Source organism: Podarcis pityusensis, assembly GCF_964106645.2.
Source record: "Podarcis pityusensis genome assembly, chromosome: 13".
NCBI classification, from domain to species: domain Eukaryota; kingdom Metazoa; phylum Chordata; class Lepidosauria; order Squamata; family Lacertidae; genus Podarcis; species Podarcis pityusensis.
The window spans coordinates 21,974,703-22,115,820 of NC_138038.1; the positions used below are offsets into that span (position 1 = coordinate 21,974,703).

A 141,118-nucleotide genomic window follows, 5' to 3' on the forward strand; every position below is an offset into this window, starting at 1 on the left:
TCTAACTTCCACACAAAATGTCCTTTTAGAGGTAGGGAGGGAGGTAGGTTGGTAGGTAGATAGATACTGTAGATACAGACATACCTTGGAAGTTGAACGGAATCCGTTCCAGAAGTCTGTTCGACTTCCAAAATGTTTGACTTCCAAGGCACAACTTCTGATTGGCTGCAGTAGCTTCCTGAAGCCAATCGGAAGCCATGGAAGCTGCGCCAGATGTTCAGCTTCTGAAAATCATTCAAAAACCGGAACAATCACTGTATAATGTTGGGGAAACAAGTAATATCACTTACGTCAAGTTTGGAAAGCAGCTCAAGTTCTCAATTTTCTCTATTTGGTTCTAAAATGAAATTAACATTAATCAGCTTCAGAGCCTCTGAATAATGGAGCCCACACACAAACACTTTTTTTCTGCCTGTGTTCCTGGTTCAATACTCCTTCAACACACAACCAAAGTTTTTCACAAAGTCCTTGAACTTGGGCCGATACCTTTCTCCTGGGATGCTTCTACACTAACTGACCAGGCTTTGACAGAGCCCCATCTTTTCAAGAGAATGTTGTTGTATCATGGCATTTAATGGTGTGGTGACATATTTTACCTGTTGCAGGTAGAGGCTGTGGACCTGCTCTAATCCTTGCAGATTTGCGATGCAGCTAATTCTCTCTCTGTCTAGCCGGAGGGTATGAAGAGAAGTCAAGGCTTGGGATCTAAAAGGAAGAGAAGTTTATCAGAAATCAGCCCCACAGCTCCTCTCCTTCCAGCCCTGAATATTATTACCATCAGAATGAAAGCTTAATGCCAGCTTAAACATCCATAAGATACTCACATACTCTCTGGGGACTCTTTTTCCACTGGAATGTTCAGGTTCCTCTGAGCAATGAGGGATTTCGTCATACTCACTCCTCCTATGGGGAGACAACTTCTGTGAGTTATCTGAAAGCAAAACCACTGGAATTCCCTTTAGATTGCAAAGCCAGGTGATGTTTAGCTAACAATTCACTTGAAGTGGCATATTAGACCAAGGGTAGTAATAAAAAAATAAGCATGTCTTCTAAAGGCTCAAATCGCCTCCTATTCATTGACTTCATGATGCTCTAGGGTTGCCTTATTTTGAAGAGCAAAAAAGAGGACGCATCTGCCGACTTCTACATTTAACTGTGGCTCGCTATGACGACTCTACCCATGAAAAAGAGGACGTGTCCTGGAAAACAAGGACACATGGCAATGCTATGCAGGGATGACCAGAACATAATTTGTAGTTCAGTGTTGGGACTAGTCATAGAATCATAGAATCATAGAGTTGGAAGAGACCACAAGGGCCATCGAGTCCAACCCCCTGCCAAGCAGGAAACACCATCAGAGCACTCCTGACATATGGTTGTCAAGCCTCTGCTTAAAGACCTCCAAAGAAGGAGACTCCACCACACTCCTTGGCAGCAAATTCCACTGTCGAACAGCTCTTACTGTCAGGAAGTTCTTCCTAATGTTTAGGTGGAATCTTTTTTCTTGTAGTTTGGATCCATTGCTCCGTGTCCGCTTCTCTGGAGCAGCAGAAAACAACCTTTCTCCCTCCTCTATGTGACATCCTTTTATATATTTGAACATGGCTATCATATCACCCCTTAACCTCCTCTTCTCCAGGCTAAACATGCCCAGCTCCCTTAGCCATTCCTCATAAGGCATCGTTTCCAGGCCTTTGACCATTTTGGTTGCCCTCCTCTGGACACGTTCCAGTTTGTCAGTGTCCTTCTTGAACTGTGGTGCCCAGAACTGGACACAGTACTCCAGGTGAGGTCTGACCAGAGCAGAATACAGTGGCACTATTACTTCCCTTGATCTAGATGCTATACTCCTATTGAAGAGGCCCAGAATTGCATTGGCTTTTTTAGCTGCCACGTCACACTGTTGGCTCATGTCAAGTTTGTGGTCAACCAAGACTCCTAGATCCTTTTCACATGTACTGCTCTCAAGCCAGGTGTCCCCCATCTTGTATTTGTGCCTCTCATTTTTTTTGCCCAAGTGCAATACTTTACATTTCTCCCTGTTAAAATTCATCTTGTTTGTTTTGGCCCAGTTCTCTAATCTGTCAAGGTCGTTTTGAAGTGTGATCCTGTCCTCTGGGGTGTTAGCCACCCCTCCCAGTTTGGTGTCATCTGCAAATTTGATCAGGATGCCCTTGAGTCCATCATCCAAGTCGTTGATAAAGATGTTGAATAAGACCGGGCCCAAGACAGAACCCTGTGGCACCCCACTAGTCACTCTTCTCCAGGATGAAGAGGAACCATTGATGAGCACCCTTTGGGTTCAGTCAGTCAGCCAGTTACAAATCCACTGAGTGGTAGCATAGTCAAGACCGCATTTTACCAGCTTCTTTACAAGAATATCATGGGGCACCTTGTCAAATGCCTTGCTGAAATCAAGGTAGGCTACATCCACTGCGTTCCCTTCATCTACCAGGCTTGTAATTCTGTCAAAAAACGAGATCAGGTTAGTCTGACATGACTTATTTTTCAGAAATCCATGCTGACTATTGGTGATCACAGCATTCCTTTCTAGGTGCTCACAGACTGTTTGCTTAATGATCTGCTCCAGTCCTTTTTTAGTGGATCACCTGGCACCTGCTGGTTGCTGGGATTCTGCTAAGGAAGCTTACGTGGACTTTGATGTCATCCATCAAGGCTCTGACTACATTCATATGGTTTTAAGGAAGAGACTGAGTGCATATTTGTATATTTAGACACTTAACATTGATTAGTTATGCCTGCATATTCTCATTAAAAAAAGAACCAGAAAAACTGACATCAGCCCTCCGTTGGTTGGCAAGACTGAACAACCATCTTCCTTTCTCCTCTGAACAGAGGAACATTGCAAGACCTGTTCTCTGAGCAAATGCAGCAGTGGTTGGTGTAGGTTGACATGTCTCCACCATTTTGTAGTCCTGTCTCAGCCATTTTGTGCTATCTGATGCTCCCATGGCAGCCATATTGTGACTGGCGCCCATGACACTTTCTTAAAATTCCACAGCTGCTGCCCATCATGAACCATGATTTGCAAGATCAGCAGCAACAGCAGCAGATACGTTCTATGCCTGAGATATTCTTAGTCTCTTGTTAATTATGCCATTTTAAATGTGCATTTTATATTTTACTTTCTTTAGTAATGTTTTCTTTTGAAATGTTATTATTAATTTTGTTTGTTAACTTTGCTGTGTTAAATGTGCATTTTGCACTTGATCTCCTTTGTAATGTTTTCTTTGGAAATCTTCAAAACAACATTTTTGTTTCCCATTAATTGCATTGCTTCAAATGTATGCTTTATATTTGACTTTCTTCTGTACTGTGGATTGTTTTATTTGACATTTTAATGTAGGTTGTAAACCGCTTTGAGGTTTTTTTCCTTAAAAATATAAAGTGGGATAGAAATTAATAATAATAATAGCCCTATAATACAATGCACAGTCAATCAAAAGGATTTTAATTTTCAAGTTCAGCTAATTTTGGGCATTAGCTCTTACATGCAAACTTGTTTAATATTTATAATGGAAAGCAAATAAGATCTAACAAATTATTAAGAGCAATTGGCACAGGAGAGTACCTGGAGTGCCCATAATGATGATAAAGGAAGTTTTCCACCTGCTGAATTTCTCCTCCTCCCCAAAAGCCAGTCCTACACAGATATAGTTGTGGGTATCTATATAGAATTCATCATGTGAAAGGCTGGACTGGATGAATCCCAAGCCGGAATGAAGATTGCTGGAAGAAATATCAACAACCTCAGATATGCAGATGACACAACTTTGATGGTAGAAAGTAAGGAGGAATTAAAAAACCTCTTAATGAGGGTGAAAGAGGAGAGAGCAAAATATGGTCTGAAGCTCAACATCAAAAAAACCAAGATCATGGCCACTGGTCCCATCACTTCCTGGCAAATAGAAGGGGAAGAAATGGAGGCAGTGAGAGATTTTACTTTCTTGGGCTCCATGATCACTGCAGATGGTGACAGCAGTCACGAAATTAAAATACGTCTGCTTCTTCAGAGAAAAGCGATGACAAACCCAGACAACATCTTAAAAAGCAGAGACATCACCTTGCCGACAAAGGTCTGTATAGTTAAAGCCATGGTTTTCCCAGTAGTGATGTATGGAAGTGAGAGATGGACAATAAAGAAGGCTGATCGCCGAAGAATTGATGCTTTTGAATTATGGTGCTGGAGGGGACTCTTGAGAGTCCCATGGACTGCAAGAAGATCAAACCTATCCATTCTTAAGGAAATCAGCCCTGAGTGCTCACTGGAAGGACAGATCGTGAAGCTGAGGCTCCAATACTTTGGCCACCTCATGAGAAGAGAAGACTCCCTGGAAAAGACCCTGATGTTGGGGAAGATGGAGGGCACAAGGCAAAGGGGACGACAGAGGACGAGATGGTTGGACAGTGTTCTCGAAGCTGCCAACATGAGTTTGACCAAACTGCGGGAGGCAGTGGAAGACAGGAGGGCCTGGCGTGCTCTGGTCCATGGGGTCACGAAGAGTCGGACACGGCTTAATGACTAAACAACAACAAAATGTACCTGTACATATAACACACAGAGAACCAGCCCCACTTAGGGGTTAAGACACCTTCAGACACGATTACTCACCTCCTGACATCATTGATGGAAAGGGTCACCAGCCGGGATACCTTGCCCACACCACTCCCAGCAGTGCAACAGGCCTATCTATGCTGAGTGTGAGGCACCCTGGGAATTTGTGGTGCTGTGAGGCGGGGAGGAAGGGAACCTGAAGCAGCTACAGTTTGGAAATCTCCATAGCAACCGTTCGGAACTAGTGTCAAGGTCGTCCTGGCAACAAGCCCTGGGAGCGGGGAGGGGAGAAACGGCCTTAGCAGCAGCAGCAGCTTGGAGGTTGCCTAGCAACGGGTGGGAAGTCGCGGGATCTCCTTAGCAACAGGCAGAGAGGGTGATGTGGGATTCCCCGTAGGAAGGCGTGGAAGGCTTCCCTTGAAAGTGGCCGTGCGGCAACTGCGGGAGGGGAGAGAGAAGGGTGATTTGTGGGGGTGGGGCAGTGCCCTTTCGGGCAAGAGCTTGCAGCAGGATTCAGCCTAGCAAGGAGAGTGCATGCATTGGGGTATGTTTCTCCTGAGGGAGGTTAGGCGGCTTGCGGGGCATCCTTTGCAAAGCCTCAAAGGCTTGAGAAAGGGGTCTTCCGAGTTGCACCTTGAGGAGAGGGGGAGCCCCAGTCCGAAGGAGGCCTTAAGCACACCTGGAGTGGGGGGTCTTGAGGAAGGGTCTCAGCTGTAGCGAGAGACGGGGCGGGGTGGGTCTCGATGAGATTTTATTTTTTTAAGAAGCAACAGCTTGGCGCATTTAGGGGAGTGGATGGAGGAGGTCGTGAAGTCTTCCCTTAGCAACAACAAGCGAGGGCTGCTGGGAAACAAAAACCTCCGCCTTTCCCTTCTGTGAAAGAATTGTGTAGCAGAAAAGCGCGCGCAACCCGTTGCTAATAGCCAGGAGGTTTCTTTTTATTTGTCAGGCTTCATAAGGGGAAAAAATGGGTTCCTTCTCCTTTAAACCTCCCCACCGCCCACCCAAGGAGGAGCTATGCTTCCCATCCCATAATGCTCGGCTTCTGTTCCCCGCACACCCCTCAAGATGGCTGCCGTTACTCGCTGGTGCAAAAGGTTTTGCAAAACCGGTAAGGGCAAGATCGCTGTTGGGGAAGTTTTGTTCTCCTGCAGATACTGGTTGCTAAGAACTGCCCCTTTCACGCCTTGCATTTTCTCCCCTTCCTCTAGTCTCGTGGGGATCCAGTGCCCTACGTCTCGCCCTGTTGAAATCCAGAATCTTAATACTGTAATTTTCTTCCCACTCCACCATCCGAGATCCAGCATGTGGCATTTCTGGGGTGGTCTTTTTTTTTTTTAATTGGACAGACTCTGTGGCGTGTCCAGTCATTCATTTCAAGGCTAATAAGGTGTTGCAGAACTAAAGGCAGCTGCATCTGTTATTTAAACCCGTGCAGCGCTGGAAGGACTCTTGTGGGGAGCGCTAGGCTCAAAGTTCTCAGAAATTCGGATTTTGACCGCAACCCAAACTTGCCTTTACTCAGATGTGTGATCGAATTTGTTGTGGCAAGGAAAATTACCCAGTCTGGCACTGAAGTGGAAGTGAAGTTGGTGGGCATGCAGATTGCGCTGTCGTAGAATTATAGAACTGGAAGGGACCACCAGGGTCATCTAGTCCAACCCCCTGCAATGCAGGAATCTTTGGTAGAAAATAGATTTAGTTAGGTCTCTTAAAATACATACTCTATCATTTGTCATTCTTGTGAAATGTATTATAGGCCATTGGAATGTTTGTTGAATATGGTAACAATCTGGAGAAAATCTTCCCATAATGGGTTTCCTACCTGAGGCACCCAAAATGCAGACTGTCTCTAAAAAATATGAATGGGAGGCAGTCCTAAGTTCTTTGTGCCTCTGATACCATAACAGCAAAAATAACGTTCCTTACCACTTTGTCCCTTGCTATTAATTACCATATTTTTCGCCCTATAGGACGCACCGGCCCATAGGACGCACCTAGTTTTTTGGGGGGGAAATCAAGGGAAAAAAATTTATTCCCCCCCCCCCCTCAGGTTTGCACAGCCATCCCCAAGCTAGAAAAGGGAGACGGAGCGCTCCGTCTCCCTCTTCTGCCTTCAGGGACAGCCTCTCTAGCCTCTGTGGGGCAGCGGCTTGCCCCGCTGTCCCCCGAGTTTGTGGGGCTGGCGGGGGGAGAAGCAAGCTTGCTTCTCCCCCCCCCCCCGCCAGCCTCCAGATCAGGTCAGGGAATAGCGGGGTGGGGCGCTCCGCCTCCCCGCTATCCCCCGAGCTTGTGGGGCTGGCGGGGGGGAGAAGCAAGCTTGCTTCTCCCCCCGCCAGCCTCCAGATCAGGTCGGGGAATAGCGGGGTGGCGTGCTCCGCCTCCCCGCTATCCCCCGAGCTTGTGGGCTGCAGGGTGCTGCCCACAAGCCTTGCGAGCCCGCGGGACCTCCCGCCGGGCTTGCAAGACTTGCGGATAGCTTCCTGAAGCCTGGAGAGTGAGAGGGGTCGGTGCGCACCGACCCCTCTCGCTCTCCAGGCTTCAGCGAAAGCCTGCATTCGCCCCATAGGACGCACAAACATTTCCCCTTCATTTTTGGAGGGGAAAAAGTGCATCCTATAGGGCGAAAAATACGGTATATACTCAGAATTTACATTTACTGTATTTTTCCATGTATAAGACGAGCTTTTTTGACCCAAAAATGAGGTTCAGAATTTAGGGTCGTCTTATACACAGGTGGGGGTGGGGTGGGGTGGGGACGACGGGTCAATCGCCACTTAAAATCTCGGGCTCGTGCTTCATCCCAGCGGATGAGTGATTTTCAGCATTGGCCACTTGATTGTTGCGGGGGGGGGGGGGAATGCCGAAAATTGCTCACCCGCCGGAATGCAGCACACAACCGCTCGCGTTTCAGAAACCACCTATCAGCTGCCTGATTGCCGCCAGCGGCCACCAATCACACTCCCGCTTGCTGCGACAAGGGCAGCTGTCTGTTGGCTGCTGCAGCGACAATCGGGAGGGCTAATGGCAGCGATTGGGCAGCTGATAGGTGGTTTCTGAAACGCTAGCAGTTGTGTGCTGCATTCTGGCTGGTGAGCGATTTTCAGCATTCCTCCCCAAATAACCCCCCAAAAAGCTCAGTCCTCCCCTGTTTTCTAATATAAGGTAAAGGGACCCCTGGCTATTAGGTCCAGTCGTGACCGACTCTGGGGTTGCGGCGCTCATCTCGCTTTATTGGCCGAGGGAGCCAGCTTCCAGCTTCCGGGTCATGTGGCCAGCATGACTAAGCCGCTTCTGGCGAACCAGAGCAGCGCACGGAAACACCATTTACCTTCCCACCTATTTATCTACTTGCACTTTGACGTGCTTTCGAACTGCTAGGTTGACAGGAGCAGGGACCAAGCAACGGGAGCTCACCCTGTCGCCGGGATTCGAACCTCCGTCTTTCTGATCGGCAAGTCCTAGGCTCTGTGGTTTTAACCCGCAGCGCCACCTGCTTCCCTCATTTTCTAATATAGGGGTCATCTTATACATGGGGGCGTCTTATAGACAGAAAAATATGGTACTTCCCTAGTACCATTAGGAATAGGCCATACTGTTGTCCCTCCAGGCCATTAACATTTGGTAAACCCCCCACTCAAGCTGTGTTAAGAATTCCTGTGTGCATACACATTCAAAATTGCGCTTTCGAACCTGTTTCAGCTCGTCTCTGACGCTGAGTTACCAGAGCTGCATGCAATACTTTACCTATAGGCACACTATAAATATGTAGAACAGCATTCGGATGCTTCTTTGTGCCTTTAATTTTTCCACCTTCTGCTGTAATCTGTAATTTAGCTGGCTTGCATGAGTCACAAAGCTTTCTACTCTGTAAGTGTCTGTTAATGTCGCTGCATGTTTCTGGAGCACTAGTTTGGAATGTGTGGATTAGTATGTGGAGTGGCAACACCTGAGTGGGTGGCTATTTCATCCTTTGGAACACTAGGATTCTATGCTTCCCCTTAGCTCAGTTTTTTATGGTTGGAAAGGATGGGATTACACAGTATGAGAGCCCACAGAATGTCCTACATTTGGGGGTTGTGTCTTGGGGGGCCTAGCCATTCTGATTGTTCTGCTTTTTCCATTGCTCCAGACTGGCTGCCCACCCTTCAGCTTATTCGCCATGGCTCCAAAGCCGTCACTCGCCATTGGAGACCTATGCATTTTGTGCGTCAGAAGCTGATGGAGGTGACAAAATACATCCCACCAAAGCCTTTGATCCCGGAGAGGTGCATCAAACCCCAAGTGAAACAAGTTGAAGAGGTAACAACACCACACACCCTTCTGCGCTGATTGTTACTGTCTAAACTCTATGGTGCAGAGCCCGCAAAATCATAGAGTAGGCTCTCTGCCCTTCTTTATCCGTGTTTTTGCCAATTGCAGCAGGGCTGTTATGAACTCTGAATGCAAATGATGTTTGATGTTCTGCTCTTTTCCTGAATCTTCCCTGTATTCCTTTCAGTGCCTGCTGAAGACATTATTATATAGACAAGACTACCCCACCTACTCTGATGTTTAGAAAGTTTTAGGCAGTTTTATTTGTTTTAGTCTACTTTGCCGTGGTTTTAATGTTCTGTATGTTTTAAATTACGGTTGTAAACTTTTGGTGATAATTTTATTGCTTTATCTGTAAACTGCTTTGAGGTTTTTCTACAATATAGCTGTGTGTGTGTGTGTGTGTGCGCACGCGCGCACACACACACACACACATATATATATATATATACAGCGGTACCTAAGAAGTCCATTCGACTTCCAAAACGTTCAGAAACCAAGGTGCGGCTTCCGATTGGCTGCAGGAAGTTCCTGCAAACAATTAGAAGCTGTGGAAGTCGTGTTGAACATTTGGGTTCCAAAGAACGTTCGCAAACTGAATGCTCACTTCCAGGTTTGTGGAGTTTGGGAGCCAAAACATTCGACTTGCAAGGCGTTTGGGATCCAAGGTACGAGTGTGTGTGTGTGTGTATAAACACACACACACATACATACCTTTTGAGGCACAATCATTGGCAAGCCTTGTCACTTTGGCTCTTAACTGTTTGCCCCAAGTGAAGGATTGGAGGTACACAAAACAGGTCACTGAATTTTTGTTCTGGAAAATGAAGTCCTTGAAAAAGGACTCATTTGCAGAGAATCCTCTTTAAGGGCTTGAATTGAAGGAACTACTTAGGGTAATGCAAAGGTGTCTTATTACCTAATGGAATTCACTCTCCTATGACAAACAATTACTGAAACTTTCCTCATTGCTATGTGATACAGGGAAGGCTGCTCATCACTCTAAAGTTGGTTTCCGTAACTCACAAATATATATTTTACAAGAGTTTGTAGTATAGAAGTAAATAAATAATAATGAGTGATAATCACTATAGTAGGTTTTGCACATGTTGCCTGTTTAGCCTGGATATAGCTCAGTTGGTTAAGAGTGTGGTGCTGATAGCGCCAAGGTTGCAGGTTCGATCCCCATCTGGGGCAGCTTCATATGCCTGCATTGCAGGGGGTTGGACTAGATGATCCTCAGGGTCCCTTCCAACTCTGTGATTCTTTGAAGTCACAGGGATAAAGCTTCATAGCACGAAAACTTTCTAACAGAGTTCAGGCTTGAATGAAAACATTTCATTTGGTTTTAATGCTTCACTAGGTATGCACAGAGCATGGAAATGCCCTGTTCCCTGGGCAGGGTAAGTAGATCTAAATCAGTTGCTTAAATCATCGGGAACACCATGTCAATTTAAACCACTGATTTAAATCAAGTTTAATCTAATTCATTTGTTTTCTGAACAGGCATGCATACTACTTGCCATTGCTGTTCAATTTGCAACTGAACAGAACCTTTATGTTACCTACAGAGTTAACTCAAAACCTCTGCACTCTGCCTGCCTTTTGCAGCACAGGATTTACATCTGTGTAGCTTTCAGCAGCTTTGTGGGTTTTCACTCTTTTCAAGTCTAATGGCAGCAAACAAAATTTCTCGCCTTCCCCAGGAAAATGGCTACGTGAAGCTGTTGCGTCGAGATGTCGAACAAGCTTTCCACGAGAGTAAAATGATTGCTATCTGCCAGTACAACGAAGTTCCTGCAAATGACATGGTACTCATGGGGTATCGACTGCGGAAGTACAACATCCATGTCAAATACTTCCCCAGTGAGGTACAGTTACATGCAAACAGTTCTTTTAGGAATAGAGAGGGCAACGTGCCTTAGAGCATGTTGCCTCATTTTCCCCCAAGCAATTTTCCGTATCCTGTGAAAGCAAACCTTAATCAGAGCTAAGCTTTGACATTCAAATCTGCTGTATTGGATATATGAAATGCTGCATGAGGTGCCAGTATTCATTGATATCTTGACAGACTTTGTATCTGGGCAGCAGATAAACAGAAACTGCTGTTGCTTAGGCATTTCATTTGTTGTTTAGTCGTTTAGTCGTGTCTGACTCTTCGTGACCCCATGGACCAGAGCACGCCAGGCACTCCTGTCTTCCACTGCCTCCCGCAGTTTGGTCAGGCTCATGTTTGTAGCTTCAAGAACACTTTCCAGCCACCTCGTCCTCTGTCGTCCCCTTCTCCTTGTGCCCTCCATCTTTCCCACCATCAGGGTCTTTTCCAGGGAGTCTTCTCTTCTCATGAGGTGGCCAAAGTATTGGAGCCTCAGCTTCAGGATCTGTCCTTCCAGTGAGCACTCAGGGCTGATTTCCTTCAGAATGGATTTCATTAGAAAGCACCAATTTCCAGCAAGTTTGGCATGCGAAATTTTGAGACCCTTTTGGAGACGTCTGCTCAGAAACAACAACATCCAAGGAATTTTGAGTGAAGCGGAAATTTTGATTTGGCTGGCAAAATTCCCTAGAGGGCCTTCTCGTCCCTTGCCCAATGTATAGCAGGAAAATATCAAATAGCAATTAGAGTCTGACCAGTCCAATGGCTCAGTCCAATTCTACAGCATACTAATCCAACTACTTCTCCCAGTCCCCTGTATTTTCTTCCCCATATCCCCCTAACTAGATTCAGCCTTTCCTTCAACTAAAGGTTGCCTTATAGCTAGTGGTGCCAGACCGCAACCCGGAGACCCTTCATGGTCCTTTAAAAGTTCCAACGCAATAAGAGAGGTTGTAGTTACAGCATCACTTAACTCTCTCTTTTTTTTTTTTAGAAAATGTTTATTTTCACATAGACAAATATACATGAAATACATAACATACATAAGATAACATATAATACAGAAAACAATACAAATGAATGAAAACAATGAAATAAGAAAAGATAGAAATAACGAACATAAACAAATACAATATATTACACTTACATGACAAATTAAAATATATAACTTCCAATAATTTTATACTACTTATATTATCTGTATTCACTTAACTCACTTGTAAATCAAAACTGGAGTCCTGCCCTGGTTCAGCAGGTATTTCCCCCATGTTTAATTGGTTCTTTACTTCCACCTTTCCAGGTCATGATACCCTTTCTTTCGGAATCCAAATATAAGAATCTCCTCCCTCTCTTTGTGGGGCGCAACCTCCTACTGATGAGTCCGGAAACGAGGGCACAGGAAATGCTGCGAGTCCTGAGGGGTGTGCCACAGATCAGTCTCCTAGGTAAATGTTGAAAGATGGATGGCTAAATTCTGTGTTATCAAATGGATTCAGAAATGAGGACCAGGTCATGAGTTGAGGTATTCTGGAATGCAGATTTCCATCTGGATATTGAGGCAGTGATTCACAACTCTTGTTGATTTAGCAAGCATGGAAGCATCCCGATGGAATTTTATTACCAATTAAAACAGACTTCACAGGCTGGTAAATAGAGAGGCAAATGCAGCCTAATGCTCATCTCTGTACTATAGCTTCCTAAAAGATTACATCACATGCTGACTGTTGTAATATTATTAAATAGTTTGAAGCATCAAAGTGAATACAAAAGGCAGTTGTGGTGCAGTCCCTATTCAAAAGGCTTATCTTTGGTGATCGCTCGTAGCCGAGTAAAATTGTCTTCCATGAACACGGTTTTAACACTGAGTGTGTAAGTGACTGTGGAGGCCAATTCTGGATCCACACATCCTTCCACAGTGGGGACATAGGTTTCCGGGTGGGACTTGATCACGGTGAGGATTTGCCAAGCGTGCCTTAGCACATTTCTCCCTTTTGTCCTGAGTTCAAGCACCTTCAAAGTCCATGACACCTTTGGTAAAGGCTGTTCTCCAGTTGGAGTGCTCGCAGGCCAGTGTTTCCCAGTTGTCTGGGTTTATACTACATTTTTTTTTAGATTTGCCTTGAGAGAGTCTTTAAACCTCTTCTGTTGACCGCCAGCATTACGCTTTCCATTTTTAAGTTCGGAATAGAGTATATCAACTTATTCAGCTAATAAGATAGGAGTTGGGGAAAACAAGTGGGGGATGCCAGCAACAACAAGTGTGGATGGCAGAGGGGTGAGTCAGGCAGCAATGAAGGAAAGGCTCTTAATAACAGAGAGGAAACCAGTGAACATCGAGCTACAGGGAGAGGCCATAGAATGGTCTGAAGACAGACGATGCAGATTCCTTACCAAAGCTAAGGGAATCTGACCCTGGAAATAGCCTGGATGTGAGACCACTTGGGAAACATGCAAAGTTCTTTGGAAAGAAGAGGTGGGTAAAAACTGAGACTCGGGTGCATGAACTTGAATTCCCCGTGCTAACCCAGCTTTGTCTGCCTGGGTACCAAGACTCAGCACACCATTATTCCAGGTTAGTCCATTAATTTCAGTGCACCTCCTTTGAGTAGGACGTTGTTGGATACAACCCTATGTCTCCTTTAAAAAATGATTGTCCTTTAAAAAAAATTATTCAATCTACGACCAGTACTATAATGTTTTGATTTGGCAACCCTCTTCCAAATCACTTTTTTTTTAGTTTTTTATTTATACTTTTCAAATTTATACATTTGATTAGATTTACAATCAATTGAACATTTCAAAATTTGAGTTCCTTCTCCCGCTTTCTGTGGTTCCTTAAATTTGTTTTTTAATACCTTCTGCATATCCAAGTTCATTTAACTTGCTCATTTAATTATCTACTGTAAATATATACACTTATAAAACTGCAAGTTATTACAATAATCCTGCTATTGTTTTTATCTGTTTACAATTTATCTGTAAATATTCAATAAACCATTTCCATTCTTTTACAAAAAGTTTGTTATTTTGATTTCTTATTCTTCCGGTAAGTTTCTCCATTTCTGCATATCCCATAAGTTTTTGTATCCATCCTTCCTTTACTGGGACTTCTGCTTCTTTCCACTTTTGGACAAGTAACATTCTTGCTGCTGTAGAAGCATAGGTAAATAAATTTCTATACAATTTAGGTAGTTCTGTCCCCATAATTCCCAAAAGAAAAGCTTCTGGGGTTTTTTAAAATAAAAGTTATTTTGAACATCCTTTTCAATTCATTATATATCATTTCCCAGTAATCTTTAACCTTACTACAAGACCACCACATATGATGAAAAGACCCTCTTTCTCTTTACATTTCCAACATTTGTTTGATTTAGATTTATACATTTTTGCCCGTTTACTTGGTGTTAGATACAAACAATATATCATTTTCATATACCGTACTTTTCCGTCTATATTTTGGGGGGCTCAAATTTAAGAAAATGGGGGGAGATGGCAGAGTTGTTGAGCTTTTTTTAGGGGAAATTGCTGAAAATCATTCACCTGCCGGCATTACAAAATCCGACTCTCTTCTGTCCCCTCACTGGCAGAAGCTGACAATCGCCCGCCCTATTGCTGCAGCATCAAGCCAATCACCACCACCCATTGACGCAGCAACCAATAACACTCACAATAGCTGCTGATGGCCACGGCAGCAACCAATCAAACATCCACCCCATGGCACTATCCATGTATAAGACCACCCCCTTTTTCTATCATGATTTTCACAAAAAAATACCGAGTCCTATGCATGGAAAAGTACGGTAATTTTCCCTTAAACTATAACATGCTGTAAATTTTATATCCATGTTCCACAATCATTCCCAAGCTTCCATATCTATATTATGACTGGTATCTGTCATCACTTTTTTTACTTTTAGTACTTCTGGATGTTCCTGATGGTGCCTATTTTCTCATCCTTCCAGGAGCTTGTGTTGACAACACCATCCTAAGCAAACAAGGTTTCACAAACTATGCCAAACTGCCGTCCATGGTGACTGCCCAAGGGGAGGTCGTGGGTGCCCTCTCTCTCATGACATCCCAGACTAGCACACTTCTACAACGCGGCCCTGTTCACTTGACTTCCTTGCTGGACCAGTATGTCAAACAGCAGAACTGTGAATCAGTTGAAGCAAAGGAGACAGGGACTCTGGACAAGTCGGAAGCCCTTTGATGAACTTTCTTCCCATTTCTGCTCATTGCTTCAGGCACAACTTGTATTCTGTTTGTTGCATGTTTGTATCCTGGGTGGGGCAAAGTTGGATGGCTAAATTCTGTATATCAAGTGGATTTGGAAATGAGGATCAGATCATGAACGAGGTATATGCTGGAATGCAGATTTCCATCTGGATATTGAGGCAGTACTGGATTCACAACTCTCGTTGATTTAGCAAGCATGAAAGCATCCCGATGGAAGTTTATTATCAATTAAAACAGACTTCGCAGGCTGATAAATAGAGAGGCAAAATGTTAAATGCGGCCTAATGTTCATCTCTTGTACAGCTTCCTAAAAAAATTATGTCACATGCTCACTGTTGTAATATTATTAAATATTTTTAAGCATCCTGCTGTGTGTGTCTTACTGTGTTGGGATGAAGGTAAGCAGTGCACTGAATATACCGTATTTTTCGCTCTATAGGACGCACTTTTTTCCCTTCAAAAATGAAGGGAAAATGTGTGTTCGTCCTATGGAGCGAAGACGCCATAGCCCCGCGACCCTCTCCCGGCTGGAGAGGTGACGGGCGGCTATGGCAAGAGCCTCAATAGCCGCCCGTCACCTCTCCAGCCGGGAGATGGTCGTGGGGGGCTGCTTTAGCCCCGCGCGCGCTCTCCCGGCTGGAGAGGTGACGGGCGGCTATGGCAAGAGCCTCAATAGCCGCCCGTCACCTCTCCAGCCGGGAGAGGGTCGCGGGGGGCTGCTTTAGCCCTGCGCGCGCTCTCCCGGCTGGAGAGGTGACGGGCGGCTATGGCAGGAGCTTCTATAGCCGCCCGTCACCTCTCCAGCCGGGAGAGCGCGCGCGGGCACCCCGCGACCCTCTCCCGGCTGGAGAGGTGACGGGCGGCTATTGAGGCTCTTGCCATAGCCGCCCGTCACCTCTCCAGCCGGGAGAGCGCGCGCGGGGCTGCTGGAGAGGTGACCGGCGGCTATAGAAGCTCCTGCCATAGCCGCCCGTCACCTCTCCAGCCGGGAGAGGGTCGCAGGGGGCTGCTTTAGCCCCGCGCGCGCTCTCCCGGCTGGAGAGGTGACGGGCGGCTATGGCAGGAGCCTCTCTGCTGCGCCTTTCCGCTGCTCCCTGACCTGCTCTTTGGGGCTGGTGGTGGGCTTCCCCCCGCCAGCCCCAAAGAGCAGGTCGAAATGAACCTGAAGCCTGGAGAGCGAGAGGGGTCAGTGCACACCGCCCCCTCTCGCTCTCCAGGCTTCCAAGGTAGCCGCCTGAACGCACCTTAAACGGCACCTTGTTTTAGAGCGGGAAAACAAGAGGGGGAAAGTTCTCCCCCTCTCTGCGCAGCGCCTCCTGCCACTTCGCTGAAGGGGCGCTGGGCAGAGAGGGGGAGAAATTTTTTTCCTTGTTCTCCCCCCTCTAAAACAAAGTGCGTCCTATTGTCCGGTGCGTCCTATGGTGCGAAAAATACGGTACTCTGTGAAACCAAATAGGAGTTCTGTGAACTCAATGCATGCACATTTTATTAATAGGGTGTAACTCTAGTAAGTTGCTTTTGAGGCACTCCAGAGCGGATGAAAATGTCCACTTGCTCTTCCAGCAAGAATACCCCTTAATGTTTAATATAAATGTTTGCTTACATGATGTACTTGTTCTGTTGTTTTGGGAGGGGGAATGGGTGATAATGAAATGTTATTTATGTAATGTATTGTGTAATACTGGCCTTTCCGGGATAGAATCCAGGGCAGTTTACAAAAACTGAAACAGCAAAAACAAGATAAAAAAATGAAATATGACTAAATAGATAGCAGACACATGATATAACAATATTTTAAAGTGCTAGAAGGGGGAAAAAATGGATTTTTGCCTGGCTGGCACCAGTATCCAGCAAGCCTCCCACAACTGGATCCTATCTCTAGAACAGTGATGGCTAACCTGTGTCCTGAAGGCAGTATTTCACCTCCAGTGTGTGTTTTGTGGACTCTCACGAGCCCCACAAAATTTGCCTTTAAAAAAACCACAAAAATTTTTTTTAAAAATACTGACCGCTCCCATAGGATATGATACAGTGGTACCTCGGGTTATATACGCTTCAGGTTACAGACTCTGCTAACCCAAAAATAGTACCTCAGGTTAAGAACTTTGCTTCAGGATGAGAACAGAAATTGTTCTCCGGTGGCGCGGCAGCAGCAGGAGGCCCCATTAGCTAAAGTGGTGCTTCAGGTTAAGAACAGTTTCAGGTTAAGAACAGACCTCCGGAATGAATTAAGTACTTAACCTGAGGTACCACTGTACTATGATATGATACTGTGATGCCAAAAGGTTTTTGTAGCCTCCAAACGTATTCCCTTAAAAGAAAAAATATTTTTTGCTTATTTCTCCCACTGTGATGCCAAACGTTTTTGGTGCCCTCCCCAATGCCATCATATATATATATATATATATATATATATATATATATATATATGTTAACTAACATCTGCTTTGGCACTTAGGCCATGCCCATTTGGTCACGTGGCTCCCAGATGGTTGGTCATGGGTCACACTGGCCCTCAATCCCCAAAAGCTTATGCACCCCCATTCTTGAGAACAAGTCATATTTCAGATGAAACAGGGAATTGGAGGTTGGGGTTGGCAGGTGACTTTAGTCATCTAGTTAAGTCTATAGGCAGGATGTTGTGGAAAGAGTTGCTCTGTCAGGTGCTTGAATCTCAAGTGGTTTGGGGCTTTGAAAGCAGGCACCAACACTTTGGATTGGGCTCTTTGACTGCCAGACTGCTATATTATTAATTTTCTACCCCACCCATCTGGCTGGGTTTCCCCAGCCACTCTGGGCGGCTTCCGACAAAAGATTAAAAATACATTAAAACTTCAGTCATTAAAAACTTCCCTAAAGAGGGCTGCCTTCAGATGTCTTCTAAAAGTCAGAGAGTTGTTTATTTCCTTCACATCTGGTGGGAGGGCAATCCACAGGGCAGGCGCCACTACCAAGAAGGCCCTCTGCCTGGTTCCCTGTAACTTTGCTTCTCGCAGTGAGGGAACCGCCAGAAGGCCCTCAGTGCTGGACCTTAGTGTCCAGGTTGAACGATGGGGTGGAGATGCTCCTTCAGGTATACTGCTCAACGCCTCATGATTTCATAGAATCATGTTGTTGTTTAGTCGTTTAGTCATGTCTGACTCTTCATCTCTTCATGATCCCATGGACCAGAGCACACCAGGCACTCCTGTCTTCCACTGCCTCCCGCAGTTTGGTCAAACTCATGCTGGTAGCTTCGAGAACACTATCCAACCATCTCGTCCTCTGTCGTCCCCTTCTCCTTGTGCCCTCCATCTTTCCCAACATCAGGGTCTTTTCCAGGGAGTCTTCTCTTCTCATGAGGTGGCCAAAGTATTGGAGCCTCAGCTTCAGGATCTGTCCTTCCAGTGAGCACTCAGGGCTGATTTCCTTAAGAATGGATAGGTTTGATCTTCTTGCAGTCCATGGGACTCTCAAGAGTCTCCTCCAGCACCATAATTCAAAAGCATCAATTCATAGAATCATAGAATTGTATAAATTTAACAAAAGCATGGCATGCACACTTTCAAGCCTATTATAGCAGTAAAGGGTAGGAACTTGCTTTTAAAAAAATAACGCGCTGAGTGAAAACAGAATTGGAGGCTGTTGAATGGGATGTGGACCTATTGCCATGACTTTGACGTTTCTGGCCTTTGTGCCTCTTTGCTGTTGTTTCCGTTTGAGCCTTTTGTGCCCTTCCAGGAATGTACGGTTAAACAAGTCCAACCCTCTTTTTCCTATTGCATTCCTCCAACTTACCACTGAATGACCTGACAAAACACGCAGCCGTTTCTAGAATATCTGTGGTCCCAGCATGAGTCATAAATGCATTCTGTGTGATAACAACCAGCTGTTCCTGAAAAGACAAAAATTGCTTTCCCCGCTGGTGGTCTGCCAAGTGACCAGTGAAAAGGCAATAGGCACGACAGAGCAAGTAGCAGTTCATTGCCCTAGGAACTCTTAATTTGTGAGGAAGGGTATGAGACTTCTGTAGTTGCCAGGCTCCTTTAATGGGGAGCCTTGACAGCTAAAGCAGGTTTGAAACAGGTTAAGATTTGTGGCATAATTAGGCATTGGGGAGTGATTCATGTATGTTGTGGCTGGTTGTATCTGCTAAGCTTGTTTAGGAAAGGCATTCAGTGACATTACCGCCCGCCAATTGAGCACCTGTAGAGAGAGAGAGACAGAGATTTGAAGAGAAAGGCTTTTTGAATACCATTTCTCCATAATCCAAAATACGCTTGGGCAGGTTGAGATTACTCAGTGGAGAATGTACCAACAGCTTCCTATTTTTCAAAGCCTCAAGCAGGATAACAATTGTAACTCTCTTGAACACCATAAAAATGCTATAGAAATAGATGGTGTTATTTCATCTCAGATTAAGCACTGACAATTAATCCTTCAGAATTAGGCACTGGGAGGCAGATGTGCTTGTTACACCAAATGAATCGTAAGTCTTCATGAGAGTCAGCTACATCATCGGCTGTAGAGGTTTTCCAAATACTAACCTCCGAAACATAACTTTCATTCCAAAGACTACGCATCAGAGTGCACATAATTATGCTGTAATGGGATATAAAACTGCAAGAGGGGTTCAGAATTTCAAACCTCGGTGTATGGTAGAAAAGTGGTGACGTCTAATCTTGGGACAGAAACTATTAGCCTAGCCAAAATAGGTGAGTCAATTTTAGCTAATCTGGACCACGAAAGTCAGGAAATGTAAATAAAGGTAAAATGGACAGATCCTGCATACATAACTTATGTAGGCAAAAGCAGGCAGTTCCTGGGTGCTCTTGCACTCAAGTACAGGAATGGTGGGCCTCTGAAGGGCCTAAAACATCTGGAGGACCACATAACTATTGGCCATACTGCCTGGGATTGAAGCAAGTTGAGTCCAGCATCAACTGGAAGCCCAGTGGTTCCACATCCATGTTCTAGTATATAACAAAGAAAAGGAATTCCAGTGGTAAGCTGTTCAGGCTGGCTTTGCTTTCAAGGATTACCTTTGGAGGAACATCCAAGGCTTCATAAACCATGGTTTATGGTGACATGGATAAGCAACTCCCTCCCACTGCACGCTGGAATGCACTAGACCAGAGTTCCCCATAATGTCTGAACCTGCCAGCTCTGGCTTAATGTTGATCAACAAATCAGGAAAATAAGCCAGGAGGACATCCTTAAACGGGATTGAATTTTGAGACACAGTTGTAGGGCTAGGGACAAAACCTGCCCCTGGTCTCAGACTCTAGCAGATTTAGTCCGCACCTTGGGAAATCCAGCTGCTGTGTATACAGCTGATATGGTACATTGCTTTTAGGCACACAAACCATGATTGATGTTGCTAGGAGAGCCGAGGATGGTTTGGAAAGGCAGCTGATAAGCACTCAAAAAGTAAATACGGTATAATATAAAATCAGTGGACACACTCCTGTAAACAATTGTCTTGCACAAACCTTACTTACATGAGTGGGAGAAATGCACTGATGCCCATCACGTTGATAGGGCCTGCTCAGGAGAACTCGCCGGATGATGTGAACAATTAGCACAGCCTAGGAAGCTGCCTTATAGGAAGTCAGAGGATTGGTTCATCTAGTCCAGGCTTCCTCAAACTCAGCCCTCCGGGTGTTTTGAAACTACATCCCCCATCATCCCTGACCACTGGTCATGCTAGCTAGGTATCATGGGAGCTGTAGGCCAAAAACATCTGGAGGGCCGAGGTTGAGGAAGCCTGATGTATTTGATTGTTTCAATGGTGGTGGATGTGGTTATCGTTTAGAGACGCTTCGTAGGAAGTGACTCATAGATGGAATAAAATAAACAAATGACTACTAGCCTCCTCTTTCTCTTTAACAGCTTGTTTTTGTTGAAACTGACAGTCCTTTTGTGGTACTTTAAAGGCGGACAGATATATTACATGGCACAAGCTATTGTGACCCAACCCATTTTGTCGCACACAAACACGACTAAATATTTAAAAAACTCTGAGTAAATGCAAGAGGCATAAGCCTTTTATATATTTCAGGGCCATTTGGTCTCACTGTTAATCCCCCACACCCCAGAGATGTATATCTCTGTGAACTGAAGATCATCATTCCATGCACCTGACGATGGGGCTCACAATTACAAAAGCATACATTACAACAAATCCATTCTTTAAGGGGCCGTTTGCAGCTTCTCTGTACTTGCACTGTTTGCTCCAGATAGGATCTGATCCCCCTAGCCTCTTTCAGAAGCATCGGTAATTATTTAAGTAGGGATTTTCAGATTATATATATGGCTAGGGTTGAAAATGAAAGCAGTTTGCAGAGTATTTAACAGGAATAATTGCACACACGCAATCCAGGCGAAACTGAGGACTTCTGGCGGCGGCGGGAGAATTTTTGCATAAATACAAATATAGAGATTTTTAAAACAACTCGGGGGGGGGGGCACCCCATCCTTGGCAGCTCAGTAGGTACTGAGCATGCTTAGTGAAAGAAGAACATTTAAGGAAGGGAGTGGAACAATCAATGGAGGATCCTGGAAAAAGGATAATTGGTTCTGACCAGTAAGCTGTTCCGCAGTGGAATGGACTCCCTTGGGATGTTGGGGACTTCATTGGAAGTTTTTAAGTAGAGTTTGGATGGCCATCTGTCATGGATGCTTTGGTTGAGATTCCTGCATTGCGGAGGGTTGGACTGGATGTCCTCCAGGGTCCCTTCCAATTCTACAGTTCTGATTCTGTGGTTGCCCCCGTGTTACAAGAGCACTCCCGTTAGGACCTGAGGATAGGCTACTGCATAGCTGTCAACTTTCAGATTTGAAAATAAGGGATCAGCAGCCTCACCTGTCCCGGGGACAGTCTACGGGATATCCAAGAATCCGGGATAGCAGCGGGAAACGGCGCTGGAATTAGGGAATTTCCCGAAAAAAAGGGAAGGTTGACAGCTATGGGCTACTGCAACATTTTGTTGCAGCCGACAGAACTCCATCACATCACTCACTCCGCTTGGCGCGGCTCCGCCCTGATGCAGCTGCAAACAGACCCCCAGTCCTAGTCGGGCAGATTTCCAAAGGAGAACTTCTCCCGTCGAGGGGCAACCACCCTGCACGGAGGCAGAAGACCACCCGGCTTCCACCCGGTCCTCCAAGAGGCAGGGCGGCAGAGGCGAGCCAAAGCGCAGCCAAGCTGCAAGAGGTGGATTAACTCAAGAGCACCACCAGCGAGAGGGCTGGCTGCTTGCGACTTAGCTTGGCAGCTGCTTCCTGATTCCGGTTTGCAGCAGCAGCAGCAGCAACAAACAGCCGTTGCTGCAGGAATTGGAAAACGGAGAGTCCAGGGAGACGGGAGGCGAAAGCAAGCATCGCCTCTGCGCGCAGGTAGGCGGCTGATCAATAAAACCATCACTCTCTGCCCACCTCCTGCATCCCACTCTTGCCATGGGGCGGGGAGGGGGGCACCTCTTTTGCACTGTGTGTAGTTGGGAGGGCAGGAAGGAGGAGGAAGCAGGGCGGGTTGCTCGGGACTTTGCCCTGTGGACTGGACAGATGGGGAGTGGAAGGAGTGCCTGCTCTTTCTATTTTTGGTAAGGCAAATGTTGCAGCCTGGCGAAGCGGGATTTCCTGGGACTGAGTGGGGCTGGAGGGTAAAGAGGGGTGGAAGAGTCAGGGAAACAGAGACGCCGAGGAATTTTGTTCCCCCACCTTCAGAGGGGTGGACTGTGGACCTACGGCCGAGAAAGAGGTCAGGAAATTTCCTAGTGGGGAGGGAAATAGGAGTGTTTTTGTTGTTGTTCTGTTTTAATGGACAGAAATAGCCTGATGGGAATGTGGTCCAGGGAACGCATTGGGAAGGGAGGGCTGTTTTTTTTGTTTTTATTATGTATTTTGCGTGGTTTTATCTTGTATTTTTATGCTGTGAACCGCCCTGGGAGCTGCGGAGGAAGGGCGGTATGCAGATTTAATAAATAATATTAGTAATAGGTCTGGGAACTGTGGGATTTGGAGGGGATGTGATGGTTGCCTGGGTGGGGGGAAAGGTAAAGGTACCGGTATTTTGGGAAGTGGGGCTTAAGGGACAGATGACAGATTGGCCCACAGAGAAAGTTTGTCCCCATTTCAAAGACTTGTGGGGAGGAGAAAGGGGGATTTTGGTTTCAGGGAGAGATAAATAGGAGGGATTAGATGGATTTTGACATCTATGATGCCTCCATAAAGAATCCAAAGGCTGGGGGTTGTTGGTCTCTGGCCGAGAGAGTCATGGGCATGATTTTTCTCCATGGCAAAGGTATAGGAGTGCTTGAAGTTTTGACTTGGGGAAGGGCCCCTGGGGGAACTGAGAGACTGTCGGGGGGAAAGTTGGGAGGGTCAGGTGAACTGTGCTCCACAGCATCAATAGATAGTGGATTATTCCACAGCACAGAGAAAAATGTGAAGGGGAAGTGGGAGGGAAGAATTAATTGGAAAACTAACAGCTTGGTACAAAAGCAAGGGTGGCGAAAAAGAAAAAGAAAAAGCCTAGAAATGCAGTCCTGGAAATAGGTTCCAGAGGTTACTGAAGGGTTGGTTTGCATGTGTCTTTGTGTGTGTGTGTGTGTGTGTGTGTGTGTGTGTGCTGTATGTTGATTACTGTACACATTGATATTCTCACTTAATGATTGCAACATCCTGCAATGGCTTGGGTCCACATTCACACCATAGGTCTAGTGCAGGGGTCAGCAAACTTTTTCAGCAGGGGGCCGGTCCACTGTCCCTCAGACCTTGTGGGGGGGCCGGACTATATTTTGAAAGGAAAAAAAAAAGAACGAATTCCTATGCCCCACAAATAACCCAGAGATGCATTTTAAATAAAAGCTCACATTCTACTCATGTAAAAACACCAGGCAGGTCCCACAAATAACCCAGAGATGCATTTTAAATAAAAGGACACATTCTGCTCATGTAAAAACAGGCTGATTCCTGGACTGTGCGTGGGCCGGATTGAGAAGGCGATTGGGCCGGATCCAACCCTGGGCCTGAGTTTGCCTACCCATGGTCTAGTGTACTATGATACGACTTTAGGCAGCCATGGCCTTCCCACAAAGAATTCTGGGAGCTGTAGTCCGTTAAGGGTGCTGAGACTCACAGAGCTACAATTCTCAGAGTGGCTTAACAATCAAATCGCTTTCCCCAGGAAACTCTTAGAATTGTAGCTATGGGACAATAGGGGTCTCCCGACAACTTTCAGCACCCATAATTATTTGGGGGAAGCCATGACTGTTTAAAGCAGCATCATAGTGCTTTAAATATCTGGTGTGCGTGTGGCACAGCATGGGCATTCGCAGACCGAATTTTTGTATTGCCTCTGACACAACTATTTGTGCTGGAGTGGCTCATTCAACATCAGCAATGAATTACAGAGCAATCAAACGTCGTGCGAGCCTGCTTTCAAGGACCCGATCCTGAATTTATGAATTATTTCCGTGGAAAAGCATTGCATTTGGGCAGTCGTTGGATGATCTGAAATTTCTGTCTGTGGGGTGAGATCTGTGGTGATGCATTCACACATCCGCACACCAGTCATCACTTGATGTTGCAGTCATCAGGTGATGCACATGTGTGAACCAGCTTTTATTTCCTTGCTGCACTAGTTAGAGTATTCAGATATTCCAGGATGCCTCTCCAACCTTTGGAAGGAGATTCATTGGGTCCTTCTTCTATTGCTGGAGTTTACAGTTTGATAATTCTTCCAAAGGGATGCGACTTACAACAAAATGTCACTGTGTATTCCCGCCCCCGCTCTCCAGCCAACAATTCCTTCTAAACAAGACATTCCACTATATCCGCTCCCCTCCCTATTCTGTCCCCCCTCTCCTATCTGCACATGTGTGTACACACACACAAACCATCCCTTCTTAATGAACTCTAAGCTTGGTACGCCCAGTTCCTTCAGCCTTTCTTCATTTAGGCCCCTTCTCTTCTTCATAGCTCTTTCTCTTTTCTTGACTCCTTTCCAACGTTGCCAATGTCACTCCTGAGCAGCGGTACTCAGAACTGAATGTGCTATTATTCTAAATGGAGCCTTGCCAGTTACCAAGTCCAGCAATTCTATTAACTTCCCAAGAACTGAGAACTATGCTTTTGTTGCTACAGCCTAAAAACGTCATTGGGCATTGTTTACAGTGTACCATCAGAAATCGGGGGCGGGTAACAACCAAACTTCCGGTTCCCGTTTACAGCTCCAGTGTGGTGTTTTAGGGTCAAAGGGGGTGTCAGCCTTGGTGTCTAGAGAAGGAAACTAAGCTGATGAAGAGCTGAGGCCTTGAAAACAAAAAGTAACCCTGCTGTGTTTCCTCCATCTCCACCTCTGGCACTGATTGACAGCATAATCTTACTCAGAAGTAAGTTCTATTGAATTCAGTGAGGCTTACTCACAGGTAAGTGGGGTTAGGCTTCCAGCCTTAGGCTGTGTACGCAGTATACCAGGGGTGGCCAACTCCCAAGAGACTGCGATCTACTCACAGAGTTAAAAACTGGCAGTGATCTACCCCCTTTTTTGGGTTCAGGTCAAAGTTGTTGAGCTTTTGAGCTTTTTTTAGGAAGCAAGGCCCTGGTTTTTTGGGTTAAGGGCTTTTGGGGTTGAGCCAAAGTTGTTCAGCTTCTTTGGGGGGAGCCAGTGATCTACCTGTTGGACGTGCCTGCACTATACCCTTAAAGCACATTCAAAGCGCATTTCCCCCCTCAAAGAATTCTGGGTACTGTAGTTTGTAGGGTTGCTGGGACTTGTAACCCTGTGAGGGGTAAACTACAGTGCCCAGAATTCTTTGAGGGAAAGAGCATGCTTTAAAGGTGTAGTGTGTTTACGCAGCCTTACTTTGGAACCTCGGGAAACCACTTATGTAGTTATGGAAAAAGTTCATGTTTGTTTTAGTTAAGTCATGTGCAAATCAGCATTTAAGAAATGTAAAATATTACCCATGGAATTTTAATTGTAGCTATTGTTGCAGCTGCTGCAAATGCCCTCAGTATAAGAGGTGTTGCCACCCCATTATCCTTTATTAATATCCTGGCTTTTTCAGTTCCTCCCTTGGTTTCATTTTGGTGTCACCTGCTTGCTAAAAGCTCTGTAATGTTGTCTAACTGGGCCACTTAAGTGCTGCTCATGACTGACACAGGTGCCCTGCTCTAAAGAACCAGACCTATTGCTGGGAGTTAGATCCGTCAGTGGCTGCTGGCTGTACCTATTTATAATACTTTTATGCCTCCTTTCTGGAAACCACCAAGGCAACGTCCAGAAAATCAGAAGATGAGAACAACATAGTAAGAAACATGAGACTACAATACTATTTAAAGATGTGCAACTCAAGCCTAACCATGGCTGCTCTACATCTGTGTCCAATGGGGCTTACTCCCAGGAAAGTAGGGTTAGGATTACAGCCTTGAAAGGCCAAATGTATCACCCTAGAGCCTAAACTAACAAAATAAACAAAAGCCCCAGAGCCAGGAAGCAGGGTTCATTGGTTTATATGAACAAACAGGGCATAGCTACTTTACCCTAACCCTACATCACGGGGAGGTTGTGTAGATAAAATGTAGGGAGGTAATCCACTTTGAGCTTTTGGGAAGAAACAAATAAATAAATGGTCTTTGCGTGGGTCTTATAAGACCTTCCTTACGTTCTCCCCGTCCGCGGCATGTCACCCTGCTATATCCAGTTGCAACTCCACACACCTTTTTTTATATGCCGGCCTGTAACAAGAAGCTGCTGTTTATTAAGCCGAAACCTATTTTTAACACCCAAGGCAGGTGATGCGATGTGAGTGGTTGGAACTGACAGATGGCAGGCCGCTTGGAAGCCTTTAAAAGCGGCTGTCCCCTGAATAGGGCTTCCCCAATGCAGGTCCCTGGCACTCTTTATGTAGCCGTTCTGGTTGTTGTTCATGCAGGTTCCAAAAACCTGAGTCATGTCATATATATAATATATATATGAGAATGAAAACATGGGCTCAATCCATTGGGGAGGTCTCCTGTTCCAGCCTGAAATGAGCAAGTCGAAATGAGTGGGAAGAGCCACTACTGTTCTCCTGAGTTGTTCCCGTTCACTTCAACAGGGTGAGCTTCGGCTAGAAACCAGTGGAGAAGGAAACAAAATCCATAATGTGGAGGCCTGTGTCAGGGCTTTCTAAGCTACGAATTCACTTTCCTGGGTGAATTTGCTGCACTCTTTCTGGCTCCATCATAGCTACGCTGTAGTAAAAGGGGCCAGGGGTCCTGCTTTCCCTCAGCATCGGCTAGTGGTCCAACTGTGTCTCTTATCTGAACAGGGATAGCCTAACCTCTGTCGTCTATGCTCTGGTGACCTCTAGGTTAGATTACTGCAATGTGTTTTACGTGGGTCTGCCTCTGAAGACTGTTTGGAAACTTCGGCTGGTGCAGAATTCAGCAGCCAAGTTTCTCACCGGGGCAAGACGCTTTGAGCATATAACACCAATCCTAGCCTGACTGCATGGGCTGCCAATTTGTTTCTGCTGGTTTTGACCTATAAAAACCTTAAATAGCTCAGGATCGCAATGCCTCAAGGAGCGCCTCAGACTCTGCGATCATCATCTGAGGCCCTTCTTCATTTCCGACCCACCCCCCGTGCGAGATTTCTGGAGGGTGGCAACACGAGACTGGGCCTTTTCTTTCTTTTTTCTTTTTTAAACTTTATTCTAAAACCAAAAAAGAGTTACAAACATGAAAGAATTACAAACATTTGAGACTGGGGCTTTTCTTGGGTGGCTCCCCGATTCTGGAATGCTCTTCCTGAAGAGACTTTCCTGGCACCATCGTTATATATCTTTAGGTGCTGGGCAAAAACTTGCCTTTCTAACCAGACCTTTTGGCCTTCACTATCTGTGGCCTTTCAGAAGTAGGTGGGACGTTTTTAATGTATCTTCCCTTGCCGCTTGGTTTTCATGTATCTGTGTGGGTTTTTCTGATTTTTATTTGATTGGTTATCATTCGCTTTGGGCTGCATTGAGCAAGATAAAGCGATTAACAAATATAATAAACAATAATAATAATTCAGAGGTCTGTCAGGTATACAGAGAGAGAATGTAAGGATTCAGAGCCCAGGGTCCTTTCCATCAGGGGTGGGAAACCCCAGGCTCTGTGTGTTTGTGTGTGTGTAATGTGGCCCTTCAGGCCTCTTCACCTGGCCCTTGGGATTCTGCCCAGGCCACACCACCTTTCCCCAGGCACGCCCCTCCCCAGACTTCCATTCTCCTTTAGCCTGGCTGGAATGCGTTCATGAATTGTGAAGGTGCCTCTGGCTTGTTTGAATGGAGGATGGAGAGATTGGATGGAGGTGCGTAGCAACCTCTGACTTTTGCATGTCTGGAATGTATCCAGTTCCCAGAAAGGTAGAAATTAAATCCCTTGTTCCGTTTACATTTGCTCTCCTGTCCTCACCCAACCGCAGGCATGTGCCTTTAGGAGATTGCCCATGAGGGGTGTGGCTCTCAGACCAAAGAACATTTTCCATCCCTGGGTTAGAACCTGGACAGCACACAGAACACCTTGTCAGCTTTCTCCACTACCTTGGGATAGATTTAATTCTATACCTGTGCCAGTGCACGCAATTAGCATATGCAAATATTATGTAAATCAGGGGGGCCCTTTAGTCCTCTTCAGGTAGTGTTGTAAGGAGCCGCTCTCAGGAAACCTCAGATTTTGTGCTAAGCGAGAGACTCTCTTTTCTTCATGCAAACACAATTACGCAAATCAATTCAACATGTTTGCAAACGGGCTTCGTTTTGCATTGACTCTGCTCAGCGTGTTCAGATCCAGATTGTTGCTGAGAGTGGGGCGTTTTGGGGTTTTTTCAGTAATTGCTAAATTTGGAGGTTTGGGGCGAGGCACAGTTTATATAGTGACAGAAGGAGAATGAGAAATGGGTGAGTGGCAACTCTGTTTATGTGGCTGCAGACTGGGGGGGTGGGGCTGGGGGGGAGAGGAATATGACCGGCTACAAGGGAGGATAACTTTTGGTGGGGGGTTGGAAGGGGAGGGAACTTCTTCCCTAACACCTTGTTTTATTTGGTTATTTATTTGCTTATTAAATTTCTATCCTGACCTTCCTCCCCAAGGAGCTCAGTCTGGCAAATTATAAAACAGCAAAATGCAATGAATATATGCAGGTCAGGATTGGTTAAACAAGGTGGGATGTGGAGGGGAGATTGAGACTAATAATAATAATAATAATAATAATAATAATAATAATTTATTATTTATACCCTGCCCATCTGGCTGGGTTTCCCCAGCCACTCTGGGCGGCTCCCAACAGAATATTAAAAACACGATAAAACACCAAACATTAAAAGCTTCCCTAAACAGGACTGCCTTCAGAAGTCTTCTAAAAGTCAGATAGTTGTTTATTAAGCCCATTGAATGAGTCAAGTTCACAGTTTTGAACTGTGAGTTTCCTGGCACTTTCCCCTTGCAGGTCATCTCAGTCCAGCAAACACAATCGGTGTATAAAATCTGGTTTTTGTAGGCACAGATTTGCTGTTCAGAGTGTAACCCAGATATACACATTTAGGCTCCCCATAGAGATCCCCATTGGCCGGCCCAGGTCACAGCCACACCACATATGGCTTCCCGCAAATAATCCTGGGAGCTTTAGTTTTTTAAGGTTGCTCCCAGGATTCTTTGAGGGAAGCCTGTGCTTTAAGTATGCTCTAAACCAAGGCGGGTCCAACGTCTCAGAACAAGTGGGCCGCAAGAGTACTTTGACACAGAACCCGGTCCGAGCGAGTGAAGTAAGGCACACATTTCTTTTTCTTGCAAGTATTTCCCGTTGAATTTGGTGGGGCTTGCATCTAGTTAGACTTGCCTAGGAGCAGGCTGCAAAGAGAGAACCTGTTTGCCAAGGGAGGGGAGATGGGAAATAGGTGTAGGTGAGCAGGTTATCCAAAGCAGCAGCTGCAGCTGCTCTAAGAGTCTTGTGGAACAAGCAGGTGAGATTGATAAAAGGGTTAGCTGCAGAGATGACGTTCTGGAAGCCAGGCTCATCATGGACCGGAGGTGTCATCCAGGCATCCAGCTAATGGGAGGACTGTAGGAAATCAGTCACGGCAATGGATTATAACCTCTCTCCTTTAAAATATATTTCTCACCTCTGTCCTTCTCCTTTCCTGAGTGTGTCTTGGTCTAGGGTTTGTTTGCTAAATCCTGCAACTGGGGGAGGAAGACGGAATTTCTGTTTAGTTATTGTTTGCTGATAAGAGTTAATTTTATTGTGTCCTATTCTAATAGATTATTGAATATTACTTTATTTTATATAAGTCGTTTCATTTTAAAGCTATGCTTTATTATGACTTTTTGTATTACAAGGTTCTTGGTTGTATATTTTGTTGCTGCAAACCACCGTGTGTATAGTACAGTGGTACCTCGGGTTACAGATGCTTCAGGTTATAGACTCCGCTAACGCAGAAATAGTACCTTGGGTTAAGAACTTTGCTTCAGGATGAGAACAGAAATCGTGCGGCGGCAGCACAGCTGCCCCATTAGCTAAAGTGGTACCTCAGGTTAAGAACAGTTTCAGGTTACGAACAGACCTCCAGAACGAATTATGTTCTTAACCTGAGGTACCACTGTAATAGAGAAAGGCAGTATACAAAATAAAAGTGAAATGAAATGAAGGGAAGAAAGTTCACATTTTGCAACCAATCAAACATAGAAATGCAAAAATGAAAGAACATCCATACTCACATTTTATTTCCCAAGACGAAAGAACGAGCAGTTGTTTGGAAATGTAATCATTCGTTGTCTTCCTTTCATCCAAGATAATGGTTGTTTTGTTGGTCTTCCTCGTTTTTTTAAAGCGTTCCTCTGTGGAAATCCCTGGTTCTCTCTGCTTTTCCTTGTGCTGAACTGTAATAAGGACGTTGAGTCTTGTTTTTTGGTCTCTCTTCTCAGCTGCCCTTCTGAATGTGATGCTCAGGAAAGGAGGGCAAGGTTCTGATCGACAGCGGCATCTCTGACCCTTCCTTGGCATCCAGAGAGGGCATTGTCCAAAGAGACGGACTGCACAGGAATGGGTAGCCATGAGAAGGACCCATCTTCTCCTAAGAGGGCTCCGCCCCCCTCTCGCTCCAACAGCACTGTGTCTTCCAAGCACAGCATTGCTCGGCAGGTGAGATGTCTCCCCTCTGCCCAAGCGTGGGTAGCCTGAGACCCTCCAGATGTTGTTGATCTCCCAACACCCATCATCCCTGTCCATTGGCCATACTGGCTGGGCTGGTGGGAGCTGCCAGCCACTCCTGGAGGAACCACATAAACAATCTACACGCATCCCAGAGGTTGGTGGGAGGGGCTTTCAGGTCAGAGGGTGTGGCCTAAAGGTTAACCAATGGGTATGTCATTGAATCGAGCCTTTGGACTGCAGTGCAAAACTTCAACCAGTTTTCCCACTGGGAGAACACCCCTACCTTTCTTTCTAATGTTGTTGCTTAAAAAAATTCTAGGGTTCCGAAAGCTGGGAGGTGGTGGATGAGCTGCGGATCCAGAGCGGGGTCATTCAGGAGCCAGAGAGGCAGGAAGGCTACCTGTTGAAGAAGCGGAAATGGCCCCTGAAGGGCTGGCACAAGGTGAGAGATTTGAGAGCCCCGTGTGTGTATTGGGAATTGCCAGACTTCCTGTGGTTCTAAACTGTGGTCCCTTCCAAGCCTTTGGAATGTAGGTTCAATCAACCCAGGACCAGAGTGGATCCCTCGCAGCTTCCAGTGCTGTAGGAAAACCAGTGTGTCAAACTAACTCATCCCACATTCACAATAAATCATGCGAACCCCGTAAGATTCATTCCTATGTAGGCCACTTATTCTGCTCAATCTCCTGTTACTACTGTGGTTCTCTGGACTGGGGCAAAGGGTGGATATTTTAGTTGTGCCTCTGGTATTTTTTAACCACATGGTTATTTGTGACTTCTTCCTTTTCTTTCTCCCCTTCTCTCTTTCTCAAAGCGCTATTTTGTTTTGGAAGATGGGATTTTGAAATATGCCACCACACGCCAAGATGTGAGTACAGGGTAGGGAGCCTGGGATGCCTGAATTTCAATGAGGTGGGGACTCACGGGAATCTAAGAGCAAAAGTGGCCATAGGGGGATGTCAGAGATCAATGAGATTCGTAGGGCAGAGCTCAAAGGTCTGGGTCAGTATTCATTTCACCATTTCACCCTCCCTCCCAGGTCTTGAAGGGGAAGCTTCACGGGTCTGTTGATGTCCGCCTGTCTGTCATGTCGGTCAACAAGAAGGCGCAGCGTGTAGATCTGGACACAGAAGAGAACATATATCATCTCAAGGTAAGGCGTGCAAAAGAGGAACCTCATGCAGGTTGTGGGGTTGTGGTAACAGGTCAGGATGGGACAGAAAAGCATAAGGAACTGAAATGGGAAAAAGGCGAAAGATTTATACGGTCTGAAGAGAAACCAGATGGAAAACTGGAAAAGGAAGACTGGGTGAGTGAATGGGAAAGGTCAAATGCCAACCCATCATTTAGCCTTGAGGAGGTTGTTGGCCCTCGATTTCCCCAGTCTGGAAAATGGGAGTGTTAGCCTGAGGATGGGAAAGCTGAAAATCCTGATCTGGCAAATGACACCTGAAAGGAAGTTTCAGTTTGCTTGCCTCCTGTTCTGGATGAACAAAGGTTTACTGGGAAACAAGATAACAGTACGCGGCACAGTAATGTGTACAGTGGTACCTTGGAAGTCGAACAGAATCAGTTCCGGAAGTCCGTTCGACTTCCAAAACGTTCAGAAACCAAGGTGCGGCTTCCGATTGGCTGCAGGAAGCTCCTGCAGCCAATCGGAAGCCACGGAAGCCGCATCAGACGTTCGGGTTCCAAAGAAGGTTCGCAAACCGGAACACTCTCTTCTGGGTTTGCAGCATTTGGGAGCCAAAATGTTTGACTCGCAAGGCATTCGATAGGCACTGTGTATCAGTTAGGGTTGGAAAGCTCTGCATGAATGTAACTGCCTTTGTAGTTCTCTGTGTTAGGGTATCATGTAAAAAAGAGATGGTTTGTCCTGTTTGTTTGGCTTGCGTTGTTGCTCTGGGTTCAAATCCAAGCTAATGCATGAGCACCGGGGCCCATAACCAGGAGGATTCTGTGGGCATGTAGAGTGTGGGGAAAGGTTTCTCCCCAGCTATGGCAAACCAGGCTAGGTGGGCATCCTTTGCCATTCACTGCAATTAGCTTTCAGCGCACGTTTTCCTGGCAGTTCCTAAAACATGCAGGAAGCTGAACATGGTATATATCAATGGCGTCATCAGATCGTTTTGCTACAAGCTTGGAGCCCTCGCGTGCAGACTTTCACGATGCTTTAACTGTGAACCGGATTGTTTTGAGGATTCTGTGGTCTGGGTGGGACAATGCCGACAAGGTCTTTATCTGCATTTGCCTTTAAAAAGAAAAAGGGGAGGGAAAGCTTTGTTGTATTGAAAAATTGTTATGTATTTAAAAGCCTAATGAAAAGATCTGAAAAGAAAGCGAAGCAACTTTAATCTGCAGGAGAACTAGCATCTTGCTCTCTCTTCTCTGAGATCTTTTGAATCTGATGGCTGCGAAATAAATTAATCTCCACAGTTTAGGTTGAAGATCAGCTGTGCTCAGGACCCTATTGGCTCTTGGGTTCAGATTCCAGACATCAGTGTAAATCTCTACTTGGACAGGTATCTTGATTCCCATCGCCCACCTTTGTGCTCCTAACGGTTCATTCCTTCTAGATTAAATCCCAGGAACTCTTCAATAACTGGGTGGCCAAGCTCTGCTCACACCGCCAAGTGCAGAAGTTGGATGCCTCCCAAAGGCAGTACCTGACAAGTAGCCATGGTGGAAGAGCCTCGCATCCTACACAGGTGAGTTGGCGGGAGGGGTGGGGGGAAAGAACTTTTTGTGTTGCGCAAGATGGATGGGCAGGGACATGCGCATGGAATGATGGCGGGGTGAATGGACAGAGGACTCCAGTGTCCCTCCTTGGTTCTTTCCCCCTAGTCACATGCAGGAAGAAGAGGCTTGGGGCCCGGACTCCAGATGCCTTCTTAATTGCACATTCATGACGGTTTGTGCACACGATGGTATCAGCGGGGTTACACGTCGATCCTGCTTTTAGTGCTGTTTGTACCTGCAACAGTTTTGGGGCAGACGCACCACTTCATTTCCAATCGGTGCACATCTCGTAACCTCCTGCTGAAATCCTGTCGTTTTCCAAATGAAAGGAATGTTACAGCAGTCTTTTTTTGTGCCACTTTGGTTGTGCTACAGCGCAAGAGCTGCCCACTGGAGGGCAATAACGCTGTATCATTCTGGAAGGATGCACTATTTTTGCATCAGTGGCATATTGCTGAATAGACCTGCCAAAAAAACCCCACAAGCCAGTCTGGAGGGGCCCTCACATAGCTCTGGCAGGAAAGAGTTGCTTTATAGGCCAAAGTTAAGCTTTGGTGGTTCCCGTGGAAATGTTAAGTACATCTAGCAAATACATTTGTAACGTTCAGCTGCTAAGTTGCGTCGGCTGCGTGTATAACTGAATTTGTACATCTCCAGATGTTATTGTACATCTCCAGCTTCTAATCCTAGCTAGCCATGCTGGTTGAGTCCAATAACATCTCAAAGGTTATAGGTTCCCTACCCCTAGGATGACCAGTATACTAAAGAGCTGCGAGTTCTCCAACACCACTTTATGTGGCTTTGTAAAAGAGTTTAAAATATTGGCACTTAGCTGGTTTCACCTAGTGATTTATAGAGAAAAGGGGTGTTGAAATCCTAAAATGACTTTGCCTCTGCTGTTCAGCTTTGTGCCCGGGTCCCAGGGAGAGCTTCCTGGTGAACAAGAGGCTAAAAGCTCACAGCTGTGGCCTGCAAAATGGACACGCCTCCCACAATCCTTTGCTCTTAGCTTCCGTTTGGCCCCCATCTTCTTGCCTCCTTCCTGCAGGCCTGCAGCTCACGGCACCGCATTCTGATGTCTGAGAGTGCTCCTGCCTTGTCTTCCCTGGCCGGCCCCCGAGACAAGGTGAATTCTTGGCTGAGCGACAGCAAAGGCCTGGACAGGTGCTCAGCAGGTGAGATGGGATCTTCTTACCGCTTTCCCAGAACAAATGCCCTTCCGCCTTCCACCATTCCCAGCTCCCTCTCCTCTGCTCTTCTAAGCCAGCACTCTTTCTGAAGCACCGTCAAGCTTCTTGACGTCTGCATTTGCTGCTGCTGGGGAACCCTTTCCTATTCCATTGATCTCGCTCTCCTTCTAGCACCTTTCCAGTATGAAGGCTTTTCCCTGGGGAGGGTCAGCAGATCAGAAGTGGGCTAAGTAGTTGGAGGGGGACAGGAATCAGTGGCCGTTATAAGCCAGAACGAAGGAGAATGAAGGGGCAGCCTGTGGGTCCGAGAGTCTGTGCATGCTGTAGTTCTTTGTGGGAATTTGGCTTCCAAACTATGCTCAAAGTGCAAGCCACCCACCCAATGTCTCCACAGCAGGGGTCAGCAAACTTTTTTGGGAGGGGGCCGGTTCACCGTCCCCCAGACCTTGTGGTGGGCTGGACTGCATGCACACACACACACACACACACACACACACACATGGCGGAGGGGGCTTCTCTCTTTCCCCCAGCCCCTCCCCTCCCCCTGCCTACCTATGGTGCTGCCGGCGCAAGGGTGGGCTGGCTCCGGAGAGGCGCTGCCCAAAATGGCGCTCAGCCAGCTCATCCCAGTCCCCTTCCTCCTCTACAAAGGGCGGGGAGAAGCCTGGAGGAGGGAGGGAGGAGGCGCCGCGGTGTGTGAGAGGGAGAGGGGAAATGGCGCCCCCAAAAATGGCGGTGCAGAAAAAAATGTAATGAACAGAATCCACACGATCCGCGGGCCGGATCCTGAGGGCAATTGGATCAGATCCGGCCCACAGACCGTAGTTTGCCGACCCCTGCTCTACAGTGCTGCCATGATATAGTACGCACTTTCTTCCAAATGCTTCCCGATCAAAGAGCCAATGTACTCAACAGACAGGAAGTCCCGCCTCCTGACTCCCTGGCCTGTTTCTGCCATGTTAAACCTGCAGACATCGCCCATGCGTGCTCTTTCTGAGTGCAAAATTTTCACACGCGTAACGTTTGGTTTCTTTTTCCTCAGAACTCTCCGAATGCCAGGGAAAACTTCAAGAGCTCAACCGGATGCTGCAGAGTTTGGAGACCTTGCACCGCATTCCATCTGCTCCCCTCATCTCCAATAGTCAGGTATGTAGAGCGGCGAAGGCAACAGATCATCCTCACCTGAGGCCCTTCTTTGTGTGCCTCCTCCACGAGAGGCCCAGAGGGTGGCAGCATGAGAACGGGCCTTTTCTGCAGTGGCTCCCCACTTGTGGAATGCTCCCCCCAGGGAAGCTCTCCTGGCGCCTTCATTACATATCTTTAGGCGCCAGGCAAAGCATTCCACTTCTCCCAGGCCTTCGGCTATTTCAACAATCTGTGGCCTTTTAAACTGTGTGCGTTTTTTAATTGCTTTTGTTTGTTACCATATTATGCATTTTTGTGTTTTTATATTGTAAGCCGTCCTGTGGAATAATAGAATTGTAGATTCTGTTATTTGGGTTGTTGGGTTGTTGTTTTTGTTTTGATTATTTATTTTGTGGTTTTATATTTTGATTTTCTTCTGTGAACTGCCCTGAGTCCTCCGGGTATAGGGCGGAATAATAATAATAATAATAATAATAATAATAATAATAATAATAATATTTGTAAGGGATCCCAAAGGTCATCTAGCCCAACCCCCTACAGTGCAGTTGCCACTGGCTCTGGAGTTGCTTTCTTGCCATTTCAGTCATGTACCAACCATGGGCTTTGAACGGATTTGCATGGTTATGTACCCACTCTTACAAATTGAGGAATTCCTGCTTTGAGTTCTCTGACTCTGAATAAACTTTCGATGGCAGCTGTGGCAGGAGACTCTTTCTTGATTTTTTACAGACCTCAGCGGGCACGGAGAGACCCAGGAAAGGGAAGAGATCCACTCGCATCTGGTGCACTCAGAGTTTTGCAAAAGACGACACGATAGGCAGGGTGAGCTGGCTTGGAACTGGTGGTATCTGTTCTGATATGGCAGTGATGGCCAAACTTGGTCCTCCAGCTGTTTTGGGACTACAATTCCCATCATCCCTGACCGCTGGCCCTGTTAGCTAGGGATAATGGGACTTGTAGTCCTAAAAACAGCTGGAGGGCCAAGTTTGGCCATCACTGTGATATGGGTTGTGTGAGAGGGTGTGTGTCTAGCTTAGAAAGTGGAGGGTGGCATTTTGCATTGTCTTGCTGTTATTGAGAGAGCAATGCTTTTCTGGGACAGAGGAGAAAGGCCTTTTAAGCAGTGCTTTTAAAATGTTTAGGTGTACTCTCATTTTGACTCAAGAAAATCACCACTTTATAGTTCAAATTGGGGAAAACAAATATAGTAAATGGACAAAAGTACAGAGATTTACAAATGTTTGGGGTATGCATCCCTGCAGGGGAAAAAAGCACTGCTTTTAAGTAATATGGAAGGGGAGAGGGTGCGATGGGGGAAATACTCTACTGAGTGTCTAAACGAGAAGTGTTTTGTCGCCTGCAGGTGGGGCGCCTGCACGGCTCTGTGCCCAACCTTTCGAGATATTTGGAATCCTGTCAGAACCAAGCCATCTTTAGCGTCCCTCCGGAATACAGCCAGCTGCAGAGAAGTTTCTGGATTTTAGCTCAGAAAGGTCAGCTTGTGGCAGGTGTTGGCTATTGTTGTTCGCAACACTCAGGAATGGCAGTCCTACTTTACCTATATTTGTTATTTTTGTTGTGGGTGGAGAGGGATCTGCTGATTTCGAAGGTCAACAGAGAGCAGGAGCAGGAGAGAGATTGGAAGGAAAGATTGTTTTATGGGCTTGTTCCTTTTTTGGGGGGGGTTAATTCCCCCCATTTCCACAACCTGTTCTTTGCCGCGATAAATCACAGTGTTGTGACTGAATCAACCCAGATTCTGTACAAAGGAAAGCTGGATTTTGTGTCCTGCATAAATCGCAGAAATGTTCTTGTTTTACATGACTAGTTCAGCTTCTGCAGAACAAGGGGAGTGTATCTATGGGCTACTTTTAATATGAGGCTGCATTTTAAATTGCATTTTAACCTGTATTTTAAATTGGTTTTTTTTCTTCCTATTATGCTTTTACTGTAATTTTACTGGTGTTAGCCGCCCTGAGCCCGGCTCTGGCCGGGGAGGGCGGGGTATAAATAAAATTTATTATTATTATATAAATATATATATACACACACACGCCTTGTTTGCCAATTCTGCTCACACATTTCGCTCCACTTCTTGAGTTTTCATTGGGTGTTATAAACATTTGTTTTCAAATTGGTCAAGGTGGCCTTAAGGGCTAGAAACTTGAGCTCCTTCCTTTAAAAACAAAAGTTGATCATTCCAAGGATTCCGGAGTCCTCGCCGAATGCTCGGTTCCTTATGAATGATGGGATCTGCTTTGCCATTTGCTTTCCTCCTTTGCCAGTTCATGGCTCCCTCAGCAGCGTGCTGGCCGTGCTGACGGTGGAGCGAGACCGTCTCCAAGAACTGCAGCGGACGCTCGATCTGCAACGCTCCACTATGTCTTCCGCCCAGGGTGGTCGTGGGGGTGGCATCGGCATGGCAGCAGCCGGGGTAAGGCTCCTCCCACTGTCCTCTGGCAGGCTCGCCAATTGCTGGTTTTGAAACTTTGCTGGTATAGAATTATTACTACTTTTTTTAAAAAAAAGTTAGATGCTTATCCCAAAAAAACAGCAACCCAATATATGCAGAATACTGCAGCATTGGCACAGAATAGCTCAGTCAGTGTACAGTACCGTATTTTTTGCTCCATAAGACGCACTTTTTCCCTCCTAAAAAGTAAAGGGAAATGTGTGTGTGTTTTATGGAGCGAATGCAGGCGGGAGGCAGGCGGGAAAAGCCACGCTCTGCGCGGCTCTTGCGGGTTTTTCTACGAGGTGGGAGAAGGGCAGCCTGTCACTGAGAGCTGTCCTTCTCCCACCTCGTAGAAAAGCCCCCAGGAGCCGCGCTCCCTTTCACGAGCCACGTGGAGCGTGTGTGCAGCTCTTGGGGGCTTTTCTCCCTCCTGGGGAAAAGCCTGCAAGTGCCACACACACGGTTCACACGGCTCGTGAAAGGGAGCGCTGAGCAGAGCCTGGGATGCATCCCAGGCTCTGCTCAGCGCTCCCTTTAAAAATATATTTTTTTCTTGCATTCCCCCTCTAAAAACTAGGTGCGTCTTATGGTCAGGTGCGTCTTATGGAGAGAAAAATACGGAATGTATATAAAGTCAAGAGCATGAACTTAATTTCAGGCAGGTAAAGGGAGTCTGACTGGCTCTGCCTCCACTTCTTCAGGTGGCTTTGGGCACCATCCCCCCCCCCAGCCCTTCTTGGGGAATGCAAACCTTGACCAAAAGAACTTTTCCATCTTTGATTTAAGTATATGCCCAAGTCATAGAGAATATGGGGCTCCACAGATGTCTGTTTTTGGTTGTGCATTCATGATGTATTTGGGCTCACGATGGTATTGAGGCAGGTATAAGCGGTCCCGTTTTCAGTGCTCCTGCGAACGTTTTGGGGCAGGCATACTGCTTTTGTTTCCAATCGGTGCATGCCAAAGCCCTGTCAAATAGTGCACCACAAACATGCCACTTAATTTATTTAATTTTTGCCTCACCTTTGTTGCGCTATATTGCAAGAGCAAGTGGTGCTGCGGGTTAAACCACAGAGCCTAGGACTTGCCGATCAGAAGGTCGGCGGTTCGAATCCCCGCGACGGGGTGAGCTCCCGTTGCTCGGTCCCTGCTCCTGCCCACCTAGCAGTTTGAAAGCACGTCAAAGTGCAAGTAGATAAGTAGTACTGCTCCAGCGGGAAGGTAAACGGCGTTTCCGTGCGCTGCTCTGCCTTGCCAGAAGCGGCTTAGTCATGCTGGCCACATGACCCGGAAGCTGTATGCTGGCTCCCTTGGCCAATAAAGCGAGATGAGCGCCGCAACCCCAGAGTCGGTCACGACTGGACCTAATGGTCAGGGGTCCTATTGCATATGTGCCCTTCCAAATGACAATGATGTGATAAAATTCGCGTCCCCCAAATGCCTCCGTGGAGCCTGTGTAAGCCCCAACCCTGTTCTGCCTCCTTCCAGGTCCAAAAAGACCCACGCATCGGCGATTGCACGTCAATGGGACGCACCTAAAATGGTCGCCACCTGTAGATAATAATTTACTATTATTGCATCAATGACATGTTGCAGGATACACCCCCAAAACCAACAAACCCCAGTTTGGAGGGGTTCCGTATCTTTCTGGTGGTTTTGAGCGCTGGTACCTCATGTTTGAGAAATTTAAGCATTGCCTGGTCTATGATGCTCTACAGGGCAATTTCTTTATCTACATTTCGCGGCCCTCTCTAAATTCCTCCTTTCCCCTTCCTGGCTTCTCTGCAGACCCTGGACAATATGGAATGTATACGCCGTTTCCATTCTCTCTCCATCTCCTCGGACACAACCCTGGACTCTTTTGCCTCATTTAACCCTGATGAGGTAAACTGTCCTTTTCTTTACAGCGGAGAAAATGTGTGCCGCTACATGCTAGCTGGGGCTGATAGGAGTCTTAGTCCAAAACGACTGGAGGGCACCAGGTTGGCAAAGTCTGCTGCAAGCTCTTAACCTGATCAGAGAGTATTGCAGAGAGCTCCAGGCAGGCAAACCCAGAGATGAACTAAGCAGCCATATTCCATCCTGTTTTGAGTTTCACTAGTGGTCGGTCATAGATCTGTTCCGTCGTGTTGCGTGTAAGTTTTCGGAAAGAAAAAAAAGCCTGCATTTAAATTGTATGCAATTCGTGTGGAGATGAGTCTTTGTAGTCCAATTTGGAATCAAGTTCAGGAGTGATGGATTGGGCTGATCCACTGCAAAATAAACAGACCAGACAAACTCCTGAGCCCCTAAGGCAGGCTGATCCCTTCCAAACCACTAAAAGCGGTTACTTTTATTACTTAATTACTTACACAGGTTGTGACTCTGGCCATTAGGCTGGATGTTAGATTTTTAAAAAGGACTATAGAGAGATTCATGGGAGGTGAGGGAGGTGAGGTTCATCCACAGCTATTGGCCGTGATACTTTCAGGTTAAGGGATGTGGGTGGCGCTGTGGTCTAAACCACTGAGCCTCTTGGGCTTGCCGATCAGAAGGTTGGCGGTTCGAATCCCTGTGACAGGGTGAGCTCCTGTTGCTCTGTCCCAGCTCCTGCCAACCTAGCAGTTCGAAAGCATGCCAGCGCAAGTAGATAAATAGGTTCTGCTGTGGCGGGAAGGCAAATGTTTCCGTGCGCTCTGGTTTCCGTCATGGTGTCCCGTTGCTCCAGAAGCGGCTTAGTCTTGCTGGCCACATGACCCCAAAAGCTGTCTATGGACAAACGCCGGCTCCCTCGGCCTGAAAGCGAGATGAGCGCCGCAACCCCATAGTCGCCTTTGACTGGATCTCTTGGCAACATTTTTTTTCTTTCTCTGCCCTCTAGCCGGATGCCCTGTTGGTTAAAGGTCAGGAGCAGCAGCTCTCCAATCGCAGCATCGTATCTCTCTCCGACTCGCACACGGAGTTCTTCGATGCCTGCGAGGTTTTCCTGTCGGCCAGCTCATCTGAGAACGAGGTTGGTGGATGTAGCCATTTGTGGGGGGGGAGTCTTTAAAACAGGAATCTGTGGCCCACTAGTTGTTCCCGGGCTACAGCTTCCATCATCTGGAGGTACACGGGTTCCCCATATAAGTAAACAAAATGATTGTGGTAACTGAGAGCAAATGGTCGAAACCCAGCATTTATGGCGACACACATCAGCAGGTGAAATTATAGCTGATCCCAGCATAATCTTCCCTGCTGCAGATTAATTGCAAGGTGTTCTTACAGGCCATTAGGAGAGAGTGGTTGTTTCAGTAGAAAACCTACCCTTTAGCGCTCAATCAGAGCAAACGTCAGTTCGGGGTTTCCGCAGATGGACGTTTGCTCTGGTTGAGCGCTAAAGAGCGGGTTTTTGCAGGGAAAGCTCTGGAGCATGAAAAATGCTTAGACACAGAGCTTTAAAGAGCAGGCTGCGCCTGGAAAAAGTGAAGGAAAGGTAAGTGTGAATAAGGTCAGTGTCTCTACCTGCTGATGCCTGCAAAAACAACCAGCAACCTTTAAATAGGGCTTCCAGCTTCCTGCTGTGGGAAATGGCTGCCTCCCACAATAATTCAGATTGTAATTTGATTTTTGTGTGTGCTTTTTTCCTTGATTTGGATTATGATTGGATTGGATTTGTTTTTAATGGAAAACTAATAAAAATATTTTAAAAAAGAAAGAAAAAATAACCAGCAACCACAAGAAAATGCACAATAATGTTGCCCAATTAACTTCCTGCACATCTGAGCTCATATTCTTATAAACAACTGTTGGTGAGTGATTCATTTTTTAAAAGATAGGCCTTGGCAGGATTTCTTTTTTAAAAAGCAGTGGGAATGGTAAATAAATTGGATTTAGATTTTAATCTAGCTTTTCAGGGTATGATCTTGTGTCACACGCTCCATATCTGTGTCTTCACTGTCGTCTTTTTTTCTCTCTCTCTCATCCTTTTGTGAATTAGCCAGCAGCAAAGCCACTCCCCCCCGCCTAGCAGCTGCTGTCCCCCCAATCCCCCCCAGTGGCCTATTCCCACCCCAGCTCCTCATATACATCTGCCCAGGTCTTTTATGTTCAGTCTCTTTCTCTTCGCTCCCTCTTCCTACTAGAAGGTCCAGGCTTAGTCCAGTTCTACAATGTGTTCTCTTAGGCCTCTCCTCCTCCTCCTTTTCTACCACCTTTTCTCTTTCGGACACAACTCTAGGTTCCTGCTTCAAATTGAGAGACTCAGGAGCACTATGGTATTGAATTTCACAACCCCCTGCTTGCATGCAGCTCTTCCCATGAGTCTTGAAGGCATCTGAGGAGATGGCTGGGCTTTTCCAACTTGCTATTCCTTTGATGTCCACGGCCTCAACTCGTGACTTCTTCTTTCGATTGCTTCGAAGAGTTCTGTGTCACAGTCCTACTGTCTCTGCAATGTGGACCTGGAGAATCCTGTGAAATCTTTCTTCTTTGTCCTCTGTCTTTCCTTCTATCCTACACTTCATGGGAGAAGCAGTCTTCCCACATATCCTCTCTGGCTTCCAGGTTCAGTCATTTTGCTGGGGATGAATTTCAGGGTCAAATTTTTGCTATAGGGCCAAAAGTACACAAGGCTCAGGGACTTCCCAGCAGCCTCTCCCTTTAAAGTGAGGAACCTTTGTTCCTCCAGGTGTTTCTGGACTACAATTCCCATCAGCCCCCATCAAGCATGGGATGATGGGAGTTGTAGTACAGCAACATCTGGAGGGACAAAGGCTCACCACTCCTGCTTTGAAACTTGATTGGGAAGGAGAATGGAGATTGCGCTGACTAAATCTGTGCTGTCAGTCCACCCTGACGCCATTTTCCAAAAGCATCCCTGTTGGATTTTTGCTGGGCCTTTTTATATAAGATCTGCCTCCGTCCACCTTGCCCACACAGGAAAGTTGCACTGGATTCCATGCCCCTTGCCTAAGTCCTAGCCTTTTGTCCTGCCTCTGATTCCATTTAAACACAACACAGCCACCACCTCCTCTTCCCCGTCATTCCTCTTTCCTGGCAAGCCCACCACTTCCCTTGGCCTGTGTAACCTCTGTTGCTCCTCCAGGCCACAGACGACGAGTCCTGCATCAGCGAGGTGACTAACAGCATCTTGGAGGAAGCCACAGACATGGCGGGAGGACCAGGGCGTTGTCTCAAAGGTACTTGTTCCAGGAGGTGATCAGGGTGTGTGTGCTTGCAGAGGAGGAGCTACAGAACAGAGCCGCTACTAGGGGAGGGGATAAATCAGGGGCAGGGAACCTGTGGACTACAACTCCCATCATCCTCGACAAATGTCCTTGCTCGTTGGGGCTGATGGGAGTTGTAGGCGAACAACATCTGGAGGGCACTAAAGAGCAAGGAGATGGAGGTAATCCATCCTTTTTATAAATGTCGCCTGCCGTCCTTAAGTGTATGCCGACCTCCCAGAGTACTATACAAAATAGTAATAGTACAAGAGTTGGAATAGGCACCAAGGGGGGAAAAAACCATTCACATAACACATGATTGATATTTTGGATTTCACTTCCACAGGGCTGTCGAGAGCAACATTCCTAGGGGATAACTGGGAGCAGGGTGGGGCTGATGCTAGAACTGAGTGCAGCCAGAGCTGAAAGTGGGTGGGGAGCCCTTTTCTCCCCCTGCCCCAGCCTCATTTATTGCTTTCTTTTTCTCAGCCACCACTTTCTCCCTCCCTCTTCCTCCACACCCCGTGGGCTGCTAAGGGTGGGTGGGGAGAGCACACAGATCCCTCTTGCCTGAGTGATCTGATCACTAGCAGAGGGGGCTTCCTCCCCCCCCTGCTTCTTTCCCCATCTCTCCCCCCATTTTGACTCTCCCTTCCTAGCACCCTAATTTGCCTCCATCTTGCCTTCCTCCTTCCCTGTCATGCTCCTTCCCACTGTCATGAAGCGAGTCAGGGGGCTGCAAGCTTCCCACTCCTGCACTATCACAAGGTGTGCCGTTAGCTGCTAGGTTAAGTAAAGGTAAAGGGACCCCTGACCACTAGGTCCAGTCGTGACTGACTCTGGGGTTGTGGCACTCATCTCGCTTTATTGGTCGAGAGAGCCAGTGTACAGCTTCCGGGTCATGTGGCCAGCATGACTAAGCCGCTTCTGGCAAACCAGAGCAGTGCACGGAAACGTCGTTTACCTTCCTGCCGGAGCGGTACCTATTTATCTACTTGCACTTTGACGTGCTTTCGAACTGCTAGGTTGGCAGGAGCAGGGACCGAGCAACAGGAGCTCACCCCGTCATGGGGATTTGAACCACCAACCTTCTGATTGGCAAATCCTAGGCTCTGTGGTTTAACCCACAGCGCCACCCGCATCCCTTAGCTGCTAGGTTAGATGGCTTTAAAAGCGAAAGAACAAACCCTTGGAGGGTGTGTGTGTGTGTGTGTGTGTGTGTGTGTGTGTGTGTGTGTCCCTAACTGTTATCCACTTAGTGGAGCTTTCATATTCAGAGCCACTATACTTCTGAATATCAGAAGCTGGCATTCAGCACAGCAAGGAAAAAGTATTGCCTCCTATTCTTCCTGTGACCTTCATAGAAGCATCTGACTGACTGCTGCTGGAAACAAAATGCTAGACATTTAACATTTTTAAATTTTTTATTTATCTTAGCAGCAACATCTAGTTCAATAACACAACAGTAAAGAAAGACAATGCAATTGAATTCAAATTAAACACGCAGAAATACAAATTTGGGTCATGTAGTTCACAAGGGCTCTTTGTGCGGAAATTGTGTATAAAATGGGCCGTGTTTGGCTTCTTTGCAGGGAGTGGGGAGCGGCCCTCAGAGTTTGGGGCTGTGCTTCTTGTAACACAGAAGCCTCATACACCCACGTCGTGGGCAAACTAGACAGAGAGGGAATATCTAAAAGTCCCTGCCTGGAGGAGACTGATTTCTGGCTCCTAATCTCAAATGCGCAGGAAGAGGTGGTAGAAGCACCGCGATGAGTCAGACAAGGAGGAGGCAAGCTCTTTGTCACGAATCACTGCAGAGACAAAACTGGGTTTTTGAATTCAGGTTTGCAAAACAGGGTGTTTCCTGGCTCTGAGGTGATGAAATGTCCCGAAGCAGGGGTTTCGTATTCCGAAGAGCGACAACAGTAAATATGTTTCTTCAGCCATCACCGGGTTTTGCCTCTCAGTTTCACAGCCAGGCGTAGGGTCTCTTTTAAGACCTGACAGGAACTGCTTCTGTCCCTCCCTACAGGCCCAGGCGCCATTCCCTGTGTTGGGGACACCTCTGAGATGAGCCTCAGCCTGCCAGTGCCTCTTCCTTTGTACCTCCCTGGGCCGGGTCCCGGGATCATCCGACGGAACTGCCTCCCGGCCTCCCACGTCCACGCCAGCGACGTCAGCGTCTGGAACATCCTCCGCAACAACATCGGCAAGGATCTCTCCAAGGTCTCCATGCCGGTTCAGCTGAACGAGCCCCTCAACACGCTGCAGCGCCTCTGTGAAGAACTTGAGTACAGTGCCCTGCTGGATGCGGCCAGCCGCAACCTGGACCCCTGTGAAAGACTGGTATATGGCCTCGCCCTCTTTATTTCCTTAACCAGGCCGCCATCTTGGAACAGGGGTTGTGTTGGCCAGGCGAGAAGGTCATCCGTGTGTATCCCTTGGGGGACCAGCTCTTGGTGGGGAAAAAGAGAATTGGAGGTCACATTCCAGGCAGGCCAAATATAAAAGGCTTCAAGGCAGGCGCAAATCGGGGGCAGCGACAGGTGTGGCCCAGGGAGAGTCCTGAGGGCCAGATCGAAGGCTTGCATTTGGCCTCTTTCATCCCTTTGGTCTGAATCTTCTTACTTGGCCTGAGATTGAACCCACCCCCTTTGGAAAGGCAAAGTCTGCAATAAGATTGGCAGAACATTGTTGTCCTTTCCCTTTTGGGGGACGATGACTTTATTTATTTATTTATTTTAGACAAAGTAATAATCATAAATAAATAAGAATAAAAATGTGCACCCCACCACCAAGACCTTTCCATTGTAACTATCCAACCTCCCAAAATTTCAACACATCTTGCAATGGTTTGACCCCTTTACATTGTAACAGTACAAATCCTACAAACACCTTCCACATCTCCTCGAAATAATTTCTCCTGCATATTTGCCGTCTTACGGCACACACCTCTCTATACCACCCTTCCATTTTATATTCCGCTTGCCCCTTCCTATAGCTATCATAATTCACGCAGCTGTCAATAAATTTGTGAGCAAGTTCCTTCATAGTCTGTGAACCTTCTACACCATTGTAAATTGATAATAACGCTACTACCTCTGGATTTTCGGTCAGCTTTAAACCCAGTGATCGTCCTTTCCCTTGGCCTTTACAATCGCAGTACTTTCTCAGCTGGTTATGTGTTGTCCCCCACCCCCACCTTTCTCTTCCCCTAATATTTATCTCCCTTCCCTTCCCGTAGATCTGCATGGCTGCCTTCGCTGTATCGGCTTATGCCTCAACGTACTACCGTGCCGGCAGCAAGCCATTCAACCCCGTGCTTGGAGAAACGTACGAGTGCATCCGGCCAGACAAGGGCTTTCGTTTCATAAGTGAACAGGTAAGGAGCTGGAGAGAGCAGAGGGAGGGGGGCAGGCAGGCAGGCAGGCAGGCAGGGCAGTCGAGAAAGGGGAGCACTCATCCACCAAGCAATATGGCAGGTGCCTCAGGCTTACAGGTCCAGAGGGGTTGGGCGGGTGTTTCTCACGGAGTAGCGAAAGGGATCAGGACTTTGCTTTTTTAGCTTAGGAAGGAAGGAGAGGATGAATGGTGCTGAGAGAGGGGCATGGGTGGGACAAAAGTAAATTAGGACTCCTCCACACTCCTGCTTGTCCCCAGGGAAAACCCGCCAAATCAGAGCAAATGTCAATTGAGTTTTCTCCAGATTGACGTTGGCTCCGATTTAGCACCGAAGAATGTGTTTTCCAAGGGAAAGTGGCTGGGGGAAAGGCAAACTGTTCAGGCCCATGTCTAGAAGGAACAAGAGAAATGGGAAACAGATTGGACCCCTGCTTTCTAGACATGGGGCAAGTGGAAGTGTGGACCAAGCCCTTTGTATCCTGGCGCTGACTCAGACTTGAAGACTTGGGGCTCCATCTTGGGCTGAGGTCCCTCAGATGTCCTCAGTAGACAGTGCTGCCTAGTAGGCAGAGGCCACGGAGAAGGAAGGGCGAGGGCAGAAAATGCCACTTGGAATAATCATGGCACCATATGGGGTGCCGTGTTATTTCTGTTCTCGACACCAAACTGGGATGTGATCTTTTATTTTGAGGATATTTTGTGAGCATCTTTGATAGCCACTTGGGGCTATCCGGAAGGGACACGGGTGGCGCTGTGGGTAAAACCTCAGCGCCTAGGACTTGCCGATCGCATGGTCGGCGGTTCGAATCCCCGCGGCGGGGTGAGCTCCCATCGTTCGGTCCCAGCTCCTGCCCACCTAGCAGTTCGGAAGCACCTGCAGGTGCAAGTAGATAAATAGGGACTGCTTACCAGCAGTCAGGTAAACGGCGTTGCGTGTGTTGCGCTGGCTCGCCAGATGCAGCTTGTCACGCTGGCCACGTGACCCGGAAGTGTCTGCGGACAGCTCTGGCTCCCGGCCTATAGCGTGAGATGAGCGCACAACCCTAGAATCTGGCAAGACTGGCCCGTACGGGCAGGGGTACCTTTACCTTTACCTTTACCTGGGGCTATCAGGAGTTGAAATAAAACCTACAGAGAGATTGTGGTTTCCATCGGCAGCAGTTCACTGGGCCCAGGATTTTTCAATTGAATTTTTATTTGCCAGGCACTTCCTTCAAGGAACATACAAGTGCCCACCCTGTTTTTATCCTCATAAGAATCCTGTGAGGTAACTTATGCCAGGTGTTTAGGCCCACCTAAGGCCTAAGGCTGCATACATATTACCAGCTTAAAACGCAGCTAGTTTTTTCTTTCTTCCTCAATTTAGATCCACGCTGGTTTGGGGGCGGAGGGCGGGAATGCATCCTAACGCAGAATTTCCTCAGAAACTCAAGGATAGATATGGATTGTGGCTATCATCGTGTGTACAGTCCTTCTTAAACCTACGATGGGAGCACATTGGATGCAGAGTATACAGGTGTGGGTACACAAATTAAATCTGTTGCTCTGGATGTTTAATGTGCAGTCCAGAGAACATTTGTATTCCTTAAATCCTGTTAAACCACAAATCCCAATTTAAGAGTGCTGTCATGACCTGAATTTCCGCCAATTTCTCTGAAATTTAAGTGGGCAGAAAGAAAGAAAAAACAGTTTCTTTTTTTGGAAATGGCACGCTTTTTGAAGGTGCCCACCCCTGAAACACTGATGGCTTATTATCTTCCTCCTGCCCCCCCCCCAAACTGCAGGTCTGCCACCATCCTCCTGTTTCGGCTTGCCACGCAGAGTCTGACAACTTCGTATTCTGGCAAGGTGAGGCTTCAAGGTAAAAGCAAATACATGCCTGGAAGGAGTGTGCAGGGGGAAAAGAAAATAGCACCCAGGAGCTCTCTTTGGGGGTGGGGAGAAAGTGTGTGCTTTGTTTATTGGGTCAAAAAGACCATTCCAGGTTGTCAACAGAGTTCCGTCCCAAATCAGATTTTAAAACATTTGGGGGGTCAGCTCTTGAACATGAAAGAGTGTTTTCTGAGCATGTGTCCCTTCCTCACTGATAAACAAAAGCATGCGTGGGGAACCTGTGACCCTCCTTATTTTGCTGAACTACATCTTGGCCCTGCTTAATAGGGGATTATGGCTGTTGTAGTTCAGGAAGATCTGGAGGGCTGAAGGTTCCCCACACATGGACTCAAGCAAAAACCTCTTTGCATTTGACAATAGGAGGCCAGGATGGGCTCTGTCAGAAAAGTCAACTTGCAGATACCATTGGCCATAGCATTGGATTCTTTTTCTTTCTTTCTTTCTTTCTTTCTTTCTTTCTTTCTTTCTTTCTTTCTTTTTCTTCTCTCTCTCTCTCTCTCTCTCTCTCTCTCTCTCTCTCTCTCTCTTCCTTAGAACAGTGTTTCCCAAACTTGGGTGTCCATCTGTTTTCGGACTACATCTCCCATCATCCATAGCTAGCAGGACCAGTGGTCGGGGATGATGGGAATTGTAGTTCAAAAAAAGCTGGAGACCCAAGTTTGGGAAACACTGTCCTAGAAGAATGCCTTTAGAGTAGGCTCATAATCTGTGCTGCAGTCACCACCCCACTTCACAATTTGGTTTACCTCCCAAAGACATAATTAGTGTGACCTCACTTTTCATATTTCTCTCTCTCTCTCTATCCCACCCCCACCCCCCAATATTTTGTTTTGCTTAGACATGAAGTGGAAAAATAAATTCTGGGGCAAATCCTTGGAGATAATCCCCGTGGGTACAGTGAACGTCCAGCTTCCCAGGTGAGTCGCCCATCCTGTTTCCTGCCCCTTTGATCCTTGGTGGATTTCCCACCCACCTCCAGACCCTGGATCCCCCTTTCTTTCTTTCTCCCAACGAAAGGTTTGGGGATCACTACGAATGGAACAAGGTGACTTCCTGCATCCACAATATCTTGAGTGGGCAGCGCTGGATCGAGCACTACGGCGAGGTGCTGATCCGGAACACGAGAGACAGCACCTACCACTGCAAGATCACTTTCTGCAAGGTAGGTTCTGACCCCGGACTGTTTTGTCTGCGTTCTTCCCTCACCCCCCTGCTCCTTCTGATCTGTGCTTGCCCCTTCCTCTGGTACCTTCAATCAAATCCCACCCATCTTGGCTCTGAACCCAGCCTCTGGCATCTGAATTTGAACATTCAAAGCTGTGCTATACTGAGTCAGGCACTGTTGCCCATCCCAGCTCAGTCTTGTCTACATTTGGACTGGCAATGACTTCATGGGGTTTGGGGCGTTGGTCTTTCTCAGCCAAACCTGGAGATACCCAGGATTGAACATGGGCCACAGAGCTACAGCCCTGCCCTCTGGTGCCTCTCCCTCTATCCTGGCACATCTTGTGGGTTCTTCCCCTTGGACTGCCTCACCCTTGCTGCACAGTGTCTTCATTCTGCACTCCTCACTCCATCTTTTTTGAGCTTTCAGTCTCTTTCCCCCTTCTCTCCCCGCCCCCTGTTACTGGAGATTCTTCACTCTGCGGCAGCATTCAGAGATCACTTTAAACCTTGGTTAACCTTAACCATGGTTTAAAGATGAAGAAGCAGTTTGATGGTGCATATGGCAAAGATAACAGCTGCTTCACTCCTTCTGCTGCCACGTTGCTGAGATTTAACCTATGGTTTGGCTTAGCATTAGGTTTGAACCGGGGCTTCTGGTTTGTTTCCTCCAAACAAACCGTGAGCAGTAAACTAAATAAGAAAACCTTGGTTGTTTGAAGAGAAACAAACCATGATTCCAGGTTTGTAAGTGATGCTTATCCAAACCATAGCTTGGCTCTTAGCACTGCAGAAGCAGGGAAGGTGTAAAGTGGCCGCAATTTGCATCTATGCATCAGCATGCTGCATGTTCCACCTTTAAACCATGGTTAAGCTTAACTATGGGACACGGGTGGCCCTGTGGGTTAAACCACTGAGCCTAGGGCTTGCCAATCAGAAGGTTGGCGGTTCAAATCCCCACAATGGGGTGAGCTCCCGTTGCTCAGTCCCTGCTCCTGCCAACCTAGCAGTTCGAAAGCACGTCAAAGTGCAAGTAGATAAATAGGTACCGCTCCGGCGGGAAGGTAAACGCCGTTTCCGTGTGCTGCTCTGGTTCGCCAGAAGTGGCTTAATCATGCTGGCCACATGATCAGGAAGCTGTACGCCGGCTCCCCCGGCCAATAAAGTGAGATGAGCACCGCAACCCCAGAGTCGGCCACGACTGGACCTAATGGTCAGGGGTCCTTTTACCTTTACCTAAGCTTAACTATGGTTTAAAGTGCAAACCAGGCCTGTGTCTCTCTAACCATCCTGAAATTCCCCTCCCCGCTCTGGAGCCCTTTTAATTCTTACACCAATGCCTGACCCCTAAATTGATTCCCTCCCTTTTACTCCCAGGTTTCTCCCTGCCCTCCCACCCTTCAATCTCTCCTTCCAGCCCTATTCATCCCACCCTGTTCCTGCCTGCATTGACACCTGATTGTGTGGAGCCCTCCTCCCTGCTCTAACCGCACCCTCCCCTCTCTGGCAGGCGCGGTACTGGGGTTCCGGGGTCAACGAGGTGCAGGGCGCCATTTTCAGCCATAGCGGCAAGGTTATCCACCGGCTCTTCGGGAAGTGGCACGACGGGTTGTATCGCGGCGTGGCCCCTGTCGGCAAGTGCATCTGGAGGCCCAGTAAGGAACTGCTTGCACCGGGGCAATGGGGGAAATTGGCAGTTACTGGTGCTCCTGTAGGTCTTGCCCCACAAGGGTTGATGAGTCCATTCTGAAATGCTACAGTCCCGTGAATGCAACAATTCCACAATTCTTTGTGGAAACTCGCGGAACCTGGATTTCCGACGCGGGTGGTGTTTGGTCTTAGTTTGAAACCAGAGATCAAATTTATCAATTTTCTAGCTATTGTTGCTGAAGCTCGGAAGTACATGTAAATATGGCTTCTAAAGGTGTGGAAGCTGTGGGAGGGATTGTTGCTGGGTAGGGTCCAAGCACCCCAAGGCTCCCCTAACATGAAGCAGACATCTTTGGCGACATAATTTGGGGGCCGTTAAGGATAGCCAGCTGATCTGACCCATGGAGCGCAAATCACTAAGGTGTTCTCCTGGGGAAGCCCTATTGAAAGGAATGGAAACTGTGCAAGAGCCACCATCAAATGGATCCTTATCGTGTATAGCATTCTTCCATGCATCTGTTAATCTGTTTGCCCATCTTTTCCTGAACCACTTTCGCCGTCTGAGTGGGAGTGATAGCCTGGAATCTGAGGAGGTGAGGAAAGTAATAGACTTTGTTTGGGGACCTTTCCTTTGAGCTCCCAGTTCCTTAACACCCACATCTCATAAGAACTGCATAGGAATCAATGAATAGCATTTATTGCATTGGTCCATAACAGAAAGGAACTGCAAGAAAGAAGTCTTCCTGTTCTTCTGGGAAGCATAGAATCCTTTGTGACATCAGCAGCCGTTGTCCTAATCCCCTCCCTCACCTCAGACCTGTTTGCTTGTCTAGCAACCAACATACCCCATTCTAAGGAAACAGGAAAGCTTGCCTTGCTTAACGTGCCTGGAACGTTCGAGGATGAATGTGGGAACATAAATATGCAACAGACCAGGGCAGCTATTGTCTGGAAACAGAGCTATGTGATAGTGCATGACTTTGCGAACGTGGGATACAACCTTTGAGGCAGGCAGAAAATAAAAACAAACTCTTTTCGACTAACTCTGGGCCACAAAGCAACAAAGCAAACAATAGTGAAAAGAGTGCTTATTCTGGCAAGAAGAACCTTTTGGGCAGGCCTATGTAAATTCAGCAACCGGTCCCCACTCTCATCTCAGACCACTTTGCATGACCAGCAACCAATACAATCCACAGCTTTTGAGAGATTTAGGTAGGATCAACCTGTCAGAGTAAGTGGGTGGTGGGCACCTGATCTTCTGAAATCTTTCTCTCTCTGCCTTTGTCTCCCCTGCCACTTCCAGACCCCATGCCTCGAGACTTCGAGAAGAACTATGGTTTCACTCAGTTTGCCTTGGAGCTCAACGAGTTAACGCCGGAGCTCAAGCGTCTCCTTCCCTCCACAGATACGCGCCTGAGGCCTGACCAAAGGTGAGGGCAGGAAAGCCATTGGGGACTGTCTTTTCCTCTTTTGTTTCAGATAGCCTACTTTTCTGCTGGTAAGGTGTTCAAGGCAGCTTCTGTTCATAGAAATCCCCGTTTTTGCAGCATCCATGCTAAAGCTGATATACACAAAAATTAGGGAAATGAGCGAACATAAAAAACGCAAGGCCATTGTAAGCTTTCCTGCATATCCTGGCTGCCATTTACACCCCATAGACGTGCACACACAAGTTTTTGATAAGAAAAGGAAATGAATATGACTGGGTTTGGTGCCCTTCTCCTCCCCACTTCTCCAGGTACCTAGAAGAGGGAAATGTGCAGGCCGCAGAGTCGCAGAAGCGGCGAATCGAGCAGTTGCAGCGAGACCGGCGTCGGGTGATGGAGGACAACAACATTCTTCATCAGGCGCGCTTCTTCAGGTACTTCCTCCTTTGCTTCCTGTTGTTTCTTCCTCCGTGGAGCCTATGGCCAGGTTTTTACATAAACGCCAACCCATGGTTCATGTAAGCTGTGGTTTATTTAGCAAACCAGGAGTTAACCATGGTTGGTGAAGCAAAGTGTCCTGTTGCGAGGAGGTGGAACTCGAGTCTCCTTGCCATTTATAGAAGCAGAGCAGAGGATGCAAAATTAAACATGTAGTCTTCCTTGATTTGCATCTATATACAGATTGCGGGATTCATCCTTTTTTGGTACATGTTTCTTACTTATTTTTGTAAGCATATAGACTACACACACACCACATAGGTTGCATCCCTTCAACAACCTAGTTCCCTGCTTCCGAGGGGTGAATCAAAACATGCCCTGCCTTTGAAACATGAATTGGTAGTGGCTCCAGATGCATCTCCCCTCGCCAAACTGTTAACCCTGACTTCTAATGGGCTCCTTTTCTTCTTCCTTCTTCCTGGCAGGCGGCAAGTGGATGCAAATGGCAAAGAATCCTGGTTAACTAACAGCAGCTACTGGAAGTTGAGGGCGGAGCCTGGCTTCAGCAATATGGACAGCGCCGTCTTGTGGTAGCGGTTAGCAACCGCAGGAGCGGCTGTGCCTGCCTGCCATTTCCCAAAGCAGCGGGGGGTGGTGGTTAGGAGACCAGACAGCAAGGACCCCCTGCTAGATAAGCACAAAGGTGATCAAGGCATGCAATCCTGGGATTACCAGCACCTCGTGAAGCGGAGGGACGCCTTTCGGTGTTGCGCCATGCACTTCCAAAGCAGCCCTACCCCCCTCGCACACTTGAGGAAGGCGACCGTGGTCCATCTCGCCTCCTCAAAACTGCTGCCTGCTGGCTAGGCAGACCTTGGTGTGGAGCCTTGGGTTGCCGCGGATGCCGACAGGAAGCACTTTAACACCCGCCGAGTCGCAAATCGGCTCCGGGGCAGAAGCAGCGAGACTGGATGCCCCCTTAAGCAACTTGAAAATGGGAAACCGCTCTTTAAATTTTCGAAGCCTGCCTTTTGCTCAGAGAACAGTGGCAAATGTGTGCTCCAGCATGGAGTGGGTGTTTGCACAGCGAAGCCTGGATACTGGATGTTTTGGGTCCTTCGACTACCTAGTAGTTTCCTTCTGGGGGGTGGCTGGTCGCGCCCTCCCTCCCCTCCTGTTTTTTTGGTTGTTTTCAAGTCGCTCCCGGTGGTTGTTCTGAGGTAAAGCCTGGCCTAAGTTAGGAATTCCTGCTCCAGGAGCAGATTATAATATTTGAAGCTGTGGTAGCCCTCTGAGGCAACTCTCTTTCTCCCTGCAAGGCGTCTGTAGGACGGGAATCGGGTTAATGTCACTCTGAGCCAGAGATACCTGGTATGGCGGAGACTCCAGGACTTTTTCCCACGCCTTAAGGAAGTCCTCTGAGTTCTGGGCCACTGTTGGGGCTTATAGCATTGAATCAGGACATTGTGTTTATGTGTGTTTTGTTTCCCTTCATCACCCCCTCTGGTATCTCCTTCCCTCCCTATTTGCTAGGATTGTAAGCCGTTCTCCTCCTCCTCCCCACTGTCCTTCAGCATTTGAAGCAATAATTTAAAAAAAGAGGGAGTGGGGAAACACTGACACTCCCACAATCCTTTGCAGAAATTTGTACCTCAGCATCAGGTCAGGGTCTATCAGAACTTGTGATATTCAAAGCTGCCTCGATTATGATTGAATGTAGAGGTGTGTGTGTATCGTGGGAGCAAAACATATATCCGATCTCTTTCTCAGCTGTGGCAAGAGGAATATAGACTATCCTGAGGCTCGGGTCCTGTTTTGAAGGGAGGGAAGAAAGGAGGAAGTTCTGGCTGAGTCTAGAGCAGGCCCACACCAGTTGTGGCCCACCAAGCCAATGAAGACCAGCGAGTGCTTGACAGTCCCTGCTATCGTTGCATTTCCAAGTTTATTGAACCCCAGAGGGGTTGCAGTACACATGGTTAATTTGGCTTGGTGGGTTACAAGGTGTTGCAAGCTCAGTCCAATGGCTCCGTTCACACCTAGCTTTCCAATTTTATGGTTTTTGTTCCTGGTTTCATCCCCCACCCAGTTTTCAAACTCTGTTTCGGGAAGTACTGTAACTGGAAAATGCTGCATGTCTTTATGAAGTTACAAAGTTCAGGCACAAGTATGAGACCATCATGCAGAACTCCTAGGACCATCATCCATGCTCCTATATCCTGCAAACCTGTCTGAGCTTTCCCAGCGTTACAAAAACGAACATCTACTGCCGAAGTGGAGAAATGCAACATGTGCAGCCCTCAGTTCTCTGTATTCCCAGTCTGGATGCAGGGCAGCCTAGGGACATCACAGCTTTATATATTTTTAGCGTCCAGACTCTATGTTCTTTTACTGCAGTTCACCACTGTGCTGCCCAACTCACCCCGAGGTGGTCATAACCTTTTCCTGCTTTTTCTTGTTTACTGGCCCAGCCTCACCATTTATGTGGGTCTGAAGTGGGCGGCATCATTAACTGAATGTCTACAAAGCACTTTGGTTCCCTTCCTTGCTGGGAGAGGGTGGGGTTTGCACACTGTTGGAAACTGAGCCTCACTTTTCAGCTTTGATCTTCTATTTTATTTTAAGAGATACTTCCTGAAAGGGTTTTGATAATCGCTGCATAGGAGGGGGAGCTTTAATTTATTCCCCGTTATTCGCTCCTCCCTCTCTGCCCCTTCCTGAAGATTTCTTGCCCAACAGATCCAGATTGGTGTCCTGTCTTGTTGTCTGCCCCTCCTTTCTGTGTGCTGGTTGTCTTTAATGTCTCGTCTGGCCCACAAAGCAGGTCGGCCTGCTCTTCGTTCACCTCACCTGGCTGGTCCAGTGATGAGCTGCCGTTCCGTCTTCTGCGTCCATGTTGACTGGCCTCTGTTCTGTCTTTGTGTTGTGGCTTGAACACTCCACGGCGTGTCCAATAATAAAAACAAAGATTTCAGAAGAGTTCCAACGTGTGGTGGCCATTTTGTTCATCCTCCTCAGCCGGCAAGCATGTGTGATCAACTGCTTGTCCCTCACCATCAATAATTGAATAGTAAAGGTAAGATAAAGTGACCCCTGACCATTAGGTCCAGTCGTGGCCGACTCTGGGATTGCAGCACTCATCTCGCTTTATTGGCCGAGGGAGCCGGCATACAGCTTCCGGGTCATGTGGCCAGCATGTCTAAGCCACTTCTGGTGAACCAGAGCAGTGTATGGAAACACCATTTACCTTCCCGCCGGAGCGGTACCTATTTATCTCCTTGCACTTTGATGTGCTTTCGAACTGCTAGATTGGCAGGAGCAGGGACCAAGAAACAGGAGCTCACCCCGTCGTGGGGGATCGGCAAGTCCTAGGCTCTGTGGTTTAACCCACAGCACCACCCGTGTCCCTAATTGAATGGTAGTTTAAAACAAAAACAAAAAACCACCATTCATATGCCCTTTTTTGACTGCTCAATGTGCACAGTACGTATTCTCCTCCTAAAAGCAACTCTGGAATAGGAGCCATTTAAAAAAATAAAATAAAAAAATCAAGCCCATATTGCAGGGAGTGGGCAGATGTCACCTCATAAATCTATGGTTGTGGAAAGGTTCAAAAGGGTGAATCACTGCCAAAGATACTGTGCTACAGCGCCAGTTTAACATCATTTTGACAGATGCGTGGTACTGCAGCCACCAGCCCTGCCATGGTGCAGGAAAGTCTACCACTTGCTGGATTAGTGGAGAGTGACAAGCAGCCAGAGGAAGTACTTAACTACAATGGCTCTCAGTACATTTCTGAGCACAATTCAAAGTGTTGGTGCTGACCTTTAAAGCCCTCAACGCCCTCAACCTTGTATACCTGAAGGAGCGTCTCCACCCCCATCGTTCTGCCCGGACACTGAGGTTCAGCTCCGAGGGCCTTCTGGTGGTTCCCTCACTGAGAGAAGCAAAGTTACAGGGAACCAGGCAGAGGGCCTTCTCAATAGTGGCGTTTGCCCTATGGAACGCCCTCCCATCAGTTGTCAAAGAAATAAACAACTCTGATTTTTAGAAGACATCTGAAGCCAGCCCTGTTCAGGGAAATTTTTAATGTTTGATGTTTTATCGTGTTTTTAATATTCTGTTGGGAGCTGCCCAGAGTGGCTTGGGAGGCCTGTCCAGATGGGTGATGTATAAATAATAAATTACAGTGGTACCTCGGGTTACATACGCTTCAGGTTACATATGCTTCAGGTTACAGACTCCGCTAACCCAGAAATAGTACCTCGGGTTAAGAACTTTGCTTCAGGATGAGAACAGAAATTGTGCTCCAGCGGTGCGGCAGCAGCAGGAGGCCCCATTAGCTAAAGTGGTGCTTCAGGTTAAGAACAGTTTCAGGTTAAGTACGGACCTCCAGAACGAATTAAGTAATTAACCTGAGGTACCACTGTATTATAATTTATCATAATAAGGGCCATGCCTGCACCAAACCTTTAAAGCCGTACGATACCACTTTAAACAGTCATAGTTTTCCCCCAAAGAATCCTGGGAACTTTAAGGGTGCTGAGTGGTTAGAAGACCCCTATTCCCCTCAGAGAGCTGCAATTCCCAACAACACTCAGCATCCTTTACAAACCACGCTTCCCAAGATTATTTTTTTTGGGGGGGGGGGGGGGGACATTAGCCTCTGCTATGTTGCAAGGAGTGCTGGAGCACACGACTTCGGCCCATGAGGTGAATCCACTTGGGGGGAGAAGCAACGAATGGCTTGGTCTGGACGTGAGCCTGCCGGTGGAGAGTGGGCATAAGGCAACTTGGCACAGATAATTTAAGTTTCTTTTCCTGTAGACAATAATGCTTGGCATCCTAACCATGACCCAGTAAGGTACATCAGTACTATCTCCGAACTAAAGATGGGGCTGCTGTCTTAAAATATAAATAACAGGTACCTTACTTCCTGATCCAGGCAGAAGAAATTTGACAGACATGACAGGCTGCATTTGGCACGTGGAGAGACACCCAAAGAACTAACAGCTTTACAGTTTATTTAAAGAAATTCTTAAGCCAAAACGAAAACTCAACAGGCAGCCTGTACACTGCTTTCAATAAATATTTGCAAATGTCAAGAATTTTTGTTGTCTTGAAAAATAAAATAAAAAAAGAGAGAACCTCAAAACACCACAAAGACCGTTGTGTCTTTTACATCTACATATTTTTTTTGTTTGTTTTAAGAGTGTAAACAGTTAGGAGAGCTGAGCCTAACTCCCCCCTCCGCCTCCGAGAAACTCAGCTGGGTTTGCCGAGCCACGGGGAGCGCTTAAAAGGGGAGAGAGTGTCCCATTTGATTGTCTAGCATAATTAAAATTCACTTCACCAAATGACCATCAAGTCTTTCCAGGATTATAAAATACCACCAAGATTTGAGGGAGGGAAGGGGGAGAGGAAATCTCTTTAGAGGAGGAGGTGGAAGTATAAAAATACAACTTATGTCTTTGCCTCCTGCTTTCCATAAAACTAATTACGGAGGGCTTTAAATATGATCATTCTGGACACAATCCACTCTTCATTGTAGACCTGCCCCATTGCAATGTATGGTGTCTCTTGTTTTATTTCTAGGGAGGCATGCATGCGAAGATGCCCAGATGACTTGCCCCTTTCTTTGCAATTGCCTCCCGCTTTGGGGATCTCACCAAATCAAAGCGTGTGCTCTGCAGCACACACAGCTAAACAGTGAGGCACAATGCTACAAAAATTAGCCAAGGGGCTTTCTGTACGGATAACCCCCTATGGCTCTGTACAAGAGGTTGTTTCCCCCCCAGTTCACTTCTCCTCCAATCTCTCTGCGTAGGCGTCTCCACATCTGGCACAAGAGGGCTACCTGAGAAACCTGTCCCTTTATACCAGAGATGAGGAAACCTATGGCTCTTCAGGTGTTGCCGGACTCCCAACTCCCAGCAGCCCCAGCCCCTGTGGCCAATGGTCAGGGAGGGTGGGACTTGTAGTCAAGCAATATCTGGATGTCCACATGTTTGCCATCCCTGCTGGTTCCATTTACTAATTTGGGGCACTGGCCTTCATTGAGGGCTCATGGCTGTTGTCTGGCATGTAGGAAGCGGGGGGGGGGGGGGGGAGAAAAAGGCAGGTAAATCTTTGTGCTGCATAAATCCCACCTATGGCCTGTTCTGTTGTTGCTTTTGATGGGTGGCGGCTGTTTTCCAGGTGGAACTTGCCGGAACTCAGTTGGGTGCCATATTGCCATATTGCCAATATGGCACTAGCGCTTCCTGTATTGCCCAGGCCTGACGCTGTTTGAAGAGAGTCCATGTTGCAGGTCTATCCCCACCCCCACCCTGATGTTTCTTCGATCCCCAGGAATCTTTCCACATGTTCTTGGACCCTGAATTCCGGTTCTTGAAATCCCAAGAGATGGAGGAAGGTGTTTCAGCATTTCCAAGTCTGCCTAAAGGCAGTGCTGGGAAATGCCCATCTGAGAATATGCTGGTTAGTTAGCGGGGCTGTTTTCCAGGTGGAACTTGCCGGAACTCAGTTGGGTGCCATATTGCCATTATAAGAGAACAAGGGAGGTGTTCATGGTGAGTTCCAGTAGCTCTTTATCAAGAAAAAAAAGCACTGGTTAGCAAAAATGGGTGGTTTGCATTATCACGTTTTCAAACCATTGGCTAGGCTGGGATGAAGAACTCCAGAGCTGGCTTTAACCTCTGGCTTGTTTTCATGTTCTAGGGCTGAACTGAGAATGGGAAGGCAGCCAGCGCCCTCTTGTCAAACCCAGGGAGCTTAAAACAGAGTATTTATCTCAGATGTGTGAAATTCACAGTTTACTTGAGAAATGGCGACCCACGAATGGCCCAAGAGCATTTGTAAGGGAGCATGGCTGTGACATCCCAGATTTCTGGCTGAAGTGAACGCAGGCTGCTGCCTTAGGGGTAGCAGTTCTCTTGCCCCAAACTACGTATCATCACCTATAATGATAATTGCACACGACTCCAGAGCGAGGGTGTGGGAATGCCTTTTAAATGCACATTCACATACTCATTACATTGAATGCAATGTGGTGCGGACAGACATAATTAAAACTCAAATGTGCATTCTGGCCTGTGCTGAATTGCATCTGATTCATACTCGAGGTTCCCAGTCCCTCTCTGAAGTGGGCCAAAAGATACTGATTTTGCAAACAAAGTCTCAGAACTGCAATGAGTTTCAAGGGCAGAATTTTTCTCAAGCAAATTTTCCTGATTTCTAGCTGCTCCCCACCCAGGAATCCCAAACAGGCATGTTGGGGAAACCAGAGTATGAACGTAATCATCTCAATCTGGATCTCGTTTCATGTGATGTCAATGTGTGAACAGGTGTGCAGTAGCACAGGAGGGGATATGCCCTCAAAATATACACTGGAACGCCTACCCCATTCTAATCAATGCACCACAGCGGGACGATCTCATACAGACACACCTCTGGTTTTCCCCCTGTGTTTCCCAATTCAGCAAGTGAGGAGTACAACGAAGCCTGCTTCTGTACGCAGATTTCCTTGGCTGGATCAGGGTTGACTTTAATCCCCGACAAGCACCATGTGGCTTTCAAAACCCATCCCACCCAAAGTTGGATTTTTATTTCCCAATTTCTCCCTGGGCTTTGAATCCCTTAAGAAATTTTGCTTCCGTTCTCCCCAGTGACACAGCCCCAGAACTAAACGTGGGTGGGAGCGGAGACAGGAAGCTGCCCTGGCAAGCGCAGGCTGCGCTGCTGCACAAATGAGTGAAAGCTCTTCGGGTCTGAACACAAGCCCAAAATCTGAACTAGCCACCACCATGCGGGCATCTGTCCGCAAAGGGGAGCGCATGTTTTAACACCAGCAGACTAGCACCTGGAAGTGGCTGAACAGGGGCAGAGGGCAGGGAGATACAACTACATACAGCTTCATTTATGCCATCGTCATTATTTCCGGCAGTGCCCATAAAGGTGCGAAACTTTCCCCCAAACCAAGAAGGGGGGCTGTCCATTTTCCTTTTTACAGGTTACCCCTGATATGAATGGAGGAGAGCTGGATGGTGAGAAGGCCCCCACCCCCACCCCGTGTTTCCCTCACAGGTTTCTATCCCGCCTTCCCACTTCAGTTGCCATAGAAGCCATAATAGCCCCCATCCCCTCCTTCTTTGTCATAGAGCTCCCCGTTGCGGATGGGCGGGGAGCTCTCGGCGCTGGAGACGTAGGGGGACACACGGCGGCGCTTGCACTCGGCTTCGTACAGCCCGGAGTCTGAGGAATCGGCCGACTTCACAGAGCCGGGCTCGGCCCAGCCTTCGCTGTCCTTCCCTTTCTCGTCGGCAGAGGGCACCGCCTGCAAGTCCCTCATGGGCCGGAACCAGCTCAAGGCCCCCGGGGTGGGCTTGGGGTGGTGATACTGAGGTGGGGAGCTCCAGGTGGCAGGGGGCCCAAAGGGATGCTCCTGGTAATAGGGCAAGGAGGGGTGCGGCGCCGCCTGCAGGGCAAAGGGCTTCATCCCGTACGGCATGAATTTGTTCCCTCTGAAGTCGCCCTCGTAGGTGCCGTATTCCAGAGGGGCGGAAGGGGGCTGCTGGGAAGTGAAATACCAGTGGTGGGTCTCCTTGGGCGGCAGAGGCAGGGGGGCCCGCTCCCTGTTGTAGAAGCGGCTCTGAGGGAGCGTGTACTGATCGTGCAAGAAGGGCTGGAAGCGGCTGCTGGTGAGGAGCTGCTGGCAGCTGGCGGCACTGGGCGGGGATGGAGTTGTGCGGTCTCCTTCGGCCGTGGTGTACATCCTGGAAGACAGGAAATGGACAGGGCGAAACAGGAAGTTAATGTCTTAAATGGGACAGCACACCGCTTTCAAAACCCACTTCAAACCACAGCTTCTGCTTCTTGGCTTTGCCGTCTTTATTTGAAGGCCACGGTTTGTCATTACAGAATCGCGCCAAACTATAGTTAAAGCTTCCTTTAGAGTTGTGGTTTGGTGCACAATCTGAACTGATCTACTGTATGAAATATCCCCCCCCCTTCAGGTGCTAGAAGGGGGGAAAAACCTAGCTCTTAACAGAAACGGTTGAAGTAGGTGGGTGTAGGAGAATGTGAGTATTTTTGCAGGATTCTGATGCAGAGTTTAAAAATTGAAATCGGGACGTTGCCACAATAGTCTCCCCCCCGGGACTGATGTGTACTCAAACAGGCAAGCCAAATTGACACTGGGCAAGTAGAAGAGAGACTTACGAATCAAAGTTGTCCCGGAAGCCTTTAGCAAAAGGATTGTGGTCTATCTTCAGCTGGGTGATCTAAGCGAAAACAAAGAAGAAAGCTATTGTTCTGAAGTTCAGTACCAGAAAAATAGATGTACCTTGTTGCACCCCATATACTCCCAAATTCCTTCATAGCCGTTGATCTGCTTCCATTCCTCTACCTCCTTTATTCCTGCCACCAAATCCCATCATGATGGGATTTGGGTACCGATGTAGTGAATGATGGGATGAATGAAAGCCCATTTCTTCACATTTTGTAGCTGCTGCACAGAAATCCACTGTGTTGGGTGTGGAATGTGAGTGACCAGAGCAAACAGTGATCTAGTAATGTATTTATAATCCTGTCTGTGCCTTCCATGTACCCGAACCCGTTTTGCTCACAAGCACAACTTTCTGCCATTGAAGATCTCTAAACAAGAGAGCGTCTGTAAACCAAGGAATCACTTTTGGATGTCATGCTAAATTAACCATGGTTTACAGTTGGCTTGTTTCCAACAAACCATGGTCAACATTAAGCACATCTTGCCAGGTCGGATTATTATTGTCATTTATAGTTATTCCCTATTAAATTTCTATCTCACCTTCCATCTCAAAGAAGCCCAGGATGGCAAATGTCAAAATGTTAAAACATAAATAAAACATTTATTTATTTCGACTGCATCAGACCAACACAGCTACCTACCTGAACTTAAAATAAGCTGTTTTAGATAACACTACAAAGCTGTGGTTAAGTAAAAGAGAAAGGTAGATTTGGGTGGGGTTGGTGGGCAGCACACAAGCGTGAGGCTTGCTGTGGCTTGTTATCATCACACTAAACTATGGTTTGAACTCTCCCACTTCTTGTTTATGAAGTCACAAGCACCATAGCTTTTAGTATCTTTATAAAGCTATGTTAAACATTTGGTGTCAGTCAACATCATCACTGCCTACGGAGGTGGTAGAATCTGTCTTCTGTGAGCTTTTACGGGCTATCAGATTATGTGCAATAAACACACAAGTTGTTACTCTGTTGTTGAGGAGGACATCACCCCTCAATTAAGGAAAAATGTCTTTTTGCCAGGAACGTTTTGCCACAGGCAGAAAGTTATTTTCATCCTAGTTAGCAAGCCTACCGTGATAAGTTTATATGCCTACACAAATATCATAGGTATGTTATTAACTAGTGCATTATAAAAACTCGTGGCAAGCAACACAGCTCCCCTTCCTCTACACTCTCACACTCTCACTTATGCTCAGAAGCACTCAACTTTCAAATATTTTCGGCATGTTCTGAGGTTACACCGATGCTGCAATATGAAAAACCCGCACTCACAGATTCCAGGTGAATGCATACCTCAGTTCCCAAACCCTGCACAGACCAATATGACCCTATTTCCCAGACCCGACCCGACCCCTTCTATCTCATCTGTTATCCAAACGGTGAGCAGTCGCGACCGAGATTGCAAACTCACGTCAGCATTCTGGTACGCTGTAACGGCAATGAACTGAGTCTCGGGGAAGGTGAAGGTCTGGCTACAGATGGAAGGGTGTACTTTGTCCACCTCGCCGTCCTTGGCCTCAGTGACATGTAGACGGGGCTGGTACTTGTGCAAGGACTGTAGCACGATCATCTGTCGGACAAACAGGACAAGGCACAAGATCCATGAATAACATTTTGTCAGTATATTCCATGACATTAACTCTCCTGATTTTGTTTTGTTTGGAGGAGAAAACTGATTTAGGAAGCCACCATTACCTGTGTGACATTGTTGGATGCTCCTTTGTTATTGGTGAGCTTCAGCTTCCCGAAGGAGATCTCCTGCCGCATCCAGTGGGCTCCGGTGTTGGGAGAATCTGGGTGCATGTACGTGCGATTCCCTGCCGGAAAGAGGGCATTTCTAGTAAGCATCTCTCAGCCTTATTGCCTAGGTCCAGGTCAAAGCACAGACAGCCCTAGCGTTGGTCTACACAACAAACATTTAAACTGCTTCGAAATCACTCCAGCTAGATTGTCCTACAAAGTGTCAGGAGCTCGCCCTACACTTGAGTAGGACTCTGGCAGAGACACATGCCTTCTGGGCTTTCGTTCGGGAGCTTCAGAAGCTTTCTTCTGCCCGAACATCACAGCGACCGATGCCAACAGACACACTTAGGGATTCGCAGAGTCTTCGCAGCTTGCGTGACAGAACCCCAGCAACTCAGCATTTTGGCTAATCTACTTTATTTACATATAAACACACATGGAGCACTGCAACATGGCTCCCTCTCTCTCTAGAATCAGACACCAAAGAGAAAGGACAAAGGACAAGAGTCCCACTTCATGGAACACAGTAACACAAACATCCTGTCTCCGTCACTTGTGGAGTCAAAACGTACACCATCATGTGAAAGTCAACAATCCCACGACTGCAAGCATGGAGCAGGAATTCTAACACAAAGAACCCTAAGGAGCTGCTGGACTGTGGGGCTGCTGAGAGCTCTTCCTTAGCTCCAACAATCATGCCAAGGGTTTCTTGTTGGAAGTCATGATAAATAAGCAGTGTTGAAAATTGTTTCAGAGCTTGTAGCATAGCACAGAGAAGCCAGGCCTGGTGTTAAGTACACTGGGGTGCACACACCTGGCTGAACTGACACCTTGCCCACCTGGCGTAATAGGATGGGTGCCAGCTGGCTGCTCAGCTCCTGTCCAATTATGGTACTGAAGGTGGGTAAGTCTATGATTGTGAAAGAGAGGCTGGCAGCTGAAGCAGTGCAGGCAGATGGGAGTGGGCACGTAGCAGCAGCAGCAACTGGGGACAGTCATTGCTGTGGGTTTCATCTATGCCCCCCTCCCAGCCCTGCATTATGGAGCCAGGCCCAATAGGAAGCAAATTGATGACCTTGTCCAAGATAAGATCACAACCGGGACTATCATTGCAGGTGGAAGAGGCAAGAATCACAGCCAACTTTAAATGAATGCCTGCTGTTGGACAGATGGAAGATTAAATATAAGTCGCTGCGTAGAATTTAGAGGGGGGTCAGTGGGTGAAATATAGAGCAAAATGTATATATTGATCCTAGCAAACCAAGATGGTGTAAGGAGTGTACAACGTAAAAAGCGAAAGAAAAATATTTTTTGTGTACTTTGAAAGGGTTTAATGATTCATGTGGACCATAGCTGTCAACTTTTCCCTTTTTTAAAGGGAAATTCCCTTATTCCGAATAGAATTCCTCGCAAGAAAAGGGAAAGGCTGAGAGCTATGACATGGACTGATCTGTAAAATAAATTTACTGAAAGTGAATTATAATATTTCATTTGGTTATTTGTTCACTTGTGTGTGTGTGTGTGTGTGTGTGTGTGTGTGTTTTTCTTCTTAAACTTACATCCTGCCCCTGATGTACAGATAACTTCAAGGACTGTTAACATTATAAACCATTCAAACAATAAATGCTCAAGAAGCTGAATTAAAAATGGCAGAGTTAATACATCGCAGCAGGTTAAAACCATGTTCAGCTAATATTTAAAAAGCTCTGGGGAAACAAAAGAAGGCCTTCGCTTGGCACGCAAAGGACATGGGTGTATAATGCAAAGGACATGGGTATATAACATAAGGCAAGTTTCCCTGGAGAGAGCATGTAGTTATATTCTTGAGCTTTAAAAAGAAAGGTGCCAGCATTCAAGTTAAGCAGAAAGTCATGTCCTCTGCCCTGGATGCTCAGCTCTTAATACTAAATGCATGGGGTGCAGACTAGTGGTTTAGGTAGTAGCAAAGGAAATGCAAAACGCTATCAAAACGTTGGTTCTCTGCAAAGCACTGTGCTTTAACAATCAAGTGATTCAGTTTCTTCTCTGGACCACCAGATGGGGCTGTAGCTCCTGAGAAAGGGGAGGTGGGGGCGCTGCAGAGCAAACAGGGCAAAGGCAGCAGCTGCTGAACTAAAAAAAAAAAGATGTACTGTGATTTCATTTCCAAAAGTATTTGGTTAGATTTAAATAAACTTTTTTTTTTTAAGTTAAAACTGCTGTGATGCCTTTGTTCAAAAGTTCTCTGCAAATGCTCTAAACTGCCCTGGGTATGTAAGACTTGAGGAGTATAAAAGTTCAAGTAAATAAATTATCAGTTAAATAAAAGGGAATCCACATTAGGGGAAAATAAAAGTCTCCCCACCCACCCACCGCTCAGCAAATTCATGCGTAGGAGAAAAGGGGGGGGTGGACTTCAGAACTTTCCCTTGCCAAATTCATTTAGGGTCTAATTGAAAACTGCCACCAAGAACGAAAGGCTGAATTTGGGCTCCCGCCGAAAAAGGTCTTAAATAACCCAGCTAGATTAGAACAATTTCCCATATTCAAAATTCTTCAAATATTCTCATGGTTAGAACTTTCATATACGACTTTTTGGAGGAGAGTCGTTACGTTGAATTTGGCACAAGATTCACGCGTGAAGTAGAAGTAAATGCAAGAAATCCCACAAGAATTTGCAGAGTGCTTTCCCCTCACTTTGCATGAGTCCTGCAAAACCTAGATGTTGCTTCTCTGTCTGGCTCATTTCCATGCAGCCTAGCAGGATAAGGCCCCAAGTAATTTAACAGTTGTTGTTGGGGGCAACATTTAGCTGGTATTTGTGTCATCTCAGAATTGTAGAGTTGAAAGAGACCATGACGGGTAATTTATTCCATCCTCCTGCAATGCAGGAATCTTTTGCCCAACATGAGGCTTGAACCCATAACTCTGAGATGAAGAGTGTCATGCTCTGCCAACTGAGCTGCCGAGGTGGATTATTCTTGTATTTCTCCCAGTATGCCCCACGGAGAGCCTCAAGGTCCATAAATAGCAACACCCTAGTGGTCCCGGGCCCTAAGGAAGTCAGATTAGCTTCAACCAGAGCCTGGCCTTTTCAACACTGGCTCCGGCCTGGTGGAACGCTCTGCCTCATGAGACCAGGGCCCTGCAGGATCTGATTTCTTTCCGCAGGGCCTGTAAGACACAGTTGTTCCGCCTGGCCTTTGGCTTGGAGCCAATTTGATTCCCTCTCCCTCTTTTTTTCTTTTTCCTTTCTCCTCCTGTGATGAGGCTGCATTTTAATATTTTGTTTCAATATTTTAATGCTGTATTTTAATCTTGTTTTTAAGTTGCATTCATTCAACTTGTTTTTATTATTGCTTGTTAGCTGCCCTGAGCCCGGCCTTGGCTGGGGAGGGCGGGGTATAAATACAAAATTATTATTATTATTATTATTTAGGCTAAATTGTTAGTGAAATGTTTAGCCTTAGTGTGTATTTGTTAATATGAGCTCTTCAATTGCCAATCTAATTTTTTAATGACTATTTAAATGCTGTTCTGTTTTGCAACGGTTGGTTTTCTTGAAATGGCGCTATATTTTAGAGCCAGTGTGACATAATGGTTAGAGCACTGTACCAGCACCTGGGAGAGTAGGGTTCGAATCCCCACTCAGTCATGAAGCCCCTCGGGCCAGTCACTGCCTCTCAGCCTCACCTACCTCACAGGGTTGTTGTAAGGCTGAAATGGGGGGGGGGGAGGGAACCATATACACCACCTTGGAATATATAAAGGTGATATATAAATGTAAAAAGTGAATAATTTTTTTATTATTATGCAAACTTTCCTGATGTGAGCTACTTTCTGAGAATGGTTTACCGTGGGAAAACATATATAAAGAAACTAGCCATGATGGAATGAAGGGGGAACAAAGGAAATGTGTTCTGTAGCAATGTTTTTCCTCAGATGATGTTGGACTACAATTCCCATCGCCTCTCTCCCCTGACTGACCTGGCTGGGGATGATGGGAACTGTAGTCCAACAAACATAGGAAGACCTAAGTTGAAAGAACACTTGTCAATAGGAAGTGGTCACAAAACTGTGGCAAGATTTCAAGCACTGGGGAATTCAAAAGTTTGCTGCTGTTCTGTGACATTTTGGTTAGTCCTAATAAAGTCATGGCCCAACTGTGGATTTTGTAGATTCCCTACCCATGGGCTAATATGTCTAACTCTGCACTGGAAGATAATTCCTCTCTCATACCTGGCATATTTCCTTCTGCTTTGCCGCACTGCACCCATTTCCCGCCTTGGTATCGCCAGTGGTGTTGATCCACTAACACAATGTCCACAAAGATGCTGTAATGGGCGACGGGGTCCAGTCCAGAGATGTTGAAGCTCAGAAATGGGAACATCCTCCTAAACAGCGTTGCGGAGGGAAGGGGAGAGAGAAAACACAACCATTTGTAAAACAGGAATAAAATAGCCCCACGTTGCTGGGTTGGTTGTTTTGCGGTTAAGGCACAAGAAGTTTTCAAAATGAATGTACTAACATCAGTTGTTAAGAGCCGCTGCCCTGAATTCAAACTGCAGTCCCTATGAAATTATTCAAACTGGAATAACCACATAAACACTGCCTCAGAGCAAAAGAAGTCTGTGAAACCCCAGCCTTCTGCCTCCAGACTGTGACCAGCCAGAAGCTCAAAGAGCACGATGGAGATAATAAACCAAAGATTGTAATCTTCAGCATCTCAGTCATATTGTACTTCTGAACATCAAACTTTCAATATGGTGGAGATAAACAAGAGATCAAACTTTCATCTTTGGCTAGCTGGGTGAATGGGCGCTGTTAGAGCTCTCTCTCTTGAATTTGTCTGAAAACCCTGTCTTAAAAAGCTTACCATCACGTCTAACTTTGAGACAATGAACTCCAACCTATTAATTTACATGAAGGGGAAAGAAAAAGCTACAAGTGTTCGGCTTGATTCCATGAGCTCAGATATTCGGAACAAGAAGACTGGGCTTGCCCACGCATGATGGGCATGATGTGTCTCATGCCCAAAATCATAGAATCGTAGAGTTGGAACGGACCCCAAAGGTCCTCTAGTCCAACCCCCTGCAGAGTTTTCTGCTTCACCCACACTTTCTAGGCACAGTTTTCCCTGTGCCCCACTCATTTCCGAGGGAAAAGCTGCTCTTTACTGCAAAATTGGAGCAAATGTCAATCCAGAGAAAACCTGAATTGTTGTTTGCTGCGATTGAGCACTAAAGAGCAGGTTTTGTTGGGGAGGGCACATGGAAGCAGCGGGACAAGAGGAATTGTGGGAAAGCCCTTACACCACTTAGACTGCAATCCCATACATACTTAACAAGAAACCATCCACATTCATCTCAGTGAGACTTACTCCTGAGTAGATATGCATGGGATTGCACTGTTATAACCTCTCCCATCATTTATCTAGGCTTGATAGTCTATGCAGGAGGAGGCAGAGGGCCTTACCTTCCAAACACAGAAAGGAAGAACTCCTTGGGAGGAAGAATGGTGGATGTGGAGGAGGTAACTAAGGTTTACATTGTCTTTAGGTTCAAAGCATAAAGGTAAAGGTACCACTTCCCGAACGGGCCAGTCGTGTCCGACTCTAGGGTTGTGCGCTCATCTCACTTAAGAGGCCGGGAGCCAGCGCTGTCCGGAGACACTTCCGGGTCACGTGGCCAGCGTGACGAAGCTGCTCTGGCGAGCCAGCACCAGCGCAGCACACGGAAACGCCGTTTACCCTCCTGCTATAAAGCGGTACCTATTTATCTACTTGCACTTAGTGGTGCTTTCGAACTGCTAGGTGGGCAGGAGCTGGGACCGAAAGACGGGAGCTCACCCCGCCGCGGGGATTCAAACCGCCGACCATACAATCGGCAAGTCCTAGGCACTGAGGTTTTACCCACAGCGCCACCCGTGTCCCATAGGTTCAAAGCATAGTTTTCCCCAAAGAATCCAGGAAACTGCAGTTTGCTAAGAGTGCTGGGAACTGTTGCTCTGTAAACTACCATTCTCTAGGGAAGCCAGGACTGTTCAAGTGTACAAATGTGATTTAAATGTGTGGTGCGGACGTAACCTTTGTTGCCTTGTTTGGATTCCATTGTTCCACCAGATAATTTGAGGGTGCGTATGGGACATCAAGATTATTTCTTTCCTCACAACAGCCCCGTGAGCAAGTTATCTCTGTGTGATAATTCAAGCAAACGGCAATACATTTTTTTATCGTCTGCTTCCTTGGAATCGTCTGGAGGAGGCCATAAAACCCCCCAGGAGTCTTTGTGGCTCAAAACTTAAGCAGGGAAGCGGAGCCTAAATGCTTATCCCACAGAGGACTGTTGTAGTAATGGGGGGGGGGCAGCCTGGGTTCCAATGCTGTATGGAAGAAGCCTTTTGACTCCTTATCTCTTCCCACAGGAGATAATCCTGTCTGTATTCCAGCTGGCTTCATCAATTACTGCACCCAGCCCTAATAGTTCAGTGCTATGATCTACTTTCCAGCGGTCAATATATTTCCAGGACATTCCCCGCGCACACACACTCCCAGCAGAACAGCTCCATCCAAATGACACTCGCTCCATCTTTTCGTTCTTCAAGCTAAGCGGCTTGAAGTGACGGCGACAGATGCAAAAACAGCTCTGTTTCCTTCTTACCCCCCCTGACCTTTACCAAATTCTCTACCTCGCCACTTCCCTCTTGCCCCCCGGCCCCCACCCAATCCCTCTACCTCACTCCCCTCCCCTACACGAGCTTCCGGTTCAGAAATAGACACAGCTTCTATTTTCAGAGAAAGCGAGAAGGGGACAGAAACAGAGAAAGACTTGGGACGGATGGCCAGAAAACGGGGGGGGGGGGGGGGGAGAGAAACACCCAAGAACGCATGGATGGCTGTGAGAAACTTATTCACACAGCATGTCTAAAACCTTTGGATATCTGAGGTGGAAAATTCGAAGGATAATAGGGTGGCCATATTTCAAAAAATGAAAACCGGGACACCCAGAAAGATGCTAAGCTGTTGTTTTTTTTGGTGTGTTTTTTTTAAAGGAAACCACCAAAAGTTTCAACTTTGAAATCCAGGTAATGTTTGGGAAAATCCAGATATATGGCAGCTCTAAATGACATTCCACCCCACTCCCTGCCATGTAATACACACAGATGTGCACACAGTCCAAGCCGCAAAGAGTGTGAAGGCAGCCCTATATAGCTTTCAATGTTTGATGTCTCATTGTGTTTTTATATTCTGTTAGCAGTCGCCCAGAGTGGCTGGGACAACCCGGTCAGATGGGCAGGGTAATATTATTATTATTATTATTATTGATAATAATGATAATAATAATAATAATAATAATAATAATAATAATAATACAGTGGTACCTCGGGTTACATTCGCTTCAGGTTACATACGCTTCAGGTTACAGACTCCGCTAACCCAGAAATAGTACCTCGGGTTAAGATGGGATGAGAACAGAAATCGCGCGGTGGCGGCGCAGCAGCAGCAGGAGGCCCCATTAGCTAAAGTGGTGCTTCAGATTAAGAACAGTTTCAGGTTAAGAACGGACCTCCAGAACGAATTAAGTACTTCACCCGAGGTACCACTGTAATAATAATAATAAAAGCTAATAAGCAGGAAGATCCCCAAACACAGCAATAGAAAGCACCTGGGCTTTCCCCAACTGGGAACTGTAGTTTGCTGAGGGTGCTGGGAATTGTAGCTCTGCGAGGGAGTAAAGTACAGTTCCCATGATTTTTTCAAGGGGGAAGCAACGTGCAAGTGTGCTTTACATTTATGGCGTGTACCTAACCCCCGTCTAAACAGTCTGCCACTCCCTAGAGGTTTATTGGGCTGATAGTTCTAGACTCATGGGAGTCAATGGACATGACTAACGTTGGACTATTGGTTTCAGTGGGTATACCCTTGATTAGAACTTACTTGTATACAACCCAACTTTTCATTCCTAACACACTGATTGCAGACATTATGTAACAGCCCCACTGAACTGGAGCTTCATTGCAATGGTTTGTGCCAGTGAACTGGGTCAAGCTTATGCAAATCCCACCCTTTTGGGTGACTAAAATTTGCCCACGGGGGAAGGTGCCTCACTGTTCCAGCTTTGTTTAAAAAAATACCACGGCAGTGTACCATAAAATCATTAACGCATCATAAAGTTATGAAAGATTAGAATACAGAACCAAGTCACCAACACTGTATCAAATTAATTATTTTTAAATGGGCAGTGAAACAAAAAACATCTATTGGGGGCGGGGAGAAAGGGAAGTGAAACTTGGCCTCAGCCTTCCCAAACTGTGGTGCATTTCTGTTTAAATGACACTCGCCCTTTATAAATTTTCACCTACACCTATACATTAGCATATGCAAATATGATGCAAATCTTGACCTCTATTTGGTTATTAAATAAAATGCATGCGCCGCTTATTGCGAGAAAACCTCTAAGCCGTTTACAAAAATATAAAACATTGAAATTGCCAGTTTAAAAAAAAAAAGTTGAAAAACTGGTATTTACAAATATTCAAAAGATTATTGACATCAACAGCAGCTAAAAGGAAATAAAACACATGTAACTTCTACATATCGGGCTGGGCTTCCTGAAACAAAAAATGTTTTTAGCAGAATTTGCCGGATATCAGTATGTGCTTTGCCTCTTATTTGGGGGTTCAAATATGTCCCCCCCCCCCAAATCTAACACTATCCATAAGTGAGGTTGGGATGGAAGGGAAGGAGAATGCAAAATGTATTTTGCTGCTGATAAATTGGGGTGGGGGTGGGGGGTGGGGGAGAGGAACTGGAGTGATGAAATATAAATGATGAGGAGGATTTTCCCTCCTGCTACAGCAAGAGGTGTTTTTTTTAAAAAAAAAAAACTTAGATATATACAGTATACTAAAAATACGAAGCTTCATATATGACTAAAACATAAATTATTAGGAAAGTTTAGTCATAGATTTGCAGTCATCGTGCTTAGGCACAAGAGGTTGGTTTGGAATGTCCATGAATCATCTCTTAATGCCAAACCAAAACACCTTCCAGTCGCCTCTGTAAGCCCCCAAACCAGTCGGAAAATGGCAGACCATTTCTGGTATGTGTACATTTAATGTGGATCACTGAGTATGATCTAAGGAAAAAATTAACAGCCAGGTTAATAGCCCCTCTAGCCACCCCCAATTCACCCACACACAGATAGAAATAGATTTTGCCATTTTAATAAGGTGGTGGGTGGCACTTTCCACTCTACCTTGCAGTCAACACCACTGTGTAGGACCATCCTAGGTGGGCTCCATGAACAGAGGTGGGGGCAATCTTGACTTGCCCCACATTCAGGACAGCACCCACAATCTTCCCCAAAATTAAATGAGTAGCAGTTTCGCCGCAGTACAAATTTCCCGATCCTGCTCAATGCTCACGAGAAATTCCCTGGAAGAGGTGCTGCAATGTGGTATTATCTAGCACCAATATAAGTCACACTTGAGTGTAAGTGGACAGAGTAGATTGCCCAGGTTCCTATGCAAACAAGTAGCGGCTCAGTTAGCCCATTTTAGGAGTAGAAGTGAGAGCTGGACCATAAAGAAGGCTGATCGCCAAAGAATTGATGCTTTTGAATTATGGTGCTGGAGGAGACTCTTGAGAGTCCCATGGACTGCAAGAAGATCAAATCTCTCCATTCTTAAGGAAATCAGCCCTGAGTGCTCACTGGAAGGACAGATCCTGAATACTTTGGCCACTTCATGAGAAGAGAAGGCTCCCAACCCTGATGTTGGGAAAGATTGAGGGCACAAGGAGAAGGGGATGACAGAGGACGAGATGGTTGGGCAGCGTTGTTGAAGCTACCAGCATGAGTTTGACCAAACTGCGGGAGGCAGTGGAAGACAGGAGGGCTTGGCGTACTCTGGTCCATGGGGTCACGAAGAGTCAGACACAACTAAATGACTAGATTTGGGGGTGGGGGAAGGAGATGCAGGGTTTAGGTATGACGGAGATCTGTGAAAATCAGGTGCCCCAGCATAGGTGAGTGGACATTTTCCCCACTATGACAAATCCACCACAAACCACAGGATCTTATGGCACCTTAAGGACAACCCCAATTTCTCTGAACATGTGGGGAAATAGTATCTTTGTTATAGCAATGAGCATCTCACCACACACAGGAAGGTAATTAAAGGCTCAACAAATAGAGACACCTTCCAAGAAACGTGGGCCCCTTTCTTTAGCTATGTTAATGACCAAAATCAAGACTTTCTTATATCAGCTGCCCAATATTCTCAGTGGAGGGGTCACGTTAAGTAATATGTTTGAATTTTAACTGTATAAGTGCATGTCTAGAGACAACGGAAAAAACAAACACTGCTGGCTAAGGGTATAAAGGTCATTTTGTTTGTGTTTGCTTAAAAACCCATACAATTTTTTGACATTTGCTTGTGCAGACTAAAAGACCTAACAGACTGTTGTTGCCATTTTGTGAGTGGGATTCATTCACATACAGGTAGGTTCAGGTTCTGCAATGACAGTCAATTTGGTGCTCTTGCACAACAAACCAGTATCAAAACCCAGACTTTTTGCAATAAGGAAAGTGAGGGGAATGTACAGCAGAAACCATGGGACATTTGCTTGACCCAACATCACACAACCTCCCTGCAAACCAATCAGAATGAACACTCAATAAACTGGTTGTTTGGAAGCGCCCCGATATCCTGCAAGACTCTTCGTTGTTCAAAATATACTTTCACCTGACGGTTTAAACTTTGTTTGCTGCCTCAAGAAAATGCACTCACAAACTACACAGAATTTATTACATTTTATTTAACACTCACACCCACGAGAAATAGAATCACTTGAAAGGAAAAAAATCGGCATTCCTCCAAGGCTCCATATTGTACAAATTCAATGGGTGCCTAATTTATAAAATCAAGTGTTTCTGCTCTGCCCAGGACACCCTTCTCCCTAATCCCAGATATGCAGATAGGCTTGATTCAACAAGCGCTCTGGGACAACCGGGAAACCTGCTTTCAGAGTCAGGGCTTAGGCCTGGTGTGCATGTAGCCATAACAAAGAAGTGTCCCTGAGCATGTGAGGAGTGCATGACTCAATGGTTTACAGTGGTGCCTCAGGTTACATACGCTTCAGGTTATATGCGCTTCAGGTTACAGACTCCGCTAACCCAGAAATAGTACCTCGGGTTAAGAACTTTGCTTCAGGATGAGAACAGAAATCGTGCTTTGGCAGCGCAGTGGCAGCAGGAGGCCCCATTGGCTAAAGTGGTGCTTCAGGTTAAGAACAGTTTCAGGTTAAGAACGGACCTCTGGAACGAATTAAATACATAACCAGAGGTACCACTGTACTTGGTAAATTACCATAAAGGCAAATGGCTATTTTAAACCAAAACCAAACCACCAGGGCTGTAAACATCACACTTAAACAAATTAAAGTGTTAATTGCAGGCTGACATTCTCCCTCGCCCTGATTGTTTTTTTGGGGGGGGCCCTGTGATTATGGCACACACGTCCCAAGGCATGTTATGAATTCACAGACACTTTGCTTTAAGTCAGGGGTGTCCAAACATATTTAAAAGAGGGCCAGATTTGATGACGTGAACATGCATGAGGGCCGACCAAAGTTGTTGACCTTTTTTTAGGATTTTACACCAGGAAATAAAAATAAACTGCTGCAGGGGCAGGATTAAACTGACCGGCGGGCCGGATTAGGCCCCCGGGCCGGACTTTGGACAAGCAGGTCTGGATTCATTCAGTGCCCCTGGGTTGAAGGCCACCTTTGAACCCCATGGTATTTTTTTCCATAGAAGAAAGAAGGCAAATGTCATAAATGGAATAAGTAAAACTGTTAGGACACTGTTGGCTGTCTGTAGGAAGCAAGCCTCACAGAGGAGCAGCGCTTCTTCTTGAATGAACTCTCATACAAAAAAAAGAAATCAACAGTGAATAGTCCATTCAGAAGTAAGTCCCTTGAGTTCATTGGGATTAACCTCCCCAACATAGGTAAATGATGGTGATCATTATCAGTGTTTTTAGGGGTACTCAAGGGTACACAGTACCACCACTTCTTTTTAAAAATAAATTTTATTTTCACATTTTACAGAACGTAAAAAATATTATTTCATACATTTAATGTGGCTATTGACTTCCCTCCCCCTCCCTTTCTCTGGTTACATAAATTGCCTCTTCTTTTTTCTGCATCTCCACCACCTAATTATAATTAATCACTTATATTCAAAATTTTAACATCGCAATATGCGTGTGTTTATGTTAATTCTGCCAATGTTTTAAATTGTTTACAATAATTCTTTAAGTATAAATGATCCCTGCTTTTTATTAAAAATTCTCTCTTCTTGATTTCTTAATCTTGTTGTTGTTAAAAAGTATGGCACTTATTGCAACAACTTCATTGTGAGTACTGGCACCTATTTTTCTAGGGGGAAAGCACTGATTATGATGGTGCTTATTTTTGTACACCGCCCATCTGACTGGGTTACCCCATCTGGGCTACTTCCAACAGAATATATAAAACCTAATAAAACATTAAAGATTAAAAACTTCCCTTTGCAGCGCTGCCTTCAGATATCTTCTAAAAGTACCATCAAATTGACATCAGTTGGGACCTGCTATTATTATTATTATTATTATTATTATTAGTATTAGTATTAGTATTCTCAGTGGAAAAAAAGTGCTATTTGAAGCTTGCCTGTTATTCTCTCCAAAAGAACACACCCAGAACAAACTTAGTTGGTCTCTAAGGTGCTACTGGACATTTTTTTTATTTACAGTACTTCATCTCCAAAATAAGTCCATTTTAAAACACACACCACCCCCAAAACTGATTATAAGCATTCCCACTGCAATTCTGAGTCTACATAGTTTCCAATCACCATATAACACGATGGGGAGATTTTATCAATTTTTGCATTCGGAATCGAACACAGAATCCACGTCAGCTACTCCTGAAGGTTGCACGTTTGAAATGGAAAAGAGATAAAACTTCTAAAGAGCAAACTAATTTCATGGAATCAGAAGCTTCCTTCTTCCCAGCTGATGCACAACCAACTCTCCTTTCCCTCTTCCCTTGCAGACACAAACACACACCTGCCCCCCCCCCCCCCCCAATCTGGGAGCATCTCTATGCAAAAAGAAGTAATCCATTCTTCAATGGTCTCCCCAGGGAAGGCTAGGTCAATATTTTAATACTATTAAACAGTACATTTAAATCCCAAGAGGAAACAGCCCATCCCGGAGGCAGGATTGCAGGTCCTGCTGGGCCGCAGAAAGGAACAGCAAGTCTTGCTGTTCCTGGTTTACCATTTTCTGACCAGTTCCCTCAGCCTGACACACAAACGCTGTGTGCCTGACCCATTAAACCCATTCAAAAGTCACAGGAATGTACTAATATGCTACTGAGATCAAGAAAAACGCAAGAGGCCACCTGAAGAAGAATATAAAATTATATCTGAGTATACGCAGCATTAGTTTTCAGTGTTGAAACCTATCACTAAGGTCTGAGACGCTCAAAGGGGGGCACTGACAGCAACCAGAGAGGGGGTAGATGCAGGGAGCTTGCTTTGCTATTAGGAAATAAAGTCTAAAGAAAAGTTTGTTTTTCTTCCTCTTCCCTTCCAACCTATGTTCCTTTTGTGACATGTCTCTTAGACTGCAAGCCCTGAGGGCAGGGACTGTCTTGATATCAGCTATTGTGAGCTGTTCTGAGAACCTTTTATCCAGCCAAAGAGAAGGGTAAACAACAAATACTTTAAATAAATAAATCCAGAGATTTTGGTTCGAGGTCAGGTTTGAGTTCCAGCACCTTTAAAACAAAACAAAAAACAAAAACCCACAGGTTTTTTCTCTTGTCCCCACCTACTCCAGTGATAGGATTACTCCCATCGTGTAGGAGTTCTGAAGTTCTGTAATTAGAGATGCTGAGGTCCAACCCAGCTAGGTGAAATCACAGTCAGAAATTTTGCACATCTAAAAAATACATTGAGTGAGGACCCTCATCAGTCAAGCGAGTCAGCAGAAAAGTTAAAAAATAGAAAAGTCTAAGAGGTTTCAATTAGAAATATTTAAGTGATTTGTTTTAATAAAAAGATTTTAAGGATCACAAATAAAGGTAAAGGATCCCTGGGCGATTAAGTCCAGCCAAAGTCGACTATAGGTTTGTGGCGCTCATCTCGCTTTCAGGCCGAGGGAGCCAGCGTTTGTCCACAGACAGCTTTCCGGGTCACTGGCCAGCATGACTAAACCGCTTCTGGCACAACGGAACACCGTGACGGAAACCAGAGTGCACGGAAACGCCATTTGCCTTCCTGCCGCAGTGGTACTTATTTATCTACTTGCACTGGTGTGCTCTCGAACTGCTAGGTTGGCAGCAGCTGGGACAGAGCAACAGGAGCTCACCCCATTGCACGGATTCGAACCGTCGACCTTCTGATCGGCAAGCTCAAGAAGAGGCTCAGTGGTTTAGACCACAGCGCCACCCGCATCCCCAGATCACAAACACCTTGTCAACAGCTAGGCTTGAAGGCAAGGACCAGAGCAACACATGCCATGTTTTCTGCCAATCTTGGAAGTCACATCCCGGATGCCCTTTTATCTAATTCCAGAGGTGTGTGGGTTGCTTGTGGTCTTGCGGCGGAGAGGAAAAAGGATTCTGCACTTGCTCAGAGGCATCTCATATTTTTTTCTGATGGAGCAAAGCCCTGACATCTAAAGCAAGTTCCATGGTAGAACCGTAGTCCAAATTATAGCTTTGTGGCAGGGACCATTTTGCCCTTGCAGATTAAAAAGGGACAAGGAGCATTGAGGACCACTCATGGGTTTATATCTAAACAGGGTGTTGCTTCTGTTCAGAATGTCTGCCTCCATATTGCATGCCCTTGAATTTATGGAAGAAGCCTGTTTTTGGCCCTCAAAATCTGGTGCGCTGTGCCATCAAATCGGCACCAGCAGGAATTCCAGTAATGAAGGGGGCAGAGAGAAAAGAGAGAGTATATAATCGTCATCCTGGTTTTATCCTTAAGAGACTGACAACTGGAAGGTGTGGGGGTGGAAAAGGAATTAATACATGGCCAAGAATCACGTATTCTCTAACTGCTGAGTCATATTTTCCACGGATCTTGCACGGGTCAGAGGACAACTGCTCAGCCAGTCTCCCAAAAGCAGGGAAATTTTCTGTAAGGCTGCATTTTTCACAAGTGGAGTCATTATCCATGCACCCCCTCTTCCTATGGTCTCCGAAAGGTAAGGATGCTAGGTCAAAGCCTTTTGGCTTTAGCCCAGAACACTCAGCCTCTCCCTCCCAATGTACAGAAAAGTGGCTAGGGCAGAATTAACATGTTGAGACAGTGACAGTCATAGATGGACAACCAGCTGCAATAATAATAATAACGGTCTAGTTTACCAGGCGGTGGTGGGGTGAAAACTGCACAAATAAAGGCATGTTTATTACCACTGCTGCTAGTAATACAGTACTAAAGTTATTAATAATACTGTTTTGGCCATGTCAGATTTTACAAGACAAAAGGCCTTCAGGACACATCAAGGGTTATATAGAAAATAAATGGATTGTGCATTTACAGGTTGCAAAACGCCGTGTTTTCAAAGAGGAGAATGGAAAGCAGACGGCTGCTGTGGTTTGTAACTTTGGTATCACCTCTTTGACAAGGTTTTTGTTTCGCAATATGACAGGTCAAAACTATATATATGAAACTTACACCTGACCTAACCCTAGTTCTTCCCTTTTGTTTCCAAGAGTTTTAATTACTTGGTGATGAGTGATTTGTTGATGAGACTTAGTGATAGGAGCTGGGCTATTCATGTGATTACTCAGTGAGCAGAAAAAGCACTCTCTGCATGGTCAGGAGCACACTCCTATTCCTTCATATTGAGACTGATTAAGTCCTGTTTTGGGGGGGGGGGGACAATATCTCTGACATTTTGAGACCCTATTTCTCCCACCCCAGGTCATACCAAACAGAATGGCAGAGGGGAAAAGATCGGGATGGGGTGCTTGTCCTTTCCAAAATGGCAAATCATATCTATAAACGTTCTCTGTTCCACCTACTAAAAATAATGTTGCCTCTGAAAAAACGTACTAAACAATTAAGAGTGAAGAGAAATATTAATTAGGAATATGACTTCGAAGCCCGCTGGTTTGGATTCATCACCTAAGAGGAAGGATCTTACAGCCAGGAACTCACAGCTCATTATGAATAGAACTCCTGCGTTTTAAGTTACACATTTAAAGTGGAACTGGTGTTAAAGAGACAAAACTCCCTTGGTCTTCTGGGGGACATCCAACTAGAATGAAGATTCATTTGCCAATCATTCCATAGTTATGAAGCAAAACTGACAATAACTGCAAGAATGCACCTCACGCTTATAGCTGGGTCCCCCCCCGAACGTAAACATTATAAAATAACAATAATAAAATGAAAAATAATAACGTTATCTCCCACCCCACCTCTAGTGACCTGACAGAAGAATAGTACATCTCTATCACATAGTACTGGTCTGACTGGGGAAGATGACCTGCCCTCAGAGTGTTTTCCCTGTATAGTCGTACCTTGGTTCTCGAATTTAATCCGTTCCGGAAGTCCGTTCAACTCCCAAAACGGTTCGAGAACCAAGGCGTGGCTTCTGATTGGCTGCAGGAGCTTCCTGCAGCCAAACGGAAGCTGTGCCAGACGTCCAGCTGCCGAAAAATGTTCAGAAACTGGAACAATCACTTCTGGTTTTCGATCGTTCGGGAGTTAAAACATTTGAGTTTAAAGGTGTTCAGCTTCCGAGGTTCCACTCTAATACATGAGTAATTGTCTAGAGACTGTTTCAAACCTGTAAGGTCGCTTCCAGATGACCTATTTAATGAGCATTCATTCTGATTTGTTTGTGGAGAAGTTAGATTATGTTGGGTCAAGGCAAGTGTTATTTCATGCTTTTCAGGAAATTTCCCACCTCAATTTACTGGTCACAAAAAAAGTCAATTCATTTGGGGAAGCTGCTTAGTTGTGCAAGACCTCCCAATCAACTATAGTTGTGCAGCCTGAATTTGCCAGAAGGTGACAGAATCCCACCCGAAAATTAGAAGCAGAATGGGAAGTGTCCTAAATTTCCAGCTGTTTTTGCAAAATGGAAATAACGAAAGGGAAGGGAAGGGAAACGTAAATTGTTAGCTGATGTATCTGAAACTTTATTTCCTCCTCCCTTTTGGACTTTGAGGGTTCTGTTGTTGTTGTTGTTTTTATTATTATGTAGGTACGTATTGTAATAGCTCTATCAATACTCCTGCTGCTTAACAAATGAATAAATGGGCAGAAGAAAAGGACTGGCACAAAGCTTTCTAACTAACCAATTCAGTCTGGTCAGCTCAGAGGGACCTCAAAGGAGCTGCTTCAGACAGGAAGGATGCATATATAAAAAAAGAACAGGAGGTTGCCAGCATACGGAACGGAAATGTATGTTGTCTTCTCAAGTTTCCCAAACCATCACTGAGCTATCAGGGATGTTTTAAATGTAACCACAGCCCGGGTAAGAATGCGGAAAAAAATTAGCGCAAGCTTCTGAGAGTCACATGCTTCTGTATCCACCAATAAAGGAATGCTTATCTTATCAATCATCTGTCTTTTTGAAAAGAATCTGGTTAAATCTGCAAACTACAAAGGACTTGGTATAGACACTTGTTTGGATATTCAAAGAAATGTGATAAAACTTAACAGTTCAGTTGTACACAAAAACTACCACTCACTGACAAAAGGAAAGGGCATCCTTAATATTCTCTTTTTCTTTTCTAAGTCCCTTTTGTGATCATACAACAATTTGGACCTTGTTTAAAAAAATGGGGATTGTGTTGCTTAGATTTATCACTGGTTATTTTTAGTTGATTAAAAGGCTGCAGTCCTACATTCTTACTAGGTTGCAAGTCCCACTAAAACTGAACAGGACTTAATTCAGAGTAGACATACACAGGCCTGTGCTGTAAAAACAGGTTCTTAAAATTATTATCCTGACCAATTAAGCAATTAAATTTATAAATGGTTAAATCTGGGGATCATCTGTATCATAACTATTTTTTGGTAAAAAGTTTTTATACGCAGAATTGTGTTTAAATGTTTGTATAGTTTTTATACATTTAATTGTTTTATTTATCAGACTGTTTTTAATTGCTATTGCCCTTGGTTTATGGTTGTAACCATTTTATAACTGGATATTGGTTTAATGTGTGTTTTACTTTTGTAAACCGCTTTGTGATTTATTTATTTTTTTAAAAAAAATGTAAGCAGTATAAAAATAGTATCAGAATAAAATCAACAGGTATTTTATTATTGTAAACCTGCCCTTGGTATCTTGTGGTGAAGGGCAGATAAGCTATCTAATAATGAATGAATGAATGAATGAATGAATGAATGCTGCAGTCGATCTGATTTCCAATCCCAGGTGGGAATCTGTGGTCATCTGCCAGGATCTCAGCACCTAGCAGGCCTCACTGCTGATACCTGCCCTGGCCCCCTGAATATCGTTGATCAGCTGGCTCTGGCTGGCATCTTAATTTTCTACAATGCCCCGGACATAGCATCCTTCTAGGGAGCTACAGAAAATGTCAGTTTGATGCAGCCACTCATCCGCCAGGTAAGTCCAAAGAGATCCTGGGACTGAGGGGGTGGCGCACTTTGCTCAAGACCCCATCGAACCTTGGCCTTGGCTGGGGTGGGTGAGCAATTGGGGCCAAGACTTAGAAAAAGAGGAAACTGAGACGCTTCTCATCTATGTTTTGTTTTGTTTTTTTGAAGACATAACCTGAACTGACCTCTCCTGGTTTGTTTACTAAATTATGTAAAAGAGCAGCTCTCAGAGAGGCAACAGGAAATAGGTTTGGTACTATTAGTAGCAGTTAGAGTCAGGTGTTGGGACGCAGGTGTTGGACAACAGCCAAACTGAGATGTGGGAAATCTGCCATTGGTTCAAAGCATCTGCAATTGCTCTCAATTTTGCTTTGCGGGAGCGAGAGGTGGCTGTTTAACCTTTTCCCCATCCCATTTCCCGGGCTTAAATTCCCCACCCCATCATAGCTACTATTAGCCATGGAAGGTTCCCATGGGGGTGGGGGGAATTTAAGTCAGGGAAAAAAAGCAGAGGGGAAGGGTTAAACTTGTGCTGTCACCCCACTGCAGCCTCACCTTACCCCGACCCAGTATCAAGTCTGATTTGACCCTCAGGGACTCACATGGAGCAAGAACTATTGGACAAAGTTTTGGGGAGTTCTCTCTATGGCTATGTAGGTAAAGGTAAAGGGACCCCTGACCATTAGGTCCAGTCGTGGCAGACTCTGGGGTTGCGGCGCTCATCTCGCTTTATTGGCCGAGGGATCCGGCGTACAGCTTCCGGGTCATGTGGCCAGCAGGACTAAGCCGCTTCTGGCGAACCAGAGCAGTGCACGGAAATGCCGTTTACCTTCCCGCCGGAGCAGTACCTATTAATCTACTTGCACTTTGATGTGCTTTCGAACTGCTAGGTTGGCAGGAGCAGGGACCGAGCAACGGGAGCTCACCCCGTCGTGGGGATTCGAACAGCCAACCTTCTGATCGCCAAGTCCTAGGCTCTGTGGTTTAACCCACAGTGCCACCCGTGTCCCCACGACTATATATAATAGTATATATAAAGATGGATTCAAGGCAAAATAAGAGAATGTTTGATGGTTTTGAAGTATGGGTCCACATGTCAAAAATCCATCCTTAAGGGACACTTTAAGAAGGCGTTCACAAAATAGATTAAGTAATAAAAGGAAATCTTTAAATACATTTCTTTTAGAAAGGAAATGCAAGTGGCAGGGGCCACAGCTCACTGGTAAAGCTCAAGCTTTGCCTTTGAAGGCCCCAAATTCCATCCCTGACACATCCAGTTTGAAAGATTAGCAAGTGCAGTTCACATAAACCATGGTTTGCATACAAACCAGCATATAGTGACATGCACTTTGCTGCCAAATCAGGATTCAGCCCAATTCAGTTTATTGGCCCAAACAAAGTGTGAAACGTAATATCAAACTTATAAAGCGAAAACGAACCAGGTAGTAAACAAATACAAACTAACGAGACCCACACAAACAAAGAACACTCCCATCTAAATGACACTCAGCAACTAATATCCACTATTACACATCTACAACTTGTGGCTTTGCAGCCGCTAGCAATTAAAAACTGGTTTGCAATCCTGGTTTGGTGGGCAAGTGCCAACCTTAGTTTGCTGGGCTTAGACAGAATAGCATAAAACTATGGTTTCCATAAAAGAGAAAACCATTGATTGAAAGAGTGAGAAGTGCAGGGAACATGAAAACACAAAGTTCACTCTTGGAACACTGAACCATACTTACCTTACTAACAGTGACCATTCAACAACAACAACAAAAGGTAGTTGATAAACACAGAATCTTGGAGGGAGGGGTGGGGAAATTTGTCAGGACATCTTTGTCCCTTCCGCCCGGTTCTGAACTTCCCTACTCCTGGTTTGTAATTCCTGAACACCATATCTGCTGTATTGTTACTTGCCTGAATTATAATCTCTCTCTTATTTCCAAGTAAAAGCCTCTGTCTGCACGTGTTGGGTGGGAGCTGGGACACATGCAAGGATTGCGGTGGGGAGCGGGAGGGGGGAAATCAAGTTTTATAGACTGAACTTTTCAGAAGGGGAGCCAAAACCCATCCCTTCTCCTCATCACCGCACCACAGCAAAACAACAAAAAGAACTAAACAGGGCGTGTGGTGGGCTGCTGACTTCCTGAGCCAACGTTGCCAGGGGAACGTGATACGGGCCGCAATAACCACTCAGAGCCGACGAGCTTCTCAACCCCAGTACTTCCAATCCCACCTTCGCCCCTGTTGCAAACGCAGAACTTTGCAGGTGTTGTTACATCTAGTCACTTCTACTGTAGAGCACGTTCTCTGTATTTTAATCTTGCCTAACAATGCCACTAAACTGGTTCCTGGCATGCTCATTTTGCAGACAGAGGAACTGAGGGTGACAGACTACCTATTGCCCATAGCTATACACAGGCCCTAAGTCACAACTGTGGTCTCTAGGCCAGTGGTTTTCAACCAGGGGGTGCCTTGAATGATGGTCAGGGGTGCTGCAGGCAACACTGGCCTCTGCCCCTCTTTCCTTCCCTCCCTCTGATGTCCTCTCATGTCTCTGCCTCCCAAAGCCTTGCATGGCTGTTTGTTGCAGCAGCCCTGGCTACAAGCTCCCCAGGCGAATGGTGCCTCTGGGGCTGGCCAGGGGGTGCTTCCCAGGCCCCCGTGGGGCAGTGTGAGGAGTTACCTCTCTTTGGGGCAGGGGAGCAGCTCAGAGACCAGCAGTGACAACAGCGGCTGCCCAGAGGACTCCCAAGGAGAGGAGAGAGGAGGCTGAGGGAACCCACCACAAGGGAACATGTTCAAAAAAGAGTGAGAGGTTGCCAGCTCTGCAGGCAAGGGGTGACATAACTGGGCTCCTGAGCCCCACAGGGGTGTTGCAGAAAGGATGTAGTTGGTCAAGGGAGCCACGGACTCAAAAACATCGAAAACCTCTGCTTTAGACCAAGCTCCTACCACAAATTAAGCAGATTTACCATAAAGCCAGCGTCCTGTAACAAAGTACTTTGTCACATTTTCCTATCCCATCCACACAGATGCGGTGTTAAATGTACACTGCCACACCACATCAAAGGCAGGAATATTTACATGTTTATTATATCTGCATTAAAAGTATCCATTTCACAGGCTTTTCTGTGGAAGCTCATTGCCCAATATATGCCCACTTGTCCCACTTTTGATGCACGTTACTAGCTGTTCCATTGGTTAAATCTGAAAATCACAATATTTCATCGTTGGGGGGAAAATCTTTTATTAAAATGCATCCATTGATTTAGATAGCCCCCACCCCACAAATCCTAAGCTAAGGCTTAGTTATTAATCTATAGGCACAAGAACGTCAGGCCTGGGTGCTAAATGTGGCCTTCTGGGCCTCTCAGCCTGGGCCCTCAGGCCAGACCTTCCATTGTTCCTGCTCTGTGACCTCCTCGAGTGCTTTTGCCTGGTTGGAAAAACTTTGAACTGAAATCGTGTATCTTACTTTCCTGAATGAAGGATGGAGAGATGCGCCAATAGCCAACAGGAATATGCCCAAAAACTTCAAGGTGTGAGGAGGTCCTAGGCATACTCTCTGGTGGGCTCCTTCCAATGTTGGTGGGGCCCTTGTCATGTTACCTAGCAGCAACAGAAGGGGGCTGTGAGCCTGTATTTCAAATTCCCCACAATCTCCCTGACATAACATCATTCTGGGGCATCGTGGGAAATCTTAGACGAAGGCTCACTGACCCAGCTGGGCAGCACAGGGACCCCAGGGAGATGTGCACAGAAACCTTTGACGTTTGATGGGGTGAACGTGGCCTAGAGTACAATGGGAAGGGTCAAATCCAATCTTCTGCCCTTGTCTGCTCTCGTCCCAACCATGTGGTCTGTCTGTGGTGCCGTCTACTAGCGGCATGCGATCTCCCACTCCCCAGAATGTTGCTCATGGTGGCAAAATTTTGTCTGAATAAAACTGCCTTAGCACAACACACAGAAAGGCCTTTGGAGAGTCTCTCGATATGAGAAACTTCTGAAGTTGATTGGCAGCCACCTAGAAAACCTCTCTCTCTGGTCCCGATTTGGGACATAGTTTCTTTAACTGTATGTGCAAGCGCTGGGACTGCTTTTTACAAAACTGAAATAGTCAAGGAAACTGTGGAACTGTATCATCTTCATGTAGTTTGGCCCTATGTCCAGGCGTTTGGACACTGCTGGGTCTTCCCAAGCCCCCAAGAGTGGACTTATGTGTCCGTTTCAACGTTTCTCATTTTGCTAATCTTAAGTTCAATTATTCAAATTTCCACAAGAGTATGCAGGGGGTTTTTTAATAAAAAGAAAATCCTCATGAACATTTATCATTCTAGTTCAAATTTCTGCTAAGCGACATGTTTTTATATGCAGTTTTGACCAATATACACATTTTTGGCAAGCGTTTTCCCCAATGTATTTATGCATGTGTTAAGTTCCGCTGATAGTAAAAGGTAAAGGGACCCCTGACCATTAGGTCCAGTCGTGACCGACTCTGGGGTTGCTGCGCTCATCTCGCTTTGTTGGCCAAGGGAGGCGGCGTACAGCTTCCGGGTCATGTGGCCAGCATGACTAAGCCGCTTCTGGCGAACCAGAGCAGTGCACGGAAACGCCGTTTACCTTCCCGCGGGAGTGGTACCCATTTATCTACTTGCACTTTGATGTGCTTTTGAACTGCTAGGTTGGCAGGAGCAGGGACCGAGCAACCGGAGCTCACCCCGTCGCGGGGATTCGAACCGCCGACCTTCTAATCGGGAAGTCCTAGGCTCTGTGGTTTAACCCACAGCCCCACCCACGTCCCTAAGTTTCGCTGATACACTGTGCCTAATGCATGCATTTTTGTACACATTGTTTGGTTGGAGAATTTTATCGCAGAATTCACAGTAATGTGCCTTTCAAAGGGGAGCCGCGTTCATGTGTTGGTTTGAGAAGTGCGAATTAGATAATTTCTCATTGCAATGCAAACAAAAATAATATCTCTCCTAACCCTAAACCCCCTAATCTGAAACCGTACCTCCTGCAAATATTTTCTACCTGTCTACGATAAAACAAAAAGAGGAGAGTGGTGTTTTGGAATTTAACTCTCAACGCTAACCTTCTGTTCTTGAGTTTTATGCCACAAAACCTCAAAAGTTTGGCAGAACTGAAGGTACAAACCTCGCGGCAACAAATCAAACACTTGTTATCAACAAAGGGGTAAAACCATTTCTTCAAACACTTCATTCAACTCCCCACCTGCACCTCCAGAAATTTTACATATGCAAGTACACACGTACACACACACACACACAGCGAGCAGCAGACTTGGGCAGAGTGCTATCCTCTCCACAACACAGCCTCATATAAGTTTAACAATTACTTGATTCAATCTGCATACATTTCAATACAAATACAGACAATATTTCTGAAGAAAAACCAATACAGTGGTACTTTGGTTCTCAAACTTAAATCCATTCCGGAAGTCCATTCCAAAACCAAAGCGTTCCAAAACCAAGGTGCGCTTTCCCATAGAAAGTAATGCAAAACGGATTAATCCGTTCCAGACTTTTAAAAACAATCCATAAAACTGCAATTTAACATGAATTTTACTATCTAACAAGACCATTGATCCATAAAATGAAAGCAATAAACAATGTACTGCAGTCACACAATCAATCATTCAGTAGCTGAACTGGGTTCCACACAGTCACAAAAACAAAACAAAAAAGAGCCACAACAACAACAAAAACGCAAAACAAATAGCAAAAACAGGCAGACCTCAGCGTAACACTCGAAAAGGATGTGTGGCACTCAAATCAGAAGCGTAACACTCAAAATGGAACACGTTCAGCTTCCGAAAAAGTTCACAAATCGGAACACTTACTTCCGGGTTTGCAGTGTTTGGGTTCCAAGTTGTTTGAGTACCAAGGCGTTTGAGAATCAAGGTTCCACTGTAACTTTCTTATTTTTTAACTGCCTTGCGTGAGGCCAAGTAGGGATTTGAACGTGGGTCCGAGTCCCGTCCCCCCCATCCTGTCCTAGTCTGCCATACTAACCACTACACTGCGCTGGCTCATGCTCTAAGAGCTGATGTTTTTAAAAAAGGTTAGGTATATTTGTTCGCTCCCTGAACAATGGGCCATCATCCTGCCATTGCTACTGCAGATGTGCACAGTGATATTGCCTCCAAATTGTCAAGTCAAGTCATGGTTCAGGAATGGGACCAGGCTTCCTGGGCAACAGAGCTGCTTCTGGGATGCTCCTGCATCTAATCATGGATTACATCTGGTGACTTCTTGAGCACATGCCCTAGTCCAGGCATAGGCAACCTTCGGCCCTCCAGATGTTTTGGACTACAATTCCCATCATCCCTGACCACTGGTCCTGTTAGCTAGGGATCATGGGAGTTGTAGGTCAAAACATCTGGAGGGCCTAAGGTTACCTATGCCTGCTCTAGTCTTTATCCGCTATCAAACTCCCCAATTATTGCACATCCTCTGTAAGATACAAATGGAACTGAAAGGTGCTTTCAACACTTTGGGGAATATGGTGGGTACATTTTGCTATGTTCTGTCCACACGAATGGACCTGAGATAGCCTGTGGGAAGAAGGGACAAAATGTCTACATGTGCCATTTTTAAAAGTAACTTTTTTGTTTCCCAAACAGTTTTTTAAGATCAGTTTTTAAATCTGCATTATAACACTTTTTAAAATCTAGGTGCTACTGCACAATTTCTTTAATAATTTTTAAAGGCAAAATAAAAAAATGTGTTTTGGCACTAATTAACAGATGGGGGAAATAAACACAATGCAAAAATGGTGCCAACGATAGGCAAGGTTGGTTCCCCGTCCCCCTAACTTAATGTTGAACTTTGTGCTAAAATGCTTTTGAAGTTTTAAGTGCTATTGTGCAAGCTTTTTAAGAGAGATGTGTGTTGTGTATAAAGGCGTTTTACAGCAAATTTAAAAAAAAAGATCAATGGGGGACAAAATCATGCTAATAAATGGGTTTTGATAGGAAAGTTGCTGGGGAAGTTTTGCCAGAGTATAGATGCATATAGACTCTCATCACTGCACATGTCAATGCTATGTCTTTATGCCTTAAAAAAGACAGAAGAACAATTCTAAGGTGGTGGAGAATGCACTAGGTTTTGTTCTTTCTCATATAATTATTTTTGGAACTTCTGCAAAAATATTAAAGGAACATGGGGAAACACAGGAGGATAACAATTTGTTGACAGTAGTGTGTAGATGCCCCACTTGAAGGTTGTGGATGAAGTGTGGCTCCTCTCCAGTGTAAAGGTAAAAAGGAAAGGATCCCTGGACAGTTAAGTTCAGTCAAAGGTGACTATAGGGTTGCGGCACTCATCTCGCTTTCAGGCCGAGGGAGCTGGCATTTGTCGACAGACAGCTTTGACTAAACCGCTTCTGGTACAACGGAACACCTTGATGGAAACCAGAGCGCACGGAAACGCCGTTTACCTTCCTGCCACAGCGGTACCTATTTATCTACTTGCACTGGTGTGCTTTCGAACCGCTAGGTTGGCAGGAGCTGGGACAGAGCAACGGGAGCTCACCCCGTCACAGGGATTCAAACCGCCGTCTTTCCGATCAGGAAACCCAAGAGGCTCAGTGGTTTAGACCAAAGCGCCACCCGCGTCCCTCTCCAGTGAACACCCTGTGTGAAAACACCCTCTCCCTAATTGAGCTGAACACAGATGATTCCTCTCCTGTTTACCCTCACCTTACCTCTCAAGTTCTGAAATTTGCTTTGTAAGCACCTTGAGGCAGGGACCACAAATTCCCCATCCCTGTGGTACAGCTTCCATCATGTCGGCTCCAGTCTCCCCTTCCTTTGTTTTTAAAAAGAATAAAGTTCCTCTCTCCTCTGGCACAGCCCTGTTAGCGAAGGGGACTCAAACCACACGGAGAAGCCCCGTTCCTCATCTTTCCCTCCAAAGGTTTGGAAATTTTTTTTGTCCACATTCAAAGGAGGCCACTTAAAGAACATGCGTGTTGACAGCTTCCCCCCAGGGACACAGCACTGGCACTGTGCACCAACAGGCCCTGGGAGAAAGGAAGGTTCAGTGGATAAAAAATTAACAGATATAAACACTCCCTGTGGGTGTGAGAAAGATGCAGCCAAGATTTGTGCGGAAGAGACATAATTTGAGTCTCAGAGAAGTGGCAGGCGGAAGGGCGGGGTGGAGAGGGAGACGCTTCGAGGAGGGCAACAGGGCAGCAAGCCCGCAACTGGCAACTTGCTCCGTGCTCATGGGGCAGCTTGGAAATGTATCACGAGCCAGAAGCTTGCAGCTGATTTGCCATATATATATATATATATATATATATATATGTGAAGATTTATATCCTGCCTTTTCGGTACCATTGAACACAACTAAAGTCCATCAAAGCCAACCATAAAATATAATTACAGTGGTACCTTGGGTTACATACGCTTCAGGTAACAGACTCCGCTAACCCAGAAATAGTGCTTCAGGTTAAGAACTTTGCTTCAGGATGAGAACAGAAATTGTGCTCCAGCGGCGCGGTGGCAGCGGGAGGCCCCATTAGCTAAAGTGGTGCTTCAGGTTAAGAACAGTTTCAGGTTAAGTACGGGCCTCCGGAACAAATTAAGTACTTAACCTGAGGTACCACTGTAACAACAACAACAAAAAGGATTATAAAAACAGTGGGGGGCTCTCAAATTTCAGTGGCACGCAGTGGAATGCTAGAATTCGGCACCACTCGGCCTCTCACGTTCTGTTCCACGGCCTTGTAGTGTTGCCCCCTGCAGCTATTGTAAAACCACCCCTGAGAGAAACAGAGACAAGTACAATGGATAAACTGGAGGTATCGGATAAAAACTTAGCAGTTAAACCAAACAGTGTCGTGTGGTGGTTAAGAATGTATGACATACGACCAGGGAGATCAGGATTCAAATCCCCACTCAGCCACTGAGTGGCCAGTCACAGCCTCTCAGCTGAAATTTACCTCGAATGGTTGTTGTGGGGTTTACCATATTTTTCTGTGTGTTAAGACGATGTTTTTTGCTTATTTGTTGTTGTTTTTTTAGTGCAAAAGAGAGTCTTATACACGGGGGTCATCTTATACATGGGAAAATATGGTCCAGAGCTTCAGCTGCTCATTCCGCTTCCACTATCTTCGTGCCTTGCTTGACTCTAGTCCCTTCTTACACTCCCTATTGCTAGCTATGCTCACCTGCCCGCCCACCCCGGCTTGCCTGTCTGCCTGCCTCCCTCAGCGGCAACGAATTTGGGTGAACTCAGGTGTTTAAAATACTGATTTCTTAATTTAGGGTTCAAAAAATAGTCTTATACATGGGGTCGTCTTATACACAGAAAAATATGGTAAATGGTAAATATAGTAAATACACAAGAAAAACATGGAAGGGAAGAACCATGGAGAAAAAGGTGGGGGCAGGAAGGCAATGAATGAATTAATACTAAACACCTGCCTAAAAAGAAAGGGTTTTGCAATGCAAAAAAAAACTATTCAAAGGGTGGGCAACTGAGCCTCTATTCAATAAAGAAAGCCTTTCTCTAGTCTCCATGAGCCAAGCCTCCACCATAGTCAGGATGTAAGAATATTATATATCTGTAAGACCGTAGGCTGTATGCAGGCTAGTATAGTATATCGTATTATACACATACCATTTGCATGAACATAGAACATCCATTTGGATGTCTTTGAAATTGCATTAGTGTTGTGCTGTGTGCACAAGATACCTTGCCTGTATTGATGACAGTACCAACTGGTTTGCCTTGCCTGGCATCCCTCAAAGAACTCAGGGAACTGTTAAGTTTTGCTTCAGTATCACTGCAGCAGTTCTGCCCAGACTTTCTGCAACCAGGAAATGGAATTAGAAAGAAAAAGAACCTTACCCTTAGACTCTGAGCGGATTAAGCTCATTGCATTTCATTACCATGAGATGTGATGGCCACCAGCTTACATGGCTTTTAAAATGTCATTCAGAGACTGTATTCAGAGGCCTTATGCCTCTGATTGCTTCAGTTGGGAGTTCCCCCTGGCGAGTCCCATTTCCTGGGAAGATACACCAAGTTTTGTGATGGGCTGATCATGATCCAGCTGCTCAGCCCCAATGATAAAAGGACATCAGAGGGAGGTGCTACCAGGGGAGAATGATGGGTGCAATACCCTGCCAGTTAATCAGTTCAGGTGTCTAGAAGTTTGTCCTACAGAGGAGCCCAAGTCGAAGATGAGGATGAAGGGTCAGTAAATGCACAAAAACTTCCTCCACCTATGAAACGCTTACAGCACTGGAACAGAAAGCAGCCCTGAGTGTTAACTAAACTCACACCTTATATAACCAAAGGATGTCTGTGTACATGTAAGAATTAGATGTCTGAATATTTGCAACAGTAGACACCATAAGCATGTGAATTGTCCCTTCTCAACAAGTTGGTTTTAAAGGACTGATTGTTTGGTACTGCCAACATCTCTGCAAGCAAGGTTGATTAATGTAGCCTAATGAAGGTACCTAAGTATCAGATTCCCTAATAGATGAATCACACAAAGCTTTTGGCGGCCAGGAATGAGCAAACAAATTGAGGAAGTAATCAGGAACTGTATAGCTTATACTGTACTTGTGAAAAAGCCCAGAAAACATTCGCCACAAGCCCAACAGAATATCCTAACAGCCCATGGGGAAAATTAACTCTAGACACAAGGAGACCTTTAGATGTTGACCAGCCTGCAAAATAAGAGGTTTATCATCATGGTGGGGGACTATTATTCTAAATGTCCAGATGTTTCAATTTCTGGCAAACTACTACTGTATAAGCAACATAATTTGATTTGTCTGCAGTCTTTGCATGTTCAGACTCAGAAACCTCCCCCCTAAATAAATTCACACTTGACTCAAATTTTGGTTTTGGTTTTTGGCAGAATTTAGGCCACAACTTTATTGATTACAGAAAGTGAATGGTTGCATAGGCTCTGGTTTGACTAGCTCGCTGCCATGCTGGTAGCGCTAACCCAGGACACCAGAATAGGTCAGCCAAGGGTGCATGGGTATAAATAAGTCCCTCGAACCGTTTGGACTGCGTCCCATTGGCCAGATTGCACCCAGCTATGAGGGACCTACCAATCGGGTGTTGTAGCCGACAATCGTATCCACCCACAACACAGGGTGTCAGTTTCCAGTTCTTACCGCAATACATGCCCTCTTTAAGGGAGGACCCGATTTACCAGAGAAGGCCTTCCCAAGGAATTAATGACTGACAATGGGCGACAACTTCCTCATTTAAACTAGAACAATACTTCTACAGCAATTTTTAAAAATTACAAGGCTGTTCCATCCAAGAGAGAATTGCTTAGTGGAAAGAATGAACAGATTACTAAATGAGAATTTGTAACTGACCATTTCACAACAACCCTCAAAAGAGGCAATTCTCAAAACTCTGTTTGCTTAGCAGTTACCAAAATGTTTAGTTTAGCTAAGACAAGCCAAGGGTATGTGTGCATGGTTTGTCTTTAATTCTGGCAGTGAGAGAAGCATTGTGGTCACCTGAGGAAGTCCCTATTGTGTGAGTCAGCATTGGTGTAAGCTTGAGGAACATCCCAGTTACAAGGAGGAGGTAACACTCCAGCCTAATTAATTCCAGAAACAAGTACCACATCTGATGCAAGCAACACCTTCAGCATGGTTTCTGATCTCCTATGGTGAGTCCCTGGTTCAGCCGGCAAGCTCATCCCACCTTAATTAAGTAGCCTTTTTGCATTTCCTGAGAAGTATGCTGAATTCCCCTTTCAGCAAAAACAACAATACCTTGTTAAAATACTTTTATCAACAGAGAAGTCACTTTCGGCTGGGCTTTCAACCTGTGGCATCGTATCAAATTAATTCCATTCAGGATGTCTGAGGACCTCTCCACCTATGTATTTTGTTGTGCAATGTGTTACAATCTTATTTGCAAGCTTGGATCCTTTGTGGAAAAGCCTTTTCAGATTCAAGGTGAAGCTGTTTTGATACATTTTCCTTATTACTGAATGTACCAGGCATCCCCAGTTGAGTTCAATTTTCCAACTAATTCCCCAAAATCAGGTGTGTGTTTTGTGAGTACACTTCGAGTATTCATCAATTCCTGCATAGATGCAATTCATCAATTCCTGCATAGATGTACGCTAGCAGATGTGATATCATTATGTAACTACTACTCCACCCTGTTACATGAAAATCGCCTTCTGAATTGCTGAAAGGGTGGAAAGCAAACACCAAGCTTATCCAATGGCAACTCACATGACTCATCAACTTTGTTGGACTGGTCATGTTGTGTGGATGTCTGATTATCATCTTCCAAAGCAACTACTCTATTCCGAATTTAAAAATTGAAAGCATAATGCTGGTGGTCAACAAGAGGTTTAAAGACTGTCTCAAGGCAAATTTTTAAAAATGTAGTATAAACACCAACAATTGGGAAACACTTGCCTGCAAGCGCTCCAGTTGGCGAACAGCCTTAAGGTGTCATGGGCTTTGAAGACACTTGAACTCAGGACGAAAGGGAGAAACAGGCTAAGAGGAAGGCACGTTTGGCAAATCTACACCATGATCAACTCCCGCCCGGAAACCAATGTCCCCACTGTGGAAGGAAGTGTGGCTCCAAAATTGGCCTCCACAGTCACTTACGGACTCATTGTTAAAACCGTGTTTATGGAAGACAATCTTAGTCGGCTACCAGTGATAGCCAAAGAAGAAGATATTCCTAATGATTCAGAGGTAAGGTCAAGAAGAAACTACTCCAGCTTTGACCTCACAGATGAGGTTCAAGAAAGTGACAAGAAGCTCTCAGTAAATACAAGAAGATAGGTGACCAGTTGATTTTGTCTCTGGCAACCCAAATACTAGGGGAAAACTTCAGGATAAATCAACAAAAAGATTGTAAGTCTTTTAATGCCAATAAGACCTAGATCCCAATCCTGTTGTTATAAAAGGGAACAATGTGCTGCGTCCTGCAAGTTAATCACTTCTGTTGTCTGGAGGTTTGTCCTGAAGAGGAGCTGGTAGAAAAGGAGACAGCCTTAATGGAGAAAGGAAGGAAGGAATTTCCAATTAAAACTGCACCTGATGTCTTGTATTTATGAGGAAGCCAAGATACAAAGGGAGGAAATGCTGCCTGAAGAATCCTGGTCCTGTGTGGACACCATGCAATTTCTGTTCCTGTACTAGTTTTTGAGAGTAAGCGTGTGTTTTGTTTTATTTCATATCAGTAACTGTTTGGGTTCATTGGATTTTAAGGTTGTTGCTGCTGTTTCGTGTTTGTTTTACTGGATGTCATTTGAGCTTATACGTTTCAATGACCGAATGTCACATCTAGTATTTTTCATAGACTAGTGACTCATGAATAAATTTCCAGTTGTTGGGGATGGGAAAGAAGAATAAAGTTATGAGCCTCCGTAGCTGTTTTGACGAAAACCTTATGTCCAATGCAACTATAAAAAAACACAAGTGTAGACTGTAGTCTATTGATAAATGCACTATTATTTTTTTGTTAATTATTTCCTGTGTTTTCTCGATGGGACTGAATCCCTTTTTTCTTTGCCCTAGCCTTTGACATCTGAGATGCATATTTTTAGGACTCACACTACTTTTGTAAGTTGTTTAAAAGTAGTGTTTTAAATTGTTGCAACCTACCCTGAAACCTTAGGGCGAAGGGCGAGTAATAAATTGTTGTTATTGACAGCAAGCTATTGCTTTTCTTTTTCTTTCTTTCTTTCTTTCTTTCTTTTTCTTTCTTTCTTTCTTTCTTTCTTCATTCAGAATATCAATGCTTCCTAGGCAGTTTCCAAGTAACATCAAAACGCATTAATTAAATCACAATATCAAAATATAACAGATCATTGGCATCCTTCCCACAGAGCAGCTGATGGGAGATAACCCTGAAGAGGGCAAGAGGATAGTCTCTCTCTCTCTCCCCCCATCTCTCCTGAAATCCTACCCAGAAGGCAGCTGGTTGGAGATGGCCTTGTCAGGGTGTGAGGACGAGATAACCAGGCTGCAGCAGGGCTCTGACATCAGTTTTCAAACTTCCCAGAGCTCATCCTGCCAAGGACGTTCTTACCGCACACGTGCCCATGTGGCAGAACTGGTGCTGCTACAGATGCTGTTCCACCTTTGTAAAAATTCAGTCGTTTGGTGTGGCAGTGCCTACACTGTGGGATTCCCTGTTTAGGGAAATTTAGGGTAGCCCTATTTAGGGATTTTTAATGTTTGATGTTTTAGCATGTTTTTAATATTTTGTTGGGAGATGCCCAGAGTGGCTGGAGAAACTCAGACAGATAGGTTGGGAATAATAATAATAATAGTTGTTGTTGTTGTTGTTGTTGTTGTTGTTGTTGTTGTTATATCCTGCTTATTGAGATAAAGCAGGTGCCTTCAACTGTGCTCTTTTTGGCACCTGCTCATAATCTTGTTCAGACAAGTCTAGCCAAACGCTTAAGAAATTTTAAAATCTGTGTTAGTACAGTGGTACCTCAGGTTACATGCGCTTCAGGTTACAGACTCCGCTAACCCAGAAATAGTACCTCGGGTTAAGAACTGTGCTTCAGGGTAAGAACAGAAATCGTGCTCCGGCGGTGCGGCGGCAGCAGGAGGCCCCATTAGCTAAAGTGGTGCTTCAGGTTAAGAACAGTTTCAGGTTAAGAATGGACCTCCAGAACGAATTAAGTACTTAACCCGAGGTACCACTACATTTCAACTTTTGTGTGTTTTTAAGCGTGGTTGTGAGCCGCCCCCCCCCCCCATTTTCCTGTTTTATCTTCTGTAAACCATTTTGAGGTTTGTTTGTTCTTTGTTGTTTGTAAATTTTATGAACTAAACAAACAAACGTCTGCCGTGGAGCTCCTGTGAAGAGGATTATGGGGCATATTTTCTAAGACACACTCTTGTTTCCCATGTACCAGGCCTCTTGGCCACCGTTGCTGCCCTGTGTGAACTGAGACCAGAGAAAGACCCACCCATCATATTCCCCTGTGCCTACACAATGCTGAAGAAGAGAAGTAGTGGTTAGACAAGCTACCTTTCAGGAAAGCACAGCCCTTTGAGGAATCTCTAATAGGATTTGGAGGAGCGTTCAGCAAAACCATTGCTGTTGCCTTGAGCAAGAGACACTGTCATTGCATTGTGCCAGTTTCTCACCACGGATGCCCATATATTTGCCCTTTCCATCTTGGCCCAAAGTCACAGTCACACACACACACACACACACACACACGGGCTGTGGGGAGGCCTAGGCATGCCTAGGCTGCTGTCCCATCTCTCTGTTGTCGCCGCTTGCCTGTTCAGAGAGGTGAGCAGGCAATGGCAGCCAGGAGGTGGCACACCAGGGTTAGGATACACACACACACACACACACACACACACACACTGTGGCATGGGCCTCACAGCAGCCCCGCAATGCTGAACCCCACCCCCCATGGCATCCCTGCCTAGAACACAGTTTGACAACCTCAAGCTAAATAGCCAGCATATTATATGATATAATAATGGCAAAGATCAAAACCAATACAAAAATGTATCTGGTATGGAAGCAATCATGCTTCTCCCCAATTGCTCTCCCCAGCAATTGCTCATAGCTGCTCAAGGAAGCCCTTTCACACACCTTTAGGAACAGTGAAATCCCATTTTACAATTTGATCCTTTTGTCCATTTCCGCCTCCCTTAGCAAAATCCTGTGTGAGCCACTTGTCATGGTGAAGCTTAAAAATCTGTGGTATGACAAGGTCAAAGCACATAAAGCATTTAAAAACCATATTGTCAAGAAAGCACTGTTTAATGTTTGGATAAGATACAAGGATTTATTGGAAAACAAAACTCCAAGGTGGCTGTCACCAATGGAAGCGAAAGCCTTGAAAAAGCTCAATATGGAGGTCAAATGGCCAAAATATTGGGAAATTTTGGAACAAGATGGAAACAGATTGAAATTGCAGAGTTTTGAAAAACTAAAAAACAAAGTGCGAGACTGGCTTCATTATTATCAGATAATGGAGGCATACAATTTGGATAAGAAAATTGGCTTCCAGGTGGAAAAATCAAAATTAGAAACAGAACTGTTAGAACCCAAAACTAAGAATTTGTCAAGAATGTATAACTTGCTGCTGAAATGGAACACTCAGGATGAAACGGTGAAATCTGCTATGATTAAATGGGCACAAGATGTTGGACACAACATCATGTTCGCTGACTGGGAACAGTTATGCACCACAGGTATGAAGTTTAAGGCATGTAATGCCCTAAGAGAGAATATTATGAAAATGATATACAGGTGGTACATAACCCCAGTTAAGCTTGCAAAAATCTACCATTTGCCTGATAATAAATGTTGGAAATGTAAAGAAACTGAAGGTACATTTTTTCACCTTTGGTGGACGTGCCCAAAGATCAAGGCTTTCTGGGAGATTATATATAATGAATTTAAAAAGGTATTTAAATATACCTTCTTGAAGAAACCAGAGGCCTTTCTCCTGGGCATAGTCGGCCAACCGGTGTTAAAAAAGGATAGAACTTTCTTTATGTATGCTACAACAGCAGCAAGAATACTCATCGCAAAGTATTGGAAGACACAAGAGCTACCCACACTGGAGGAATGGCAGATGAAAATGATGGACTACATGGAATTGGCGGAAATGACTGGCAGAATCCGTGACCAGGGAGAAGAGTTGGTGGAAGAAGATTGGAAGAAATTCAAAGATTATTTACAGCAATATTGCAAAATTAATGAATGTTAGAGTGATGTTGGATTGAAATTAAGTAGCTTCTAGCTGTACAGGCTTTAAAGTTATAAATAGATCAAGATTAAGGATTAGGATTAAAAAGGTTAAAAGAATGGAAAATTGGTTTTTAATAGGTAAAAATTTAATGTTATATTATATTAAGATTAAGGATTGGGATTAAAAAGGAGGGAAAGGAATTGCTGGACTAACAAACTGAATTGGAATACAAAAGAGGGAGGTATGAGGAGGTCCGGGAAACAAGTAAATGTAAAAGTAGTTGTGATGGGACGATGAGCTGCTTGTGTGTAAAATCCAAGTCCCTCAGAGTTTGGTCAAGTTTGCAAACCTCTGTCTGTAACGGAGCCCCTTAAACATGGCTCCGTCAGTCGCTGGCAGATTCCGACAGTGGTTGCTTTCGGAATCGCTTCCAACATAAAAGCTCCTTAACGGAAACACGTCTTCTGGACTCTCTGCGTGACAGTTTCCGGCGAGGAGTGGGTGTCCCTACAGGAGGTCCTGAAACCTCCCCACTGTTTTCGCTGGAAGTGTCTCTGAGCCATCCCTCCAGCTCCCTTTCCCTCAGCTCAGCTCCTCTCCCCCTACTGGTTCCCTCTTCAGCTGCTGAGTCTCTCCCAACCTGTGTGAGCCCTTTCACTTCCCTTCCTTCTGATGGCAGTTCCCTGACATCCACCTCCCCTCCAGGGCCCCCTTCATCCCCTCTCGCCCCCTCCTCTACGGGCGGTGAGGAGGCAAAACCCCGGAATGAACTTCCTTCATCTTCCGATGTCTCGAACACTTCTCTCCACCTGTTGCGGTTCCTGGTCTCGAAGTACTCCTCCTCCTCAGAGTCCATCTCCCCTTCCCCTTCCGAGTCCGAGAATCCTTCCAACTCCTCCTCCTCATCGGTGGTCCCAAAGTATTCCCTCCGGAACCTCTCCACAGGCTGAGGTTTCCTTGGGAACCTTTGATGGAACGTTTCTATCAATACCTCGTCATTGATATCTTCTGCCATTACCCAAGTGTTTTCTGACTCCGGTTCTCCTTCCCACGCTACCAAATACTCCACCTGATCCCCCTTCCACCTGGCGTCGAGGATTTCTGCCACATGGCTGCTGCATTCCCTTTCTTCTATGACCGGTCCCCGAGTGGCCATCCCTTCTCGTCCCCCCTCATACGGTGACAGTAACGACCTGTGAAATACTGGGTGCAGTTTCATGTGGTTGGGTAACCGGAGCCTGAAAGCCACTGGGTTGACCTGTTGAATGACCTCAAAGGGACCCAATCTCCTGGGTCTTAATTTCTTACAACCCCCTTTGAACGGCAACCCTTGGGTTGACAGCCACACCCTATCTCCCACCCTTATGGTTTCACCTTCCCTTCGGTTCTTGTCTGCCTGCCTCTTGTATTCTTCCTTCGCCCTTTCTAAGTTGAGTTGGAGCTGACGATGGATTGCTTCCATTTCTTCTACAAAATGCTCGGCTGCCGGGACGCTCCATCTCTCCCCTTCTCCCCCTGGGAAAGCCCTGGGATGACACCCATAATTAGCCAAGAAGGGGCTCATCCCTGTGGACACATTCTCGGCATTGTTGTAGGCAAATTCCGCCAGCGCCAACTTTTCTACCCAGTCATTCTCTCTGTCATTGACATAACACCTCAGGTATTGCTGGAGGACACCGTTTGCTCTTTCCGCCTGCCCGTTGGTTTCAGGGTGCCGGGCAGTCGAAAAGTTGACCTCCACCTGCAGTAAGCTCATGAGCTTCCTCCAGAACCTGGAAGTAAATTGTTTTCCTCGGTCTGAGACCACCCTCAATGGCACCCCGTGCAACCTAAAAATGTGTTCTACAAATAACTTCGCTGTCTCTTCCGCCGTGACTGCATGCGAGCAGGCTACAAAGTGGCACATCTTTGTTAGTAGGTCTACCACCACCATGATGGCTGTTTTCCCCTTGGACTTCGGCAGATCAGTCATAAAATCTATCGACACTGCCTCCCAAGGTCGTTCTGGGGTTGGTAAGGGTTCTAATAGCCCCGCCGGTGCCCGCCTCTCCCCTTTGGCTCGCTGGCATTGCTCACACCCTCTTACATACTCCCGTACATCTTCCCTCACCTTAGGCCACCAAAATTCCCTGGTGACCAACCACATGGTTTTGTGTTGTCCAAAATGCCCCGCCGTGGGGCTGTCGTGCAACTGCTTGAGTACCCTCCCCCTTAAGTCTCCTTCAGGGATATACAGTGCCCCTTTGTAATACAAAGCTCCATTTCTTTCCTCGAAACCCCCTGGTTCCTCTCCCTCACCCCTAAGACCTCTGAGCTTATTCTGGGCGTATTCATCATTCTCTGTTTCCTCTACCAGTTCTCTTTGTCCCACCAATGCGGCCCCACACACCCAGCGGTCCTCTGGAATGACATGTCTCTCTTCGGGTGCTCCCTCCCCCTCCAAATATTCAGGTTTGCGTGAGAGAGCGTCCGCCCTAATGTTCTCTGGGCCTGGCACGTAACAAATCTCAAAGTTAAATTTGGAGAACTCCTGGGCCCATCTCACTTGCCGTTGGTTGAGCACTCGTGCCGTCCTCCAATACTCTAGGTTCTTGTGGTCAGTGCACACTTGCACCTTATGTTGTGCGCCAATTAGCAGGTGCCTCCATCTCCGGAACGCCTCATGAATGGCTAGTAGTTCTCGGTCATACACCGTGTAGTTCCTCTCGGATTTGTTCAGCTTTCGCGAAAAAAAGGCACACGGTCTCCACTCTGACTCCTCCTTCCCTGGCTGCAGAAGCACCGCCCCAATCGCTCTGTCTGATGTGTCAGTTTCCACTCTCATCGGTTTTTGTAAATCCACATGCAGGAGTTGTTGTTCCGAGGCGAAGGCCCTTTTTAGTTCCTCAAATGCTCGCTCCGCCTCCTCAGTCCAAACGAACTTCTTCTTACTGCTGAGACAGTCCGTAATGGGCGCCGTCAGGTGGGCAAAGTTTCGGATGAACTTACGATAGAAGTTCCCAAATCCTAGGAACCTCTGCACATCCTTCCTTGTTTTGGGTGTTTTCCATTCCAGCACCGCCTGGACCTTGCCGGGATCCATGGCCAATCCCTTGTCTGACAGGCGATACCCCAGGAATTCCACCTCCTTGGTATGAAACTGACACTTCTCCAGTTTCACCCACAGCTGGTTGGCTTGCAGCCTGCTCAACACTTCTCTGACGTCTCTCACATGCTGCTCCTCATTCTCAGAATACACCAACACGTCGTCTAAGAAGGCCACACAATTCTTGTAAAGCAAAGGCCCCAGGACGTGGTTCATAAACGATTGAAAGCATGCGGAGCCTGCTTGTAGGCCGAAGGGCATAACTAAATATTCAAATGCCCCTAAAGGGGTGAACATGGTGGTTTTCCATTCATCCCCCTTCCTTATTCGTATCAGGTTGTACGCCCCCCTTAGGTCCAGCTTTGTGAAAATCTTTCCCTTCCGCACCCTTGTCAAAATGTCGTCAATCCTGGGCATAGGGAAAGCCACTGGTTCTGACACTGCATTTAAGGCCCTGAAGTCACACACCAGTCTCGGCTTGTTCGTGTTTTTTTTATCCACAGAAAACACTGGGCTGCCCCCCACCGCCCTGGACTCTCTGATGAACCCTCTCTTCAGGTTCTTGTCAATGAACTCTCTTAGCTCCTGCATCTCTCTGTCTGACATGGCGTACAGCTTGCCTACAGGGAGCTGTGCCCCAGGGAGTAAATTGATTTGACAGTCAAAGGGTCTATGCGGAGGTAGTTGGTCAGCTTCCCTTTCGCTGAAGACGTCGCGGAGATCTGCGTATTGTCGTGGTACCTTCACGTTCTCCGTTACTTCAGTCCCTGCTAGGGTGGCTTGGGCCCCTGCCAAACCCTTTCCCTCTTTGCAGTGTTCTAAGCAATGTGCTGAACCAAAAGAAACCACTCTCTGATGCCAGCCCACCAGCGGATCATGTAACGCTAGCCAGCTCATCCCCAATATAATGGGAGCTCCTCCCAAGGTGGCCACATTAAACGCTATCAGTTCGGTGTGCCTTGCCACCTTCATTATCATTGGGACGGTCTGCAAGCTGACTTCTCCTCCCAACAGCTCCCTGCCATCGATCGTGGTCACCTGCAGGGGGTTGCTTAAAGGGATCGTCTGTATCTGGTGTTCAGCTGCAAACTCTTTGCTCATGAAATTGCAGGAGCTGCCTGAGTCCAACAGCGCCTTTATCTTTAGAGGGTGTCCGTTTGGCAGCTCTAGCGCCACTTCTATCACTAGGGCGGGTTTAGGAGGTTCTGGCGTGGGCACTTTCACTGCTCTTTGGCCTGGCTGCTGTGCCCCGACGGTGGCAGCCAGGCGTTGGCTTTTACTTGCTTCGGTATTTCTTCCTCTCTTCCCTCCACAGCTCCTACCATCCCTTGCCATTCCTTCCTCTGGGGGCAGACTCTGGCAAAGTGACCTGGCTGTTGGCAGAGATAGCATTTCCGGGCGCCTTTTCCCTCCTTCTTTCCCCCCTCACTGGGCTTTGAAACTGCGCGCGCGCGCGCTGTTCCGATTTCCATCGGCTCTGCCGGCGGGAAAGTTGGCTCTGGAATGTCTGGAATGCGGAACTCCTTCCAACGTTCCCCCTTCCCTTCCCGCCTCTCCAATGCTCTCGCCTCCTGGCGCGCTCCTATGGTCAGCGCTGATTTGGTCAGCTGGTCCATAGACTCCGCCCTGGGCGCCCGGGAAAGTTCGTCTTTCACAGCCGAAGAAAGCCCTTCTTCAAAGAGCATTTGAATGGGTTCCGCCGATAGATCCCACCCCAATTTATGGATCAACATGGTGAACTCAGTCCAGTACTCACGGACAGATCGGCTCCCCTGTTTGCAAGCCATTAACTGTCTGCGCACCACTCCCTGTTCAATATCGCTGGAAAACATCAGATCCATGGCGCGAAAGAACTTCATCGTGTCCTTTAGGACGTCACTACTCGCTGCCATCAGGGGTCTAACCCAGTCTCTCGCCCCCTTTTCAAGATGCCCAATCACGAAAGCCACTCGTGATTCCTCGTCAGGGAATTCATCAAACTGCAGATTGAGGGCATATTGCATCTCTGTCCGAAAGCCATGATAGTCTTTGGGCTCCCCCCCAAACTTCTGCACCAATCCTGGTACCTTTCTGGCGAGCTGGGTGTCTTTCCCCTTTTTGTCTGCATCCTGAGCCCTCCTCTCCTCAAGCCTCGCCGTCTGCAGCGCTAGCTGGACCTCCAACACCCGGTACCTTTCTTCCAGGCTTGGACCCACTCCAGCTCCTGCTTCTCCGGTTCCGGCTGGGTTGCTCATGATGCCTTCTCCTGCACAAGCTGCTCACGGAGACTGTCGGAATGCTGTGATGGGACGATGAGCTGCTTGTGTGTAAAATCCAAGTCCCTCAGAGTTTGGTCAAGTTTGCAAACCTCTGTCTGTAACGGAGCCCCTTAAACATGGCTCCGTCAGTCGCTGGCAGATTCCGACAGTGGTTGCTTTCGGAATCGCTTCCAACATAAAAGCTCCTTAACGGAAACACGTCTTCTGGACTCTCTGCGTGACAGTTTCCGGCGAGGAGTGGGTGTCCCTACAGGAGGTCCTGAAACCTCCCCACTGTTTTCGCTGGAAGTGTCTCTGAGCCATCCCTCCAGCTCCCTTTCCCTCAGCTCAGCTCCTCTCCCCCTACTGGTTCCCTCTTCAGCTGCTGAGTCTCTCCCAACCTGTGTGAGCCCTTTCACTTCCCTTCCTTCTGATGGCAGTTCCCTGACAGTAGTGATGAAAAGATGGAATTGTTTTTAACTGTTTTTTCTTTTTTCTTTTTGTATTTTGTATTGTGTATTTTTCTTTTTATTCTTGAATTTTTCTTTTTTGTTGATGTGATTTTTTCTTTGTGAAACTTTAATAAATATCATTTAAAAAAAAATCTGAAATAAATTTGGTCAATAAATATACTGGTGCCAATCACAGAAATTCCAGTGGAAGGTATATTTTGCTTCCCTGGTGAGTGACATCAAAAGCGGTTTTTTAAAAAAGTGAACCATAGATAAAGGTACCCCTGACCGTTAGGTCCAATCGTGGACGACTCTTGGGGTTGTGTGCTCATCTTGCCCTATAGGCCGAGGGAGCTGGTGTTTGTCAGCAGACAGCTTCTGGGTCATGTGGCCAGCATGACTAAACTGCTTCTGGCGAACCAGAGCAGCGCACGGAAATGCCGTTTACCTTCCTGCCAGTGGTACCTATTTATCTACTTGAACTTTGACATGCTTTCGAACTGCTAGGTGGGCAGGAGCTGGGATCGAACAACAGGAGCTCACCCAGTCGTGGGGATTCGAACCACCGACCTTCTGGTCGGCAAGCCCTAGGCTCTGTGGTTTAGACCACAGCACCGCCCGCATGAACCTTATCAGACACTAAAAACACAGAGGGACAGACATTTAAAGCACATTCAGTGTGCATTTAAAACATAGGACTTCCCTCAAAGAATCCTGGGAATTGTAGTATGTTAAGGGTGATGGGAATTGTGGCTCTGTGAGGGAGGAAACCACATTTAGAATCAGAATTGTAGAGTTGGAGGGGATCACAAGGGTCATCTAGTTCAACCCAGGCAGAGGGCCTTCTCGGTAGTGGCGCCTGCCCTGTGGAATACCCTCCCATCATACGTCAAGGAAATAAACAACTACCTAACTTTTAGAAAACAACTGAAGGCAGTCCTGTTTAGGGAAGTTTTTAATGTTTGATGTTTTATCATGTTTTTAATATTCTATTGGGACCCAGTGGCTAGGGAAACCCAGCCAGATGGGCAGGGTATAAATAATAAATTTATTACTATGATGATGATGATTATAATTAACCCCCTGCAATGCAAGAATCTTCTGTGCAACATGGGGCTTGCACCTATGACCCAGAGACCCTGAGATTAAGAGTCTCATGCTGTACTGACTGAGCTATGTCAGAATTCTTTGAGGAAAGTCGTGGCTTCTGAATATTGTGTGGCTCTTCCCAGATATAACATAGTTCTTCCTTCTTGGAACTGAAGGTTCCCTCCTCAACAGCCAGTCCATGGCTTTATTTTAATGCCTTATTTGAACGTTTCTATCCCACCTTTCCTTCAAGGAACTCAGGACAGCATGCACGGTTCTCCTCCCCCATTTTATCCTCACAGAAACCCTGTGAGGTGGGACAGGCTGAGAGACTGACTAGGCCCAAGGCCACCTAGCGAACTTGATGTCTGAGTGCAGATTCGAACCCTGATCTCCCACTGAGATCCCAAGAAAAAGAGGGGAAGTTTGGAGCGGCGCACGTGGAAGTTTTGCTTTGGAACTGGCTGCGGACTATTTTATGTCAGCGCAGTTTCAGAATAGAATTATTCTCTTGTGTTGGTATCTCTTTCCTTCCCCCTTCCTTTCCCTGATGGTGGTGGCGTGTCGCTGAAGCGCCGGGAGCACAAGGCAGAGGGGGTTTCTTTTTCTCCAGATTGCAAACCCTTGAAGGGTGTTCAGGAAATGAAGCGGCTTTAATGCATTTAGACTTTCAACACATTAGGAGCGGCTTGGTTTCAGCATCAAAGTGACACTCTCTGTCTGGGGCTTGAGAGAAAGGAGAACAAGGAAGGATGAGAGAGAAAGAGAAAGAAGCAAGCAAGGGGGAGAGATCAAGAGGCTGCCTTGTAAACAGTGTGAGAAAGAAACAAAGAAGCGTGTGTGTGTGTGTGTGTGTGTGTGTGTGTGTAAAAGAGTGTGAGTGTGTAAGAGATAAAGGGGAAAGGTGGCATTTCACAGGCAAAAACTGCCCGCTATGCCCACTGTCTGCCATTCATAAATATTGTTTGGGGTTTTTTTGCACTTGAGAATAGGATTCCATGGAGAGTACAACAAGTCATTTACATCAGACTAGATTATAGTCGTTCCTCGGAAGTCAAACGGAATCCGTTCCAGAAGTCTGGTCGACTTCCAAAACGTTCAGAAACCCAAGGTGTCGCTTCCGATTGGCTGCAGGAAACTCCTGCAGCCAATCGGAACCTGCGGAACCCGCATCAGACGTTCGGGTTCCAAACAACGTTCGCAAACCGGAACACTCACTTCCGGGTCTGCGGCGTTCGGGAGCCAAAACGTTCGACTCGCAAGGCGTTCTACTTCCGAGGTACAACAGTACCTTTGAGGTCCCTTCCTCCTCCGTGGTTCTGTTATTCAAAGTGTTCCTGGTTAAAAGAGAGGGTGTGTGCATGTGGAAGAAAGCAAGCCAAAGCAATAGAACAAAGAACCAGGTCAGAACTGCCTTGCTGGATCACACAAGAAACTCGTTTTAGCCCTGCATCCTGTTCCCAATACAGTGGTACCTCGGGATAAGTACTTAATTTGTTCCAGAGTTCCGTTTTTAACCTGAAACTGTTCTTAACCTGAAGCACCACTTTAGCTAATGGGGCCTCCCGCTGCTGCCAGAGCACAATTTCTGTTCTCATCCTGAAGCAAAGTTCTTAACCCGAGGTACTATATCTGAGTTAGCGGAGTCTGTAACCTGAAGCATATGTAACCCGAGGTACCACTGTAGTAGACAGCCAAATGCCTCTAGGAAGCTCACAAGCAGGCTGTGAAGGGAACAGCCCTCTCCTGGCAGCCGTGTACTCAGAGATATAGTGCTTGCCAACATGGAGGTTCACTCCAGCTGTCACAGTAACAGATCTTGCAAGATCCATCCTCCATTGATTTCTCTACTCCTTTTTTCCCTTTTTAAAAGCCAGCTACTATGGATCTTGCAGCAATGCATAGAGAGAAAACACAAGAGGGAGAAAGATAAGCTGAAGGAGCTGAAAAACAAGAATAGAGTTAGGAAGGGGGGAATAACATGAGGACAAAGGAAGCAAACAGGGGGCAGAAAGGTGGGAGAGGATACATCGTCCAACCTGACCCTCTGTATCTTTATCCAGAAATACGTGCCATTGTGTTCAAACAGGGTTCACCCCACGTAAATGAGCACAAGAGTGGAGCCTAATAAAATTGGCGTGGGGAACCTGTCACCCTGCAGATGTTGCTGAACTACAACTCCCATCAGCCTCTGCAAACATGGCTAATGCCCAAAGGTGATGGGAGTTGTAGTTCAGCAACATCCGGGGGGGGGAGGTTCCCCACACCTGTTGGAGGATGCTTTTTTGATGATGGGTGAGATGTTCCTCTTCAGGGCCAGCCCAAGACTTTTTGGCACCTGAGAAAGACTCCCAAATTGTGCCCCCCCTCTCCGCCAGGGAAGAAGGGGTGAGGGAAGATATACATCAGGAACGAGGGGCTGGGGAAAGAAAGCTACATCGGGAATCTTCTGCCCTGGCGGATCCTGTCACCTGAGGCAGTCGCCTCACCTTGTTTTATGAGTGGGCCAGCCTTGCTTGCAAGTTTATTAATCTTATTTTGTTTCCAAGACATTAAAGGTTGGCTTATATGCACTCAAGCAGAAGCAAGGGGGGAAGCAATTCCTGGTTGCAGGGATTGCAAATTTGAATTCTCCCACAATGGAGGTGCTCCCTGCACACAGAAAAGTAGCATGTGAGGGAGAAGGCCCTCCCATCCGAGTTGTCTATACCTATTTGTTGGCTTGCTCCTAATAATAGAACATTCAAACCACCACTGCAGCCAAACGTGGTAACATCCAGGAAAAAGCTTTACCACTTAATTCTGCTGAACGTTGACATTTTTATCTGTACCTCTGTCAAAGTCTACCACAGTGTTGGAAGTATCCTGCCTCTTTCCTCCCTCTTCCAAGGCTGTTGTACATACCATAACTGTTTTTAAAAGTTCATGGCCTCCCCCAAATAAATGTAGTTTATTCCCCCCAACAGACCTACAATTCCCTTAATAAACTACAGTTCCTAAGATTCTTCAGGGGAAAGTCATGTGCTTTAAATGTATGGTGAGTATGCAGGTTCAAGCTGGTCTGGTCCTACCATTTGGCAGGGAGATGGCTGCCCAAGATGGCAGGTGCTGGAGACTAGGAAGCAGCAGAAAGCTGGTAGCTTGCCACCCTCAGACGCAAGGGATGGTGCTGTCGGATAAACAGTGTTGAAGTAAAAGCCAGCTGCCTGCCCAGTCAATATCTGTATGGGGAATCAAGAAAGACAGCATCTTGTTCACCTTAGCACAGTGATGGCCAAACTTGGCCCTCCATCTGTTTTTTGAACTACAACTCCCATCATCCCTAGCTAACAGGGCCAGTGGTCAGGGATGATGGGAACTGTAGTCACAAAACAGCTGGAGGGCCAAGTTTGGCCATCACTGCTAGCAGCAAAAAAGGCATTGGCTTGGTGATTTGCTCCCACCTAGTCACGTCTTGCTTTCTGCCATGCTGCCAATGGGGAAAGATATGTTTATTTCATAAAATTTATATACTGTGCAACTGTAAGTGGGAAAAATCCCCAAAGCCGGTGACAAAAAGAACAAAGCAATGAAATTATAAGCAAAAACAATTATTTTAAACATTCAAAAATACTTCAAATCAATGGCAGGCTAAAAAGCGGGTAAAAACATAGGCCAACACTCAGGGTATCTTGTCAAAAGACCCTCTCAAACTGGGAGATTCCCTTCTTGTGATGATGCCCACAAGGAAGAAGGCAAGCCATTTATTTCCCTCAAAGCCTCTAAGGTGGCCCTGAGGACAATCTTTAAAAATTAATCTAACCATAATATGGTTCCCTATGTTTCTAAATTTTGAGGGATAGCAAAAGCAGAATGAAGAAAGAATTAGAAATCCGACTTACACTTTAGATGAAGAAAGTCTCTTCACTGCACCGGAAAACATCTTGGCTTTCTCACAAACTCTAGCTCCTCAAACTAACTATCCTGAAATAGTTGCTCTTCCCAAGGTCCTCAGCCAAATCACTCAGCAGGGGGGCGGGTCACAATGGAGGACATGACACCATGACTTTAGCTACCCTGCTTAACAATGGGCATGGCTCCCCTTAATATTCATTTTTTTAAATATATATTTTTAGTGGGCTAAGCGGTTTTATTTAATTTATTTTTTAAAAGTTCAAGGCCCCTTTTCATGCAGCTCAGTGATCTTCTGGAAAGGACAGGAATCGCCACACAAACACACACGCTTTTCAATATGGTGGGGTTACCAAAGGAAAACACTTCTAGCCTAGACTATAGTTGCTGTTTCTCACTTAATAGTTAAAAACAACCCCTCTCAACACCTTGTAGTAATCTGTCCAGTATTATGATGGTCAGGAGCAAGACTTCACCCTTAGACCTCCTCATCCCCGTTTCTGCCCAGTGTGTTCTGCCAATAAACAGCTTTCCTTAGGCTGCAAGGAAGTGAAATGTTATAAGTTTGTGGGTGTCATGAGTTTGTGATTAAGCAAATGGCTTTGTTTCAAAGAGACCCAAGATTCTGGAGCAGGAGGTCATGCAAGTTCAGTTCTTTGTATGTGGCCAGCAAAAGATGTTTTATCATGTTTTTAATATTCTGTTGGAGCCGCCCAGAGTTGCTGGGGAAACCCAGCCAGATGGGCGGGGTATAAATAATAATAAATTATTATTATTATTATTATTATTATTATTATTATTATTATTAAAAAACCACAGGCCAACATACTACAGATCTGGATAGGATTGTCTATACAAAAATGTTTCTAGCAGGAGCCGAAAAGAGTACAGTGAAGGTTTCTGCCTGCTCTCAATCGGCAGGGAGTTCCAAAGTGCAGGTGCTGCCACAGTAAAAGATTCATTTCCTACAAATGTGGAACAAGTGTTATGTGGCAATTGTTCTAACGGTGTGCCAGTTCTTATATGAGAGAGGGAGACACTCAAGTCATTTGAGAAGGGATGTGGCGTGATGTCATGGAAGGCACTCATTAATGGAAATAACTCAGCAATGTTTAACAATGGAATTGGTGTCGTTTTACCAGCCCGTTTCATTTCTTAAAATTTCCTTTCCTTCCCCATAATATTAGCTTGAGGAAACCATAAATCAAGAAACCATAAAGTTTCAGAATGGTTATTACTGTACTGCACATGCGCACTCTTTGAAAAATTAAGTATTTTTAAAAACTGCTTAATCAATTTGAAAGGCTGCATTTTGCATTTTCTGCAGAAACAGAGAAGCTGGCAGAGCTAATGGGCAACCAAGGTTAAGACTGCAATTCTATACATGCTTTCATGGGAGTAAGGCCCAGTGAATTAAGAGAGACTTACATCTGAGTAGATGTGAATATATACCTTCCAATATTTCCCTGATGAAAAAAGGGACATCCTATTCAATAATAATAAAATTTATTATTTATCTCCCGCCCATCTGACTGGGTTGCCCCAGCCACTCTACATGGCTTCCAACATATATAAAAATATAATAAAACATTTTAAAACTTCCCTATACAGGGTTTCCTCCATATGTCTTCTAAAGGTTGTATAATTACTTATCCCCTTAGGCTCGGGGGTCACATAACTCCATGCTCTCCTGCATTTCCCCATAGAAAACAGGGACATCCTACCATAGGTAAAGGTAAGGTAAAGGTACCCCTGCCCGTACGGGCCAGTCGTGTCCGACTCTAGGGTTGTGCGCCCATCTCACTTAAGAGGCCGGGGGCCAGCGCTGTCCGGAGACACTTCTGGGTCACGTGGCCAGCGTGACGAAGCTGCTCTGGCGAGCCAGCACCAGCGCAGCACACGGAAACGCCGTTTACCTTCCCGCTAGGTAAGCGGTACCTATATATCTACTTGCACTTAAGGGTGCTTTCAAACTGCTAGGTGGGCAGGAGCTGGGACCGAAAGACGGGAGCTCACCCCGCCACGGGGATTCGAACCGCCGACCATACGATCGGCAAGTCCTAGGCACTGAGGTTTTACCCACAGCGCCACCCGCATCCCATACCATACCCTCCAACATTTCTCTGATGAAAACAGGGACGTGCTAAGGAAAAGCGGGATATTTGGGGATCAAACCAGAAACCGGGACAGCTTCTGTAAATCCGGGACTGTCCCCAGAAAATAGGGACACTTGGAGGGTCTGCCTTCAACAAATACAGAAGATCAGCTGCCCTCTGTATCAAAAAACTTGTTAAAATGATGATTTGTAACTGGCCTCACGCCTATAGTTTTGAGAAAGAAAGATAAGAAACGTAAACAAGCAAACAGACAATAATACGATGGTGATTTAAATGTCACACATAGCCCAAATTATTTTCACCAAATTATTAGGTGAAAGAGGGAGTGTAACTTACTTTCTTTCTCCATATTCACACTTCTCAAGCCCAGCGCCTACCATTAGACAGAATGAGACAGGCATCCGAAGCAACAGATGTTCTGTGTCATGAAAGGCCAGCAAACTGTTAGTTACTCAATTTTTTATTATTCTATTTTTACTGGCAGGGAGGTAATTCTGTGATTTCCTGCCTCAGGTGCCAAAATATATCGACTGGCCTTGGGGATACTGCTCTGCACCTTGACTGGGCAGGGAGGCTTTCGGTGGCAGCCCCTTCTACGGCAACAAAATGTCTTACGGGCCGTACCTGCCAAAACTTTCTGTCCATCGTGGAGAGATTAGACTCCAAGAAGGTTTGTACATTTGATTAAAAAAAAATATTTATAATCCCCTACTTCATTACAATGGGATATCAGGGCCAACTAGAATCATAACTATTTTAAAATACATTTTATAAACCTAAAATACTATGCAATAAAAGAGCAGACAAAAATGGGGTTGGATCAACTCTCGGGGGTAATACTCACAAAACTACTCAGGAGTGGAAGTTGTTATTATTATTATTTATTAATAATAATAATCATCATCATCATCATCTGCCCTTCATTCTAACGTCCCAGGGTGGACTACAACAATTAAAACACAGTATGAAAAATAGTTTAAAACAAATTACCATCATAGAAACTAGGTGGGATTAAAATATGCATCTCAAGTGTCAACATGGTTTAACTATCAATAGTGGTTTTATCAATAGGTCTTCCCAGAGAATTCTGGGAACTGGAGCTCTGTGAGAGGAATTGGGGGAGGGGGTGTCTCCTAACAACTCTCAGCACCATTAACAAACTATAGCTTCCATAATTATTTGGGGGGGGGGGAAGCCATGCCTCTTTAAAGTGGTACCACAGTGTTTAAATCGTATGGTGTGAATTTGGCCTCAGTCACAGATGTCCCACATCACGTCTCTCTTTGCCCTCAATGAAAAAGTAAACCTGCGTCTGGACTAGACCACTTCAGACTTCAAATGTGAGGTCTGACCTCAAAACGTTCACTTTACATACAAATGTAGCCTATCAGGGAGAAGAGTTCTAGTCATACCTTCTCCCAAATATGCTAGATTTCTATATGCAGGTAATTTTGGCATTATATGTGCGTTTGTCGTGTGAGCTCTCCACCCGGAGCCTGAAAATGCGTCACTTACAATTCTATCATTCTATGATTCTATACCAGGGTTTCCCAAACTTGGTTCTCCAGTTGTTTTTGGACTACAGTTCCCATCATCCCTGACCACTGGTCCCGCTAGCTAGGGATGATGGGAGTTGTAGTCCAAAAACAGCAGAAGACCCCCAAGTTTGGGAAACCTTGTACTATACTGTCCTGATTTACCACCTCAGTGACAATAGGCCTAAGACTGCAAGTTCCCTGGGACCAGGGACCTGCCTATTTTTGCTGTATGTAATAATAATAAATAATAATAATAATAATTTATTATTTGTACCCCACCCATCTGGCTGGGTTTCCCCAGCCACTCTGGGCAGCTTCCAACAAAGATTAAAAATACATGTATGTAAAGCACAATATATTTATCGAAACAACCACAACGAATAATTAAAAAAACCCAGTTTTTACATTTTGCACTTGGGTGGATACAGAAGACAAGCATGCACCTTTTACCAAGGAAGCACCCCTGTGAATTATTGGGGGGGGGATGTTATTTAAAAACCTTTGGAAGCAACAGATCAAAAAGGACAGTGCCTGCATTTTCTGATTATTCGACTTTTACGTTTTCCTGCCCTTCAGTCTTTGTGCATTTGCGAATGCCGTTTGCACCGTCCCAGTACAAAATGTGAAGTGTGAGTCAGCCCCACATCTCAAAACTTGAATCTTGTTAGCCCTTTGCTCAACCGAACTCAGCTTCCATCTGATCCTATTGCATGGAGTGTGGCTTTAAAAGGCTTTAAAAGGCCCAACATTCAATAGGCTGGAAGAGGAGGAAAGGATTTTGGTGTCTGCCGCAGCCTCTGTGGCTGTGACCCATATCATCTACTGCCTGGGGACCTTGCCTATCTATGAACCTTCGCAGCCTTTCAATTCTTTTTTTCCTAATTCCCCCCTCCCTCTGACTGAAAGCAATCCCTTCCACAAACAGGGGTGTGAGTGCGTGTCTGTGGACAGCTCAGTGGAAGGGTGGAAAGAACAGCTCTTCTCTGCACACACACCCCACCTGCAAACCGCCCCCCAGGCCAGGTTGCAACAGGGGGAAACTCTGGCGATTATGTTTGTATGGCGCTGCCCCCCCTCCCTCCACTACAGAGTGGTGCCTGGGGATTTCCAACTTGGTTGAAAATGCCTAATCACCTTACCAGCATATCCACAGATATACTGAAAAGAGGAAAGTGGAAAATAAAAGGAGGTTGCGGGGGGGGGGAGAGAAGTTGTGGAGCCACAATGGTGGTTAATAAAGAGGATTCGCAGACCTGACAGTGAACAGCCTGGAGGAGAAATGAGGAAAGGTGAGAGATTATAAAAGTAAGAGTGTGTGTGTGTGTGTGTGTGTGTGTGTGTTTTCTGCTTAATTTCTAGGAAAAGGGCACATCAACACTGAGAAGTCCTTCACTCCAAACCTTGAAATGTGTGACCTGTAGTTAATCAGCATGGATAGAAGCAAGCTCTAAAAAGGCACTTTATTCTTGCCTTTTTACATCCATAGATTTAGACATTGAAAACCAAGGGCAAGGAGACAAATTAGTTTGGTTTCCCATTTTCACATGAACCTGCCTAACTCGCCGTTTCTGAACCAGTTTGCAAACAGAAAAGCAACGATCCTTCAAAGAGCTCGCTTCTCCAAAAAAATTTTCTGCTCAAAATATTTTTTAAAAAAACACATGAACATTAGGGGAAAGAAGGCACAGAAATGTGCATGAAAATGCACCTCACTTAAAAAAAGAAAATAAGTTGCAAACTGTTGCAGAAACTAAAGTGAAATTAAGACTGGGGAAATGAGAAATGCAGAGAAATCAAAATTAACAGATTCAGCCATCCCTGTTGAAAGCAGATGCAAAGTTTGAACTCTAGAACAAATCAAGTTAATTTCTCCCCCGCCCTCTCTGTGTGTAACAGAGTGAGCACAGAGAAAATTGTCACAAACACACTAATTTCCTTTATTAACAATATCTGTATCCCCTTCTTTGTACCATCAGTGAGGCTCATGAGAGCTGAATTTTTACCACTGCTCTGTCTGCATCTTGCAAAGCCAGATGGTGTATTCACACATGACATTCAGTTTGCCCTTTGCATTTCCTAGCTCTGAAATGGGGATGGGGCTCTCTTAAGATCCATATTGGCTAGTAGCACACATTTATCCAGGTTTTTAAAAGGCTCTCTTGCATGGATAAATCGGTGCCCACAAACACCGTAAGAGTCGTTATGATATTTTTCATGCCAAGTGAGGAAAACAGAAGTCTGAAAGATGCAAACTAGGATTTGATGACTTATAGACCTGGGCCAACTCTGCCCACTCACATACCAACCCTCTCTGTCCTTTTCATGCTTGCTTGAAATATCTGCATGCCACATAAGCTTCACTGAGCATTTTGGAATGAAGAGCAGGTTATAAACCTCACAACAGAGGCAGATTTAGGGGAGCGCCACCGGTTCACCTGCACTGGGTGCAGAGCCAAGAGGGCACCACAACAGTGACTTAGAGGTGGCAGGTGGTGGTTGGTGCACAATTTTTGCACTGTATAATTTTGAAAGCCCAAAATCCCCCACTGCTCAAAAAGAAAACCTTGGGATCAGTTTACTTGCAAGGTTGCTTTACCTCATATATGCCTACTTAATCACTTCAATCTGTGGAACTGACACTGTTACAGGTGCCAGATAATACTAGTTCTAGATTTGCAAGAAATTAATCTTTGGAACTCCCTGTGCATCGGCATCAGGAAGGCACCTTCAATATACTGTTTTTGGTGCCCGCTGAAAGCATTTTTGTTCAGGCAGGCGAGCCTATCTAGACATATGTTTCAATCTGGTTTTTTAGTTTCTTACAGATTTTACTTTTTAAAATATTTTAAATAGGTGTTTTTAATGGTTTTAGACTTATAATTTTAAGTGTTTTGTTCTTTTCTTAAACCATTTTGAGGTTTTATTACCATCAAATGGTATATAAATCATGAGAAATAAAAATAAATGAATAAATAACTTGAACAAATTGCACACAGCAATGAGCAACTTAGTCTTTTTCCCCCTTCTCTTCAGATTAGGCCGGGGATGGGTAACTGGCAGACTATAGTCCAGATGGGTCCACGTCATGCCTCTGTCAAATTGAAGTCAAGTTTTCACTTTCAGAACAAAAGCTTTCCTTCCAAGCTGTAGAAAACAGACATTCAACATTCTAACGTTACATTTCTTCTTTAGATTTTGTATGTAGTATGTACAGTGGTACCTCGGGTTAAGAACTTAATTTGTTCTGGAGGTCCGTTCTTAACCTGAGGTACCACTTTAGCTAATGGGGTGTCCCGCTGCCGCCGTGCGATTTCTGTTCTCATCCTGAAGCAAAGTTCTTAACCCGAGGTACTATTTCTGGAAGTGTCTGTAACCCGAGGTACCACTGTATATATAGGCCTCTGTATTTACAATGCTGTGCCTGACCTCAGGGGAAAAGGGATGCCCTCCTGGCTTGACAACACTTTTAAAGGGGCTTGGTCATTCATAAGCGCATCAGTTTCAGGAGTAAAATTTGTTAGTGTGCACACATGTGTCCAGTGCAGGTTGTATGGAAAATTAAGTTGCCTCTAAAAAGACAGGCACTAACCATCTCTGGCCTAGCATGTTTTCATAAGCGGTACTAGAAACCTATTTCGAGAACCCTATCAAAATAGAGCCGTCAACCCATTAAAGAATTTTCAATCGATTAATCACCTGCCTTATAGCTCATTTACAGAGTGAGTCTGTGCATGTATACTCAGACATCAGCCTCACAGAGTTAAATGGAACTTACTCTCAGGTAAGTGTGTACAATCCTATGCACATCTAATTGAATCTTGTGAGGACTTACTTCTGAGTAGGCACAGGATTGCATTTAGTTGTAAACGGATTGTATTTATGTCCATATTACCAGGCTCTCATTTTTTAAAAAAATAATAATAATATTGAAGGAAGTGAAGTAGCTCAAAATTAAAAAAACACAAGTTACTATATTGTTAATATTATAATTCCTCCTTATGGTAACATACCAAAGCCAAAATAGCCTTACAAATAAATACATAAATGTACCTTTAAGACTTAACCACACCCTTGAAATTGGCCTCCACTTTTTGCTAAAAGGGAGAAATGACACCTGAAAGGGAGAGAAGTCCATAACTCAGACTTAACTTAGCTATCAGAATCAACTACCTTAAAAACCTTGGTGCATTAACCTACCAGTTAATCTAATAAAAAATTGCGTCCTGATGTTGGAGGACTAGAAAGCACAAGAAAGTCATTTAAAACAAAGACACAAACTCAACCCTGAATGTATATTCCAAGTGATGAAGCTTTTGCATTCATTTTTTAGAGGGGAGGTTTTGTTGGTACTGATGGGGAAAGAGATCTACAAAGTTTTGCTTGTTGTTAAAAGGCCTAAAACATGAAAGGAGAACTAGATTCAGCAGAGAACTAAATCTTCATTGAACTAGAAGCTAGTTTTCCTTTTTCAGGTCCCTTTTACACCATTTAAAAATAATTTTAAAGCACACTATGCCAACAACTGCTGTGCCTCAGTCATATTCTCCAAACATATTGCAAAGTTTAAGTAGTTTAAAGTCAAAGCTGGCTCTACCATTAGGCAGAGGGAGGCGGATGCCTCAGTTAGTAGATGCTGAAATGCAGAGGAAAGCCACAGTGAGTTGCCTGGAGATATGAAATGTGTAATATAGCACGTAGCCTGCTTTCTTCAGGCACAAGGAGAACACTGTCCCATCATCACTAGTGTTAAAGAGTCAGTTACCAGTCAGGTAGGTTTCGAGGGGCGCTGCCATCTTGCAAAGTATCTTAGCCCAGCCCTGTCACTAGTCACAACACAGAGGTAAAACTGACTTGCATTTGCTTCTTCACAAATTTGGACGCAAATGCAATCCCAGTAGCCCAGCCACGCTTTTGGCCTTCTGTTTTTTTGCTCTTACCTCTTATGAGGGACAACCAGCTTCAAGTTATTAAAGAGACGAAGCTCACTTTCCCTTCACCGCCTTCACACCCACGACTCGTATTCTCCATGCTGCCCCTCAGCCATGTGAACGTGAGCGGGAGAGAAGGCCGAGGGCCGGGGGCTTCCCGTCACACCACTAAGAAACGGGTTTCCCATTCGCACGTTAGGAATAAGGCATTCCAGAGCGGGGCCTGTGACAGTCAGCGGGTGTTTATACATTTAAGGTACACCCCCCCTACACACACAAAGAATCCTGGGAACTGTAGTTCTGGGGATTGTAGCTCTGATGCTTGGGGAACCTGGCAGATTTAAGGAACAGGTGAACTGCGTTTTAATCGGCTTTTGGTTTTCGATTAATTTGTTCCATTGCTGCTTTATACTGTAGTTTCGCGCGCGCGCGCGCTTTTGTGAGCCACCCAGAGAACTCTTCTTATGCGGCTGGAGTATAAAGGTAAGAAATAAAAGCAAAACAATGCGCGCTGCTAGCCGTTCCTCGAGCGTACCTGCTTCAGCCGCACGCCCTTAGGCGCTTCTCTCTCCCTCCCTGGCAAGACTTTAGGGTTGTTTATGTCCTCCGCGGCGCAGTCCAAAAGCCAACAGCCGGTCTCCCAGCGGACATATTTGCCCCAATTACGCGCCTGACCCGGGAATATTCCCTGCCGGGCCCACCCTTGCCAACCTCCCCAAGATCCTCTTCCCGGCGCGCTCCAGAAGTTCTTGGCGCGCAGCGGGATCCCTCGGCGCTTCCCACCTCTCCTTCCATTGGGATCACGCTTCGACCCCCCAGATCCGCACATTCCTTCTGTCTTTTCTCTCCACTGAAATCCCTGCCTCCCGCTTCCCGCCGGCCAGCCCACCCCGCGCCACCTCGTGCGCCCTCCAGGCCGATCGCGCGTTGCTGCTCACCTGCCCTGCTTCGTGATGATCATTTCCGTCTGGTGCTTGTGGAACTTGGCCCAGAGAGGATAGTTGTTGAGCACGACCTGGATCTTCCCGGAGACTTGGTAGCCCGGCACTTGGTAGAGAGGCCCGCGCGGGAACATGTGCTGGACGGCGGCCGAGTAGCAGCCTTCTCCCCCGGGCGCGCTGGGATACAGGTCCCCGGCGCTTGGGTAGATCTCGGCCGCGGACACCGAGAAGCCGGGATTCCCCACAGGGGCAGCCGAAGAAGGAGCAGGAACCGGGGGAGGAGGAGGAGGCGGAGGTCTGTAAGAGGAGCAGTTGTTCACGGCCGGCCCTAGAAACCTGCCCGATGGGGCCGGGCTGCTCACCCCAAAGCCGCCGCCTCCTCCCTGCACCATCTGTGCGCCGTAGGTCAGCCCTAAGTTGCAGCCGCCTTCTTGCATGTGGGGCTCCGGGTAGTAGAAGCGCTCCTGCGGGACGCCGATCTTCAGCTCGGCGGGGTCTTTGGTCGCCGCTCCCTGGAGGTCTGGCGGTTCCTTGGCGAAACTTTGGCTCTCTGCCCCGTTCAGCATGGTGAGGGCAGCGGCGGTCGGGTTGGCGCTTCCTCCGGCGAGGGAATCCAAAGCGCCCATTGAAGAAAGGCTGACGGGGTGGGGTGGGGGAGAGCGGGAGGGAGTTGGCAGCAGAGGAAAAAAGAGGAGGAGGGCTGAGGAGGAGGAGGAGGAGGAAGGTAGGTAGGTAAGTAAGCAGGGAAGGGGGGGAAAGTCCCGAGGGTTGGCTTGAAACCCTCAAAGGCTCATCGTGGCAGGGAAAGGGGACACCCAGTGGTGTCCCCTACCCGAGACCAGCCTAGTCCGCTTTATCAACAGCAATCTGGTCCGTTTCCTTACTTGGCGGAACGAGGCTGCTCAATTTCGCTCCTCATCCTTCTTTAGCAGCCGAGCTTTCTCCTGCATCGTAAAACATCGCCAGAAGTTTGGGTTGTTTATATATTCGCCAGATCCGGATGCGGCAGCTGATGGGTCAAGATCACAGCTGCTTAACTCCGGGTTTCTTCTCTACTTTTTCTTTCCTAAGGATCTCAAGAGGGGGGTTATTTTCCCCCCTTTCTACTTTATTCTCTTCTTTGCTACTCTGCCCAGCCCATCCTCGCCGCCTCCGAAAACTGCTCTCTCGACCTGCCTCCTATTAAAAGAACAGCGTTCGAGCTCTCGTGTCGGCTTCGCTTCCATTGGCTGAGCGGAGTTTCCAAGACACGCCCACCTCCGCTGCTCCTTCCCCTTCAATTCTGCAAGCTTCGCTCCAATGAATTAAGAAGACAGGTTCTTCCAAAGTGATTTCCTTCTTCTTCTTCTTCTTATCATCATCATCATCATCATCATCATTATTATTATTATTATTATTTCCAACATGCCAGGTCTGTATTCTTGGTTTTTTGCCTAGTTATATCCTAGAATAATAAACAAATTTACATATGGTTGGTACTGTTTTGGACGGAATATTCCTCCATTCAAATATAAGTAACTATTCTGGAGTTTGGTTTTTTTGGGGTGTTTCTTCTGAAACTCAATAAATATTATATTTTAAAAATGAATTAAAACCAACTGCCTGAGTAAAACTCTGTGGTGTCAGGGTGATGCTTATATTCTATTTTCAGGTTCAGATACTGTATGAACTCCTGGTTCCCACTTCAGAGGTTGAGCATGGACAATCAAATCTGCAGGTTGATTATAAGATATTTTTTTATAAAAAAAAAGGGGTCACCACATATATATCTGTGTTCACAGGGAGCTGCCTCCACTTGAGTGTGAACCCTGAAAAAGCAGGGTTCCTGACCATGTGAAGAGAGCCGTCTGTGTGAACAGTTCTTGTTCGATATGCAGGGATCAGGCGTGCAAGACCACTTCCTTCCCCTCCCTCGCCCCACCCTCATTGCTGCTCTAGGCTCCTTTGGGACGAAAGGAGTGGTATAAATGTAATAAGATAAAACATAAAATATTAAGAGAGTTTTGTTTTTGGTACATCCCAGTCACTGCTTATTAATTAATTAATTAATTAAAGTACATCTTTGGCCCTCCAGATTTTGTTAGACTGCAGTTATCATCATCCCTGACCATTGTCTGTGCTTGTAAAGCATGGGAGCTGGAGTCCATCAACATCTGGAAGACCAAAGGTTTCCCTGCCTGTACAGAATAATAGAATCATAGAGTTGGAAGGGACTTTGTGGAATCATTTAGTCCAAACTTTGCAATGCAGGAATGTGCACCAATACAGGGATCAAAACCTTGGCGTTATCAGCACCACACTGCAACCAACTGAGCTAACCAGTAAGCCTTGATTTAAGACTTTCATAATAACCTCATTTCCTCCGACGAAGTTCTTTTCTGCAGCTTTATCCTCCAATCAACCCTGCGAAGTAGGTTAGGTTGAGAGACGGTGGCTTGCTTTAAAGCCGTTGCCAGCAATTGTAAGCATCATGGGTGTTGTAGTCTACCAACATCTGCAGGGTCACATGCTCCCCACTTCTGCTTTAAATAATGGGTCTGGAAATTAAGATTTACCATCTTGATTGATTTACAGGGGGAGAGAGCAGAACATACAACATTACCAGGTGTGATTTGAACATAAATGTGATTATATTGACACCTGGGTTTGAGGTACTGATCTTAAAATTCATTGACAAGTGCCCCTTTAGAAAGAGTTCACTGCTTTAGTATGAAGGAGATCTATTTAAATCAATCCATTTGGGGGATCTTTTTCTCTTTCTTTCTCTCTCTCTCTCTCTCTCTCTCTCTCTCTCAGCAGAACGGAAACAAATAAAGTGGCTGTAGGTACTTCCTAATGTGAATTTGCCTGTAAACATTCTCAGTTGCACCCAATTAAGTTAACTCTGAGTAGACCCACTGAAATCAATGAACCCAAGTTTGTTATGTCCATGAACTTCAATGAGTTCAATCTGAATACAACTCAATACTTCTTTGATGGTTTTTAGTATTGCCAATTATAGAACTGAATTTAAGGGATGCATTGAGGGGTTGGGAGGAATGATCAAAGTTTAAACATTGTCCTGTACATTCTGATGCTTAAACATAATTGTCCAGCATTTCACTTTGATATGCCTCAATGCCAAATTGCAAAGATAAAGTCATATCCCTGCTCCTCATATTCTCCCACTCCATAACTGAACACTGGCATTTTTGCCATGTCTATGTGTATTTCTAACTCTAGCCGGGGAGTTGAAGAACTACATTGTCTCATTTTTTTGTTCTTGTTCAGACTAAAGCAAGCAGATCATACTTAGGGCATATGATTTGAGATTTCTTACAACCAACTCCTCAAATCCGTTATCAATTCAATCTTATTGGGGAGGGCTGAGGGAAATCCTCCGATGTCAACAGAATTAACCGCCAAGGAAATAAACTCAGAACTGAAGCTTTACATTTGCAAATGTCACAATACAGTGGTACCTCAGGTTAAGTACTTAATTTGTTCCGGAGGTCTGTACTTAACCTGAAACTGTTCTTAACCTGAGGCACCACTTTAGCTAATGGGGTCTCCCGCTACCGCTGCACCGCCGCCGTGTGATTTCTGTTCTCATCCTGAGGTAAAGTTCTTAACCCAAGGTAATATTTCTGGGTTAGCGGAGTCTGTAACCTGAAGCGTATGTAACCCGAGGTACCACTGTATTAAAAAAGCTCAGTTTTCTTCATTCTGGAGTGGTGGCCACTTGCATTACTCTGCACATGCTCAGAATTGTGCTGTTCTTTATTACTTCATATGTTTATCTTTATTACTTCATATGTAACGCTTCCGGTTACAGACTCCGCTAACCCAGAAATAGTACCTCAGGTTAAGAACTTTGCTTCAGGATGAGAACAGAAATCACATGGTGCAGCAGCAGCAGCAGCGGGAGGCCCCATTAGCTAAAGTGGTACCTCGGTTTAAGAACACTTTCAGGTTAAGAATGGACCTCCAGAACGAATTAAGTTCTTAACCCGAGGTACCACTGTATCTGACTTTTAGAAGACATATGAAGGCAGCCCTGTTTAGGGAAGTTTTTAATGTTTGATGTTTTATTGTATTTTTTAATATTTTGTTGGGAGCCGCCCAGAGTGGCTGGAGAGACCTACCCAGATGGGTGGGGTATAAATAAATTATTATTATTATTATTATTATTACTATGCTGAGGAAACTGATGGTGCTATATGAAAAAGAACTATTTCAGCTGGGGGGGGAGTGACAGACAGAGAGTGTTTGGGGCAGCAATCAAAGGTTCTTTGGGAGGGTGTTATTCTGGCAGTTTTCACAAAGTCTTCATAACAGTTTTGTGTTTAAGGTTAGATCAGGAAATTCCTGCAGACACCCAGAGCACCAGCAGGAAGGTCTGTCTGATGCTATGTAAACCAAGGGATGTGCTCCCCCTCTGTGAAGATGTGAGTAGAGCTGGTTTGATGGGCCAGGTTGTCTCTCCAGGGGGGTTGTGTATTGTCCCATCAGACAGAGTTTAGCAGCCATCTCAGCCCATTCACAACTTTCATTGTTTGGAAGGGTTCCTTCTGTCTCTTCCTCCTGTATGCAAAAAAACCTCTTCCGGCTTCCTGTAAGGTCCACTCTGCCGCTGTAAGCTTCAAGGATTACAAGAAAGGGGCAGAAATGAGATAGGAAACAATAAAACAGAATAAAGCAGCTGTCCATTCTAGGATTTTAGGGGAGCAAACCCAACAGAAAGCAGAGATCTGTGAAGCAGAGATCTGTAAAATGCTTTCTAAGGGAGCCAGTGGTGTTATGAAACAGGTCCCTTTCTGTGTACAAACTCACTTTCTTCTGTCCTGCTACTCTCCCAAACTCAGACAGGTTTGGAGAGCTTTGGAAGAACTGCAAGAACCTGCAACACCTTTTGACCAGAGGCAACAGTGGAATGAGTTTGCATCTCATGCCCAAGGCATATTTTACGGTTCTCAAAAGAAAAGAAAGGAAACAAAAAGCCGAACAAACCCTACTGTCAAGATTCTGGCCTAAAATAATTGTATTCTATACTTTTCTCTAGCAGCATTCACTTCAGCCACAAGAGATGCACATCATATTGTCCAGAAACAAAGTTGCTGTTGTCTTTAAAATGCCAGGAATTCACCTTTAAACTGTTGTCTCCTACCAGTGACAAGCTAGCTGCTAGTGGACAGGCATTTTAGAACTCAAGGCTGGGCTTTCAATGTGGCTTACACCCACACAACATCTTTTTTAATTGACCAAGGCCTGGCCACCTCTAGGAACAGCAATATTTGAATTTTAGCATTGTAGCATTTATGTGTACCCCTCTTGTTCATCTCTGTATGACAAACGTTCTGCCTTCCATTGGAAAGTAATTTTGCGCAGCTCAAACGCTGGTCTTTACTATTGAATTACTACATCATTATCCCTTCCTTTTACCTTCACAACAACACTGTGAGGTGGGTTAAATGAAGAGTCAGGGACTGGCCCAAAGTCACCTCCTTCATGCTTCAGTTGGGGGTTGAACCAGGATTTCCCCTGTCCTCACCTGACAATCTGCTAACCATTGCACCACAGTAGCTCTGTGTTGGCAACTGACAGAAGTTGGCCCCCAGTACAAACGCCTTTATACTTTCACTGGAGGGGTGGCTGTTTTAGTGTATTGCATCAAAAATAACAAAGGCTGCTTCCAGACCACCACTACAGTGGTACCTCAGGTTAAGAACTTAATTCGTTCTGGAGGTCCATTCTTAATCTGAAACTGTTGTTAACCTGAAGTACCACTTTAGCTAATGGGGCCTCGCGCTGCCATGTGATTTCTGTTCTCATCCTGAAGCAAAGTTCTTAACCCAAGGTACTATTTCTGGGTTAGCAGAGTCTGTAACCGGAAGTGTTTGTAACCGGAAGCGTCTGTAACCCGAGGTACCACTGTATCTTGTGAGTATGATTTAATTATGCAATGGCTTAATGATGCAATTTAGGTTGAGTTAATATAATGGATTTGTCACACTAGCACAACAAACTCACTTACAAAACGACAACAAGAAGAAACAACCCATGGAATTTTTGTGGTAAGAAAAATTATGGGAAAATGCACCAGAAAGTGGGTTAAAGGCAATGTTGGGTGATTTCATATAATTTCTGTTCAAACAAACCAGAATGAATGCTCACTAAGCAGGTCTGCTGCACGAGCCAGTGGAATCTTGAAGCACCTTAGAGCAGGGAATGGCAGATTTGTGAGTTCCGCTTTGTTTCTTTACTAGAACACATAACTAACCCAAGCCGGGTGCATGCACTTAAGAGCTAAAGCATTATTGTAGCCAATGAATTGTTTTGCATAGGACAGAACATAATAAAGAAATAAAGTGTACTCCACATTTTTCCTTGATAGGACTCAAGGTAGCTTACGGATAAAAACAAGAATCACTAAAAACAGGGAAAATATAATTTTAAAACAACTAAACATTAATAGAATTAAAACATCTGATGCAGTGCTTTCCACTCCACTAAAGCTTTCTGCAGGGGCAGGGAACCTGTGGCCCTCCAGATGTTAATTTAGTTTATTTATTTCAGAACGTATAAACTGCTCCACCCTGGAGGAATACCCAAGCAGTGCATAGAGGGGGCTACAACTCTGATTATCCTTGACCGTTGGTTGAATCCGATGGGAGCTGGAATCCAACAAAATCCGGAACTTTCCCCCCATCCCTGGTTTATGCCAACATAAACATGCCAGTCTTTCAGGATTCCACATACAGTCTTTGCTATTTCTGCAGGAGTTGTGGCTGCTTTCTTTGTGGAATGTGGCCTCGCAGGCTCCTATTGGACGAGTGACTCTGACATCACTATGGAGAAATGACATAGCTCCTCCTTTCCTGTGCCTATTCCACTTCTCACCAGCACCACACAATACTGCAAAATACCTTTAAAGTGTGCCACTGAAGTGCTCCCCTTCCAGAACCAGCTGAAAATAGGGTGGCCACTGGGCAACACATGTAGTGTGACTCGGCAACTACAGTGGTACCTCAGGTTAAGAACTTAATTCGTTCTGGGGGTCCGTTCTTAACCTGAAACTGTTCTTAACCTGAAGCACCACTTTAGCTAATGGGGCCTCCTGCTGCCGCCGTGCCGCCAGAGCACGATTTCTGTTCTCATCCTGAAGCAAAGTTCTTAACCCGAGGTAATATTTCTGGGTTAGCGGAGTCTGTAACCTGAAGCGTCTGTAACCCGAAGTACAACTGTATTGCCATCTGGAGGGGAAACTCTTGCACTGTGGCGCAACAAAAGCGGGGAACAAAGCAGCGGTGGAACATTGGAAGCGTGCAAAGTTTCAGGATTCTCAGAAAGGAGGTTACGGGACAGGCACTGATTGCAACTGAAGATGTGTGACCACCCTGAAGCATCTGCAGATACAAACAGTGTTGAAACCAGGGTCAAGTATAAGCACTCCAATTTTGTTTGCACCAGGGGCAGACTTGGGTAATCAGGAGCCCTGAGGGAGGGTCAAATTTGGCACCTGCTGCTGCAGCAGCTCCTTGGGCCCTGTAGAAAAAGTTCAAAGAGGTCTATGTACTTGGAAGCAGCTCTGGAGGGGCAGGGAAGAGGAAGTGGAGGAGAGCCACCTGTCCTCTCCAACCCAGGGTGCACGGGCCAGTGTCAAGGGAGCCCTCCCCTGCCGCACCCCACAGTTCCTCATTGGTGAGGGCCCGACACTTAGTTCCCCCTCACGCATGGGAGTAGCCAGGATGTTTCAGACGAGTCACTTCTTCATTTCCAACCAGTGCCTGTCCATTAACTTCCTGCTGAACTCCTGAAACAAATACAGTGGTACCTCGGGTTACAGATGCTTCGGGTTATAGATGCTTCAGGTTACAGACTCCACTAACCCAGAAATAGTACCTCGGGTTAAGAACTTTGCTTCAGGATGATAACAGAAATTGCATGGTGGCGGTGGGATGCAAATTAAGAAATACTTTCTATAATTTCAACAGAAGGACCATGGTGAAGGTGCCTGTGGCCAGGTAATCTGCTGAGTCTGCTGTCTGGCTTGCTAACTGTTGATGGGCAGCTTCTAGGATTAAGTCGAGCATCCTGTTCTCACATTGGCCTGTGGGACTCCTGCAAAGAGGACCTGAGCACAAGTGCGCTTTGCCCGCCTGCAATTCTTATTACTGCATTACTGCAAAACACAGCCCTCATGTAGCCACTGATTGCCTAGTCTAGTTCTTAATGAATTCGCCCAATCCTCTTTTAAAGCCCACCCAAGTCTGTGGCTATCACTGCCTCCCCTGGGGGCGAGTTCCATAGTTTAGCTACGAGCAGAGTACTTCATTTTAACTCTCCTGAATCCTCTTCTCTCCCTTCTTAAAGGTAAAGGGTCCAGTCGTGGCCGACTCTTGGGTTGTGGCACTCATCTCGCTTTATTGGCCAAGGGAGCCGGCGCACAGCTTCCAGGTCATGTGGCCAGCATGACTAAGCTGCTTCTGGTGAACCAGAGCAGCGCACAGAAACACCATTTACCTTCCCGCCGGTTGTTGTTGTTGTTGTTTAGTCGTTTAGTCGTGTCCGACTCTTCGTGACCCCATGGACCAGAGCATGCCAGGCACTCCTGTCTTCCACTGCCTCCCGCAGTTTGGTCAGAGCGCCGGAGCGGTACCTATTTATCAACTTGCACTTTGACGTGCTTTTGAACTGCTAGGTGGGCAGGAGCAGGGACCGAGCAACGGGAGCTCACCCTGTCATGGGGATTCGAACCGCCAACCTTCTGATCAGCAAGTCCTAGGCTTTGTGGTTTAACCCACAGCGCCACCCGCATCCCTTCTCTCCCTTCTGAGGGTTCTGTATATTTAATCCCAGTTTGAACAGTCCTTCAAATGGAGAACAGTCCTCTGTAAAGAAAGACACAAGGCCACCCTTGCTGGGGAAAAAACAAAAATAATTCCCTGCCAAAGAGGCAAATTTCCTCCCCTGCTACCCTGCCATTTCAGGAACCTTTTGCAGAAAGTTTTTTTTCTCTCTCTCTTAAGAAAAACACTTATTAGCAAATACAATTTTTTTTTTATTTTTTAAAATAGTTGATCCTCAGCCCCCTCCATCTCCAATATATACCTAAAACTGGCAGGTACTTTTCCATTTCAGATGAACCTGCAGTGGCCTCTCTTTCTAACAAGAGCCACAGGCAACTGAGGGTGACAGAGCTCAGCTGAAATCAGTGTCAACATGTACTTTAAAAAACCTGGATCTTTTGCAATCACTGACATTCCTGAAATGTCCCTTTTGGTTTCAAGTCATTTTGGCTAGTTGGACCTACGATGCAACACATGGGGAAAATATGTGGCATTCTCAGCCTCCCCAAGTGAAGCTGGCACAGTAACTCCCAAATTTTTTACTGCAAGAAATTATCTGAGGGAACCCTGAAAGGGCTCTCTATCAAAAGGAGGCTGCCCACCGCATCTCTCCATGAGTCACTGCTCTGGCCTTGGTGGCATTCGGTTAGCCTCCACTGGTTGGCCACGTCTCTCCATCAGGTGTTGCCTCCCATTCAGTTGCTCCCAGTGGCAAGAAAGGTGTTGGAATAGCAGACCCTCAAGTGTGACCCCTTTGCCTCTCACAATGAATCACTCTTTTCATTGGAGAGGCACTCTTAGGTTAGCAGTGGCTCACACAGAAACACAGGGAACGAATTTCTTTGAAAGTGGGAATCCTTACTCTTCACAATTACACAGATCAAGGGCTCATTCACACCCGCCCGCCCCAAATTTTCCCCACAGCAAATCCGTGATTTATCACTGAATCGGAACAAACAGCAACCAGGTTTTCCTCAGAGAATAATAATAATTTATTATTTGTATTCCGCCAATCTGACTGGGTTTCCCCAGCCACTCTGGGCGGCACCCAACAAAAAACAGGAAAATCACAATACAGCGCCAAACACTAAAAACTTCGCTGAACAGGGCTGCCTTCAGATGTCTTTTTAAAATCACATAGCTGTTTATCTGTGTTACATTTACCGGGAGTGCATTCCACCAGGCAGGCACAACCACCGACAGGGCCCTGTGCTTGGTTCCCTGTAACCTCACCTCTCACGGTGAGGGAACCACCAGAAGGCCCTTGGAGCTGGACCTCAGTGTCTGGGCTGGACAATGGTGGTGGAGATGCTCCTTCAGGTATACAGGGCCAATTGCCGTGTGCTCTGATTTAGCGCTAAAGCATGGGTTTTCCAGGGGTAAGTAGCGGGGCAAAGCCAAAACTGCTTGGACCCATGGGACAAGTGGGGCTGAGCTGGCTGAGCCCCAAAAGTATGCCTTGCTCTCATTTTATTTATTTGCTTAAATTATTTAGTATGTTTACACCCCCACCTTATCGCACACAGTTTCTCTGTCTATCCATACCCCTACCCCTGCCCCATACACAGCAATCAAAAGCATAGAAAGGCAACCCGGAAGTTAAAACATACTAGGAACATATAAAGCTGCCTTTATGTCAACCGGTCCAGCTCATGGTTTCAGATAGAGTCTTTCCAAGCCCTAGCAATATGTGCCCAATATAGAGCCTGGGGCCTTGCGTATGCATACAAAGCCTGTGCTCTACTACTGAGCTACAAAGAGGAAACAGCAACGTGTTAATTCTTTTAATTTAGTAAAAAGTGTGCCACAGCAGCTACCAAATATTTGGGAAACACCGGTGTTGCATAAACAGTATTTCTTGGAGACTTTCCATTATCTTACAAGGTCTTTGGCTTCAGAGTTATATGGGCAGTACAGTGGTACCTCGGGTTAAGTACTTAATTTGTTCTGGAGGTCTGTACTTAACCTGAAACTGTTCTTAACCTGAGGCACCACTTTAGTTAATGGGGCCTCCTGCTGCCGCCGCGCCGCCGGAGCACGATTTCTGTTCTCATCCTGAAGCAAAGTTCTTAACCCAAGGTACTATTTCTGGGTTAGCGGAGTCTGTAACCTGAAGCGTATGTAACCTGAAGCGTATGTAACCTGAGGTACCACTGTATACAAAAGCTTGAGAGTGGGAGTGGATAATCTGCCATCTTCCAGGCACTGTTAGATTCCAACTTCTATCAACTTCAGCCAGCAAGACCAGTGGCCATAAACTTCTGGAGATCCCCAAGTTCTCTAACCCTTCCCTCTAACACACTGGCTCTCTCAGAGAGTGTCTGGACATTTCCTCTCAACACCGAAGTCTGCAAAAGGGTTCTGTGTAACACAGAGGTTTGCTTCTCCAAAGGGCGGTTGGCTTCACAAAAAGATGTGTCTCGCTTACTTTCTGTTTATTGTCAGAAGATAATGTTCCCTCTATAATTCCCAGCCCAGCCCTTTGTATTGGGAAGAATTTGTTCATGAGAACTCATTAGGAAGAGAAGGGAAAGTGTTATAACGAGAAGCAGCCTCGATGTAAGAACGTGTTAATTCATTCTAGCTCCACTTTCTCCTCGGCAAAGGAAAATATAAATAAATGTAATGAATACCTTGTGTCATCAAGCCAGGAAGGGAAGAAAGTAAAGCATAACATCCTTACAGAAGAAATCCCCCTGCCTTCAGCCAACCTAAGTTAGTATGATGACTGCCCATCTTGGATTTCTTCAAGGACATACAAATCTGCCTTTACTGAGTCAGCCTTTCTCTCTTATTTTTATAATATTTTGATTAAATTCTCAACAAAAACAAACAACAACAAACACCACAACAACAAACACAAACAAGGAAAAATATTCACAAAACAGTATCAAGTCCATAAAATGGGATTCTCCGAATCCCATGACTTCCCTCCCCTCCTCCCCCAGTTCCTTAAGTTTCCTTTTCAACTGCATATCATTTCTACTCCAGATTATTTTTTCTACCTCAAATTTCCTATACTGTTTCTAAAATGACAAGTGCTCTTAAAATCCTGCCAATGTATTAACCTGTTTACAATGCTTTTGCAAATACGTAATAAACATTTCCCATTCTTTTTAAAATTTATTGTCATCTTGATTTCTGAGCTTTCCAGTTAGTTTTGCCATTTCAGCATAGTCCACGGGGACTTGGAAGCATTTTTCCGCCGTTTACGCCTGAAGGAGTATTTTCAACACACACAACAACAAGACAAATCAGAACAAACAACAACTTCACAACACAACACCTCTCAACCCACTGGAGAACAACAACCACCCTCCCAACAGAACACTGACCACCAACTACCTCCGAAAAAGTGTTACACAAAAAGGGACTCCACATGGACCCCTCCTGATGGACGCAATACCACACTGGACTTATACATTGACTGCTTCCGCCACAGAATCCAAACAGATGTGACCAGAAAACACCATCGCTTACAACAAAATCTAAACCATGCTGAAAGGAGAGCCATAGATAATCTCAGAAACAACCCAGACATTATAATTAAAGAAGCAGCCAAAGGTGGAGCTGTCGTCATCATGAACAAAACTGACTACATTCAGGAGGCTCACAGACAACTTTCCAATACCGCCTTTTACACAAAATTGGACTCAGACCCCACACAAGAATACAAGAAAGAACTGAACAAGATTGTTAAGGAGCTACCCCCACACATCCAAGAACAGATCCTCACCAACACACCAACAGAACCTCGACCAGGAACTTTCTATCTTCTACCTAAAATACACAAACCAGGAAATCCAGGACGCCCCATCATTTCAGGTATTGGCACTATTACAGTGGGTGTCTCCGGTTATATGGACTCTGTTCTGAAACCATATGCCATCAGTGCTCCCAGCTATGTACGTGACACCACAGATTTTCTGAGGAAAATACAATCTTTAAATAATCTTCCCAACAATACTATACTAGCTACTATGGATGTGGAATCTCTGTATACCAACATCCCACACAACGATGGTTTACAAGCTATAAGGAACACCATTTCAGATAAAACCACAGCGGACCTTGCCACCAAACTCTGCCAATTTGTCCTTACCCACAACAACTTCAAATTCGGTGATGACCTGTTCCTTCAGATCAGCGGCACAGCAATGGGCACCCGCATGGCCCCACAGTATGCCAACATCTTCATGGCAGATTTAGAACAACGTTTCCTAAACTCCTACCCACTCAAACCTCTCTTGTACCTGCGATACATTGACGATATTTTTATCATCTGGACACATGGTCAACAGACCCTGGACACCTTTCACCAGAAATTTAATGATTTTCACCCCACAATCAACCTTACAATGAATCAATCTATGCAAGAAATACATTTTTTGGACACTACTATAAAAATACAGGATGGGCGCATAGACACCACCTTATACCGTAAACCAACTGACCGACAAACATATCTACATGCCTCTAGCTACCATCCCAAACATACCAAACAGTCCATTGTATATAGCCAGGCACTACGTTACAGCCGCATCTGTTCCAATTCTACAGACAGAGACTCTCACCTAAGAGATCTACAGCAAACCTTTTCAGAACTAAAATACCCAGCAGATGAAGTTAGACAACAGATCAACAGAGCCAGACTTATACCCAGAGAGAACTTGCTGCAAGACAGACCCAAAAAAGAAAATAACAGAACACCTCTAGTCATCACATACAGCTCCCAAGTTAAAACAGTACAACGCATCATCAGAGATCTACAACCTCTCCTGGACAATGACAGTTCTCTTTCTCAAGCTCTGGGAGGAAGACCTTTCATTGCCTACAGACAGCCACCCAATCTTAAACAACTCCTAACCCACAATAATACTACAACCAGACTTAACACGGACACTGGCACCAGAGCCTGCAATAAACCCAGATGCCAACTTTGCTGCCACATACACCCGGACAACACCATTACTGGCCCCAACAACATCACACATACCATCTCGGGACTATTCAATTGCTCATCATCTAACATTGTGTATGGCATCAAATGCCAACAGTGTCCTTCAGCTCTCTATATTGGACAAACAGGCCAAACCTTACGCCAAAGAATAAATGGACATAAATCTGACATCAAGAATCACAAAACAGAGAAACCAGTAGGAGAACACTTCAATCTCCCAGGACATTCTATACAAGATCTCAAAGTAGCTGTTTTACTACAAAGGAATTTCAGAAATAGACTGGAAAGAGAAGCTGCTGAATTGCAACTCATTACCAAACTTAAAACCATGGAGAGACCTGGTTTGAACAAAGACATTGGATTCTTATCCCATTATACATGACTAAGCCATTTCTCACCTTCTCACCCCTTGCCTTTTCCTGTAAGACCTATTACAGTCGTTAAGAGTCGTCAGCAGGCTCATCTCAGCTATCTGCCAATCTCCCATTCCCCCCACCCTTCTGAGTAATACCCCTCCCCACCTTCTCACTATATAGAAGGATCTGGCAACTTCTGTTTCAGTGTATCTGAAGAAGTGTGCTTGCACACGAAAGCTCATACCAAGAACTAACTTAGTTGGTCTTAAAGGTGCTACTGGAAGGATTTTTTTTATTTTGACTATGGCAGACCAACACGGCTACCTATCTGTAACTGGATCCATTAACTTGGTTTGCCATCTTTGGGCGGCTGTCGTAGCATACATAAACAATTTTTTCTGGTCTTTTGGAATCTCTGCTCCTACAATACCTAATAAAAAGGCTTCTGGGTTTTTTTTAACAAACTTTTTTTCATTTACTTATAAATCAGCCTTTCTCAATATTGTCTACACTGACTGGCAGCAGCTCCCCAGGGTCTTGGCCACAGGTCTTTGCCCAGCCTTAACTGGAGATGCTGGGGTTTGAACTTGGGACCTTTTGCATGTAGGGCGGGTGTTGTACCACTGAGCTATGGAGTGACTGCCTTGCTTCTACTGTTTGCAGACCCTTTTGCATTGGTCTTTGGGAAGGAGGGACCCACTGCTAAATTGTGGCCTAATTCAAGATGGGTCATAATAGCAGAACTACCAGCAATTCAAATATGTGGTTTTTTAAAAAGTGGTTTCCCACTGTATGCTTGGTTTAAAGGTGTGTCCCATGCCTGAGAAGGTTGAAGACTAGAGCAAGGGTGCATTCCTTCCCACACAAATTGGCAATATTTATGTTGGGCTTCCCAGAACCATCTGGTTGGCCACTTGGGGGAATAAGCTGCTGGACTCAGTAGCTCATTCACCAAGGTGCTCCTAATCCCATTTCCCCACAGTTGCTTGCAGTTCTTGGCTAACTTCACCATTATTTAATGGAAACACTTGCACCCTTTTGAAAAATATACAGTATATGAATCAATGTACTGGGAGAATGGCCCAGTCCAAGCCTTCTATTGTCTCATTGCGCTCTGGGAAGGAGACACATCCAAGCAAACTGTTTCTGCAAAGTCCTGTGGGCCCTGAAGCCACCTTCAGTATATAGAAAGTCTGTAGATACCGTGGTACCTCTGTCTAAGAACACTCCTGTTATCAAACAATTCAGGCAACACACTCCTCAAAAAACGGAAGTAGGTGTTCCAGCTATCGAACTTTTCCCTGGAAGAAGAACGAAAGCCGAATGGTGGAAGGGCACCGGTGGCGGGAAGCCTCATTGGGGAAAGCGTGCCTTGGTTTAAGAACGCTTTCAGTGTAAGAACGGACTTCTGGAATGAATTACGTTCGTAAACGGCGGTACCACTGCATTGAAACAAGCAAGCACCTAACTCTACCCTGACTCATGTTGGCCATATAGCACTGGAACATACCTGGCCTCTGTGATGAAAGGTGACAAGTTTGGGGGCTTTTTTAGTTCAGGTGAGTAAGGGGGAAAGGAGGACAGGAGCAAGCCAGCAGTAAATTACACTGAGTGAGTTAATTCTTTATTAACAAAATACCTGTCTGCTCCAGTCTCTTCGCTATCCCTCAAGCCCTCTGCTTCTAGCACTTCCCAGCTTGTCCCCTCCTCTGAGGTGTGGCCAGTGTCCCACCACCAGTTCCTGGGTTCAAAATCCTCTTCCTCTGCACCTTCCCTGGGGGGCTCTTGGTTGGGCGGATTCCCCCACTCTTTCTCATCGAGCCAGTCCCTGACACAGAATTTCACCCGCCAGAAGGTTGACCAAGTCCCTTCCCTTCCAGTTTTTGTTGGCATTTGTAAACAGTTTTACTCTGGGAGGTGTCCCATTGTATCTTCACTGTCATTTTTTAAAAATGTTCCTTCCCCCCCCCCTTGTTTTTTTTTTTAATGTTCCTGTGGGAAGGGAGAAAGAGAGAGATGATAGATAGATAGATAGATAGATAGATAGATAGATAGATAGATAGATAGATGATAGCTAGATAATAGATAATAGATAATAGATAATAGATACAATGGTACCTTGGGTTACATACGCTTCAGGTTACATATGCTTCAGGTTACAGACTCCGCTAACCCAGAAATACCTCGGGTTAAGAACCTTGCTTCAGGATGAGAACAGAAATCGTGCAGCGGCGGTAGCTGGAGGCCCCATTAGCTAAAGTGGTGCTTCAGGTTAAGAACAGACCTCCAGAACGAATTAAGTTCTTAACCCAAAGTACCACTCTATTGCATTTCTCTGGTATACTGTTGCATTTATTTTAATGGAAGCTGCTTCAGAGAATTAGTTTTAATCCACAAATAACTGAAACAAGTAAAACAAGAGATATAGGTCTGAGAGCTTCTTTGAACCACAATGTGTATTGATAGCAAGCGATGTGGAGGCAAGGTTGAGTGAACTGGGGGAAAGTGGGGGAAGTTGTGGGCGTTTTCTTCTTATTCTTAATAAAGAACTTTGTTTCATTTTTGAAAACACCAAACAAACTATGACTAACCTGAGTCTCGGAGTGGAAATGGGCGGGGAGCCTACCCACATGGGAGCATTTGCATCAAACTTCACCTAATGTTTCTCATTTCTAAGCATACAGATGCATAAGAGCAGAAATCGTTCGCTGGCGAAGGCTGCATTTGTAACAGCTGGCAACCCCCTTGGGAAATAACCAGTTCAATACCCACACTGAAATAGCTGCTGAGTCACTGCACATGTGTGCCTATGCGTGCGCGCACACACACAACTGGCAGCTTAAGACCAGCCGGAAAGTTGCAGGTGCATGAAAGACAATTTGAGTTTGGTGAATTTGTTGTGGGTGCATTATTAGAGTCTAGCCACAAGGCTACAGAATGCCTTTCAGCCGAGGTTTCACCAGAACTCAAGGGCACTGGGAAGTTCTCCTGCACAAGTCCTACTGAGATGAATGGGAGCTGGGCAAGAGTGTGGCTTGAGCTCTGAGAACCTGCTCTTTCGTGCTCCAATCTGCTCCCTGCACCAGGGCTGGCCAGTGTTATGTACTGAGTTGAATAGGATCCAAAATGCAGCAGTCTGATTGGTCCTAGAACAATAGGATTCAGAATGCAGCAGTCTGATTGGTCCTAGAACGAAAGGATCCAGAATGCAGCAGTCTGATTGGTCCACAGGAGCCACCCAATCCAGCTCCAGGTGGAAGTGAATCCGCAACCTCATTGGCCTACAGGTGAATCCCGGAATTAGCCAATCACGTGGGGCCCATTGTGTAAAGAAGGTATATAAAACAGACATCCTAGGGGAACTTCCATTCCTCCTCACCACCATGAGCTGAATAAAGAGCATGAAATCCACTCTCAGCTCCGAGTATATTTCAGCTGGGTTTCCTATTCTTTTGGTCTATCGGAGGCAGTAGATGCCTCTGAATCCCAGTTGCCAGGGAGAGTACTGTGGTACTCAGGTCCTGCTTGCAGCCTCCCCATAGGCATCTGATTGGCAGCTCTTGGGAACAGGGTGCCAGATCCCAGCACATTTAACAAAGCACAGTTCCCAGGATTCTTTGAGATGGGGAAATGTGCTTTAAATGTGCAGAGTGTACACAGGCTGGATAGACTTTTAGAATCATAGAGTTGGAAGGGACCCCAAGGTCCCTTTCACCCCCCAAAAGTTTTTGATTTGAGTTTTTACTGAAATGAGGATGCATCTTAATCAGGAAATAATTGCAATTATGTACAACAGAGACAATTCAGATATAGTGGCAGAGTATATATATATATATATATATATATATATATATATAATCTTGATCACAAAAATATAACCCAAAATTATCATTTAAAACCTTAATCATTTTGGTAGTACCGCTTGTTCCCTAAGTTTTATGGCAGTCGCACAGAATTTGGCCGCCCTTAGCGTAATCTCCAGATCCTTGTCCTCTACCAGGAGTTTTAGACATTGAAGTTCAGACCCATTTGGACATTTTTGTATAACAGGAGTGATAAATACCGAGCGTATATCCCCATAGAATCGGCAGCATAACATCTTAATGTTGTATTTTAATCTTGTTTTTAAGTTGTATTTTAATTAATTGTGTTAGCCGCCCTGAGGAGTGCCCTCCTGGCTGGGGAGTGCCTCTTGGCTGGGGAGGGCGGGGTATAAATTATTATTATTATTATTATTATTATTAAGGGCCATGTAGTCCAAGCCCCTGCAATGCAGGAATCTCAGCTAAAGCATCCATGGCAGATGGCCACCCGACCTCTGCTTAAAAACCGCCAAGGAAGGAGAATCTTGCAGGAGTCTGTTCCACTGCTGAACAGCTCTTACTGTCAAAAAGTTCCTCCTGATGTTTTGTGGGAATCTCCTTTCTTGTAATTTGAAGCCATTGGTTCCTGCCCTACCCTCCAGAGCAGGAGAAAACAAGCTGTCCCCACCCACGAGGGCTTTTGTTTACGTTCTTATGTGGCTTGGTTCAATGACTTGATTCGATTGGAGCTATTTGCACCGCGCAGATTTTCCAGGAATCTGATCCTGAAAAGAAGGACCCAAAATGCCTCATGGAAGAAAAAATTTAAACGTGGAGCCAACAGAGAAAGCTTGCCAGCTTCCTTGTGTTTTCCTTGCATATGTGAGCATTGTGTGCATGTGATACAGCATGTGGGTAGACCTTCAGGAACTGCTTCCTCCCTCCCCCAATCTACCCCCTCCCCAATTACCCCCATCTGCTCGGCAGTATCGTGTTCAAGCTGCTTTCCACACTGCGGTGGACTTGCATTTCTGCCTGCAAAGAGTCATTGCAAATGCAGTGCAATCTATCCCTAAGCAAGGCAGCTGTTCTCCTGCAAGCAAATTTAACACAACACTGTCTCTCTGTACACACACACACACACACAGCCCTCCCTCTGCCTCAGCTCCACACATGCAAGCGAGTGCATGCACACACAAAAACAGAGGCGCTTGCAACGCCACTCGGAAGAATCGCCCGTTAATTATAAGGTTAAGGAAATGACAAACTGTTACGTTTCAGGCCTGACATCTTGACTCAGCTTCAGTGTACGTCTGTTTGTCTGTGTGTGAATGCCACTTCCTGCAAGATGCTTGCCCCCAAGATATTGGCCGTTCTCCTGCCTTCGATGCAAGCTGTCGCATCTCATCAGAAAGGACCACTCTTGGAGATGCAGGAGGTTTTCCGGGGCCTCCCTGCTTGCTAGTTGGAAGGTCTTGCCAAACAGAATTTCACCCAGACGCTTCAAAAAGGGAGGCCAGGAAGGGCCTCGAAAGGCTATCAAATCCACCTGTGTACACTCTTTCGCACCAAGGATCTAACGCCCATTAAAGGTAAAGGTAAAGGGACCCTGGCCGACTCTGGGGTTGCAACGCTCATCTCACTTTATTGGCCGAGGGAGCCAGCGTACAGCTTCCGGGTCATGTGGCCAGCATGACTAAGCCGCTTCTGGCGAACCAGAGCAGTGCACGGAAACGCCGTTTACCTTCCCACCGGAGCGGTACCTATTTATCTACTTGCACTTTGACGTGCTTTCAAACTGCTAGGTTGGCAGGAGCAGGGACTGAGCAACGGGAGCTCACCCCGTCGTGGGGATTCAAACCGCCAACCTTCTGGTCAGCAAGCCCTAGGCTCTGTGGTTTAACCCACAGCACCACCCGCGTCCATTAGTTAGGTCTAAAAAAATACTGCTCCCACTTGTGGCCCAGCACAGGTAGAACGAAGACAGAACCCAGGTGGTGAAAGGTGGAGCCCAGAGAAATCTGAGGGGATGAGGTGGAGCGAGGTAAAAGTTGTTGTTCTTGTTGTTTAAATTTGTATAAATTACAATATAAAAGAATCAAAATGCACAATAAAATTAAGAATAGAACCAAACCGATAATCCCCTCCCCACAACAGATTTAAAAAGGCATTGGATGTCAATCAGCCCAAGGCCTGATTGAAGAGGAATGTTTTTGCCTGGCCCCTAAAGGTGTGTCATGAAGGCGCCAGGCGAACGTCCCTGGGGAGAGCATTTCACAAACGGGGAGCCACTGCAGAAGAGAAAGGTCAAGATCAGAACCTGTATTTTGTTGACTTGTCAGAACCCAAACCCTGGTTTTCTGTCGCGATTGGATAAACTTGTAAAATACCGGCAGGTGGATAAGCCTGCACTTAGGCCACAGGAGAACCACCGAACCTCCACATTCCCTGTGTGATTAAGCTGCATGCTTAATCTTCTTTGGAAAACCATCTCTGTGCAATATCATCATCATACCTTTATTGGCATCACTTACAAACATTCAGAATAAATAAGCCAGTGCGATCTGGTCGCCATTTCAACAGTACAGTCATTTGCCAAAGGGAAGAAGTGGTGAGCAATCTATTTCATCTCTGTGGGTCTCCAGCAAGGGCAGGAT

At 45.8% G+C, this 141,118-nt stretch overlaps 4 protein-coding genes across 9 annotated transcripts in view; 2 read left to right on the forward strand and 2 right to left on the reverse strand.

The window, feature by feature from the left end:
- LRRC46 (leucine rich repeat containing 46) overlaps nucleotides 1–4,966 on the reverse strand; it is an 8,644-nt gene extending 3,678 nt beyond the window's left edge. The window contains exons 1-5 of one of the 3 annotated variants that reach the window (XM_080979482.1): nucleotides 4,634–4,966; nucleotides 3,593–3,750; nucleotides 825–903; nucleotides 597–705; nucleotides 291–337 (exon numbers count right to left, since the gene is read on the reverse strand). In XM_080979482.1, the coding sequence (XP_080835608.1) occupies nucleotides 291–337; nucleotides 597–705; nucleotides 825–903; nucleotides 3,593–3,605 (248 nt within the window). In that variant the 5' untranslated portion in view covers nucleotides 3,606–3,750; nucleotides 4,634–4,966. The remainder of the gene's footprint in view (nucleotides 1–290; nucleotides 338–596; nucleotides 706–824; nucleotides 904–3,592; nucleotides 3,751–4,633) is intronic. The other 2 variants (XM_080979481.1, XM_080979483.1) reach the window with 2 other exon arrangements.
- Nucleotides 4,967–5,534: 568 nt separating this feature from the next.
- MRPL10 (mitochondrial ribosomal protein L10) lies at nucleotides 5,535–15,367 on the forward strand. The gene is made up of 5 exons (XM_080979512.1): nucleotides 5,535–5,687; nucleotides 8,709–8,878; nucleotides 10,597–10,761; nucleotides 12,067–12,211; nucleotides 14,729–15,367. The coding sequence occupies exons 1-5, from the start codon at nucleotides 5,645–5,647 to the stop codon at nucleotides 14,974–14,976; spliced, it is 771 nt and encodes a 256-aa protein (XP_080835638.1). The 5' UTR covers nucleotides 5,535–5,644; the 3' UTR covers nucleotides 14,977–15,367.
- Nucleotides 15,368–21,890: 6,523 nt separating this feature from the next.
- On the forward strand, nucleotides 21,891–56,833 carry OSBPL7 (oxysterol binding protein like 7). 4 transcript variants are annotated; one of them, XM_080979294.1, is made up of 23 exons: nucleotides 21,894–22,379; nucleotides 30,939–31,155; nucleotides 31,487–31,609; nucleotides 31,982–32,035; nucleotides 32,207–32,320; nucleotides 33,744–33,875; nucleotides 34,955–35,081; nucleotides 36,139–36,242; nucleotides 36,972–37,064; nucleotides 37,606–37,735; nucleotides 38,528–38,676; nucleotides 40,486–40,581; nucleotides 41,558–41,689; nucleotides 43,763–43,856; nucleotides 45,916–46,229; nucleotides 47,128–47,265; nucleotides 49,070–49,133; nucleotides 50,017–50,095; nucleotides 50,196–50,340; nucleotides 51,853–51,997; nucleotides 53,296–53,422; nucleotides 53,731–53,853; nucleotides 54,343–56,833. In XM_080979294.1, exons 2-23 carry the CDS (start codon nucleotides 31,057–31,059, stop codon nucleotides 54,449–54,451), a joined length of 2,691 nt encoding a protein of 896 aa, XP_080835420.1. In that variant the 5' UTR covers nucleotides 21,894–22,379; nucleotides 30,939–31,056; the 3' UTR covers nucleotides 54,452–56,833. The 4 variants fall into 4 exon arrangements, 3 of the variants coding, with proteins under 3 accessions (XP_080835420.1, XP_080835422.1, XP_080835421.1); XM_080979296.1 differs by lacking the exon at nucleotides 21,894–22,379 and adding an exon at nucleotides 22,495–22,585; XM_080979295.1 differs by lacking the exon at nucleotides 21,894–22,379 and adding an exon at nucleotides 22,603–22,743.
- Nucleotides 56,834–60,174: 3,341 nt separating this feature from the next.
- On the reverse strand, nucleotides 60,175–121,670 carry TBX21 (T-box transcription factor 21). Its single transcript, XM_080979353.1, has 6 exons — nucleotides 120,512–121,670; nucleotides 69,101–69,255; nucleotides 64,835–64,956; nucleotides 64,551–64,709; nucleotides 63,074–63,135; nucleotides 60,175–62,628 (listed from the first exon to the last, which is right to left on the reverse strand). The coding sequence occupies exons 1-6, from the start codon at nucleotides 121,138–121,140 to the stop codon at nucleotides 61,962–61,964; spliced, it is 1,794 nt and encodes a 597-aa protein (XP_080835479.1). The 5' UTR covers nucleotides 121,141–121,670; the 3' UTR covers nucleotides 60,175–61,961.
- Between the last annotated feature and the right edge of the window lie 19,448 nt (nucleotides 121,671–141,118).

Coding starts and splice junctions, on each gene's coding strand:
- OSBPL7 (XM_080979294.1), top strand. CDS start 31,057: ATGGGTAGCCATGAGAAGGACCCATCTTCTCCTAAGAGGGCTCCGCCC. Junction 31,156..31,486: donor AGCACAGCATTGCTCGGCAG/GTGAGATGTCTC, acceptor AAAAAATTCTAG/GGTTCCGAAAGCTGGGAGGT. Junction 50,341..51,852: donor GCAAGATCACTTTCTGCAAG/GTAGGTTCTGAC, acceptor CCTCTCTGGCAG/GCGCGGTACTGGGGTTCCGG.
- TBX21 (XM_080979353.1), bottom strand. CDS start 121,140: ATGGGCGCTTTGGATTCCCTCGCCGGAGGAAGCGCCAACCCGACCGCC. Junction 64,957..69,100: donor AGCAGAAGGAAATATGCCAG/GTATGAGAGAGG, acceptor TCTTTCCGGCAG/GGAATCGCACGTACATGCAC. Junction 64,710..64,834: donor CATCCAACAATGTCACACAG/GTAATGGTGGCT, acceptor TTTGTCCGACAG/ATGATCGTGCTACAGTCCTT.
- MRPL10 (XM_080979512.1), top strand. CDS start 5,645: ATGGCTGCCGTTACTCGCTGGTGCAAAAGGTTTTGCAAAACCG. Junction 5,688..8,708: donor CAAAAGGTTTTGCAAAACCG/GTAAGGGCAAGA, acceptor CCATTGCTCCAG/ACTGGCTGCCCACCCTTCAG. Junction 8,879..10,596: donor AAGTGAAACAAGTTGAAGAG/GTAACAACACCA, acceptor CGCCTTCCCCAG/GAAAATGGCTACGTGAAGCT.